This window comes from Trichosurus vulpecula, chromosome 5, assembly GCF_011100635.1.
Source record: "Trichosurus vulpecula isolate mTriVul1 chromosome 5, mTriVul1.pri, whole genome shotgun sequence".
Taxonomy (NCBI): domain Eukaryota; kingdom Metazoa; phylum Chordata; class Mammalia; order Diprotodontia; family Phalangeridae; genus Trichosurus; species Trichosurus vulpecula.
Window position 1 is genome coordinate 222,501,541 of NC_050577.1, and position 144,179 is coordinate 222,645,719.

The window sequence follows — 144,179 nt, forward strand, 5'->3', positions numbered from 1 at the left end:
GTAGAAATATTTGGGAAGTCTAGGGAAAACACAGTGGTATTACATGTTTTATTAAACTCTAAATAATCAGTCACAACATGGAAACCTAACTCAAGGGCTAGTAATTCCACAAGATGAGGATGAGGGAAAGAAGTAAATGTGCTACCAAAGATGACTCATAATATACCCAGAGGATTAAATTTCAATGATTTCCTGTCGAAGTGAAGACATAACTGTAAATGTCCATTCTGGCCCACCTTTGAAAAGCTCACAGTTTTGTCCCTGATGGATGCCTTGCTCAATTAGAAAATCCTGGGACCAGTGTCCCATAGTCTTAATGAGCAGACTAATCACTCTACAGAAAGATTGGTTGCTTTTCACTTCATCAGCCTCAAGACAGTTTAAAAAAAAACACTTAAGCTGGAATTCAACAAAAGGTATGTTTCTAAATTTTTTATTTCTCCCAAAATGAAAATTGTCTACATAATGGATGACTCCATTTTCAGACTTTTTATTTCAGATCATTTTCTATGGACTTTGACCATTGAGAATGCAGATGGTGGAGTTTGTTCCACTAACCCACATAATAAAGTAATTCTGTGATTTCAGTAGAACCAAAAGCACTTTTTAAGGGAAAACAACTCTTGATAAGTTTCACAGTAAAATGCCCAAGATTAATTTGGTCATTATATACTTGGACAAACATTTCCAATAGAAGTCCTTACAAGTGTCCATAAAAATGAACACATTTTAAATATTGGGTCACCTTAGAATTTTATTCACTTAAGTCACAACTTGGAGATCTTGCTGCTACTCAGTTCAGACATGGAAGGTGGTGGTGGTGAATTATGTAGTTGCATATAAGATGCAACATTATTTAGTCATACGTCTTCAGAATCCAAATAATCGTGTTAATCAGAGAAAGGCCCAGATCTTCAAGCCTTAGTTTGAATTGCTTTAACTCTACAAAGTGCAGTTTTAATGTGCATTTGGTGAACTTTGGACTTCTGATCAATAGGGTGCATTTCAATTATCAGTTCATTCCCCACCAGCAGCTTTCTTCAAACACGGGCTATACAAGGTGAAATTTGACTAAACCTCCACGGTTTTTATACTGGTCTGAGCACCATGTTAACCCTGCTGCCTGCTTATGTGTTAACTGAATTAACCCCTTGAAGCTAGCTAACTTTGGCATTTAGTATCAACTTTAGATAAGACAGCATAACCTAACTGATGTAAAATGCTCTCCAAACTTAAAAATCTAGGAGCATGGTTTTTCAGTGGCACGGAGTTTACATGAAAGTTAATCCAGAACAAGGTTTTAAAATTTCAAGTATTTTCCCTTAATTGGGTGTCATCTGAAGATCCAAAAATTAAATCTTTTGTGATCTAAAATTTGTCAGGACTTTGACATTTTTTTTTTTAGAATTGAGTACATAAGCACAACCAGAATAGTTTACTTTGAACAGCTTTAACCCTATTTGATTGAATGGCCTGTAGCTGTTTGTGGTGATGGCTCAAACAACAGGCAAACAAATAGAAGTGTTGGTAAATTGCTAACTATTGTCTGTCACATCTTGTTTCTTCTTTGTGGCAAATGTCATTCCTGAACAATTGATGAAGAGCTTGTGTGTACAGATGTGCTGGGCTTCTGTATCACTTCTTAACACTAACTAGTTAAAAATTAAACCATAGATAAAAGTTAAGAACAACTGAAGTTTAACATAAGATTGATAGCTTACTAATGGTTGACTCTATAAGGTATTAGTTACAGCTGGAAGCAGTTTGATAGTTATTGGCACAGATTTTCTCAGTGTTGCTTTTCTCCCCAACCACACTATGCAAATCTTTAGCTGCTTGTAAAGACATTTCCTTTGCCTCCAAATGCTAATAAGGCCTTTATTTTTTCTTCTATATGGTGCCAGAGCAGAGCTAGAGTAAATCATAGTAAAAAAAAAAATATCCTGCGGTAAATTAATAAACTACTGAGTTTCTCCCTTTGCTGTATTTACACAGAAAATACAATTTGGCCACGACTTGAAACTTGCAGTACTAAGCTGGACAGAATACATAAATTCTGTTCAGTTGTGCAAATAGTTTTCTCAGATACAATCTCAGTAAATAGTAAGCAACTGAAGAATTGTGAGTGGGTATGAGTATCTCAGTTGATAGAATGGACCTTCACAAATCAAACGTTTATTTTCCTGATGCTTTGGAGGGGTCATTTTCAATTTGAACTTGACTAAAGTAGTTTTTACATATGTTTCCCTTTTAATGTTGAAACAAATGTTTCTATGGCTTGTCTTTTTCAAGGGTGTTTACAAATGCCCCTGCCCTTTAATTCTCCCCACTGGTTTTCCTAATTCAGGGCAGGGACATAATGTAGCTGATGGCTATGATAGTTCCCCTTGAAACTTACTAGTTTCCTCTCTGCCTCACTGACCTCCATCCCTGCTTAGGTCAGCTGCCCTCCGGAGAGGGACAGTGATTGGTAGGCTGGATCTACAGCTTTGTGAAAGGCATCTTATATTGTAGAGAAACAGGCAGATTTCTCATAGATCCTAAAATAACCAGTCTGCAAATGTCAGCTCTTCCTTAACCACCAGATCCCTCAAGTTCAATAAAGAAGATCATAGATTTAAAACAAAAGGGACCTACCAGAGACAGGAAGGTAACTCAAGGTCACTTAGTGGTAGTAGTAGCAGCAGAAAATCCAGTGCCCACTTCCATGCTGTAGGGGCTTGTTTTTTCCATGTTGAAAATAACAGATCATGGTGGAGGTGCTCAAAACCATTTGTATGTATTTGAGGAAGATAACTTCTCCAGGCTCAGTTTTTCCTTTTGGCCTTTAGACCACCTTGTTTCACCTTCTGAAATTGAACAAGCTGACCGCAGATAAAAGACTAAAGAGAAATGAGTAAAGAAATTTGGTCACCCACCTTTTCACTTCTCCCTAGAATGATGGCATGAAATGAACATTATAGAAATAAGTTAGTTTGGTAGCTAGAAGTCAGTCTTAGTAAATGCTTTGTAAATGGGACTGATTTCATTTTCCTTAACAGACTTCTGTAGGAGGTTATAATTAACATCAGTTACTTTGAAAATATATTTTGATTTGTCTTTCTAAGTTTTTTGGGACTGCTTTTGTAACTCTGGGATAAAGAGTTACTTAATATGGGAATAGTAAAGGATGGAATGCTTTCATCTATAAGTATTTTCTAAGCAATGTTCTTCTACCTCAAATATTTTGTGGTTTAATACTCCAAAAAGGACTCACTTCAATGCCCTAATTTCTTGATCAACTTCTGCTTTTTTAATTTGTAAGCTTTTTGTGAAATACCACTGTTGTAATTGGGAGAGACTGGAGCTTTTGAATAAGCAGAGTTTTTGTTTTTTCCTGAGCACAAAAAGATGCTCAGAGCCAGAAGAGGCTGCCAAGAGAGTGATTGGAGACTGAGGTAGAAATGGAAAGGAAAAAATCTCAATGGGAGAGAAGTAAGAAAGAGCTGAGACTGCAGGTATCATGGAAGATGAAGAAGGGGGAAAAAAGGTGGTGGTAGGGTTGAGAGGAGGAGATAGGTTGAGAACATTGAAATGGGGTTCTGCCAACAAAAATTCCTTGGCAGGAAGTTTGGGAACCACATTTAGGATGGAGCCCTATCTATATTGGCATTAACTTCATGAATCTGGGGCAAAATCTGTGCTGGACTTGTTTCAGTATATCCCCACCAGTGCTTATATTATACAGGTTTATACCTTTAGAATTGGTCTGGGAGACAGACAGAAGACATGCACCTAAAATAAAGATATTAAAGGGAAGGAATGTGGTAAATAGCACTTCCTGGTTATAAACTTAATTGACAAACTTACACCTTGGAGCCCTAAAGTCCATTTGGTCTTTACTGTTTTAAGTAGTGGTGTAGAAAGAAGCATAATTAGCTGTGTCTGACAATTACCCAACATCACAATAGGAACCACTATTAAGCTGGAAAGAATGAGCTCTACCTGATTTAGTGAGTCAAAACATCTCCTTGCAGGTGACTGTTAGAGCAAATGGAGGGTACTTCAAGGAATGCTTAGATTACCACTAATTATCTGATATTTAATAGTTGTCATAGGTCTCTTGCATTTCTGACTTTATACAACTTTCAAAGCAAAATGAAGTGCAGATACATGTGCATATATGTTTCATATTTATAAAGCATAAGTTATAAATTTTAAGCAGTAATAACTGGTCAGGGATTGGATGAAGGCAGTTTATGATTCAAGTGTTTTTCCAAAACAATGTGCTCCCTCCTCCAATGACAAGTGTTAAAAACCAGATGCTATTGAAAAATCCAAATTGATTTCTTGGGACTGATCTTAACCTGTTTGCAAAATGAGTCCTTCCTAGAATTTTTAAAAGATCTAATAGTGATGCCTAAGCCAAGTAATGAGCATATAGGGCTGTAGTTCTTTCTGGATCTTCTTGGCAAGGTCTTCTGTGTTTCATCAGACAAGATGAGAGCATGTAGAAGATCTCGTTAAAACATAAGTGCCATACAAATGTAAGCTAAAAGAGACTGTTTTTATTTCCTTTTGCCACTTCCATTTAATCTAATCTACTTGTATAGAATTCAGAATTAGTTTTTGTAACATTCAAATACGTATCTAGTTGGGTTTTGATGTGACTATGTTCCACACAGGAGGAATGTATTTGAATAGGGGCATAGGTATAAAGCTGAAAGGGACCTCAGGGAGACCCTTCGTGGTACAGTTGAGGAAGCTGAGGCCCAAGGAGTGGCACTAAATAGCATCAGAATTTGAACCCATGTCCTTGGACTCCAGAACTAGCGCTCTTTCCAATGAATGTGTATCTGTGCTGGCGAGTGTGCCCACTTGCCTCCAAATTTCAAAGGTCCTTACTTGGTATTTTCCATTGGTTTATTAGCGTTAAGTTATTATCACTTTTTAAAGTAATTTTAAGTACTTTTTAAATAAATATTATTTTTATAAATGGCTACAGACAAACAAGTCAGCATATGCACAGTTCAACAATCAAAAGATTTGATTATATTAATTATAATTTAGTCAGGAGTTATCACCTACCTAGATGCTTTAGTTTTAATCCTAGCTATAAAGTCCCCATGAGAAGGGGGAATAAATTGTAATGAGTCAGGGTCAGGTTTCTACTTCAGTTTGAAGGGATGTGGATGAAGGCTTGCGTAAATTACTCGAAGTTATTCACTGGTTCCACTTTGTTGCTAAGTATATTAACAGTATCTTGAATCTCCAACTTCAGGTTACTATTAGGCTATCAGACTCTCCATTACCAAGGCTTCGCCTCCTCCTTCCCATTTCATCCCCCCCACCCCAGGCACATACTCAGAGCTATGTATTACTATGATGATTAAAAAGGTTCCACAGACATAGTTTCTGGGCAATTTAATCATCTTATTAATAAGGCCAATAGGCAATTTCTAAAAGGATGGACATTTGAATGTCTATCTCTCCTATACCAAAGACAGTCATGGCGGCAGGCTCACAGTTTATATACCCTTTGAAAATCATTTCTCACATTATATATGCTATTGATGTAGCCTAACAGAGTAGGAAACTGGCCAATAGAAGTGATACACGGCTCTAATAAGTAAAGCCAGGGGTAGAACCCAGGTGTTGGATTCCAAATCCAGCCCGATTTCCACGTATCATGCACACAGAGCCCAATTGTTTGGTCCTGACCTGTTTTCTAAAAACTGTAAGACACCTGAGGACTTGGGCTCCTGCTCTTAGCCAGGTGATTTACAAGTCAGTGCTTCTCCATTATTTGAAGTAAAATAGTAGTCCCTTAGCAAATCCCTGAATGTTGAATTCATAGAGACTGTGCTAACAGTTTAGTGAGCCTGAAACCACTTCTTTCTATTAGAAATGAATGTAAAAACACTGTTTTAAATGCCTTGAATGTCTTTACTACAGTGAGACTGTGTGTGTGTGAGAGAGAGCATGGCTGAGTAGAATGAAGTCTGAACTGGATTCAAATCTACTCTCTTAACACATACTAGCTGCGTGTGACATGAGCGAGTCACTATCTTGCCTGCCAGAAGCTCCCAGACACTAATGAAATCTGCAGATTTGTAAATGTGTAAATGCTTGAGTACCCATTTAAAGATGGTGTGGCAAGAATTGACCACTGGTCACTTTCTGTTGGGAGTTCAGACTTGCTTTTTCCTGACCTTTTAGAGCTGAGCTGACTTTTCCTCTAAACCAAGGTCCTTCACAAATATTTTGCTTCCAGGGCCTTTCTCTCAGTGAGGAGATGCCATTAATTCAGTTCCTAGAATGAAGAAACCTTTAACTTGAGAAGGTGATGCACACTCAACTTATGTTCCAACATAAACTGGTGACTTCATCCAGGGTCCCCCAGCTTCCATCAAGCTCATGTTTGGTGTGTAGAATTTTCAGCACACAGTAACTTTTAAGGGTTTTTCAAACTGCAGCAGAACTGAGTCATTAGTTATGTGATCTCAAAATCTGGAGTGATCTAGCTACTTTTCTTTGTTGCAGAGAAAGAGCTCTTTCCTTCCCTGTACATTATCAGTCGGGCTTTAGTTTCATCTTGTGATGCAACCTGATGCAACATTTATTGCATTGGTAATATAATGAAACCTGGTTTTCCCTAGTCATAAGTGAGTCAGTGACCATGGGTTTTTTGTTTTTTGTTTTTTCTTCCAGTTTTGACTCAGATACTTTTTTTTTTTTAAATCTGAAGATATTCTCCCAGAATAGCTTCTATTTAAGCTGTATAGCATTACCCCATACTTCAGTGAAGTAGGTACTCATCTGACCTCCCTCATGCTAATTTATTTCTCAGTATAGAAAACAAAGGGCCTATTTGAAAAGATCTTAAGAAGACTTAAGGGAAGCACAAATTTTCTTTTGACCCCTTCAGAGATCTTCAATGGAAAACTCACTTGCTTTTTATTATTGTTCAACTTGTGTGGTTTGGTCTCTGACTGTAGTTAGATATATCCTCATAAATTAATCAGTCAGTCTGCTACTACGGTGATTGATTCAGTGATCTAAGAATAAGAGCTTGAGAGATCAATTAAGATAGGTTTTAGATAATGGAAGCCATGGCTGGACATCCACTACTCCTTAGGGTACCCCTTGAAGCAATAACACCAACAGCATTTCCTATGGGCTTCCAGAAGGGGGACTGGCCCAATTTTATAGTGTTCTAGGTTGAAAACTTGGTTTTCCTCTTCAAGTTTGCTTTCCTCATTTGAAAGCTTATCCGAGATAACCTGTTTTATGTCTGGATAGAGAGCTGGCCTAAAAGTCAGGAAGATCTGCCTCTGATGCATAACTGTGTGAGCCTGGGGAAGTCACTTAACCTCTGTATTCTTAGATGAGTTTCTAAGACTTCCAAGTTGCTGATCTGGGGTGGTAGAGTCCCCTCCACCTAAAAAAAAAGAATCATGCCAATTTTATTGGGTTAAATTAGGCTATTAAAAAGATCCAATAGTTTATTCTAGCAAACAAAAATAGCTTAATGTGTATATACATATATATATGTACACACACACATATATATACATATACACACACATACAACTCACACAAACAAAAGCTTTTTTGGGGGAAGGGTCTTCAATAATTACTCAGAGTATATGAGGGGTTATGAGACCATGAAGTTTGAGAACTCTGTTTGACTTGGAGTTGATCTGGATTTGAATTCTGTGTGTGAATCTCGCTATAAGGATCATTTATTTTCTCCATTTCTATAAAATGGGAATAATACCTGTTTCCCCTGATGGTTGTGAGACTCCAGTAAGATAATATATGTAAGGCTTTTGCAAACTTGATAATGCTCTGGAAATGCCAGTTATTGTTATTTGATGGTAGTCTGTCCATAGAAAGAACATTTGCTATAAAAGTTTACTTGAATTGAACACTTTCTAATTATTAAAGACTAACTGAAAGCTACATAGAACTTGAGAACCATGTTTTTGTTGCTATCAGAACATTTGAGTTGGGTAATAAACTATGAAGTGGCCAGTGATGGCCATATGGTTGATAAAAAACAAACAAACAAAAAAAACCTTAACCTTGAAAACTGTTCAAAAAGAGTAAGCCTAGCCTAGTTAACTCTCAAGATCGGAAGAGATTTTTTCATGGCTGGGTAGGTGCAATTCACAAAAACCTGTATATATGCTGCTATTTTATCATGTTTCCTCTTTGCATGTTTGAAAAACTAGAATAGGTTTTATTCTAGTTTCACAATTTTGATTCTATGTATCCCATTCCTAGCCTTCTGAAAGGAATTTGGGCTCTTACAAATTGACTAATCAATGTCCGATGAGAGGCAGGTCTCAGATTAAAATGAAGTTGCTCTTTCCAATATCCCCTCCCCAAAATATACTCATTATACTCATCCCCCCCCACTGTTTGATCACCTACTTTTGCCTTCAAAGCATGTGGCAATAGTTAATTTAAACAAGAAATAAATTGTTACAAGATGAAACCACTACTTTTCAACTAGTAATGATTTAGTAGTTACTAATGTACATCCCTGCCCAGTTTCCCTATGATTTTTATCCTGAAATGGATAGTAAAGTCTGAGTCATATCCTAAATTCCTGACTTACTTAACAATTGCCAGGTGTATATTTCCAAGGCTTAAACTTTGGAATTTCATTGAAATGTGCTAATGTGCTAACATCATATTGGCTTGTTGTCTTTTACCTTCCCCCACCCCCGCTCCCCTTTTTACTTGATCAATTTCTCTATTAAATGGGGGGAAGGAGGAGTGGAAAAATGGGAAAGTGACTTTCATTTGTCTTTTGAGATTCTCACTTCCCTCTGATAGTATGACCCACCTGGATTTACGCCCCAGTTTGTGATCAGACTGATAAGAAGCTGGAGCCAACATTTTGCCGCACTCTTTACCAATTCCTTAAAGATTTTAAAGGGGGAAACTACCATTAAAGTACATATGACATAGTAGAGAAAAGGGGATGATTTGAGAGTAATGGGGAAAGGTAGATTTCCTTTCCTTTCAAGGTTCTGTTTTAAATCTGAACTCTCTTTGTTTCCAGTCCAGGGATAAATTAGCACCAGGGAGGCCAGATGAATAATACCTGTGTCACTAAAGTGCAGTCAATCTTTATTATTTAGATTCTGTATTTGAGAATTTACCTACTCACTAAAATGAAACTCTAAATCAACCCCCAGGGTCATTTTAGGACATGCTCAGAGTGGCAAAAAAAAAAAAAAAATCACGTTCCTAGATGAGGTTGAACAGGTGACCCCCGCCTCCTTGTTTCAGCTTTCATTCTGTAAACAAGTGTCTTTTTTTCAGTACTTAGTACCACATTGATTTTACTCGTTTTTGTGCTTTTTGTTGGTGATTTTGCTATTTAAAATGGCCCCTAAGTATAGCACTGAAGTTTTGGCTAGTCCTTAGCCTATTCTTGTCCTAATCACAAGAAAGCTTTGATGTGCCTTATGGAGAAAATACTTGTGTTAAATAAGCTTCATTCAGGCATGACTTAGAGTGCTGTTGGCCATGAGTTCAGTGTTAATGGATCAAAATATGGTATATCCAGAAAAAGGAAGAGGAAATTTGTTGATCTGTGTGTGATGCCTCTCAGGAAATTGGTAAAGTAAATGTGGCTAGAGGCTGGGAGGAACCTACCCCTGTATTTATCCTATGAGTGGTGGCTCAGTATTTGCTAATTTAGTGTTCACAAGGTGACTTTATTGAACATAACTACTGCAAATGACAAGAATCGACAGTATGAGGCGATGCTAAATAGGAGTTATTTTGCTAGCAAGCAAGAGAAATCATCACATTGGCCATGTCTGAAAATCTGTGTCTCCTATTGCACTTCTAGTCCACCTCTTCTGTCCAGAGGCAGAAGGCATGCTTCATCATCAGTCTTTCAAAATCTTGATTGGTTATTGTGTTGATCAATTTCAAAGTCTTTCAAAGTGGGCTTATAGTATTATGGGATTATACATTATTTTCTCCTGGTTTTGCTCTTTTCATGCTGAATCAGTTGATACAAATCTTCCAAGTTACTCTGAATTCTTGATCAATTTTCCTATTAATGATTTATAATTTCTTACTATGACATAGACCACGACTTGTACAGCCATTCTCCAATTGATTGTCAAGCATCTTATTTCCAGTTCTTTGTTACAATGCTGCTTTATAAACATAAAAGGGCCTTTCCCCTGTCTTTGATCTCTTTGGTGTATGAGCCTGGTGATAGAATAGATAAGTCAAAGGTATATACAGTTTAATGACTTGAGTACAGTTTCAACCTGTTTTCCAGAAGGGTTGAACATGAACAGTACCTTAGTTTTACAGTCATCCTACATACAACACCTCCCACATTTGCCATTTTTATCTATTGAAGGTTCCACTTCACACCCAGGAGACTGGTAACAAACAACAAGAATCCCAATAATAATGAAAAAAAAGTGGGAAGAAAGGGGTCTATCAGCAGCAGATCTCAAACTATACTTACAAGGCAGCAGTATATGCAGATCATTAACATGATTTAGTATTGGTTAAAAAAATAGCAGTCTGTCTACGGAAAACATTAGGTATACAACATATGGAAAGAAACACAGTGACAATGTTTGATAAACCCAAAGATCCCAGTTACTATAGGAGGAACTCACTATTTTATGAAAAAACAAAACAAAACAAAACTGCTGGGAAAACTGGATAGCAGACTGGCAGAAATTAGGTTCAGACCAACAGTTTACACCATATGACAAGATAAACTCAAAATGGATGTATACATAGATATAAAAAGTCACATCATAGATGAATTAGGAGAGCATGAAAGAATAACTTTTTGGATCTATGCATAGAGGAAGTGTTCATGACTAAAATAATATGGACAAATTTGATTCAATGTAATTATTTGCACAAACATCTAACATAGTAAAAATTAGAAGGCAAAAAAGCAACGGGGGTAAAAAGTCTTTAAAGCAGATTTCTCTGATAAAGGCTTCATTTCCAATATATATAAAGAACTGTTTTTCAAAGGATAAATGGTCAAGGTTATGAACAGGCAGTTTCAAGGGAAGTGATCCAAGCTGTCAATGACTAATTGCTAATTAATTATTTAATTATTAGTATTTCTTGATTGATTGATAATTATATCAGGAGATGCTCTCAATCACTAAGAATTAGAGAAATACAAATCAAAGTGACCGAATTTCCACTGCATACTTATCAGATTGGCAAAGATGATAAAAGTGGAAAATAACAGATGTTGGATAGGCTTTGGGAAAATAGGTACATTACTGCACTGTTGGCAGAGCTGTGAACTGACCTAGAAATTCTGGAAAGTAATTTGGAACTATGTTTAAAAAGTTCCCTAACCATTCATTTCTTTTGACATAGCTTTACCACTCCAAGGCCTGTCTTCAACAACCCCCCCCCCAAAAAAAGAGAAGGATTCATATGTACAAAAATATTTGTAGCCACTCTTTGTGTTATAGCCAAAAATTAGAAAATAATGGGCTGTTGGGGAATATGTGGTATATGAATATAGTAAAATATTATTGTACCATATGAAGTTATAAAATAGACAATTTTGATCAAAACTAGGAAGATCTTTGTGAGCTGATATGGAAAGAAATGAGCAGGGCCAAGAGAAAAACTTATTCAGTGATAGATAACATTATAGGAAAAACAACTTTGAATGGTTTTAGAACTTTGATGAATGCAATGATAAGCCAGGAGTCCAAAAGAGTGGAGAGGAAACACTACTCACCTCCTGGAAGAGAAAGGTGAGACACCTAAAATAGTGCTAGAGATATAAATATCAGATATAGCTAATGTTAGGAATTTGTTTTTTTCTGGATTATGGTGATCAATATTGAAGGATTTGTTCTGGTTTGTTTGTTAAATTTGTCCAGTGGAGTGGGGTAGTTGACAGAAAAGTTTAATTTAAAACAAAACAAAATTTATCTTCGGCAAAAGAAAAAAAAAGAAGTGAAACAAGAAAGCAAGGAGGGAGGGAGGGAAATATCAAAAGTCTTCATCCCTTCACACTGGTTATTCAAGGGTTTTCTTTACAAAAACTTATGTTATTTAGTGGGATTACATTTCCAATTGGTGTTTTCATTGCTCCTCTGGCTGACTGTTAAAATAAACCATTAATCAGCTAAGCCTACTCTTCAAAATTAACAAATAAATGTAGGATTAAAAATTAAATATCAATACTTGGCTCACAGGTCCTTTGGTAGAGTGTAAACTCCTTGAGAGCAGGGATAATTTTTTATTTTGTCTTTGTATCCCTTAAATCTAACACAGTGTCCAGCATGTAGGTCTTAATGCATATAGGAGTTAATTTTTGGAATCCAAACAACTAAATTTGCTTAGTAAATATTTACATTTAAATTATTTTTTTAAAAAGCAAGGTGTTACTACTTTCATTCAGCATGCTTTATCTCTATCAGAATACTTTGTTTATTCATTCACTGACTTTTACCCAGCATTCATTCTTTTGGTTTGCTTTTTATTGCTTTGTGTTGTTTCATGAAAAGTTAGTCCAGCCTTTTCTTTGTATTCTTCATACTTGTTCATCTCAATAGCATTAAAATGTTCTGTTATATTAAGGTACCTCATTTTATTTAGCCATTCCCTTGTGGTTGGGCATTTATGTTGCTTCCAAGTTGTTTTGTGTTTTTCTTTCAAATTACATATAATACTTTATCTTTATATAGTATCTTTATAATAAAAAAGCCCTTTATTGATTGATAACTAAAAAAATATGAATAATTCACTATTAGATGGCCCTTAACAGTTAACAGATGAGTGAATAATGCTAATGGTTTCCCTCTGTTGAGCATCTGCAATCTCTCCTGTATCTAGTGATGCAATTTATTTATTTAACATATTTGGTTTTCAGCATTGATTTTCACAACAGTTTGAATTACAAATTTTCTCCCCATTTCTGCCCCCCCCCCCCCCACTCCAAGATGGCGTATATTCTGGTTGCCCTGTTCCCCTGGTCAGCCCTCCCCTCTATCACCCCCCTCCCCTCTCATCCCCTTTTCCCTTCCTTTCTTGTAGGGCAAGATAAATTTCTACGCCCCATTGCCTGTGTATCTTATTTTTTAGTTGCATACAAAAAGTTTTTTTGTTTTTGAACATCTGATTTTAAAACTTTGAGTTCCAAATTCCCTTCCCTCTTCCCTTCCCACCCACCCTCCCTAAGAAGTTGAGCAATTCAACCTAGGCCACACATGTATTATTATGTATAACCCTTCCACAATATTCATGTTGTGAAAGGCTAACTACATTTTGCTCCTTCCCAACCCATCCCGCTTTATTGAATTTTCTTCCTTGACCCTGTCCCCTTTCCAAAGTGTTTGTTTTGATTACCTCCACCCCCATCTGCCCTCCCCTCCATCATCCCCCTGCCTTTTATTTTTTTTTTTATCTTCCTCCCTCTTCTTTCCTGTGGGGTAAGATACCCAACTGAGTATGTATGGTATTCCCCCTCAGGCCAAATCTGATGAGAGCAAGGTTCACTCATTCCCCCCTCATCTGCCCACTCCCCTCCTCTCCTAGAACTGCTTCCTCTTGCCACCTTTATGGGAGATAATCCACCCCATTCTATCTCTCCCTATCTCCCTCTCTCAGTAAGTTACTCTCTCATCCCTTAATTTCATTTTATTTCTTTTAGCTATCTTCCCTTCATCCTCAACTCACCCTGTGTCTGCTCTCTTTCTTTACATATATATATATATACACATACATACACATACATACATATACACATAGATACATGCATACATACACATTCACTTATATATATACATAAACATATATATATGCATATATATATATGCATATTCCCTTCAACTACCCTAATACTGAGGTCTCATGAATCATACTCATCATCTTTCCATGTAGGAATGTAAACAAAACAGTTCATCTTTAGTAAGTCCCTTGCAATTTCCGTTTCTTGATTACCTTTTCATGCTTCTCTTGATTCTTGTGTTTGAAAGTCAAATTTTCTATTCAGTTCTGGTCTTTTCACTGAGAAAGCTTGAAAGTCCTCCATTTTATTGAAAGTCCATATTTTGCCTTGGATTGTACATAACTTTTTGCATGTTGTTCCCCACTTTGGACTGTGAGGTCCTTGAGGGCAGGAGCTCTCCCATGACTTTCTTTGTGTCGCATTTAGCTTGTACCTGACACATAGTAAGTGCTTAATAAATGCTAGTAGGCTTGACTTGAGGAAGTAATTTGGGGGGGCTAAAGTGATTTTTGCCCATGGTCTCACATCTAGCATGTGGCTAAAGTGGTCTTTGAAACTGATTTCTCTGATAACAAGTCCAGTGTTCTTTCTACTATAGACTGGTAGTTTTCATGCTATAAGTGATTGTATTTAATATTTTCATCATAGACCCAATTATGCACTAAGGCAAGGAACCTTGCATATTTTTCTTTCTGAGACAGCTAAGAGTCTACTTCCCCTAAAGAAGGATGCATACTCTTTTTCCTGGTTCCTTTCAAGGATCTGGCTCAGGTTCATGACCATGGTTTGGATCCTAAGAAGAAAAAGCACTAGGTACAAAGTACAGCCAATGGAAAGTTCATCATGCCCAAGGCAAATTTTCCCCTGACATTTTTTTTAAAGCAAGGCCTGAGTGAAGTGGAGGCTAAAGTGGGAATTTTATATATTAGAGTCAGGGGATCAACCACTTAAACTCACCCAACACAAACTAAGGAAGCCTGGGCCAGGCTATGTTAACCGAAAAGCAGAAAAAAATTCTATCCTTATTCAACAAAAGAAAAAAAAATCCCCCCAAACAAATATTAACTAGATAACTAATATTAAATAGTTAATTCTAATAGCTTTAGTAGATGGGTTTGGGATAAAGGGTTGATAAGGAAATGAACTTTGAGAGGGTGATGCCCAGGTAGGACAAAGCTGGTTTCATTCCTGAGGGTTTTAGTTGGATCCTAAATTTTTTGGCCAAAAAGAGGCAAATATTTACCCAAGGTGACCTGAGAAGTTTGGGGTCATAATTTAAGATCTCTTATAATCCCTTGTTGTTGTTTGGCTGTCATGTCTGACTCTTCATGACCCCATTTGGGGTGGTGTTGGCAGACATATTGGAGTGGTTTGCCATTTTCTTCTCCAGCTCATTTGACAGATGAGGAAACTGAGTCAAACAGGGTCACAGAGCTAATAAATGTTCAAGGCTGGATTTGAACTCAGGTCTTTCTGACTCCAGGCCTGACACTGTATCCACTGCACCACCCACCTCCCATTTATAATCTCTAAAGCTGTTCTACTCTCCACAATGGGTTCTAGTCATTCCAAATAAATGTACCCTCATCATAAGAAAGGGGGCAGTACCATGGAGTGGTGTAAGTATGTTGGACTTGGCATCAAAAGATAGTTTCTAGTTTCAAATCCTCACTCTTTCCTCATCTCTTGATACAATGAAAAATAGACTGGACCTGAGTTCAAATCCTGAATCTAAATAACACTTTGCTAGTTCCTTCCCTTTGTTGATTAACTCCAATTTATCCTGTATCTAATTTGTACCTAGTTGCTTGTATGCTGTTATGCCCTTTAGATGGGGAATTCCTTGAGGGTAGGGACTGTGTTTTGCCTTTCATTGTATCCCCAGCGTTTAGCACAGTGTCTGGCACGTGGTAGTCACTTAATAAATGCTTGGTGACTTAATTTTTTAAAACATAAACCCTACAGAAAGATAGGCTGTTATTTTTTGGTACATTGGAATAATAATACCAAATATTGGTACATTAAAATAGTAACACTAAATAATGTTAATAGCTGACTACTGATGCCTGATTATGGTCTCCAAGGCCATTCAAGATGAATATCTGTCATTTTAGTGTCTTCCAATTTTGAAGAATGTGCCAGACCAGCCTGGAACTAGGTGAAGGATTCTTTGGTCATGGCAGTCCACACAAAACAAGGCAAACTATTGTTTTTGACCTCAGCATTCCTTATTTTCACATAAATTTCTCCAACATAAACATAGACTTTTAGCTCTTTTGGTGATGCAACCTGAACCCTCTCAAATTAAATATGAAAGCCAATACTGTGTATGCTGACAAATATTAAGGTTTTATCAACTTGTTCAAATATTAGAGTTTTGTCAACTTGTTCATCTCTTGTACAGTATTTTATAGTGCCTATCCAAGAAGATTTCTCAAAATATTTCAGTTAGTGCTTTTGCTAACTTTTTCCTCTTCCTCTTTTCCTTCCTGCTCCTCCTCCTTCTCTTCTTCTTTTTCTTCTTTCTCTTTCTCTCTCTCTTCCCCCCCTCCTTGGAAAATACAGAAGAAAGTGTGGGTGATGGTAAAAATCATAAATTAAAAAAATTGAGATCATAACCTGTAGTTTTGCACCAGAATTCAGGTTGTGGTAATTATGTGAAAGCCTATTCTATAGGAGAATTTCATATCTACTAGTCCAAAGACTCAGAGACAAGGGAGTAAACTGCTGAGTGTTAAGGTGTGGGTTTGCCCTCAAAAGATAAGTTCCTTCTTGAAATTTCAATCTGTTCTTTATGCTCATTCCATCCAACATCCACCCCTCCCTCCAAGTGGTCCCTAATTTAGAAATTAACTCCTATCTGAGGTTGTTCTAGTGATTTAAACGTATAACCCCAAAAGGAATATATGTTGGGCTTTGTTTGAAAGGACTTGATTTCATACCCCCACTGCTGGAGTTATTAAACTTAGGTAAACCATGACTAACAGAGGCATGTTCATTTGATCATTAGTCATTTATTAAAAACAATAGAATAATGTCCCTCTGTTGCTCAAAGAGCCCTGGATTCACCATTAGAGGCCTTGAGTTCATATCCAGCCACTCACTCCTCATGTGGCCTTAGGCTGGTGACTGACAGCCTTCCTGGGTCCCAAGTTTCTTCAGCTGTTAAATGAGGAAGTTGCCAAAAAAATGATTCCAGAGTTCCCTTCCAGCTCTCAAAGATCCTACTCAACTCTGCCTCTCAAAAATCCTCCCAGAAGCCTTTGCTAATCCTTTCTCCTCTTTTGTTAACATTCTCTCTTTTATCAGATTGCCTTGGATTTATTTTCCTATGTGTATGTTATATCAAGAGTACAGCTTGGTGCCCCAGCAAGAGAAGGGAAGGGAAAGAAACAAACATGGTGGAGGGAATTTCTTCACTCAGAAGTCCCTTGAATCATTGATTTTCAAAGTACAGTCCAGGCACCCTTAGGGATCCCTTTCAGGGGGTCTGTGAAGTGAAAACTATTTACATAATAAGACAAAGATTTTAATTTCTAACATGATAAATATTGATAGATACAACTCATATACACTAAAGTTCTTTTGGGGGGGTGTGGGTCATCAGTTTTTAAGAATGTAAAGGGGTCCCGAAAGCTAAAAGTTTAAGGAGCTGCTGCCCTATCTAGTGCCTTCCCTTTGTTAATTATTTCCTGTTTATCCTGTATATAGATTGCTTTGTATGTGTTGATTTGCATGTTGTCTCTTCCATTAGAGTATAAGCTCCTTGAGGGCAGGGACTGTCTTTTGCCTCTTTTTCGAATTCTTGGCTTTGTACAGTGCCTGGCACATAGTAGGTACTTAATAGATCTTTAGAGATTGATGGTTGTCTCCCTCATTAAATTATAAGCTCCTTGAAGGCAGGGGCTGTCTTTTATCTCTTTTTTGTGTCCTTGGCTTAGTATAGAGCCTGGCGCATAGTAGGTGCTTAATAAATGTTTATTGAATTGAAAATCACAGGTCTCATCCCAATGCTATTATCACTTCTCACTCTCACCCACTGCCCCAGCCAACCCCAAGGAAAACTGAGCTCTCTGAGGACAGGTACTGCTTTTGATTTTTTTGTCATCATGTCCCCTGCGCCAAGGCCAGTACCTGACACATAAGAAATTTTTCTTTGCCTTTATTTTTTTTTTTTTACTCTGCTGGAACTTCTTCTAATCTTTGTGCCCTGAGGGCCCTTGCCCCCTTCCCCACTAGAGAGCTTTCCCTTACAACAAATGGGGGCGGGGGGTGGCATGGCATAACCAGGCCAAACACTGGTGACTTCTTCTGACAGTTTGTTGGGACCTATGATCCATCCACCAGATGAGGAGGGAAATGTGTTTTATCATTGATCTTTAAACAAATTCTGATTAGTGACACATATCCCAAATAAGGTCATTTAATTTCTTGAAATATCATATAAGGCAGTCCATTGTAGACCTTAGGATCATAAGGAATCACAGGTCTAGAGTTAGATGGGGCCACATTACACAGATAAAGAAAGTGAGGAAAAGGTTAAGGGGCTTGCTAAAGGTCACACAGCACCAAGGGATCATTCATCTGGAACAGGAAGGGACCTCAGACTCCACTTCCTCATTATACAGATGTGGAAACTGAGGCCAGGAGGTTACCTGAAGTACCAAAGTCATAAAGATATGTGTCAGAGATGGGATTTGAACTTAGAGCCTACGATCCCCAGAAATGAGATTTGATTCCAAAAGTAATAACTACTTTCCTCTACTCCAGAGATTCTCAACTTTTTTTTTCTGTATCATGAATCTCTTTGGCAACCTTTGGACTCCTCAGATTATATTTTTCATTTCAAAAAAATAAACATGATTACAAAGGAAATCAAAACCAATTATATTGAAATAGTGTTATCAAAGTATTTTTTTTTAAGTTCATGAATCCTCAGGTTAAGAAACTCTGTTCTGTACTATATTACCTTCTGAACTGGACTGCATAGACCTTGCTTGTATTCATTCTCATTGCCTGTGGCAAAAACCTCTGGGGAATCACTTCTGAAGCTCTCTGGGTTTCAGTTTGTTCATTTGTAAAATGAGTGCCATGCTCTCAAGTGCCAAGTCTCAAGTCAGTAAGCATTTATTAAGCATCTACTATGTACTATTTGGAGATACAAAGAAAGGCAAGAGTGGAGACACAAAGGAAAGCAGAAATAGTTCCATTCCTTAAGAGTTCACATTCTAATGAGGAAGGAAAACATACAAAAATCATGTACACACAAGGTATATATGTATGTGTGTATATATATATATATATATATAGATAGATAGATATAGATCTAACCATCTGTCTGAGTCTATCTATCCATCTCTCTATCTATCCATCTATCTATCCACAGTGTCAGTTGAAAGGAATCTTAGAGGGAAGGACTCTAGCATTTGAGGTAGCATTTGAGCAGATACTTGAAGGAAGCCAGGAGGTAAAGATGATGAAGGAAAAAAGGGCTGAGCTGAAGAAGATGAACTCAAAAATTTCCTTCCCATCCTCAATGCTACCATGATACTACAACCTCAAATTCTGCTCATCTGTAGGTCAATGTTGTTATTGTTCAGTCATGTTTGACTCTGTGACTTATTTGAGGTTTTCTTGGCAGAGATATTGGAGTGGTTTGCCATTTCCTTCTCCAGCTCATTTTACAAATGAGGAAACCAAGGCAAATAGGGTGAAGTGACTTGCTCAGGGTCACTCTGCTAGGAAGTGTCTGAGACTAGATTTGAACTCAGGAAGATGAATTTACCTAATTCCAAGCCCAGTGTTCTGTCCACTACACCATCTAGCTGCCCTGGTCAATGTTACTGGAAAGAAAAACTCAGCTTCTTTTGAATGTTTAGGGCCAGAGGACCACTAAAAGAAGAGAGTAGGCAATACTAGGCTGATGATTAAACTCAGTAGGCATTTATATACTCAATAGGAGTATACAGTGCCAGGCCTGGAGTCTGGAAAGCTCATCTTCATGAATTCTAATCTGGCCGTGAACACTTTCTAGTTATGTGATCCTGGGCAAGTCACTCAATTGTGTTTGCCTCAGTTTCCTCATCTGTAAAATGATCTGGAGAGGGAAATGGTGCCAAGGAAACCCCAAATGGGGTCACAAAGCATTAGACACAATTGAAAATGACTAAGTACCAACAACAAATGTTTGAAGATCTGCCTTGACACAAATTTGGATATCAGTGGGCATTGGTAAGGGTGGAGGTGGAGAAAAAGCAGGCCCTCTCCTGGGAGGTGCAGTTGAAGAAATGTGCCAGTGACTTAGGTTTTTATATTCTCCAGTGATCAATTTATTTTTTCCCTTGCTATTGATTGCCATACAATTTTATTTCAATAAATGGTTATTAGTATATCTCAGACCTCCCTAACAAGAGAGGGACAATAGCTGCTTTTGTTCCTTGTTGGTGTGCTTATTATGCAGAAACTTTAAAAAAGAAATTGGACTAAAGTACATGGAAAGAAAATGTACCGACAATTTGGACAGCGCTAATAAAATCTTGGAGTTGAGTAACTTCGTGGGTGAGGCAAGAAGTCCCAGTCTTCCTGGAGAGAACCAGCAGCCAAGGCTAGGAGGGGAGGGAGGGGAAACCACCGGTTTCAGGTGGGTTCAGGTTATGCCCTTTCGGAAAATGATGTGAACCTGGTAAGGTGGTGATTGAATACCTATGTGCTCACTCTTTAAGGATTCCCATAGAATGGGGCAGTGGTTTTCTCATAAGTTGATAGACCTACAATTGGGAGGGACCTCAGGATTAATTCTGTCTAGTGTCTCATTTTTACAGATGAGCAAAGTGAAGTCTGGGGAACTAAAGTGACTTACTCCAGGAGGGTACAAAGGGAGTAAGTGGGTTTTCTGAAGCCAGGGCTGCTGTTTCCTTTGTAATAACCTCCTGCTCAGCATGTGTGTGCATGTGTGTGTGTGTGTGTGTGTGTGTGTGTGTGTGTGTGTGTGTGTGAGATCGAGACAGAGGAGAATAAATTCTAATTATATAATATATTAATATTATAAATTATATAATAATACTAGGCTTTAAGGTTGGTGAAGTGCTTTATAAATATTTTCTCCTCTTATCCTAACAACTCTGAGACAGAGGTGCAATTATTATTAACTTTTTTTTTTATAGATAAGGAAACTGAGGAAACTTAAGTGACTTGCCCAGGGTCACACAGTTAATTAATGTCTGAGGCTAGATTAAATCCAGGGCCAGCAACTCTCTCTGCTTTGCCAACTTGTTTACAGGGTATTTCAAAAATCTTTGTGTGATTTTAAGCTTTAATAACTTAAAACTTCACTGAGACTTTTAACATACTCTGTATTACATAGAGGTAGAAGAACACTGTAAATAAGACATTACCCCTGCCCTTGTGGAGCTTACAGTCTTAATCTAGTCAGTCTTTCATATCTATCAGATTTTATCCAAGTATGGCGGTGAATGGGGCAAAAAATATCCCAAGCCTAAAATAGTCATTTGAAAATCATTCAAGGAATGAGTTTTCCTAATTCCAAGCGCACTGCTCTATCCACTGCACCATCCACTGCAGCATCTAGCTGCCCAGGTCAATGTTACTGGAAAGCAAAACTCAACTTCTTTTGATTGTTTAGGGCCTGAGGACCCCTAAAAGAAGAGAGGAATTAGTCAAAGATTTAAGCTGAAAGTTTAAATCATTGGTCATTGATTTCAAGCTAGAAGGACCTTTAGATGCCACTAGTCCAAATCCCTCATTGTACAGATGAAGAAATGAGGCCCTCAGAGATTAAGTGATTTGTGCCGGGGCACACACAGGCAGTAACATCAGAGGTGATGCTCCTGGCAGTGATCGTCTTAAGGAGGAAAAGTAAAATGGTGAACATAGTCTAAAATTGGGACTGGTTAAATATATTCAGGCTGGGTTAAGGTATGTTGTGTGTTTGGTGTTTTTTTTTCCTCTTTTATAGAACCAATTCCCTTAGGTGAGTAAAAATACTAAATCCTTGAAGGCAGGCCTTGTGGAGTGGATATGGAAGGGTTAGGTTAGAAGAGTCTCAGTGGTTCAAGGGAGAAATACTATATTTAGGCCCTTTGTCTTGGTCTGATGAGATCATCAAAAATGTCTGTCTCTTATAAGAAAACATAGTTTAATAAGTATCGGTTGAGTTGTTCAGTTGTGTCTGACCCTTCCTGACATGTTTTGGGGGATTTTCTCGGCAGAGATACTAGAGTGGTTTGCCATTTTCTTCTCCAGCTCATTTTACAGATGAGGAAGCTGGGGCAAACAGGGTTAAGTGACTTGTCCAGGGTCACACAGCTAGTGGATGTCTGAGGGGATTCTTTTGTGAAGGCAAACTAGACCATCTTTTGCCTCAGTTCTTACTTGGCTTTTCATTATTGAATGGTGGTTGCCTCAGACAAACTGAGACTTGGGAAAGACTTAGCTTAAAAAGGAGGAGGTCTCCCATTGCATCTTGGATCATAGCCAGTTTTCTTGACTCATGTCTTGCCACTCACTTAAATCCAATTTATTTGCCAGTCAAGAAAGACATCACCCTCCTGATGTCATTGGTCCTCTTTGTAAACAAAGCTTTGTAAACAACAGCAAATGTCTGAAGTTGGATTTGAATTCAGGTCCTCCTGACTCCAGGCCGGGTAGTCTTTCCACTGTGCTGTCCTCTGTGTCTCAGACTGACCCATAATTCCTCTTTTATGATAATTCTCCAAACCACGAAGGAGAACATAGACTTGTGGCTGGTTTCCAGGCCCAGCTCGGACCTTCGGACCTTCATGCTGCTCCATATTTGTTATTGTTAGCTTTTTTGCTGGGAGCAGGATCTTAAGACTTTCGTTTTATCTAGAGCTTTATCTAGCATCTCCTTTCCATACAGAGATGAGGGGGAAAGGAGGCAGCTAGGTGGTACAGTGGCCAGAGTGCTGGGTTTGGAGTCAGGAAGACCCGAGTTCAAATCTAGTTGTGTGACCCTGGGCAAGTCACTTAACCCTGTTTGCCTCAGTTTCCTCATCTGGAAAATGAAATAGCAAACCACTCCAATATCTCTGCCAAGAAAACACTCCCAAAAAGGGGTCTTGAAGAGTTGGGCATGACTGAAAAATGACTGAACTGATTCACAAAACACTTTCAACATCTTACTTCAGTTCATCCTCATCACCACCCTGACAGGAAGGTGCTATTATTATCAGCATTTTACAGATGAGGAAACTGAGGCAGAAAGGCCAGAGGACTTGTCCAAGGTCACATATCTAGGAAGTGTTGGAGGTCAGAATTGAGCACAAGTCTTCCTGACTCCAGGTTTGGCCCCTGATATACTGAGCTGCTGAGCTGAAACGAATCATTGAGGTCTTCCAACCCAATTTGTTTTCTTTTTAAACAAGGAAATTGAGAAGTAAAAAGACTTAAGATCACAACTTTGTAGCTGGAAAAGAGTAGAGGTCATCTGGTCTAACCTCCTCATTTGGAAAATGAGAAAACTGATGCCCAGAAGGGTTAATATAAAGTATTTTTTTGCACAGTTTAGATCAGTTTCTTGTTATTATTATTATTAATTATTCAAGATCAGGGCTTAGGTGTTCTCAGAAACCAGCTCCAAAATTCCCATTTTGGCATCACATTCTGCCTAGAAAAAAGCAATGACAAGAAATTAGCCAAGTAAAATCCAAAATAAAAAGCAGGCCGGAGTTTTAATAGCCTCAGCCCCAAGTCCTTTCTTGTTGAGACTCCTTTTACAGACTGGTGAAATAAATGTGCTCAGTCCATGATTCCTATGAATTTCTTTTATCAAATCCACCATTTCCCCCCATTTAATGGTCGTCTTATCTTTCTGGATCCTGTAGGACCAATGCTCTTATCCTAACCAAAGTGCCTTAAGATAATGAAGTCAATCAATAGAAATAGAAAGATTGGAATTGCCCTGGTGTGGGGGAAGGGGGAAAAGGAGACAAGGAAGGGAGGGGAAGGAAATCACAAAAGATCTCTTTATCTTGTAACTGAAAAATATGGGGAACATTTTCCTTGCTCTCCTCTGAGAGTACTCCAAGCCCAAAGAATGCACTTGAAAACAAATCAGTCATTCCCTTCTCTGAAGAGTTTTGTTTGATCATTCTTCTTTTGAGTTACCTCGACATGTAAATTCCGTCCTTTGCCTCCAAATTAGTTTGGCACCTTCAGGACTATCCCCTTTGGCTCTGGAAAGGTTATGGAATACTTGAGTTCCTCTAGAATAGACATAATGGGGGAGGGATAAAGTTAGAAGATAGGTTTCTAGAAGCCAGGACCCCCTGAATGGAGCCCAAGGACATATTCCCATGTTTGGGCTGCCATATTGCATCATGAGGTCCACTAATATCCCCAAATCTTTTCCAAACAAACTTTTGTCTAACCATGGATCCTGGAGTTAGGGGACTTCAGTTTGAATCTCAGCTCTGCTATTTATTAACTTGTATAACTGTGAACAAGTCCTCTTTGGGCCTCAGTTTACCCATATGTAAAATGAGATTAGATGGTCTCTAAGTTCCTTCCAGCTCTAAACAGAGGACCCTGTGATCCAAGGGTTTCGGGCAGGCCAGACTCAGGCTAGTATCCTCATTAGGTTCAGGGTTGGAATGAAATGAGGAGTTCTTAGATCATTCTACAGTAAGCAAAAGGAGGTTTAACTTGGTTGTGGCACATAAAGACTATTCGTCAAAGGGAAGGGAAGGCAACAAGCATTATTAAGCATCTACTATATTTCAGCTAGGTGGCTTGGTGGATAGAATGCCAGATTTGGAGTCAAGAAGGCTCATCTTCATGAGTTCAAATCTGGCCTCAGACACTTTGTACCTATGTGATCCTAGGCAAGTCACTTAACCCTGTTTGCCTCAGTTTCCTCATCTGTAAAATGAGCTGGAGAAGAAAATGGCAAACCACTCCAGTGTCTGCCAAGAAAACCCCAAATGGGGTCATGGAGAGTCAGACATGACTGAAAAATGACAATGACCTTGGATATTTATATAAATTTGGAAATTTTTAACTATAAGAATTGTGATTTCAACAACATATGCCAGACACCATTCAACAAAAGGAAGGGAACAAACATTAAGTGTCTATTGTAGGCCAGTCACTGTGCCAAGTACTTTATAAACATTGCCTCATTTGATCTGCACAACACCCCTGGCAGGTAGGTTCTATTTTTATTACCATTTTACAGTCGAGGAAACTGAGGCAAACAGGGTTAAGTGACTTGCCCAGGGTCACACAGCTAGTAAGTGTTTCAGACCAGATTTGAACTCAGGTCTTCCTGACTCCAGGCCCGGTGCTTTATCCACTGCACCACCTAGCTGCCTCCGTATTCAACAAAGGCACTCCAGGGTCCTCCCTTCCCCTTCATCTCCACATGGAAAGGAGAATCTGGCCAACAGGACAAAATGTGCAGGGCCGTGTGTGACCAGGAAGCCATGTCAATGTGGCCAGAGGAAGCTACCTCACCCCTCTGGGCCAATCAAGTCTATGGGTCAACTTTGTCGTCTTTCAGGGTAAAAAAAAAAGCCTCATCCATGTGGTGGGGAAGGGAGTGGGGTTGGGGTAGATAGAGGTGTTATAATACCCTAGATGAGTCATTTTCCATTCTAGATCTCAGTTTTACTACACATAAAATGAGTCCTCTCAGATGCCTTCCATCTCTGGATCTATGATCCTAAAGACCACAGGCTCCCTGGTCACTAGATGCATACGGTCAGTCTATATCTATATCTACATCTATATCTATTACTGTATAGTTTTTGTTCAAGCCAACTAAGCACTTCTAGGGAAATTTCCAGAGGAAGAAGAATAGGAAAAAAAAAAGAGGGTAACTAGTTAGCCAGTCAGTCAATAAGCATTTATTAAGCACCTACTATGTGCCAGGCACTGTGCTAAGCACCTACTATGTGCCCTGCATGAACACAAAGAAAGGCAAAAGACAGTCTCTACCCTCAAGCATCTTACAGTCAGGAAGCTGTCTTGAGAGCCTTTTGAATTTGCTGAATCCTAAATTTAGGAAGGCCCAGGAAGCTGGACCTTCCCCCTTTGTTAGCTGTAAATCCTGGTGGCATGTCCTGGGTATTACTGGATTCCTTGGCTGATACATGTCCCTACCCATAGGTGCAGAAAACCATTGCAAGGTGATCATGGTATATTCACCTTAAGTGAATAATAGTAACAGTAGCTAGCATTTGTATACAGCCTTAAGGTTCACAAAACACTTTACAAATTTTATTTGATCCTCACAACAACTCTGGGATATAGTTGCTGTTATCATCTGCATTTTACAGCTGAGGATATTGAGACTGAGAAAGGTTATATGACTTGCCCAGGGTCACGCAGCTAGCTAATAAGTGTCTAAGGCAGAATCTGACCTCAGGTCTTCCTGACTCTCAGTCCAACACTATCCACCATGCCTCCCAGCCACCTCTAAAGATATCATTTCTCCCTCTTCAGGACTTTATTCTCTTACTGAAGATTGAACAGAGGAGGAAGTCTTTAAGAAGGGGGAAAATATCACCAATAAAACTTCAGAGATAGAAAGGTGGGGAGGCGAGCAGACAGTAAGCATTTATTAAGTGCTTACTATGTACCAGGCACTGTACTAAGCATTGGGGATACAGATAAAATAAAAAACACAGTCCCTGCCCTCAAGCGGCTTACATTCTAATGGGAGTAGACAACACTTATAAAGGGGCTGAAGAGGGTGGAACAGATATAGAAAGTACTCTGGGGGGTTGGGGAGAATGGTAGTGACACCTGGGGAATCAGAAGCCCTGCCTGAAGAGGAACAAAGCATGGTCAGTCTGGGCTGATCCCCACCAAATGGAGGCCTCCAAAAGAGAAGCATTGAAGTGTCTTGAGCAGGGGAGTAATCCGGTCAGAATTATACTTTAGGAAAATTATTTAGGAAGTTCATTGGAAGATGTACGGGAAAAGGAGAGACTTGGAAGCACAAAGTCAAATTAGGAGCTCTATTTCCAATTATCTGGGCAATCTGGTTGCGATAGGAGGGGAGAAGAGAGTACAGTTGTGAGATGTTACAGAAGTAGAACAACAAAAATCAGAAACTGGTTAGACAGCGGGGTCGGTGACCTTTCTAGACTTGTGTTTTCTGCTCTGTAAAATGAAGAGGTTAGATTAGATCATCTGAAGCTCTGTCTAGTGTTAGTAGAAATCAGGATTTAAAATGCATCAGCTTCAGCGGCCCTAACAGATAGTGGTTTCTTTGGAAATGAGAATTATCTGAGCAATCCTTTCTCCCTGGCTTTTTAATCTGCTCTTGGGATGACAGGTCTGAGAGACAACGCATCATCTTTCCCCGAAGAAAGCTTGAATTGGAGGCACACAGGGTTTACTCTGTTAGGGTGTCGACTGCACTGTTTCACTTCCTCCTGATAAGAGATCTCTTTTGCTCCACTCTCTTCCAGTAACATCCTAAACAGCCTAAACAGCCTAAAGCTGGTCTTCATCCTCAGCTTGCTTCATCTTCCACGATGGGAAACTAGAGTTTAGGGATCCCATTCCTAGCTTTCTTTTATGGATTAACATTCATGGGATCATAGATTTAGAGGCTAGGTGGTGCAATGGATAGAGCGCTGGGCCTGAAGTCAGAACAACCCATCTTTGTGAGTCTAAATCTGGCCTCAGATGCTTCCTAGCTGTGTGACCCTGGCCAAGTCACTTAACCCTGTTTGCCTCAGTTTCCTCATTTGTAAAGTGAACTGGAGAAATAACAAACCACTAGCTGTGTGACCCTGGGCATGCCACTTCATCCTGTTTGCCTCAGTTTCCTCATTTGTCAAATGAGCTGGAGAAGGAAGTTGCAAACCACTACAGTATCTTTGCCAAGAAAACCCAAAATGGGGTCATGAAGAGTTGGACACGACTGACAAATGACTGAACAACATATGTGTATGTGTCTATACATGTGTGAACATGTGTATATACATATATATATATATACATACACATACATATCCATGTACCTCATCATTGAAAAGTCTGGTATAATTTTAAGCTCTACTGCCTTAAACTGTATCAAGACTTTTGGAATACCTTGCACATCCACACACACATTTGTGTATGTGTACATACACCTACATGCACACAAAAATGTACATTTTTGCCGTTGTTCAGTCATTTCAGTTGTGTCTGATTCTTTGTAACTCCATTTGAGGTTTTCTTGGCAGAGACACTGGAGTGGTTTGCTATTTCCTTCTCCGGATCATTTTACAGATGAGGTAACTGAGGCAAACAGGGTAAAGTGCCTTGCTCAGAGTCACATAGCTAGTAAAAATATCAGAGGCTAGATTTGAACTCAGGTCTTCCTGACTCTAGGCCTGGCACTCTATCCATTCTGCAGCCTAGCTGCCTAATACATACATTATATGCACATATGTATATATGCATTATATGTGTGTGTATGCATTTTGTATTATAGACCATATCTATAGATTTAAGTACCATCCTAGTCAATTGTTTGAAAAGCAGGGTTTATATGTATATATACATAATACACATATACATATATATGAATCTGTATGTGTACATATATCCATACATATAATCCATATATATATATGTAAATCTTGACTAGTTAAACTTAGGTTATTGAAAGCGAGTTTAGCATGAATGCCCCCTCCTTTTTCTTTGAATCACATATATAGCCCTCCTCTCTAAGTGCTTGCCTCAGTAATTTTTTTGGCCACAGACAAATAACCATTGATAAATATTTCAAGCTTGGTATTAATTGCCTCACTTAAAAAAGCCTTATTCCCAATCAAACATGTTTGCGGACCCATTTTCAGTGCAGGACTATGCAAGATGTTTCCTAGGATTTCGAGGTTGGCTCTTTCCCTCCATTGCAGTTCTGGCTTTATTGCACTGTAGGATTAAGAGCCCAAACTGAACTTTAGTTCCCTTGTCTAGTCCGGGTCTCTTACAGAAGTAATTGTGGCTAAGGAGTAAGAAAACAATAAGAGTAAATGATGTCATCAAATAACTGTATGATGAGGACACAATATGGTATAGCTCAGGGGTGTTGAATTAAAATAGAAATAGAGGCCATTAACCATGTATAAGGAGCCCTGCAGGCTGCATATTGACTTAAAAACACATTTTAACATTATGTATGTTTTATTGTATTTTTATTTATTTTTAAAAATAGTTGCTGAATTATATTTTAATCTGGTTTGGACGTGTGGACCCTGTGATTGACATGTCTGGTGTAGTAGGTAGAGTACCTGAAGTCCTGGGGAAATCTGACCTCAGAATGATTAAGTAGCTGTGTCGCCTTGGGCAAATTACCCTCTCTGAGTTTCAAATGAGGGTTGTTGGATTTGGTCTCTTCTTTGCTCCCTTCTAGCTACAAGTCTATGATCCTGTAAGAGAGAATGGACTGGTGATGTGTCAAGGGTGACAGATGGATAGCCAGAGTATCACTGGTACCCATGCTGATGTCAGGAGAAAACAAGGAAAGCCTCCAGCTTGTTGGGTAACCCTTCTGGTAAACTGACTGGAGAGCATGGACAAGAGCCATAGAGGATAGAGAATTATTGGGATCCTAAAATGATGACTCCAGAGCTGTAGCTGGAGTAACTCCAACCCGACCCCCTCATCTGAACAGACAAAAAACTGAGGTCCACAGACTGACAAAAGTGGTCAATGTCAGAGGCAGGATCTAAATTCTGATTGTCTGGTTTCTGAAAGCCAAGGCTTTCCCCAGCATTACATCTATACTTTTTTCTAAATTGATATAAGATCAAAGGTTCATTTGAAGGAAAGAAACTGAGACCCCACCCAGCGAGGTTCAGATATTCACTCAAGTTATGTAAGCAGTAAATTACAGATCTCAGATTCAAACCTAGCCCCTTGACTCTAATTCCAGAGGTTTTTCCTCTATGCTAGGCTATAGATACTAAAATAGATAGGAAAAAGGAAATGACTTAGCTAAGGTCTTTCAGGGAGTTAGCAGTGGAACAATAGTACCACCTAGGCCTTTGTTCCCACTTCCTCAATTCTAGATTTTTTGCTTATTTTCTTTTCAGTTTGAAGAGGTAGGCTGCTCATAAACAATGGAACACATTTGGGTAATCACTTAATACACCCTTTAAAAAATGTTTTATTTTCCCCCCAATTACCTGTAAACATATTTAACTTTTTTTTTTAAAGTTTTGACTTCTGAATTTTATCCCTCCTTCCTCTCCCTCCTCCCCGAGAGGGTGAGCAGTCTGATATCTGTTATAAGTCAACACACATTTGTTTAGCACTTTCAGTGTCTCAGGCACCGTGCTTGTTACTGGGGATACAGAGGCAAAAGTGACCCCTTCCTGGCTCCCAGGGAGCTTACTTCCCACAGGTTAAATATAGACACATGTTATCTCTTGACTACCTCTCACATAGAGCTTTGGGATCCACTTCTTGGAAGAGGATCCTCCATCTCCTCCTAATGGGGTGGCCAAGCATGTCCCACCTGGTTCAGGAACATCTCATCAAAGGAGAATTTGTGGATGAAGATGATTCTGGCCATGAACTGCTCCATTATGATCTTGTGTCTATTACTCTAGAATAATGTCCAGAATAGAGGGCAACAATGATGGAAGAAATGCAATTCAATTCAATTCAAATATATTTATTGAGCACCGTCAGTCAACAAATAAGCATTTAATAAGTATTTACTATGAGCCCTCTGCTAGGCTCTGGGGGTAAAAAGGCAAAGAATGAAGGATCCCTGCCCTCAGAGAGCCTACATTCTAATGGGAGAGAAAACAGGTACATATATAAGAATATACAGAATAAATATAAAGGGGATTAATACAAATAAAAAGAACAGTGGCAGCTGTAATGGAAGGAGGCTGATTGGGTGACCTTGGAGAAGTCACATAACTTTCCCGTGCTCTGACACTGTAAGTTTCAGAGAAGGTATATAAGTGCATTCCTAAAAGGAATTATCTGATGTGTGAGTTCCTTATAACACTGAAATCATGAGATTCAGTCCCTATCTTTTCTCCCTAAATGCAATGTTGTTAGGGAAGAAGGGCAGCGTTTGAGAGCATTCTGGAAAGAAAGCTGTATGTATGTCATCCGAGGACCAGCCTATCCCACTTAGGAAGGGCTCAATCATCAGATATTTCTGGTCTCTTGGCGGATGATTTTTGTTGACCTAGTGGGCTCAAGTCTGTCTACTGCGGCATGGGAAAGGTACAATCTACATCAATGAAGCCAGTACCCACACTAAAGCCTGACGTATAACTAAATCAAAATGGCTTTGTTCCCTCCTTCCATAGTTAGGTGGGTCATAGGGTCATTGATTTACTCAGACAGCCAACCAATCAATAAGCATTTCTTAATATTTGCTATGTACCAGGACTGTTGTTAAGGGCTAAAAGATACAAAGAAAGGCAAAAAATGTTTCTTGCTGTCAGGAAACTCATAGTCTAATGGGGGAACCAACATGCAAAGAGCTATGTATAAACAACATACATACAGGGCAGATTAGAGATAATTGATAGGGAGAATGTGCTAGCATTTAGGGGGATTAGGAAAAGTTTTTGGTAGAAGGTAATCCAGGGGAAGCCTGTTAGGGAAACCTGGAAAGGCCTCCTGTAGAAGATGTCCTTTGAGCTGAGTCTTGAAAGAAATCAGGGATTCTAAGAGCCAGAAAGGAGGAAGAACATTCCAGGAAAGGGGGAGAGCCATTGCAAAGGCTCAGAGTAGGGAGAGGTTGGCAGTGATGGGGATTAATCATTTAGTAACAGCTTACTATTTGCTAGAAACTCTGCTGGGTACCAAAGATACAGATACAAACAAGAAATAAACACCATTCCTGCCCTCGAGGAGCTTACCTTCCATGCATAAAAGGGAAGTGGGAAGAGGTCTGAGTGTTGTGGCAAGGTTTGGAAATGTCTGAGAAGTGATGTGGAGGCCTGGTTTGGGGTGAGATAAGAAGAAAGTTCTGGCTCCTGGAAGGAAAGATTCCAGTGGCAAGAGAAGGAGGAGGATGGTCTGAGGGCTGGCAGTGTAATTTGTAAATGAATGAGAAGTGATAAATAGGTCTAGCTCCAGGAAAGATGAGGTGAGAGATCACCTATCAAAGCTTTCTGAGAGATGGAATGTCTTCTCCAAAGAACTACATGTAGGCCAATATGGTGGGATTACAGGATGAGCCAGAAGTCATACTTGAACCTGGGTCTTCCTGACATAAGAGCTAGCTCTCAATCCACTATTTCTCATTGCCTCTCATACCTTTATTTTTTTGGATAAAACACACACAACAACAACAACAACAACATGGTCTTAGAAATGAAAATTCCAGAGGAAACAACCCTTGTTGGGAGTGGGCCAGTGGCAGGCAATGGGTCTTTTTAATGCCTGGCTGATGTGAATACAGAACTTTTAGAAAATAATGGGAAGAAATTTAATGCAATTTTCTCCTCTGAACCTTCTTTGACCATTCTTTTCCAAGACTCATCTACAGCTGAGTATGTATGCCAAATTGTGAAATACAGAATCTTTGAGCTTACTAAAGGAGAAAAATCACAGCATACTCCTCTATTAAAACTGGAAACAAATTTAAGACAATCAGACTGTTCTCAGCTTATTTTAAATGGAATTTAAGAAGATATCACAAATAACTCAAGTTCCTCCAACAATAATTTAAAAGTGAAAGATAAATTTGGCTTCTTCAATGAGACATTTGGTGACTTTAAGCTTTTAAATTGTGGAACAGGCACCACTTTTCGTTGGCAGAGGGACTTTTTTTATATTGATGTAATCTGTGGTCTAGACCCAATACAAAAACAAAACCTAGGAAGTGTTAAGAAAATGAGATGATTAGCAGTTGGGGTTTGGGGTGGGATGGAATGATCAAAGCAGCCTCTGGGAGAAAATGACACCTGAACTGAATTTTGAAGAAAGCTAGAATTTCTAAGAGGTAGAAGTGAGGAGGAAGTGAATGGCAGGAAACAGCCTCTGCAAATGCATGGAGAGAGGAGATTGAATTTTTGTATGGGAATAGCTAGCAGATTAATTAGACTAGAACAGAGAGTTTGGGAACCAGAACAGTATGAAATAAGAGTGGAAAGGCAGATGGGAGCCTTGATCACCAAAGGACTGGCTGCTGAATGAATTTTTTCTCTCCCCTATTTCTTTTCTTTTTTTAAAAAAAATCTACAAAGGAGTTACTATTTGCCTTCCTGGAGGGAGCATCCATACCATGGAAATGGCAATTACTTGAATATTAGGTATGATGTGAATGATTGAGAATGAACAGATGGATGGATGGTTGAATGGATGGATGGGAGGGGATGGAATGGAAGCGTTGGTTGGATGGAGATAGCATGGATTCTGTGGAAAGCATGCTGGATTTGAAGTCATGGAACATGGGTTCAAATTTCAACTCTATGTGACTTTAGCAAAACTCTGGGCTTTAGTTTCCTCATCTGTAAAACTGGGGAATTGGATGGGATAACCAAGAAACAATTCTAAAGCTATGGTCCAAAAATCATTTTGATATATGATTACTGGGTGAAAGCTTAGTTACCTGTAGATGTCTTTCTTATAGTTTAAGACCATTACCACGCATTGTTTCTCATTAGAATCATAGAACAGCAGTAACTTAGAGTTGGAAGGGAATTTATAGATAATCTAGTCTAATCCTTCATTTTTTGGATGAAGTAACGGCAGAGACAGAGCAACCTGTCTGAGATCACACAAAAAAGTTCATGACCCAAGTGGAACTCCTGGCTTCCACCTCCATGTTCTCGAATGTAAACTCCTCAAGGGCAGGCATTGTTTTATTTTTTTTCCCCTTTGAATTCCTAGTGCCTAGCACTGACTCAATACTTGTTGAATCATCATCTCCACGAATAGAATAAAATAAATCCTATAAAATAGAGAGCAGACCAAGTAAAAAAAAAAATCCAAACTATGAAGTTGATTATTTGAGGGCTATTATTCGTGTTATTTATATATCATGTAGAATTTAGGAAACTAAATCTTAAGTTTAGTTTTAGTGAAAGTAGTACTTGATTGTCCTTCACTTTTTTTCAGGCTTTTTGGACAAGATGGCTTTGTTAAGACTTTTTTATTTTTGAGGGGAGAAGGTTAGGCAATTTGGGTTAAGTGACTTGCCTGAGGTCACACAGCTAGTTTTGTTAAGACTTGTGATAGGAACTTAGAAAGAGTGACTGAAAAACTATTAGGATCCTTAGTGATCATCTCTCTAGAGCTGAAGGGGACCTCTGAAATCACCCATGCCCACCCCACCATGATAAAGATCTTGAATGTGGAGCGAGTTGCCCAAGGTCACCCTGGGAGTAAACCTCAGAGATAAGATTTGAGATCAGATCTTTTCACTCCAGGGTTACTGCTCTTTCCACTGTTAGCATTTTCTCTAGCCTCTGATGTGTGGAAATTATTTAATGGATTGAAATGTAAATAGTTACCAAGCAAGTTTGGTCGGTATTGATGGTCAATGAGAGGTAGCATGCTGTGCAAAACTTAACATGTCATATAAATAGCAGCTTTCTTTATCTCTGAGAAGCAGTGCAGCAGAGAGTTTGGGTTTGAATCCTGCTTCTTACACATACTGGCTGTATGGCCTGGAGGGCCATGGCCAGTTATCTTGACTTTTGTCTAGCCACTGGACTCCCAAGACTGTGGAGGGGATTGTGAGTCCAAGGAATTTGCTCAGCTCTGCCACCCTTAAATCCAATTTATGTGCTAGTCCCCACATCTTGGTTGAGTTTAACAACAATGGCCCTGGGTAAAACACTTAATCTGTTAGTGCTCCTGGAAGCCCTATAAAATGCTAATTAGCAGGGCAGGTACTGGTCTGAATTGGATTGAGGGAGCTTAGTCACTGGGAGTTCCATATACCCATGAAATCACAGGACTGATCAAGAAAAAAAAAAGTAATTATTAATGATATAAAGAAGCAGTGACATTGTGAATAGTCAGCCTTATAGTCAGAAAGGCCTGGGTTCAAGTCTTGCTTGACATCTACTATCTCTTATGAGATAGTCACTTAAGACAATTCTCTAAAGAAGGCTACCTAGCAGAGCAGGTGTGGGACTAGCATTGATAAAGGGGATTTCTTCTTTGGAAGTTCTTTATATCAGTGAAATCACAGGTCCAGTTCACATTTCACTGATGGTTAATGTCAAGTTTTTAACAAAAAAATTACTTATACACACACGTATATACATATATATATGTATATATATATATATACACACACATACTTGTATATAGTGTGTATACATAACACACACAGAGATCACAGATGCCCAGATTAAGACTATATATAAGATATACATATATAATATATGCATATATATATACTTAAAACATATATACTTTTTGATAAATGAATTTCAATATAAGTGGTTTCCTTGGTTATCTGATATATGTTATTTGATGCATTTAAAATTATGATTCTGAGAAGGGGGTCTGTGGGCTTCACCAGGCTGCCAGGACACAAGCAAGGTTAAGAACCTTTAGATTAAAGGAAGTCTGCTTTCAAGAATCTATGCCCTCTGCTGAAGGGGAATGGTGGATGGGGGAGGGGGAGAGAAAGGAGACTTGGTGGCATGTGTGAGAAAATGTTCAATTAAGCAGACTTTATAACAGTTTCACTGCTTTGAGGCAACCAAAATTGAGAAGGAATTAAAAAAAAAAGGGAATACAATGAGGCTGTTGGAAATCCAAGTCCATCATTTCAGGGACTGGGGGGTGGGGTGTGGAGGGGTGAGGAGATTGTCCATTCAGTTCTTTTGTCCTTTTGTGCTCTGAAGTTGGAAGGGAAAATAAAATCAAAAGCTATCAGATGCTCAGGGCATCTTTCACACACACCCTCCCCGCCCCACCCCCCCTCCCCAGACCATTTGTCCATTGAAAACTCACTGCTCAGAAAGCTCATTTCTGGGTACAGTACAGCAGATAGGCTTTTTGGAAGGTCCTTATTAACCAGTCTTTCAGCTCCCCTTCGCTCTTCCCCCTTCCCCCTCTCCAACAAGAAGATTATGAAGGAAGGTCTCAGCTGAAAATGGGTTGCTAAGGAGGGGAAAGGCTTGTCCAGATTGCCATTTGGAGAGGGGCTGGTTATTTCCAAGTGTGATTAAAGGAAAAAAACAACATATCCCAAACTACACATAAATGGAAGAAAAGATTAGATTGGAACAAAAGAACACAAACTGGGTTTAACAAAGGCAGCCACCTTATTCCTGTTTCCCCAGCAAGTTTGGAGGTGGTGGGTGGGGTAATGGAATGGGGTGGGGGGGCAGCATTCAAGGCCTCTCTTTCCCTCTCCCTTCCCTTGGGTCTCTAATTGCTAAGAAATAAAGCAAACAAAAAAATCAAATCGAGTGTCCTTTTCATGGTCTTATGGCTTTGTTTTCACTGGAGATCTGGGAGGCACGTTTTGTTTGCCCCGGCTCCCCTCCACCCCCATCCCTTCGGTCCCCCTCAAGCAGCCTATGTCAGACAATTGATCTACCCGATAACCAGGCCCGCAAGCCCGGTGGCTGGAATTAACTGTTACACTAATAAACAAAATAGGGGAGGAGGTTCCCCCCCCCCCCCATCACCGCTGGCCTTTGCTTTTAGTGTGCCAGATGGCATTATAGCCATGAAAAAAAAGAGGAGAGAGAGAAAGGGGGGAAGGCGGGGGCGAGTGGGAGAGAAAGCTACTGACGGTTACAATGTTGACCAGGCTGGGTTACTTTCACTTGATTACACTGTTTGGGGCTCTCTTTGAAGTATCAAAAAAAAAAAAAGTCCTAAGATAATGAAATGCGCTGGCTTTTGGCTAATGGCTGGGAAAGTACAAACCCTCCCCTGAACTCGTCTTGAAGGCAAGCAAGGTGGTAGTATCAGCCTGGGGAGGGGTGGGGGTGGGGGACCCCCAGCGTGGGGCTGGGCTGGCTCTGGACTTCTGGCTGAGCCTTAGGTGGGCTCTTGTCTTCCTTTCTTGAATGGGGGGTGGTGTAAGCCCTGAAACAGAAGGAGAGAAAGATCTGTCGAGTCATCCATCATCTCCCTTGTAGACTCGGATTTGAAACCAGCCCCTCTGCAAACAGGTAAATCAAGGATTTAAAGGGCCATACCACCGAAGCTGGCATCGTCCATCCGAAGTGGCTTGGGAGCTGTTCCCATTGTTAGCTAGCTATAGGCCCCAAAGTTTAGAGCTGGAGGGGAGCTTTGAGGGGCAACTTCTTCATTTTGCGGATGAGAAAACTAAGTCACAGAGAGGTTAAGTGAGGTTCCTAGAGAATAGTCAACAATTTATTAAGCAGATAGTGGGGATACAAAGGAAGAGAAAAGCACAATCCCTACCCTCAACTCACATTTTAATTAGGACATGCAGATAGACATAAAATACGAAAAGAAAAAAATATGTAACAAATAGTAGGCAAAAAAAAAATTTGCACAGAAGGTACATACTGTGTGAATGTGAAGTAACATAGTCAGTAAATGTACTGAAGTGGATTTTGAACCTTGGTTCTCCTGACTTTGAATGTAGTAGACTGACATTGTTCTTTCTTCTTGTGTCTGACTCTTCCTGACTCCACTTGGGGTTTTCTTGGCAGAGATACTGGAGTGGTTTGCCATTTCCTTCTCCAGGTCATTTTACAGATGAGTAAACTAAGATAAACAGGGTCAAGTGACTTGTACAGGGTCACACAGCTGTGTTTAAGACTGGATTTGAACTCAGGTCCTCCTGACTCTGCACTCTGTCCACCGCACCACTTAGCTGCCCAGAAGTATCCATTACCAATTCCATTTTACAGATGAGGAAACTAAGACCCAGAGAGGCTAAGAGGAAGGAAGCAGCAGGGCCAGGATTCACACTCAGGTTCTGTTGTCTCCAAATCCATTTTAGTTTCCAGCTGGTCTAAACCTTGGAGCGGGTAGTGAGGAGATGTGGGACAAGAATTTCAAGATGATTGAGTTCCTCTTGAAGCTGTAACGCAACTGTTTTGCAACTATTTGCATCACAAGATTGTTTTGAGGTTAAAATGAAAATAATATACGATTTTTGAAAAAGCTACATAAACATGGAAAGCTCAGCCAGTACCATACATAGTGAGGTGCTTGACAAGTGCCAGTTGTCTTGACTTACCTAGTAGCACTGAGCTTGTATTGGAACACATTGTACCTTAACGCCAACATAGTGAGGTCATTTTGGTCCTTAGCACAGTGCCTGGTGCATATGTAGGTGCTTAATTAACATTTATTGTCTAACTAATAATAGCTGACACCTACGTTGTGCTCTAAGGTTTGCTAAATGCTTTCCACATCAACAGCAACCCTTTGAGGTAGGTGCTATTATTACCATGTCTATTTTATAGGTTAGGAAAGTGAGTTGGAGACTTCAAATGATATGCTTGCCTAGAGTCATCTGACTAGCGACTGATGCAAGATGCAAAACTCAATTCTTCCTGACTTGAAGTCCGGTATTTATCATCATCAGCTATCTCACAAAGTTATTGCGCAAATCTTGCAGAAGCAGGAAGTTCCCTATCCAGGAGGTTTACCAGTGGGAATTGCAATGACCCCTTATCAAAAAATGTTTTAGGTGGGTGGGGGTCGAGGGAGGGGGAGTTGACCTACGTGCCCTATAGAAGTCCTGCCAGCTCTAAAACTTTGGTCTTATGATCCAAATACATTGATATGCATATGTATAATGGATCTATCTGCATGTATATAATACATGTAATTAGGTCAGTGCTACTGGCTAGGGTTAATATGACGGTGCAAAACAACTGCTTTCCAGCTTCAAGAGAATACCAGACTCAATCATCTTGAAATTCTTGTCCTACTTTTCCTTGCTCTATCCTTCAGTCTCCTCACTATCAGCTCCAGGGCTTGGCTCAACTATAAACAAGGATTTTGAAATACCCCAAGGGAATCTATTGTCCTTGCTGTTCCAGACATAGTAGAAGTGGGTGGAGGGTGGAGGAAATCTCTAGATAAGAGTCCTTCCTCCATTCCTGCCCTCCTCCCCCCATTTTCTTGGGTAGTTTTGCAGATCTCAGAGGTTCCAGACAGATATGCCCAAAGTAGACTGCTGATCTGAGTTAAAAAGAAATGGAATAATCCAAATCTTTTTGCCAAAGCCCCCTTGCCTCGATTGGTTTGAAAATATTTTGCCCATAGACTATAGACTGTGTTTTTTATTTCAATCTCATCCTGATTGTCACTGAAGACCATAGGTGACCTAGTCCCTACCTCTCTCAACAGTGTAGATTTAAAAATCAAATCCTCCTTCTTTTGGCCAGATTTTTTGGCTGCGTCTGTTCTCTGCACGACTGCTATGCAACCGTATTCAGTTCCAGGGTGTTTCAGTGGAAAGAGTCAAAAGATAGCTTCCAAAACCCAGCGTCGGTCACTTACCACCCTAGTGACCATAAGCAGATTGCTTAACTTCTTTGGTCTCAATTTGCTCATCTGTAGAATGAGGTGACCTCTGGGCAGCTGCGTCCTGAAGTGGATGGAAATATTTGTAAAGCACTTAGCATGGCACCTGCCTGGCACATAGTAGGCACTTAATAAACGCGCATTTCCTCTCCCAGCTCCAAAGCTTCAACCCTACTTAATGTACCTTTATTAAGCACCTATTGGGTTTAATAATGATGATGATTATGCCTAGCATTCCTCTAAGGCTTTAAATTTTACGAGTTTTCTATATTTTTTCTCATTCTATCTTCACAGTACCCCCTGGAGGCTGTGCCATTTTGTTGCCATTTTACAGATGAGAAAACTGAGACTAAGAAAGGTTAGGTGACTTGTCCAGAATCACAAGACTAGTAAGTATCTGAGGCAGGATTTGAATCCAGGTCTTCCTGACTCCAAGTTGAGTACTGTGCCACCTAGTGGCTTTAAGGCAATATAGTAGGTCTTGGAGGAGACAGGGGTGAAACACAGAATGGCCTCTACCCTCAAAGGAGTTAAATTTTTATCAAGGAATGAGACACACACACACACACACACACACACACACACACACACACACGGGAAGAGAGAGAAAGAGACAGAGACAGAGAGAGAGAGAGAGAGAGAGAGAGAGAGAGAGAGAGAGAGCGAGAGAGAGAAGAGAGAGAGAGAGGGAGAGAGAGAAATATGGTCCAAGTTAGAATGAAAAAATACAAAATACACATTGGTCAAACTGAGGCATGAGAGGTTGGGATAGAGGGAATTCCTCCAGCTGGGGAGCAGCTATCAGGATCAGGGAAGGGCTCACATGGAGGCCACAGAATCAAAGATGTATCTTGAAGGAGAAGAATTTCACATGGGATAGATGCTGAGGGAATTCATTCTATATCATGAAAGGGTGCAGCAACTTCCATTCAAGGGATAAGAAATAAGAGATTACTAGACTTCTGGAAATCAATTTTAGAAGCCCTGTCCAAAACAAAATCGAATTTTGTTTTTACATCACAGTTATTTCCAGATATATTTACAACATACCTCCCCTATTGAATCCTCACCAAAAAGCAGTTGAGGAAATGCAGCTAACCTAATCTTGTCTGAGAGTTTATGTAATATTCTATATCTGTACTGCCCCACCTCTGGGCTGAAAGGAAGTGTATTTCATTATCTGTTTCATATGACTGAGATGTGTCATTATAATTAAATTAAACTGAGTATGGTGGCCTTTGAGGGTTGTTTTTACTCATCTAACTAGCCATTGATCCAGGCCCTTTCACTGTCTGTGTGGACCACTGACCTACTCCTCATCCACCCTAAACCTGAGACTTGGACTCTATTCCCGGGTCTTCCAGAATCCAGGCCCCAGGCCCTAAGGAATTGAATTTCCTCATCTTTGGAGCTCTTGCCCTAGGGCCCAATACAGATGACTGGTGACTGAGTACATGGGAACCATTCCATTTACGAGCCCTCCACACCAGACCATGCATGCTTCAGCTTCATATGACATCTAGCTATCCTTCCCTTTTCACCTCATAAAAACAAAACATTGTCTCCCTGGTTACCACTGACCTAAACATTTTGTCTTCACCTATTAGAATGTAAACTTCTTGAGGATAGGCACTGTCTCTCTTTTTTAAAAAATTCCCAAATCTTAGCACAGTGCCTGGGGCAAGGATTTCATAATTTTTTCATTTAAATGAGATAATATTAAATATTAAATGAGATCATATTTATAAGGCACTTAGCGTAGTGCCTGGCATTGTACTCTGTGCAAAGTAGAACTGTAGCAACTCAAAAGAAACATGAGATGCGCAAATTTAGAGACATCTGCCACGCCAAATGTTCATATGGACTATTCGTGCCTGACCTGTGGTAGAGCCTTCTGAACTCATATTGGTCTGGTCAGCCACTGTCAAACACACTGTACGTTGTCCCTGACACAGTAATTCATTTTGGTTCTCTTTCAGAATGAAGGACAACAACCAACCAAGGTACTTAATAAATTCTTGTTCTGTCATTCATTCATTCATTCATACAATACGATGGTCATTGTATATGTGCATATACATACTAGATATTTGTTGCTTACTTTACTCTGCATCAGTACCTACAATTCTTCCCATGTTTCTCTGATTTTTCTCAGGAAACTCCTATAGCTTGATGATATTACATCACATTCACATATGGCACTTTTTTTCCCATCCACTTCTCAACTGATAAGCACCCACTTTGCTTCCAATTTTTGGCTGGATTTCTGCTACAAGTATTGAGGAATATAGAAGGGTCTTTCAGCCTTTGATCTTCCTGAGATATTTGTCTATTAGTGGAATTATTGGGTCAGAGGTTATGAATAGTCTTGTAGATTTTCTCCTATAATTCCAAATTGTTCTGCAGAATGACTCAATCAGTTCAAACTCCACCAATAATATCAGTGATCCTGTCTCCCTACTGTCCCTCTGTCCCTCTAATATTGACTATTTCCATTTTATTATTCCCAATTTGGGATTTTTACTATTTATTTATTTATTTGAGGCTTTTACTATATTTTACCTTTTTTTTTTTACCTTTACTATATTTTACTATTCCCAATTTCACCTCACAGCTGTTTTAATTAGCATTTCTTTTATTATTGGTGATTCGGAACAATATTTTTTTTAAGGATTTGATAAATTAGAGCAACTAGGTTGCACAGTGAATAGAGCACTGAGCATGGAGTCAGGAAGATTCATCTTAGTGAATTATAATCCTACCTCAGACACTTTCTAGCTGTGTGATCCTGGACAAGTCACTTTACCCTATTTGCCTCAGTTTCCTCATCTGTAAAATGAACTGGAGAAGGAAATGGCTCCACTCCAGTATCTTTGCCAAAAAACAAACAAACCCAAATGGAGTCACAAAGGGTCAGATATGACTGCAGTGACTGAAGAACCACAACACCACCACATTTTCAGGTGCCACCTTTGATCAGGACCAGTGGGGCTGTATCTCTTGGCCTTAGGATTCCAATTACATTTCCTCCTGCCTTTAGCAGGCTGTTTACATTTGCCATGTGTTGACCTTCAGAGATGATATGCTTTGGAACCACAACCACCATGGGACAAAGTGTACCCTTATGCGGGTGCTTGCTAAACAAAAACCCCCTTCATCTTCTTCCTCCTGAATGCCACTAGGGACGCAGAGACATAGTTTCTTTTCTTCATCTCTTCCTACTTGGTATGCTAATTAATTTAAACAAGGTTTTTTGTTTTTCTCTATTGTCCCAAGTCACCTCTCCTTAGGGCTGTTTAAACTCATTATCTGTCCACACTCAGGTATGAGCAAACAACAGATTGTAAACCATTTCTATGTAGTTTCCCACAGTTAGACTTATTATGAAATAATAAGCAATACTTTGCTTAAAGTCAGTATACATTACATATTGCTTTATGTATTTTGGAATTGGTTATGGTGAAAATAACAGATTGGAGTATATGGAGTGTGTTTCTTTTATCCAATAATTATATATCCAATTTTACTTGGTATTTCCTTGAACTCTAACTGTATTGTCTCTTGTAATAATGCACATAGACTAGATTTAAAAAAAAATATATGGTTCCAAGGGAGATAATAACAATTTTGACTTCTCTCTTTACAAAATAGAATTGTATTCAAGAAAATCAGGAGATAAGTGCCAGACTACAGGAGTGCAGTAGATTTTAAGAGGTTATTTAGTCCTCTAGGCAGGGCTCTATCTTAGCTAGTCTGAGCAGGGAACTCTCTAAAGGCTTAGGAATGGAAGCGTTTTCTGAAGAAAATATTGAAGGTGAAAATGCTCCCAGAGGCCATCAAATCCAACTTCCCCATCTTACAGATGAGAATACTGAGGCATTTGTTGTTCATTCATTTCAGTTGTATCTGACTTTGTTACCCCATTTGGGGTTTTCTTGGCAAAGATACTGGAGTGGTTTTGCCATGTCCTTCTCCAGCTCATTTGACAGATGAGGAAACTGAGACAGACAGGGTTAAATGATTTGCTCAGGGTCACACAGCTAGTAAGTGCCTGAGGCTAGATTTGAACTCACAACAATGGATCTTCCTGACTCCAGTACCAGCTCTCTATCCACCGTGTCATCTTGCTGTCCAAAGGTGTCCATAGCCTTCATCAAAGTGTCAACGGGGACCACAACATTAAAAAAAAAAGTTTATAAACCCCTGCTTTAGACTTTCTTCTATGGATCAAGGGAAACCATTGAAAGACTTTTGGTTATGGGAGGTATATCATGGAGCTGGTATGTCCTTATCTGGTTATTTTTACTCTCCAACCCTTGTACACCCTCATGGAGTAGAAAATAAGTTCCAGGAATGACCTTTAGTCAGTGGATGAAGAACAGCTATTCAGAACAGAGGGGGCAGGAGTGGGGAGCCTGCTGCCAAACTTGGTTTGAATTCAGTCGACGGACTGCAGTTGAGGACCTAGAGGATCACATGAGGTCTCAAGGCTGCAGGTTCCCCACCCCTGAGTCTAAAGATGCTTTCTACAGAACTGTGAAAGTATCAAATGCTGTGAGACTAAGTCATCCTATGCACCCAGACTGTATCCACTCATGCACTCTACTGATCCTATTATTCAGATTTACCAAAGCTCTTTCCCCACAACTCTGTGAGGCAGGTAGTACAAATATCATCTCCCTTCATTTTACAGTTGAAAGAATGAAGTCCCAGAAAGTTAAATGACTTGCCCAAGGTTACACATGTAGTAGGTTGAAGAACTAAAATATGCGCCTCGGTGTGTTAGCTGAACTTCTCTGAGAAGGTTTCTAATCGTTTGGAGGGTCTCAGTGTCTCTAAGTCCAGGGTCATCACGTTCCTTAACTCTGAGGGCTCCTCTTACAGGCCTGGAAAAATCCCAGGTCCTCTTTCTGAGCATTCCAGGTTTTGATTCCTCATTTTGAAAGAGGCAATATCTCCTCTTTTCTTCCCATTCTACTTGTTTCATTGACTAGGAATGAGCAAGTCTGTGCATAGTAAGAAGGATCCCAGCTCTGGGGCTGAAATAGCCAGATTGCTTGAGGTTCTGGCAACTGATGAAATCTGCCTCTGGACTAAAAGCACTGCTTGTGTGGGGTCCTTTAGCAGTGTAGGACATTACACTGACCTTTCTTATCCTGTCACTCCTTTCGGAGAGTGATGTAGGGAAGAACAGCAAATAAGCTCACAAAGGATTCCTGGAGTCTTCTAGCTACAGTGAAATGCACGACTTCATCTCTTTCTTTAATCAGTTTCAGTTTCTGCATCTCTGAGTTTGAATATGATAAACAAGAGACCTATTTTCCATCCTCAAAGGAATAACAAAGTAAATTTGATATTTTCCTCTCTACTCAACTGGAAGACTAATTTTTAAGTATGTATGTATGTATGAAATGAGTAGGGCCACAAGGTTTACAATGGAATTAATTTGACATAGTATCATAAGATCACAAATTTAGAGCTGGAAGGGACCTTTGAGGCCACTGAGTCCAGTCCACTCCCTTTGGAGATGAGCAAGCTGAGACAGAGAGAGAGAGAGAGAGAGAGAGAGAGAGAGAAAGAGAGAGAGAGAGAGAGAGGGAGAGAGGTAAAGGGACAATATTCACTTCAACACAACAATCATTTATACAGTGTATAAAAGGCACAAATCCCTGCTCTAGGACAAAGATGAAAAATTATAATCCCTGAGCTAAAGGAATTTACAGTTTAATAGTGGAAAATAAGACACGCATAAGGATAAGCCCTATTGTTTCTATCTTGGTAGAAAATCTCTTGATTGTGCCCCCTGCTCTCCACTGCCACCACCCTGGCACAGGCCCTCAAATAAATATATAATATGTATAAATACACACACACACATATATATGTATTCATGTATATAATGTATATGGGTGAGACCAAGTCATCCTGTTCACCTAGATTGTGTCTACCAATGGGTTTCCTTATAGAGGACCCCACATAAATAGTGTACACACACACACACACACACACACACACACACGTGTGTGTGTGTGTGTGTGTGTGTGTGTGTGTGTGTTTGTATCTGTTTCTCTGTCTGTCTCTCTCTCAGAGTTCCTGGCACATAACAAGCACTCACTAAATGCATGTTCACAGACATATGTAATATGAATATATAAAAAATAAATATGCAAATATATACATACATATACATATATGTATATGTATATATGTCAGTGATTGTATATGTGTGTGTACGTACACACACACACACATATCTATCTATCTATCTATCTATCTATCTATCACTCTGCTAAGCTCCTAAATGCTGGGGATACAAAGAGAGGCAAAACATTCACACCCACATTCTAGCAAGGTAGGGGGAGACAATATGCAATATGCAAATAAACAAAAAAGGAGATGGGGGGGCGGGAAGCAGTTTAGCAAAACTAACCAAATACAATCAACTTAACCTGGCAGCATATGCAGCGTTCCATGCCTATATCCCCGACCCTTGCAGAGAAGGGAGGATGTTGCATTTTCCCATCTTTTCCTCTTTATAATTACATGGCTTGAATATCTGTTTTGGGTGTTCTTTTCCTTTCTACAATTGTAGCCATTGTGCATGTTGTTTTTTTGGTTCTGCTTTCTTCATTCTGCATCAGATCATAATCTCAGGCTTCTCAGAATTCTTCATATTAATCTTTTCTCATGACAATAATATTCTGTTATGTTCATGTATTACAATTTGTTTAGCTGTTTCTCAATTGAGCAACATAGATTTTTTTAAAAAAGGCTAACATTGTATTTTTATTGATGTCTTCTTTTTATATCATCATAGTTATCTCCAGCATCCCTCCAAAGAGATTAACTAATTAAGGCAGGGCTATCCAAAATGCAATGTATGTGGTCTGCCTACAAGCATAGAAATTTACATAAATGCTTTAGTGAAGGAAGCCAGGCTACTGCAGAGCTCTCACTAAAATGGCAAATCAAAATATATTGTCTATTATTTCAATAAAAACCTAAGGTTGGACAGCCCTGAATTAGGGGAAGACAATGCATTAAAGAAAACTGAGAAAGGTATATGGAAGTGGTGGGGTGAGAGGGGAATGAAGATACTTAGTACGGAAGCATCATAGGGAAAGTCAGAAGTGTAACTTGGAGAGAAAGGAAATTATGGTTGGCCTGGGATCTTAAATACAAACTCTGGGAGGAGTTTCCCAATTAGGGTGAGAGGTATTGGGGTGGGGAATACTTTTGATGTGTGAATTCTAGGGTTGGAGTGAGTTTTCAGAAAGAAGATGTTTCTGGGGCGGCATGGTAGAGAAAGTCAGAAATGCAGCCCGGGGAAGAATATATAGGAATACAGCAAGGCATATAGGAATGTGAAGCAAGAACTATAGCCAAGGATAAGTAACAAAGCATGGCATGGTCCAATAAGAACAATGTCTGGAGTACTGTAGATTAGAAGGAAGTGAGGCTGGTGATGTCTGCTAAGAACTTCACAACTGTTTGGGTACAGAGGGTCATGGGACAGAGGAATCAAAGATAAGTAAGGTTTTAAGGGTATCGACTTTCCTTCTCGATTGCCTTTGTTCTACTCTGTATATATCTTGTAATGTACCTAGTAATTTACATGTTGTCTACACCATGAGAATGTTAGCTCCCTGAGGGCAGGGATCTGTGTTTTTGGCTTTGTACTGCCAGCTCTCATCCAAGCACATCATTGGTGCTTAATAATACTTGACTGATTTACTGACTGACTGTCAGAGTGGTGATGCCAACAACAAAAATAGAAAAGTTGGGGAAGAAGAATAGTTTTTTGTTATTTTCTTTTTTTTGTGGAAATATGAAGAATTTAGGACATATTGAGTTCGAGGGGATGACATTCGGGATATCGAGGTGGAAACTGTCCAGCATGCAATTGGAAATATAATTGTTCCATATGTTGGCATATATTTTGAATCAGCCTGTGTTTAGATTTATGATACACCATTGTGATCTTTTTATGATTTCTCTTCATTACTGTGATCTTTGGCCCATTTTTAAACCAGAGTGCTACCTCCCTCAGAGAAGGCTTGGGAGGATAGGAGAGGAAGAGAACAAAGAAGTATTGTCAGATAGGATGATTGGAGCCATTGCCCTGGTCTAGACTGGCACATATAAAGCATGAGTCTCTAACTCCTTTAGGGATCTGTATTCCAGTCCCTGGGCTGAGAGAACCACAGATTTTCAAATCTCCTCCTCAGATATCAGTTGTAGCTTCTGAGCTGGTGCTATGGAAAGCAAGCAAGGCTTAATTCTTACTCAGTGCTTGTACAACTTTAGTCAATTTATTCAGTCTCAGTTTCTTCATCTGTAAAATGAGGCTTTTGGACTAGATGAACTTCTCCAGCTATTGATCTACTGTGCTGATAGGGTTCTATGAACATAATTCTCCTGGTATCCAATAGAGCTGGATTTGAAGAATATCATCCCCATTAGATGCCTGCTTCATTAGCTATGTTACCATGGTCCACTCCAACCTCCATCTTTGCATCTTTTCTCTGGCCTTCCTGAATGCTTGGAATTACACTTTGTCTTCACCTCCCTTTCATAGAATCCCTTTCTTCCTTCAAGGCATGGCTTAAGCATCACCTTCTACATGAAGCTGTTCTTGATTCCCCAAATTCCTACTACCCTCCCTTCTAAACTACCTTGAACTGAATGTCATTGTATACAATTTGTATTTATTCATTTTGCATTTAGGCTGTATATATTTATATATCTCCTTGTCTCCTCCATTGGAAGGTATGTTCCTCACATGTAGGGACTGTTTAATTCTTTGTAATTGTGTCTCCAGAACCTCCACAGGGCCTGTAATTACTTCTTGGCTGATTGATTCAAAAACCCCCAGAAGTGCTCATTCTTGGTTCTACAAGGGTTACTTATACCACCAAGAGATGAATGTAAATTCATTCAGTCAACTAGCATTTTCTAAGAGACTATAATGTACTGTTCTAAGTGCAAACCTATTTTCCAGATTCATGTTAGAAGACAAAGATGGCTTCTACTTCCTTTTCTTGTGATTCTCTCAGGTTTTCTGGCAGTCTAGGCTAAAATACCAAAACCTTTTAGTAGGCAAGACTCACTTCCAACACCCCAATGAAGAAGCCATAGTAGACAGAGGTAGATGTTGGAGTTTTTACTTGGGTGACTTTCAAATCTAGGACATCTAGCAAATTACTTGCCCTCTTTCTCCACATTAAAAAAAAAAAAAAACTCTTTATTCTTTACTAGCTCTGTAGAATGGACAGACCACTGGATTTAGGATCAGATGACTTAGGTTAGAATCTTGGCTCTCCTGCTTACTATCTGGACAGCCTTGGGTAAATTGTTCTATGTTGTATTTGGCCATCTTGCTATCTGTCTGTTGCTATTGCCCTGCTTCTCCCCTCTTGCACAAGTGCCCTCTACCAACATTGGCCTGAGATCTAGACCTGCACAACCTATAGTCTTCAAGAATCCATATCCCCTGGAGGGGGCAGAAAAGGGAAGTTAATCTACTCATCTTTGGAGTTTCCATCCTAAAATCCACCACAGTTGATTGGTTAACTAAGTGTGTAAAAACCTCACTCATTCTATCTACTTACTGGCTAACATTGTGCCGTACGTTGGTTTCATATCTCATCTGGACATCTAGCCAGCTATCTTATCTTCTGTTCTTAACCTTCGTCTCCTCCTTCTTCATTTCCACCTTCTCAGAACAAAACTCCCCTACCTTACCATTACTCCTCTCTCTGCATTGTTTTTCCTTATTAGATTATAAATTCTTTGAGGGCAGAGACAATCTCGTGGAAATAAAAAAAAAATTGTAGCCCTAGCCCCTAGTACCGTGTCTGGCAAATAAAATAGTAAAGTGCTTAATGAGTGCTTCATTCATTCATTTTTATTCTTTCTTCTCTGGACTTCAGTTTATTCATCGAGAAGAGAAGAGATAGAGTTTTCCAAATGTGGAAAGGGTGGCTTCCAGTGGTAGTAGATTTTCCCCCTCATTGGAAATCATTAAACAAAGGCCACTGGTCTGATATATTTTAATGGTGATTATTTTTTGGGTATGGGTTGGACATGGCTTATGAGGCTTCTCTTAGCCCTGAAATTCTGTGATTCTGGTTTAGATGATGAGATATCTATGGTCCTTTCTAGCTCTAAACCCCAAGAATGTCCAACCATCACACAGCTAGTAAGTATAAATATAATAATGCAATAATTATTTATAAAAAATAATATATGACATTTTTATGGCTCTTTACCATTTCCAAAGTGCTTCATATTATCTCAGTCAGTCAGTAGATCAGTCAACATGCATTTATTAAGCACTTCCTGTGTGCCATGCAATGTGTTAAGAACTGGTGATATAAAGAAGGGTCCCAGCCTTCAAATAGCTTGCATTCCAATGGGGGAAACACCATGCAAATAACTATGTACGTACAAGATATTTTTGGTCACTCATTTCAGTCACGTCCAACTCTCCGTGACCCCATTGGGGGTTTTCTCAGCAGAGATACTGGCGTGGTTGGCCATTTCCTTCTCCAGCTCAATTTACACATGAGGAAACTGAGGCAAACAGGGTTAAGTGACTTGCCCAGGGTCATGCAGCTAGGAAATATCTGAGGCCAGATTTGAGTCTTTCTGACTCCTGGCCTGGCACTCTATCCAGTGAGCCACCTAGTTGCCCCACATACAAGATATCTATATCTATCTATCCACATGTATATATACATATGTGTTCATGTATACACACAGGTGTATATTAATACATACGTGTTCATGTACATGCACATAATACATGCATTTATGTATATGTATGTATGAGAAATAAGAAATATAATATTATAATATATGTATATATACATAATATATGGGAAATACTATAAGTGGATAAAGAAATGGCAGGTCATCTTAGACAGAAGGAATGAGCAGGAGGGTGGGGCTATGTGGGTGCACGTGCTGGGAAGGAGGGTTGGAGACCAGCACTCTCACATCAGCCCCAAGAGGTGGGCATTCTAGATATTATTATTCATATTTAACAAGTAAGGATAGTTAAGAGATGAAAAATGGTGTGTCCATAATCACACAGCAAGTGTCCAACTTTAGGATTTGAACCCATATCTCTTCTGACTGCAGGGGTCCCAAGGTCTTTCCATTTTATCATGATGACCACAACAGAAAGATATGTTTTTAATGGCAACTCCAAGGTCCTAGTGAGACAAAGATGTGTGTCTTTTCCTGGTGGTGACTGTCAGGAGGTGACCCATCTGTCTGTCTTGCACCTGGCCCCTTCCAGCTCAGAAGCTCTGCCTGGGAGGAGAGGGGAATGGTGGAGGTCGAGGCCAGCCTCCTGCTCATCACTGCTAGTGCAGCTGTTGGCTGCTGGGGTGGAGCTGGGGCGTAGGAGATGCAGAGGGCTGTGGAGTCACCAGCTTTGGCATTCCCAGACTCCAGTTACAAGACTAAGGGATGGGGAGGGAGGAGAGAATTTGTTGTTTGGGCATAGAAGTGTCCGGCCATGACCTTGGCCTATAGCAGATAGACAGACACATTTGTCTTTGGTTGGTGATAGCTTGGTTACTCAGAAAGCCCCTGCTCTATTATCCTATTACCCCCACAGTGGAGCCCTTGAAGACTGTTTCAAACTGAATTTTAGTCTTGCTTGGTGTCTGGGGGAGGTCTTTGAAGGTGTTTTCTGAGAAAAAGGCCCATAAACAGTAGAGGGGAAACAGTGCTGAAGGAATTGGGGTTATAGGATCTCTGCTACTTAAAAGCTGAATGACCTTGGACATGTCACTTTGGGTCTTTGTGCCTCATCTGGAAAATGAGGGGTTGGGACTAAAAGAGCTCAAAGGTTTCCTCCAGAGTTATATCCTGTGATCCTACAGGAGTGTCTCTAATGGACTTTCTTGTATTCTCGTTCAGTCATTTCAGTCAAAACCATTTGGGGTTTTCTTGGCCGAGATACTGGAGTGTTTTACCATTTCCTTCTCCAGCTCATTTGACAAATGAGGAAACTGAGGCAAACAGGGTGAAGTGACTTGCCCAGGGTCGCACATCTAGGAAGTGTCTGAAGCTGCATTTGAAGGGAAAGAGGAGTTAGACTGACTTTAGCACACTATCCCCTGCACCACCTAGCTGCCCCTCCCTATATTCTTAATGGGATGCATATTAAGCAAAGCAGAGTGTTGTGGTCAGGAGAGCTGTGTTTGAATTTCACCTGTCCTGGCTGTATGGCCTTGGGCAAGTCATTACTCCAGCATCTTGATTTCCTCATCTATAAAATGGGGTAATAATACTTATATTATTAATATAATACAACTTCCTTGAGGGTAGTGACTGTGCCTGCCATAAAGTAAACGCTTAATAAAGTGCTTAGTTTAATACCTGGCACATAGTAGGCCCTGTATAAATGTACGCCTGACACATCGAATGTATCTAAGGATCATTAATTAACTGACTGAATCCGTAGTGCTTAGCACGGTGCTTGACATGTAGTAAGCACTTATTATTGCTTTATTGATTAGCCTATATATAATATGGTCATTGATAGGAACACTGATTTAGAGCTAGAAAGAGACCTTGTTTAGGCCAGCCCTCCCATTTTAGAGATCTAAAAAGTGAATGTGAGAACTTGAGTTCACAGTCTTGTACGTGATTGAATAACTGTTGTTCACCCTTTGTTCTTGAAGACCAGTGACATCATGGGATGGTGGCTTCATTGGAATGTGAACTGGATTTAAATGGGCAGAGTTGCACAAAGTCATCAGCCTCACTCTCTCTTCTAGAGACATTGAAATCCAGGAGCAAGACAAAAGTCAGGATGACTGGCAGTGGCCTGGGATGCAGTGGATGAGCTTGGCAGCTTCCATATCTGACCAAGTTCTAAGCACTCTACAATGCCTGCAGCATTCAGCCATCTTCATGGCCCTTGGAACAAATTGTTCTCATCCACCCATTCCTCTGGGGAAGTCTTCACATGCTTGGAGGAGACACCCCCGTAACTCCCTGGTGGCTTTGAGACCAGTAGGTTACCCTCAACCTGGTTTAGCCCATCTGCCAAGATATTTTACCCAGATGTGGCCACTGCACATGCTATAGTTTCTTGGAGTCACAGGTGAGGGTTGGGTGAAGGTGGAAACCAAAGGCGGATGGGCAGCCTTGAAAAGGGCTCAGCAAGCCCTCACGCCAGAGGTGCTAGTCCTTCCTGAACACCCAAATACCTCGAGTGTCTGGGTCAAATGGCTAGCAGGCATCAAAGACAGGATTTGAACTTTGTTCCTTCTTACTTCAAGGTAATGGCTAGGTAATCGCTTCATCTGCTATACCATTCTCCCTTTTGGTTGTGAGAGTCAAATGACATAATTTATGTAAAGCACTTCACAAACCTTGGAGGGCTCTATAAATAGTTATTATTAATAAACATAATAGATATTAATGATATAATTATTAATTACATAATAATATATAATCAATAATTTAATAAATATTTGCTGGGTTGGATTTGATTTGGATGAGTTGGATAGAGAACACAGAACCAATCCTGGCAAATCCATTTCCTATCCATTTTCAAACATTGCTATGTCTATTCATCTCCCCTCCTCCTCCTCCTCCTCCTCCTCCTCCTCCTCCTCCTCCTCCTCCTCCTCCTCCTCCTCCTCCTCCTCCTCCTCCTCCTCCTCCTCCTCCTCCTCCTCCTCCTTCTTCTTCTTCTTCTTCTTCTTCTTCTTCTTCTTCTTCTTCTTTCCCCTCTTTCATCTTTCCCCTTTGGTACCCCCCTCTCTCTCTGTAATATCATTAAGTAGGAAAAGTCAGTCTCCAAGATGACAACATGGACAGACAAGTTTCCTATTCTCTGGCTGTCTAGCCTTCTCACATAGAGTCTAATCATAGAGTTCCATGGGGACTTACATGCTCTGGACCTTTCCTCTTTCCTCTCTCTCTGTCAGAAGATGATCTATATGACCCCTGAGGTCCTTTCTAGCTCAAAATTAATGATTCCATGATGATGCTTATCCTCTATTAGAATATAAGTTCTTTGAGGTTAGGAGAGGATTCATTTTTTTTTTGTATCTCTAGCACCAAATTCAATGCCTGGAACATAATAGGTTCTTAATAAATGCTTGTTTATTGATTGGTTGCCTAGGCGGCTCTCTAAAATTATCAGTCATAGAAGAGCAACTGATAGATATTGGTGGAGGGAGCTTACTCACCATGAATTCTTCATGTCTATGAAATCACAGATCCCGACAAAATTTAAAAAATAAAATAAAATAAACATAATACTTTGTCCCAGAGAGGGAGATTAGTGACAAACACTTCCCTTTAAAAATTTACATGTTATGTAATGGACGTCTTTTCCTCTGGGTCAGTGATTAGGAATGTGAGACATTGGAAATTATTGCTGAAATTAGAGTGAAATTCCAAGCTTCAAATTTCTGAGTTCCAACTTTGGCTCTGCCATTTATTCCCTGGGCAGGTCACTTAATTCCTCTGGGACTCAGTTTCCTCATCTGTCAAATGAGGGGGTTGGATAAGATATCTTCTAAGGTATCATTCAACTCTAGCTTTATGATCTAATTCCTCTGTTGAGGAATTCTGGTAGAGACTTGGATGGTCAGATGGAAGTCAGTGTCCTTAACCTTCAAATTCTGTTTTATCCTTTTATGCTTAGCATACGTGGCCTCTGACATTTATTCTGTTAAGTTTGTTGGGTTGGTCTTCCAATTTTTTTTTTAAGGACAAACTTTGTCTGTCTTTTCCATTGGCCATTTCTTAGATTCCTGCCCTGTTTCCAAAACTTAGGTGAAAAGCATTCTACCATTTTGGCTACTCATTCCCTAGAGGAGAATGGCTTCCTAGACTTTAGAGATATTCCACTTAGGAAAGTTTTTTGAGGAAAATGACCTGGAGAACAGAGTACAAGTTGCCTGGAGGCCCAGATCTGATCACCCCTCCTGAGACCTTTTAGAATTCTGAATAGAGTAACTGAATCCAGGCCCAGCTGCCTCTTGTGGCCCTGCCACAACAACATTCCGCTCTAAGGCCTCCGCTCTCCAAGGGGCCTGATCTTTCCTAGAATTGCCACCTGTCCTCTTCCCAGCTGCCATATGGAGCCCACCCTATTCCCTAGACCAGCCCCTGGATGGGCTTGGTCTTCCAAATGCCAGTCCTTCTTGTTGTGCCATAGATGAAGAACCCCACCCTGCTTCCAGTCCAGGCCCCAGGAGGTGCCTGTTAATCTCCAGGAAAAACAAGACACCCCTTACCCTCTTCACCCCAAAGGCCTTTCTAGATTTGATTGCCAACCCAGCTGTTTGAAAACAATGCTGGGTTGTGAAAACTAATCTGAATATTTGAAATGGCTAGAGAGGTTGATGCCAAATTCTAATGGAAAGCATCTTTGGAGGCAAAGCTTCCCCTTTCCTCCTCTTCCAAGTTCTTTAAGTATGGGGTATCACTAGCTGAATTAGTTGTAGGATCTGCTCCAGAATCCTGGGCCAAATGTTCACATTTTAAAAATGCATTTGCAATCTAGGTCTAGGGGTAAGCATTTTCCCCTAGTCTTTTGGAAGTCACTTATGGACAGCCCTCAAATATCAATTAATAGACATTTATTAAGCACCTACTGTATTTCAGGCATTGTGTTAAGTACTAGAATAACAGCCAGAAAATAAAAATAGTAGTGGACAAATAAGGGGAAAACGAATGTGTCTGTTCTGCCATTTTCTCCTCCCTCTTTCCCTCTACTTCCTTTTCTCCTATTTCCCTCACCTTTTGTTGCTGCTGTTCCCTTCTCTTCCTTGGTCTTCCCTTCCCTTCCCTTCCTAGTTTTGAAGCCAAGAAGTTAAAGCCATGATTGTCCTTGCTTTTCAATGATACAGGAATGGTCTGAAGGTCTTGGCAAATGGCAGTGATCCTGTGAAAACCCAAGATGGCAAAGGCTGAATTTGTCTCCCTGTAAATTCATTCTTTGTATTCACATCCTTAGTGCCTAGCATAGTGCCTGGGTACATAGCAGCTGCTTCATAAATGCTTATTGAGTGATTCATGTGAAAATTGGGGGATGGGAAAGGCTCCTCACCAGCTCCCTGTAGACATATCCACGTGGGAATAGAGTGAATGTTCTGTTCCTTGGTAAAGTGATACTGAAATCCAAATTCAAACTCCTATTTCACTTTCTTCCACAATTCTATCCAGTGTTTCTTCCCTTTTGCTCCTCAGTTCTTTCTTAGGGAATGGTCATACAAAACACAAAGAATGACAGCATTGGAAGGGACCTTGGAGATCGTTTTGTCTTGGGATCATAGCATTCTGAGTGGAAAGGGACTTCAGAGGATATTTGGTCCAACTCTTTTATTTTATAGATGAGGAAACTGATCCCCAGAGAAGATCATAGGGTTATAGATTTAGAGCTGGAGAGGACCTTAGAGAACATCTAGTCCTATTTATTCCATTTTACAGATGAGGAAACTGACACCAGTTTCTACCCATTGTTCCTTGTTTTGTCCTCTGAGGCCAAACAAAATCAGTCTAAGCTCTCTTTCCCAGACAGCTTGTCCAAAACTTGCCATCATTAAGTGATTTGTCCAAAGCTGCCCAGAAAGTAAGCAGCAGGCAGCATTTGAAGTCAGTTCCTCTGACTCCAAAGTCACCCATTTTACGTGGAAGGAGCAGAACTGGGAACTCAAGCTTTTCTATCCCAACTCTAAAGCCAGTGCTTTGTCTGTAGATATCTAAAAGTAATGGTCCTGGATTCAGAGAATCAGGTTTGAAACATGACAGCAAACAATGAGTTGGGAGCCACAGTTAGTCATTTCATTCCTCTGAGCCTTGGTTTTCTCATCTTGACAATGGAGCTAGCAATAGATAAGTACATTTTTGGAATGTCTGGCTATTATGGAAAGGTGAGTTTGCTCTCCTCCTCCTTCCCTCCTCCCTTCTCCTTCCCCCCTCCCCCCATGCTGGTGTGTCTGTTGTTTTCATGGGCAGAATTACACAACCTCCCTGAGAGGCTCAGCCCAGCTGAACGTTGGCAGATGAATACTCAAGAATAATAAACTGCTGCTGGTTTTCTCCAGAAAGAACCCATTTGATCTGAAAGAGCTGCCCTCCCAGGTGCAGTTGAGCAAACTGTGAGTTTGCAACAGGGCTTGAGGCACAAAGTTCACCACCAACGTAAGGAGACAGGCAACGTACTTCTGCTTTTTAAATGTCAGCTAAACGGGCAGGGCCAAGCAATATAAACAAGGGTGAAGCAACAGGCTAGAGGAAGTCGTTGGGTTGGCAACTGATGAGCGGATGTCCATTTCTGCATCTTTAGGAGTAGGATGCAACTTTGGCCTTGACACAATTTTTTTAGGGAAGAAAAGTGGCCAGCTATGTAATAGACACATAGAACTGTGAGGGGCAAATTCATTTATTTCACAGTCTCCATGTTGGGAAGAACTTCAGAGGTCTTCCAGACCAATTGGTATTTCCAATTGGTCTTTGTCCTTATTAGAAGATAACTTATTGGATGGTCAGCGCCTTGAGGGCAGAAACTGTCTTTTGCCTCTTTTTGTATTCCTAGCACTTAGGACAGAGCCTGGCACATAGTAGGGGAGTAATAGGTGTTCATTTGTTGATTGATTGCTCAGAAAATTCTCTCTTTGCCTGAAGACTTCCAATGAGGAACGAAGAGCCCACTACCTCCCAGAGTCCCCATGTTACTTCTGAACAGTTCTAAATTGTTGGAAGGTTTTTTCCTTAAATTAAGACTAACATTGTCTTTTTAAAATTTCCTCTCATTGCTTCCTATTCTGTCTTCTGAGGCCAAGCAGAATAAGCCTAATCCCTTTCCCAGGATAGTCCTTCCTACGTTTCCTATCCTATCCTTGATCACTTTTTCCCATCAAGGTTTCCTTTCTGAACTAAATATTCCTACTTCTTTCACCTCTGACAGGAAGACTTCCCCAACCTCTCTTAATGCCAGTGCTTTCCCTTTTCAAATTATTTTCTGTTTATCCTGTATGTAGCTTACTTTACGCATATTTATTTGCATGTTGTCCCTTTATTAGATTGTAAGCTCCTTGAGGACAGGAACTATTTTTTTATATGCCCAGTACCTGGCACATAGTAAGTTCTTTTTTTTGAGGGGGGAAGGCAGGGCAGTTGGGGTTAAGTGACTTGCACAAGGTCACACAGCTAGTAAGTGTGGCAAGTGTCTGAGGCTAGATCTGAACTCAGGTCCTCCTGACTCCAAGGCCGGTGCTCTGCTCACTGCTCTAGCTAGCTGCCCCTACATAGTAAGTGCTTAATAAATGTTTATTGAATGAATGAATATATATTTGGTTGTCTCTGCTACTAGAATGCCAGGATAGCCTAGGTAAATAAAATCGCTGAATTAATCCAAAACTTCTTTTAAATCATTTACTTTCACTTTCCATCTTACTTCACTAAACTTTCACTGCAGGTGCCAATGAATCACTAAATCAAGTCCTTCAGTCCTGACTTTGTTTTTCTCTACACTTCCTTGAAGCCAACAAGAGACAAACATGACATAATGGAAGGATTTGGAGACAAGAGACATGAATTTGAGTCCTGTCTCAGATACTTACCCAGAGTCTGGGCATGAGCAAGGTGTTTTAGTCCAGTACAGCTTCAATTTAGTCATCTGTAAAATGGGTGCCATAATATTATGCTACTGATGTTACAGGATGCAAACCTCATAGATCTATAGAAACTTGTGTTATCACTGTAAAATTGTATAAAAAGTAAAGAAGGTGAAAGCAGGACTGGGGGAAAAACCCATAAAATGAGATCAGTGGTCTACTGACTTGGCCCTGGGATAGAGAAAATTGTAGGCTTCATAACTACACCAGGCTCAGCTTGTTTTTTTGGAGAGAACCCTATTTCAGTCTTATTTTTGAGCCCTCACCCATTGTGTTACTCTATACCTAGTCATGCCAAAATCCTAGAAATCTAATGGGGAAAAAATTAAATAAAACATGAAGCAGTATCAATTATAAGCAAACGAAACAGTTCAGAGAAATTCTTGGAACCCAAAGAGAAAGGGGTGGAAATCCCCTATATCTTCAGGGTAGTTATAGTACAGTTCCCCTTCAATCCTTCTGGCTTCCCACCGTATCAGGAGGGCACAGTCATTTTGCATTCACAATGTGAGTGTAGGGTGCTTAGTATGCACTATAATCTACTTCTTATAAAAACTCTTGTGTAAGTTCTGCATTCCTCCCTAAGCTATAGAAATGGAGTTCAGGATGCTATGTTTGCCATCCATACATTTGTCTTCTGTCTGCCATAACCTTGCCCTTGCTGCTCTCATCCACATCACTTCCAGTGGCTCATCAACCCCTCTCCTGTATCTCTGCCTTTTAATTATTTATTTAAAATGTATTTCTTTCTTTCACTTTTCATGTCTCAGTCACTTTCTTATACCTACCTCCCCCTCCCCAAATCCTTGCTCTTGACATCTCCCTGTAAAATCTTCTTCTATTCTGTGGATCTAGTTCATCCAATTTGAGTCTTTGCCTGATGATGTTACCTAGGAAAGATTCATGGAAAATGTGCTGAGAATTATGGCCCAATGAATTTCCTACAATAAGCAAGCCCTTCTTTGCCTAAGCATTGTGGGAAATGGATTCCATGGGCATGTTCTATACACTTGTCAGTTTGCTTGTGGTGATCATCCCTCATTTTATGATCCATATTTAACTCCCTAATGGCCAACCCTGTTGCTTTGCATCTGTAGTTATGCTATGGCAGAGGGACTTCACATACTGGGAGACTTCTTATACCTTTATTTTGATTGTGGCTGGACTCTGGAGTCAGAATCAGTGAAGGGTTTGGAACCAGGTAGATCCCACAGTAAAGAATGGAGCAGAGAATTGTTGGAGTGTGAGCAAGCAATATTTGTACTTTGTGGCTGATGTCTGTACTTTTTTTTTCTTTCTTGGCTTTCTTTCAAACAGGATATAGATCTAAGATTGCTTCTCTCTGAACAAATAATTGTGTTCAGACTTGATAGAAAATTAACATAAATTCCTGAAGGATCCATGATTCCATCAACGTGGGGAACTCCCACTGTGGGAACTCTCTCCACCAAGATTGAAAACCAATCCATCACTTAACAGATCATCCCTAAAGATTTGCCTGAGGTACACAGAATATAAATAACTTTTCAAGGTCACATAGACAATTAGTGTCAGAAGTGGGATTCAAACCCAATTCTTCCTCACTCTAGCACCCTGTCTACCACTGTGCCAAGAGTCTTCACAGGAAATTAACAAAGAAGGAAGGAAAAAAAAAGTAGAGAACTCTAAATGCTTTCTAAAACTTTGGTTGGTAAGGCTGTCATGCTGAATCTGCATGACAAAGAATTGTCCCCCAAACCCAGCTATGGAAATTCTGCTCTCATGGTTCTTGGGAGTTTCCTTGCTCTTTCTAGTCCAAAGGAATTTTTCTTTTGTGTTTAGCTGATGCATCAATGTGGACTTTATGGTTCCCTGCAAACTATTCCCTGAAAAGTTCTAAATTCTATCCTCATGTTGACACCCAAGACATTGGCTGATTAGAGAGTGAAGCCTATGTGATTTCATCCATTAAGGTCAGAATGAAGGGAGATTAAGATGTGGGACAAGAATACTCTGTGGAACATCTCAAATCGGTGGGATAAGGTTTCTAGGAAGACAGCTGGCTTGGCCTGGTGTTCAGCTGGACTTGGGTGTCTTGTTCTGGGTTAACTATGTAGCTGCCGCCATTTCTACATTGCCTTCTTTAGTTTTGTTTTCATTTTATTCAGCAAAAGGTTATTGTGTAAACAATGAATAAACATTTATTAAGCACCTAAAACATTAAGTGATGACATGATTACTGTTCTCAAGCATACTATCCAAACAGAGGAGACAAAAAGGATATATATATATATATATACATATATATGTATATATATGTATATATATGTATATATATATGTATATATGTATGTATGTATGTGTATGTATTGTGTGTATGCACATATATTTATATATACACATACATATGCATATATATACATATATATACACATATATTTGTATATATGTATATACACACCTATATTCATATACATATACATAAGTACATATGTCTATAGTTTTAATGGGAGCATTAAATATAATCAAATAAATATAAAGTGAACAATACAAAGTAGTTGAAGTATTTTGGGAAGGAGGGAGGGCACTTACACTTAGGGAGATCAAGAAAGGCTTAATGTAGATGGTGGCACTTGAACTGCACCTTCAAGGAAGAGAGGGATTCTACAGCATGGAGATAAGGAAGGAGTGAATTCCAGGTATTGGGTGTGGCCAGTGCAAAGGCATGAAGATGAAAGATAATACTTAGATGCAATAGGGAGCAACTGAAGTTTATTGACTAGATGACAGTGTCAAATTAGGAATTTACATTTTGAATTGGTATCTCAGTTCTAGGAATCAAGTTCTTGTTTCATGTCTTGTGACTAAGTCTTCATTTTTACTAACTCATCCCAAGATTGCTCTCCCATATTGGGGACCTGCTTTAATTCCCAATAAAATCAGTTGCTCACAAAATTTTACAGAATTTGAGAGCCAGAAAGACATCTCACTAGCAATTATGCGCAAAAGGAACATCCATTATAATATACCTGACAAGTGGTCATGCAGTCTCTGCTTGAAGTCTTCCAAAGAAGGGGACCCAACCACCTCTAGAGGCAGGCCATTTCACTTTTAAACGGTTCAAATTTTTAGGAACTTTCTCCACGTATCGTTTTTGAATTGACACCTGATTTCTTACCTCTTTCATAATAGCCATCTGTAAGCTGACCCTGAACCATCTGCTGGTACAGCCACCTGTTCTGAGACTAACCACCTGCTTGTCTACACTTCCTTATGACTGTATTAGGTCCTCTTCTGTCCAGCTAGTCTATCTAAGCTCTGGGTCTTGGCCGTGCTGAATCAGGCCCATCCTCACACTGTTTTAAACTCTGGTTCTAAAATATGGCATTACAGAAACTCTTGAAGGTTAAGAAAATGGAACTTGAGGAGCCTAGGATCCAAAGGGTATAGAAGGTCAATTCTATTCATTAGTATGTTTCCCAGATGATTGCTACATTTATTAAATATATACCTACTTGAAATTCCATTTCTCGAACCTCATTGTTCATTAGAACACTGCTGTGTTTTAAGAGAAAGCACTCTCCTAAAACCCTTGATTAATTGTAGTTTTCTCTACCGCAGTTGATTGTACTATAGGAAAGAATTATTATTCAGTCATTTTTTAGTCATGATTCCATTTGGGGTTTTCTTGGCAAAGATACTAAAGTAGTTTGCCATTTCCTTCTCCAGCTTATTTTGCTGATGAGGAAACTGAGGCAAACAGGGTTAGGTAACTTGCCCAGGGTCACACAGTTAGTAATTGGCTGAGGCTGGATTTGAATTCATGAGGAGGAGTTGTCCTGATTCCAGGCCTGGCACTCTATTCTGCTATACTACTTAGCTGCCCATAGGAAAGAGACTGACCTGTTATTTAATTTTCAAATTCTAGCCAGGTCATTTTTTTTTCTGTTTTTAATTCTTCATTTTTAATAAGCAGTTCTCTGAATCTTAGTGGATTCACATATTTCATTACCTACTATTCTTGCTGGTTTTTTTTTTTGGAGGGGGGAATGCAGGGCAATTAGGGTTGAGTGACTTGCCCAAGGTCACACAGCTAGTAAGTGTGTCACATGTCTGAGGCTGGATTTGAACTCAGGTCCTCCTGACTCCAGGGCCGGTGCTCTACTCACTGCACCACCTAGCTGCCCCATTACCTACTATTCTTAACTGCTCACAAGGATGCTTTGTGCTAGGGGTCATAGGTCTAGAGCTGGAAGAGACCACAAAAATCATATAATCTAACCCCCAATTTACATATGAATAACCTGAGGCTCAAAGAGGTTAAGTGACTTGCCCAGGTTCACTTAGCTAGTAAAGGTATGAGACAGGATTTGAACACAGGTCTTTCTAATTCCAAGTCCAGTGAGTGGCCTAACCACTGTGCAAGTCAATCCAAGCAGCATTTATTAAACGATCTCTTAGATGCTGGGGATACAGGGACAAAAATCAAAACAACACAGTCTTTGCCCTGAGGAGGCCTACCTTCTCCTGGAAAAGCCAGAACTGCCCATAAAGGAAACTGGCAACATGGTACTGCCCCCCTATGCTTTTAGATCTATACTTCTCACACATTTTGGATGCCCTGCCCAGCCCTAGAAGTCATGGTCACATTCCATTTTGGCCTACCTTTGTTTTGTTCCCATTAAGACTAGACTAAACCTGTTGAGTATTTTCTTTAGCTGCTGACTGCCACAGGGTATAAGAATGACAGGATTCTTCCTAGTCACATCTACATGTTGTGTCTTGCCCTCAAGATTGTAAACTCCTGGAGGGCAGAGTCTCTTTTCTTTTTGACTTTATGTTCCTCAGCACTAACCAATAAATCCTTGTTATATTGAACGTACTCTTTGCCTCCCATGTATAAATAGCTAGAATCGTCAAGCAAAAGAAAGGATCTGTTGAGTGTATTCCTTAGCTGGTAGTAGTGTGACAGGTAGACCATAGTTAATGGATTCTCTCTAGTCATGTATACATATTGTATTCCTTCCTCCCCAAGGAGAAGGTAAGCTCCTTGAGGGCAAGACCTGTTTCATTTTTGTCTGTATCTCCAGCAACAAGCACCATGCTTAGCACCAAGCATCAACAAATTCTAGATAGAGTATTGTCATTTCCAGAGAGTGGCAGAAAGTGGAGTGTAAGCTGCTGTTAAGTAGAGATCATGCAGGAAGAAGGAAGGATTTTGATGACTTCTGATGCATCATCCCTGAATCATCCACTCTCATATTTCTTCTAGTCATACTGATGCACGTTGCCAGAAGGAGGAATTCTTTCTACTGTAGCCAGCATAGTTTCAAGCACAGAGTATTCTTGGAGCAAAGAAAGGTTTAGAAATTTGTACGATCTCCTGGGGAAGTGGTCATCTAGGCTCTGCTTGGTGACTTCCAAAGACAGGAAGCTTACTCACCTACCCATTCTATTTTCAGGTTGCTATATACACTACATGTTTCTTCATTAGGTTGAACTAAAATATGACTCCCCATGACTTTTACCCACTGGTCCTACTTCTGTACTTTGGAACCACATAGAAGAAGGCTAATTCCTTTTTTTATATGAGGGCCCCCTTCACATATTCAAAAATCACCTTTATAACATTTCTCTCCCATCTTCTCTTCCCCTGGGGTTAAATAGCCCTAATTCATAGGAATATCATAGATTTTAAAAGTGGAAGGGACCTTGGAGAGCAACTAGCCCAGCCTTACCTCTCTGCTTCCCCACCCCCCGCCCCCACCATTGCACCTCTGAGGAAACAGGTCCATAGAGATGAGATGATTTACTGAAGGTCCACATGTAGAATGCCAGAGCTGGGATTGGAATCTGTAACCTCTGACTCTAAATTGCTCCATCAAATGCCTTAGAAGCTCTGTTCACTTCCTGAAGGGTGATCCTTTTAGGGAATGCACTAGAATAGATCAACATATAATAGTATTTTAGATTTGGAAGGGAGATAGATAGGTAGATAGATAGATAGATAGATAGATAGATAGATAGATAGAAGGTTGGATGAATAGATGGATGGATGGATGGATAGATGGGTGGATAGATGTATGTATAGATAGATGGATAGATGAATAGATAGATAGATAGATAGATGGATCCATAGATAGAAAGGAAGGCATTTATTGAACACTAACTACATGTCAGGTACTGTACTGGGAATATGTGCTGAGAATGTAAATACAAATAAAAAGAAAGACAATCCTTGCCTTCAAAAAGCTCACATCTTAATAGGGGATATACTGGTGTTTAGTTTCTCTCTGTTGTCTCCATATGGAAATGTATCTGGTCAATATGGCAGGATGTGATGATTCAAATGCTCTTCAGATATCCAACTAATCAGAGACATCCTGATTACATGTGGTTGGGATTTTCCATATGGAGTCAATGGGGTGAAGCTAAATACCAGCATATCCCTGTTGCACATCTTTGCTGTGTTAGGGTAGAATCAACCTCCTTTTGTTAACTGTTCAAAGATTTTCAAGTGTCTCATTTCATCCCAACATCACACCTGAACTAACAAAGTTCCGTCTTTTGACCTGCCCTTAATAGACCCAGTACCTGGTAGGAATAGGATTCCAAGCTATCCCTCTTTCTATTATACCACATTACCTTCCATTGGTAAATCAGGCCAGAAGCATTGTCACTTAGGGAATTTCTAGGATAAGACTTTGATTCCAGAGTGACTTGACTCTAAATGATGAAACTTACCTTATTGGTGTTAAGTTGCTAATAATAGTAATAATAATAATAATAATTGTTCATTACAATGATAATTTTCAGTTTTAAAAAGCTCTTTACAAACATTTCATAGGTATGGAATATATAGAATATAGGTATGGAATGATGTTTATATTGTCAGACATGATCAATATGGCACTTAGTTTTGCTTGTTAGAACAGAGTTTGATTGGGTGACAGTTACTAGAAAATGACTCTAAATGGCTTTTGAAAAATCTATAAAGCATTTTTTCAAAGACCTACAGGAATCAAGGAGTGAGTATGAGGGTATTTTGCCAGAAGTGAGTAATTTCAAAATTCCCTTTCTAATGCTTTCCCTCCCCATCCTAATAACCTCTCTCTCCTGCTTGAATATAGATGGCCACTTCCAGCGACATCCATGAAGACAACTGACCAATGGTCAACAGGTATGAACAAACAGTTGATATCCTCAAAACCCCAAACAGTATTGAGGATTTGTAGTAGCTAAAAGTTAGTGGTCTTGAATCCCCACATATCAGAAAAGTGCAATTCAATTTCCTAAATTAAAAATTCAGTTATTGATTACTTTACATATACTTTTATTTCCTATTATAACTCACACCCTCCCCAAGCCAAAGAAGCATTCCTTATAAAATAGAAAAAGAAAGAGAAAGAGAAGTAACTCACCACGTGAAACTATCAACTTTACAGAATATACAGTGTTCTTTTGTTTCACTTCTCTGAAAAGAAGAGAAGGAAGAAGGTGCATTTTTACATTTTTACATCTCTTTTTGGGGAATCAGCCTTAGTGGTAATTATCATTTCATAGTATTTTGAGCTTTCTTTTTTGTTTGGGTTCTTTTCTTACACTGTTAATGATCACTGTATATTTTGTATTTTTCTGGTACTCCTTCTTGCGGACAGTGACCTCATCATCTTTTGTTTTTGTAGCAGCCGTCTGGGTACCTGACACACGGAAGATGACAAAAGAAATGCTTGTTGATGGATTGCTTCACTCTTCTTCAGTTCATACAAATATTCCCAGACTTCTCTAAATTCTTCATTGTTATCACTTTATAATACAGTACTATTCTATTTCATTCATCAACTACAATCTATTCAGCTGTTCGCCAACAGACGAGCATTTATATAGTTTCCAGTTATTTTTGATTATAGAAAGTGCCTCAATGAATAAATTGGTACATGGAAACCTCCTTTCTGCTTTTGACCTCTGTAGTGTATATACCTGGCAGATGGACCTCAGAGTTAAAGGAAGTGGACATTTTAGTAATTTTTTTACAGTATAATTCCATATTTATTTCCAGAATTATTGGACAATGCACAGTTCTACCAACAGTGTATCAGTGTGCCTGTCTTTCCCCAGTCCCTCCAACACTGACCATTCCCATCTCTTTTGTCATTTTTGCCATTTGGCTGAGTTTGAAGAGAAACTTCAGAGTTGTTTTAATTTGCATGTCTCTAATTGTTAGTGAGGAACATTTTCACAAGACCATTAAGTGTTTGAAGGTCTTTTGAGAACTGTTTATTCTTATCTTCTACCCACTGATCGATTTCCTTTTAACCCACACCTCTTCAGATTTGCCCCATTGTTACTTTTTCGGAAAGTAGAATAAAACCAGGGGCAAATTACATTATTGACTTTAGCTTGAAGTACAGTAAGGAACCCCTTCATTCTGGGAAACCAAGTCCCAGGAACTCATGTCCCAAATTTCCTCTTGTTGGTTGTACTTGAAGGGAACAGAATCATCACTCTGGGTTTTCCCCTTTGCTGACCTTTTACAAAGAGTCTAACAAAAAACGATTTCCCTCTCTTCTCCTCCTACTCATAACTCAGAAATAAATCTGGAGGAAGTGTGGTTTCTACAGACCAAATTCTGACTCCTGGCCAAGGATTTATGAAGAGCAGACGCCTATGGGCAGACAGCTTCACACAAGACAACCAACCTATTTACCCCCCTTCCCTGGACTTTATATATTCAGCTGCTGGTTGATTTAACAGGAGCAGGGAAAATTTGAATGCCTGGGATGGGCTTCATGCAAGGAATCCTATCTTTCTTAGGACCCCAGGTGACAGCCATGGCAGGAGGGCTTTCTGGGTGCGGCTTAGCTGGGATGAATGTGTGCATGAGTGTGCCTGTTGGCTGGCTGCCTGCTGGTGGTAGTAGAGATTGTGGCCAGGGGACTTTCCCCACTAGGGACGGTTGGTGCATGTGTCCATTTTTCCCAATAAGAACAGCTGGTAGTTCCCAACAGGCTTGTGTTTGCTTTTAGGTCTTGTGGTGGAGAGGGCTTCTGCTGGTAGTTACTCATTAAGTATTCAAAAATGCCACCTTGCTGCCCATTCACAGGCTAATAGAGCTTTCACCCATTTCTCTTGCCCCGAAGAGAAAATTGATTCTCAGAAATAAATGTGTTTTCTTTGAAAAGGATAAAAAAAAAGAAACAAAAAATTAATGAATTACTTTGTGTGTGATGGGTGCTGGGCATACAAAGACCACAGGGGAGAGTTACTGCCCTCAAGGAGCTTAGATTCTTTCAGGTTTCTGATTATTAATCCCGGACTCCTTACTTCCTTATGGTGCATGATAACAATAGCTAATTGTCAGAGAATGCTTTCTTTCACATTTGCAAAGGTCATTCTATCCATAAAAGTGTTAAATGGGTTTATTTTTTGATTCTTCATTTTGGATGGATCATAGGATCATAGATTTGTAAGTTAGGGTATGCTGGAGCCAGCTCTGGAAAGCAGCAAAAAAATCTGCAAATCAGGGCTTGATTTATTGTGTTATTGATAGCTTATGCTTAAAGTGATGGGCGAATGTTAATATTGCAGATTAAACTTAAAAGTGTGTCATGCATGTATACATTTTACATACATACGTGCATGCATACATATATTTTATTTCTGGAGAGCTCATTGTTAAACATTTAACAGCACACCTCTGATTGTAAAGAACCCTAGAGGTTATCTGGTCCAGTTTTCTTAATTTATAGATGAAGCAACTGAAGCAGAGTTGAGTGACCTGCCCAAGGTTACACTGGTAGAAAGTGGCAAAGCTGATTTGAATCCAGGTAAATCTTTCAATCAACAAGCATTAATTGTTTACTATGTGCCAGGCACAATGTTAGATACTACAAAGACCAAAATGAAACAGTCTTTACCTTCAGGGACCTTACATTTTCTGGGTCTTTTGACCACCAATCCAACATATATTCCATTGTACCACATTAATCAATAAGAATAGCTGTCATACATAGAGTGTTTAAAGTGTGCAAAGTACTTTACATATATTATTCTAATGGCCCTGTGAGTTAACTACTAGAGACAATGTTGTCTGCATTTTATAGAAGAGGAAACTGAGGCTGGAAAGGTGAAGTCAGAACCATAACCCATAATTTTTGCATCCAAGACAAGAAACCAGAAGTATACGCTCAGTTTAAAGGGATGATTGGGAAACAGTGGCGTGTGTGTGTGTGTGTGTGTGTGTGTGTGTGTGTGTGTGGAATCAGAGCAGAGTGAGGAGGCAGTGGCACTCACCCCTGCCTACCATCTTGTAAATTCTTAATTTAACCAATTATTCTTCCCCCTAAGGTGCTAAGGTCTGTTTTGTTTTGTTTTGATTTCTGGATAATTGCTACAGGTATTGCCAATATTCTTTAAATTTTATGCCCTGAGATATGCCCTGATCACCTTACCCTAGTTCCAGCTCAGAGGGGAGCATGACTTGCCAATGGTCAACAAATTAGCAATTATGAGAGATGTGGGAATATGAATCCAGGTCTTCTTGTCCCTCCAGCCCAACACTGTATCTGGCACTTCTCATTTAGAGTCTATTGTTTAAGATAATTGCAGGACTGGCTACAGATGGGATGGTAATGTGTAGAGTTAGATGTATTCATAGAGTTTCTCTAGTCCAACATTCTTATTTTAGAGGTGAGGAAATGGTGTCTGAGAGAGTTTAAGTGACTCGCCTAGGGTCTCACAGTTAGAAAGTAGCAGAGCTGGATCCCCTGACCATTGATCCTGGGAGTGTGCAGCCCATCCTCCCATACTACCACATCTTAAAAAAGAATTTTAAAACATTTTTAGATCACCAAAGAAAGACCCCTCCAATAACAAAAGGTTATACTGACCTTAGAGGTGATGAGGGAGAGAGAATCTCAGGACTGGCTCTGTTAACAACTAGCTATAGAACTTGCACACATCACTTAACCCATTGGAAACTGTTTTCCCATCTGTAAATTGGGAATCAATCAATAGGCAAATATATATTAAGTACCTCCTCTGTTCCACGCACTGTGTTAATTAATGTCTGATCCATCTGCATCACTTGGTTGTTTCAGAGTTCAAGAGACGTGTAATGAACACAAGTACTTTGAAGAGACTAATGTTAGTTCTTCTTCTTCAGATTTCATGATATAGTCAGGTGTAGAAAAAAAAACACTGCACATCTCTATTTACATAGTAGGTGCTTAATTAATAGCACAGTGCTTGGTGTATAGAAGGTGTTTAATAAATGCTAGTTAGTATCATCATCATTATTATTATTATTATTATTGGGATAATATTTGTAAATAGGGCAGCTAGATGGTACAGTGGATGGACTACTGGGCCTGGAGTCAGAATGACTCATCTTCTTGAATTCAAATCCAGCCTTCCAGACACTTACTAGCTATGTGACCCTGGGTAAGTCACTCAACCCTGTTTGTCTCAGTTTCTCATTTGGAAAATGACCTAGAGAAGGAAATGGCAAACCACTTCAGAATCTTTGCCAAGAATACCCCAAATGGGGCCATGAAGAGTCAGACGTGGCTGAAACAATTAGACAACATCCTTTCTCTTTCCCCATTCCCTACCATACACAGTGGCATGCACATATTTCCTTAGAGCGAGACAACAATTTGGAAACAGCTTACAAGCAAGACCTCAAAGAAAAATTGAACCCAAGGCTGGCATAAATTCCTGGAAGAGCTAAAGAAGGAGAAAAGAGCAGTAGAGGTAGGAAGCAAGAGTGATTCAAGAAAATTATGAAAAAAAGAATTAATAGCTTGGTAAAGGAGGTACAAAAATACTGAAGAAAATAACCCATTTAAAAAAAAACAGAATTGGCTTAATGGTAAATGAGGCACAAAAGTTCACTGAAGAAAAGAACACCTATAAAAGCAAAATAGGCCAAATGGAATTAGAGGTATGAAAGCTCATTGAAGAAAATAATTTTAAAAAAATAGAATTGGGCAAGTAAAAGCTAATGACTTCATGAGTCTTCAAGAAACAATAAAACAAAGTCAAAAAAGTACTTTATACTTTTTTATTCTTATATTTTATACTTTTTTATACTTATAGTTTATGCATAGTATCCCAAAATACTTAGTGCAGTTTTAAGGCTTTAAGAGTTTAGGACTTTCTGGACATCCTGTATACTATACATGTGTTTGTATATATACATATGAATATGTGTTGTGTAAACAGATATCTACCAATGCAAAGTAGTATGAGATAAGGGGATTTCAGAGGACAGGAAGATAATTTCCAGCTGGGATGGTCAGAGAGGTCAAGTTTGAATGAAGTCCTGAAAAATGAGTGGGATTTTGATCTATAATAATAACTTACATTTATATAGCACTTTAAAGTTTGAAGAACATGATAACATATTAAAGAAATGACCACAAGTGGCATTATTCCTGTTTGATAAATGAAGAAACTGAGTCTCTGAGAACTTCAGAGATTGACTTGTGGTTATACATCTATTAAGCAGCAGAGTCAGGATTTGGACTTTGGTCCCTCTTCGTGTCAGCCTCAGCACTGTTTTTGATTTATCACAGAGCCTAGAGCAAAAGATAGAGGGGGTGCTAGGTGTGGAGAATGGGAGGGAAGGTGTAGAGGCCAAAATGTACAAGGAATGAATATTAAAGTGGCAGGTGATAAGCAGTCCTGGCTGGAGTGGAGAGGATTTGTGAAAGATTTGGTTGGACTGGAAAATTGCCGTCAAAGGAGAAGGGGATTTCAAGGAAGGCATGTGTTACTTGTTGCATCTTGCAGGGCAGTTTGGTGGCACCGTAGTGCACAGAGTACTGGGTCTGGAGTCAGGAAGATCTGAGTTCAAATCCGACCTCAGACATTTCCTAGCTGTGTGACCCTGGGCAAGTCACTTACCCTGTTTGCCTCAGTTCCTCATCTGTAAAATGAGCTGGAGAAGGAAATGGCAAAACACTCCTGTATCTCTGCTAAGAAAATTCTAAATGGGGTCATAGAGAGTCAGATGCAACTGAAACAGATACACAACAACGTGTTGGGTGTAGAAGAAAGGTTCAGGAAAGATTTTTCCCTTAGTCTGGGTGATGGGGAGGTCTCTGGTGACCTTGGAGGGACCAATTTTAGTGGAGTGGTCAGGATGGAAGGAAGTGAAATTGTGCAGGGCTAAGGAGAGAGCAGATGAGGAATTGTCTTTCCTCTTTGTTTATCTTCACGCCGAGCTAACACACCTGCCGGAGTCAAGCAGGGCTGTCCTTTCAGAGCACCGTGAAGTGTGGGAAGTTTATTTTCCATGACTTCATCTCTTTTGCACTTACTCCCTGCACAGAGAGCTAGGAGCTATGTTTCCCTGTTTCCCTTAGGGTACCCCCCGCCCCTCTTCCTCTTTTAGAACTGCCTCCTCAGGGATCCAAAACCTGTAAGATTTGAAAAGCACAATAAACCCTATGAGGAAGGGAGTATAGAGTTTATTGTTCGCGTTTTACAAATGAAGAAATTGCAGCTCTGGGACAGCTGGGCATCTGGCTTATGGACACACAATGATTAAAGGGTGAAAGCAGGATTTGACCCCAGGTCTCTCTTGCTTTTAACTCCAGGTCTGTTTCCCAGGATGGCCCCTGGCTACTAGGACTCAACCCCTCTCTTTTCAAACAAGAGCACTTTATATGGGCCTCTCCTCTGACAATACTCTTGGTTCTTAGTTCAGCATTATAGTAAGTTATAACTAGGAATTCTGGTACCTAGAGTAATGAGAGACAAGAGAAGTGAGAAGCAGGGGGAGGGACAGGCAGAGACAGAGACAGAGAGAGCCTCAGAGAGACAGAAAGAGAATCAGAGAGACAGAGAGAATGAGAGGGAAAGAGAGAGAGAGACAGAGAGAAAGGGAGAGGGAGAGAGAGAGAGAGAGAGAGAGAGAGAGAGAGAGAGACAGAGACAGAGAGACAGAGAGAGAGAGAGAGAGAGAGACAGAGAGACAGAGAGAGAAGGGTCCTAAGTTATGATAATGTTATGATGCTCTTGTGAGTGGTTATTATAGACTAGAGACAGAGGTCAAGGTATTTGGGGAGACTGACAAATTGGAAGTGGGAAGTCTTAAAGGAGACTGGATGAGGGTCGAGGAAATGACTATAAGCAAGATAGCAAACCTATTCAGCAGGAGGGAAAGTGATCCAGAAGCCCATAGAATCCAGTAACAAAGGTGAGGATGGGGTGAAGTGAACTTTAAAAAAGGATGAATGGTCCTTCTGAGGGTCTGTAAATGGCAGTGGGAAATAAGGTATATATAGATATATACACATACACACATACACATAAATATATATGTATGTATGTGTATATGTATATTTATGTATGTATTTGTGTGTGTGTATGTGTGTGTGTGTGTGTGTGTGTGTGTGTGTGTATGCCTACTCCTCTTCCTGGTTCTGTGTGGCAGGAGTATGGGAGGGGTTGCCAGCCTTCCTTCGGAGGATTCACAGAAATACAGATTAGAAGAACACAAAATGAGAAGCCATGCGAGGGATGGGTGGTCTCATCGATGTGGGTATTCCCAATCAAAACCTTTGCATGACTTTCCATTTGTGTTACTCTTTTTCATATTCTTCTGTGAATCCTCAGCAGAGAAGACTCTTACTCAACTGGAGACCTTCTCTTAGGCATTTCTTGGTTTAGGGTAGAGCATCCTTCATTAAGGATTCATTTGATCCTTCATTAAGGATCAAAAATTGAATAGGTACCCTGGCCCTCAGCGTTTAGACAGGAAGTTGATGAGAAAGGAATTGACTGGGATGACCAACTAATCTTCCTGGAAGGGAGGAGAATCAGAGTTCATTAACTCTTTATAACTCTCCTTACTACAACAACTGGTCCTTTAGAGAGGAGATAATTAAGTGGTATAATTTAAGGAAAGGCTCTTGCCTGAGACTGTTTCAGCCTCACCAATTGGAAATTCATTTAGGTTAATGAGCAAATACTCATAGGAAGTTTGGAGCTGGGAAAGGGACACACACACACACACACACACACACACACACACACACACATACATACAGGAAAGAAAGAAAAAGGGAAAGAGAGAGAGAGGGAGAGAGAGACACACACACACACACACACAGAGAGAGAGAGAGAGAGAGAGACAGAGAGAGAGAGACAGAGAGAGAGAGACAGACAGAGAGAGACAGAGAAAGACAGAGAGACAGATGAGATGAGAGAAACAGACAGGCAGAGAAGAGAGAGAGAAAGGGAAAGAGAGAGGGAGAGGCACACACAGAGACAGAGACAGAGAGAGACAGAGTCAGAGAGAGGAGAGAGAGAAAGGGAGAGAGGGAGAGACAGAAACAGAGAGAGACAAAGACAGAGGGAGAAAGAGAGACAGAGAGAAAGGGAAAGAGAGAGAGGGAGAGAGAAAGAGAGGAGAGACAGAGACACAGAGAGAGGCAGAGGAGAGAGTAAGACAGAGAAAGACAGAGACAGAGAGGAAGAGATAGAGAGGAAAGAGAAAGAGAAAGGAAAAGACTGAAAGAAGAAAGAGAGGGAAGAGACAGAGAGAGACAGAAAGAGAAGAGAGAGTGAGACAGAGAAAGGGGAGAGAGAGATAAAGGGAGAGACACACACACAGAGTGACAGAGAGACAGTGACAGAGAGAAAGAGAGAGACAGAGACAGAGACACACAGAGAGAGACAGAGAGAGAATCCTGAAGACATAAAGAATATACTGAATGTTGGGAGGTGGGTATAGCAAAGAAGCCAAGAGTTAGCAGAGGGGCACAGAAACAGAGGTATTAATGATGAAGGTGGCTGTTGAAAGAGTTGTACAAGATAATTATGGCCAGTGTTTCCTAGGCTCATCTTTTGTAACTGTCAAAACCACTGTGAACAAAACCTCATCCTGGAAATTTTTATTCTTTGCAATTTAGGGAACTCAAAAGGAACAAAAAAGATCCCCTTCCGCCACTCCCAGAGTGGGGTGTACACAAAGGCAGGTTGGGAAAGGAAGAGAAGAAAGGGGCGGGGCTGGGAAGAGAGCAAGCCAATTGAGGTGAGAATAGGTGGAAAATCTAGAGGCGCTGAACATTTCAGGTTCAGGATCCTGTGTCTGAAATAAAAGGTGATTACAGATTATCAGGAAGCTGTAGGCAGCTAACTGTTGGAGTATGAGACGGGACACACACAATCTCTGACCATGTAATAGATTGAAAGGGAACTAGCTTCCACAGACTTCAGACTTGAGACTTTGATCTTAGAACCACTGATGATTTTGCTTTACCGTTTGGCTTGAGAAATAATCTGAAAAAAAAAATAAAGCTATACCTCCCACCCCTCCCCACACACACCCCTTTTAATCTTTTTCCACTTTTACTAGACCAAGTTTCCTTGGGTGTGCCCAAGTTTAAAAGCCTTATAGAATTTATTGACCAAGTCAAGAAAGCATTCTCAGATTTCCAGGGTGGCTACAGTTTGGCCGCGGTAGAATCCTTTATTCAGCACATCTACAAATTTGAAATTCAAGGAGTAGAAAGTTCCTTTGTTTGAGTAAGTCAACACGGCCTGAAAGTATTAAACAAGTGAACTTTTCTCTCAAAGTTTGTTTTTCCTTCAGGGCAAGGATAGATTCTGCATTCACTTCCATGAAGCTTTAGGACATCAGATTTTGCTTTTCTGTGTTCTGCTTTATCAATCTATCAGTCAATGGACAATCACTTATTAAGCGTGTTCCAGGCAGTGGGCTAAGTTCTGGGGATCCAAAGAAAGGCAAAAACCAGGGTCTCTTCTTTCAAGAAGCTCACAGTCTAATGGAACAGATAACATTGTATCATTCAACTAATGAAGCTCTCAGGGAGGGGACGTTTTTGAAAGATGGGTTAGGAAATACCAAGTTGGTGGTGGTACAGGAACAGTCTTAGTATCGATTTAGATCCCAAGAGCGTTTTTATGCAAGAGACTTATGACACCTCAGCCACTTTTCTACAGATGATCCTGATGCAGGATGATGAATTATTTACTTTGTCAGTAGACATACAAAGGCTGTGATGTTCATAGAGCTTCTCCTGTTCACCACCACCATCTCATACTGAGAGAAGGTATCTGTGACTATGCTGGAGTCTTGTCATCTGTGCTGTGGCTACCACATTCATTAGGAGAGAGAGACAGAAGGACAGAAAGAGAAAGAGAGAGATACAGAGACAAAGAGACAGAGAGAGGGAGGGGGGAGGGAGAGAGAGAGAGAGAGAGAGAGAGAGAGAGAGAGAGAGGGTCCTAAGTTATGATAATGTTATGATGCTCTTGTGAGTGGTTATTGTAAACTAGAGACAGAGGTCAAAGTATTTGGGGGGACTGATGAATTGGAAGTGGAAGGTCTTGAAAGAAACCAGATGAGGGTAGAGGAAATGACTATAAGCGAGATAGCAAACTTATTCAGCAGGAGGGAAAGTGATCCAGAAGTCCATAGAATCCAGTAACAAAGGTGAGGATGGGGTGTATTTCAAAAATGTAATATCACCTACCACATGCACCAGACTGTGAGTCTTTTTGAAGGAGGAAGAAAAGGTTTAGAAATTCTGGCTTTTGTATTCCATATTTTTTATTTTTGTTCCCCCAACCCCCCTCCCTCCTTTAGCACTATTCATGACAGTAGGACTTTCTAGCTATTTAAATGGTGGGATGTCCTCTAGAATACCATTAGGATCTTGCCACTGAGGGATGGTGTGTGGTAGGACAGCAGATTCCAGATACGGCTTCTCTTATCCTGACACTACTCCTTCCCTCCATACTACTCCCATACAACTTCCTTAGCTCCAGCTTCCTTAGTGACTTCCTGAGTGAAGCTTCCTTCCCCTAGGAAACCTGATTGGCTCCAGATTCTCTGACATACCTTTCCGGACTAAATTCTATAAAAAGTCCAAGACAAATCTAATCAATACAGTGATCCATGACAATCCAATGGACTCATGCTGAAAAATCCTACACATATTCAGAGACAGAACTGATGAACTTTGAGAGCAGATTGAAATGTTTTCCCAAACTTTATTTTTCTCCCCCCGCAACAACATGGCTAATGTGGAAATAAGTTTTGCGTAACTTCATATATATAATGGATTTTGAATTTCTTGCCTTGTCAATGGGTGAGGGAGGGGGTGCAGGGAGAGAATTTGGAAATGGAAATAAAGACTAAACTAAATTAAAATTAAAAAGGAAAGACAGGGTGGGTTAAGTCTCAACGTGATCTACCCCCTTCTCCACAAAAAAGCCCAAGCTATATGGGTTCTGTGCCTCTCAGAATTGGTGATGGCACAAGACCACATGAGTTGCTATTCTCTTGTTGTTGTTTTTATTCCTTCATTTTCAAAGAGGACTCTGATGACTAACTGACTAGACAAGTTTCTGGGAGACCAGGGGGTGCTGCATCCCGAGAAACTAAGTGCTACTGTAATCTTGCTGTGTTAGTAAGCCTCTTTCTTTCTTCAGTGTTTAGTGGTTTTCAGAGTGCCTCATTTCATCACAAAACTGAACCTGAGGGTTCTGGCTTTAGAGCCACACCTACAGCATAGGTACAATGAATAGACATATAAACAACAATGCACATACATGAAATATACATCTGAGTGTTCTGCCAATTCATGTGCCCTTAAAAACCATATCCCACCCTCCCCTCCCCTACTATGGCACTCAGGAACTCTTATAGGAGAGCAAGAATACTACAGAGATGGATCCAATTGCTCCTCACCCAAAAATAGAATAGGCAGGCTGGGATTAAACAGTGCTTCCTGCGTTATCTCATTCTTGGACCTTGAAGCTGGCAGAGGCGGGCAGAAGTTGATTGTTTCATACCTTCCTAGAGATTCGGAAGGCCAACAGAAGAGCAGATGTAAGAATTCTGGTATGAGGGTCCTGTGCCAGCTCAGTTACTTATTAGAGAGCTCTGATATTTGCTTATTTTAGCTTGGCTAAAAGAACTCTGGTAATACCTTCTTACATTTATGTCATGATTTGTAGCTTAAAAATGTGGGAAAGAGGTACTGTAAGAATTGTGAAGCTCAGAAGAGCTGGAGGTTTTTCTGAGACCAAACAGCTTGTGGGGCAGAGCTGGGATTCCAGCCCTGGCTCTAGGTTCCGGGTTCTCCCCACCATACCATATCTCTAAAACAATATCTTAGCATCTTAGATCTAGACCTGGAAGGGGTGTTAGATGCCATTTCATCCAATCCCCTCATTTTGGAAGTTTCAGTGACTTGCCAAAGGTCACAGTGGAAGTGTATATCAGAGCCCTCAAGTTCTCAGACTCCTGAGCCAGTACTATATCCTTTGTACTATATCCTTTAGTCTCCCTAATAATTAATCTAAAGCTGGATAAAACCTTAGAATCCATTTAGATCAAACCTCTCATTTTGCACTTGAAGAAAAGTACTTTGCGAACCTTCAAAAGATAGACTAATGCCAATCAGCCTCCTCCTTTTCCTCATTCTCCTTGTAAGGATGAGGCGGTGGAATAAATCAATCAGGTCCCCCCAACCCACTTAAAGGAAGTGGTAAGATGATCAATCACTCAATCTCAATCATAGACTTTAGACTAAGTATGAAAAGTCTTTGAAAGCCATTGGATCAGGTGAAAGGATGATGGATAGGAAATCTGTTCTAATTGGCTGAGGGATTTTGCAATAGTCTCTGGGCCATATATAAAAGCAATGAATTAATCGAAGGAGCATATCTCTAGGTCTGGAAGAGACCTGAGAGGTCATATATAATCCAACCCCTTTGCTTTGCTGACAAAGAAACCCAGATCCAGAAGGGTTAGTGACTTGAGTGCCCAGAGTCACAAAGTGCCCCAGTGACAAAGATAACATTTGAACTCAGATATTTTGACTTCAGAACCAGTCTTCTCCCCTCCCCCCTGCCATGATAATGTGCTCATGGGCAGCTAGGTGGTGCAGTTCATAGAACGCTTGCCCTGGAGTCGAGAAGACTAATCTCCCTGAATTCAAAACTCACATACTTACTAGCTGTGTGACCTTGGACAAATCACTTGGCCCTGTTTGCCTCAGTTTCCTCATCTGTAAAAAAATGATCTGGAGAAGGAAATGCTAAACCACTCCAGTGTCTTTCCCAAGAAAACCCCAAATGGGGTTTGGACAAGGGTTGGACAAGACTGAAATGAATGAACACCAACAATGTGCTCACTCTTAGGGACAATCTTTGGCATGAATAACAGCAGTAATAACTATTACTCATTCTTATTGTACTGTTAAGCTTACAAAGAAAAGTCCTTTTCTTATAACAAATGTATGAAGTGTCACAAAAATACTTTATTTTAGAAATACACGTTAGTTCCTCTGACAGAGACTGACATAGTGATATGTGAAATTTGGGTTCAAATACTCATTCTAACACATACTAGCTTTGTGACTGTGGAGAAGTCATTAAATCTCTCTATAGAGCCATAACTAGTAGTTGTGATGCCTGGGACAACATAGGTGAAAAATGCCATCAAATCAATTTTTTTTAACGTAAATTTAGTTGATCTGGAGCAAAAGGGAAACATTGCACCTCAGGATATAAGGTCCTTAGGTAGGAGTGGGAGTTAGACCCTGAAGCACCATTCTGACAATGGCAATGACAGACGGACCCCCTGGGAGACCAAGCAGTCTACTTACTATTCCTCAAAGACATTTCATTTCCCTTCTCTGTCTTTGCATGAGCTCTTCCCCATATGGAATGCTTTATCCTCTCTTTTCTGCCTCTTATCTAAGGAAAGTGCCCCCCATCAAGGATGTGGATACTGTGGAAGGGATCAGAGTGGCACCGAGTCATGGAGAAGTTCACTTAGCATGTGACTTTTGGGGGAGAATTCATGTCACTGAGTATATTTCTATTTCAACTAATAGTTCTTAACTAGCTGCCTAGTTTATTTCTTTCTGCTGGCTGAAGGAACACTATTGATACGTGCCGCCCCTAAATTAGGGAACCCTGGTACAAAGTTCTATTTGCCCTGCTGCAGGTATAGTTCTATCTCTCTGTTTCTCTGTTTCTAAAATGGGGGTGATTATGTCTATGGAGGAAGTTGCTTCACAGGATTGCTACGAGGAAAACATTTTGTAAACCTTGTAGATGTTAATGGATTTGGTAAACTTTAAAATATCATACAAATGTGATCCGTCAATATCGTCATTATTAATATCAGTTCAAAAAATTGTTGTGGGATTTGTTTTGTGTGAATGTGGTTCCCAGATGTATATTTTAGTTTTTCCTTTGCCAACCACCATTTTTGTCTCTATCAGCAAAACTTCTGATTTTTTCCAACGACACCTTAATGTAAAACAAATAATGGTTTCATTTTGATAGATGCATCATAAATAAAGAGTATTGGAGGGGAGAACACCAATTATAATAGCACATTGCATCCATTGTTCACAGAAACTTGCTTTTCTAATGTTCTTTTGCTAATTACCTGCCAAACTTTCAGGCCCAACACCCACTCCTTCAATTGATAATGTCTATTTATAAGGCAGGAAATCCTTGCTTACATCTGTCCCTTACAATGCATGCCATGTCTAGCTCTGGGAAATGACTTATAACCAGTGGTTGGACAACCCAAACAGTGTTGGGAAACTTTCTCTGTTTTTCCATGAGTGGGAAGTGACCTTGTTGAACCTTGAAAAATACAAGGACTGCTTTCAGGATAAAGGCAAAACAACCTAAAGAAGCAAAGCAAAAGGGGGAAGCTGTGTCCATTTGACACATGGAGAGGTCTGTGAGATTAGCAACCTATCAGAATTGTTATTGAATCTTCCTGGAGGAAGTGGAATCATTTAAAATTTGGTCAGTTCAGAATTTTAGAATCCTTACAGGGAATAGCTGACCATAGGAAACGTGGCATGAATTTAGAAATTTAAGCAGGGACAGACTTCGGAAATTCTGGGGTTTTAAGTTTAATTTTTAAATTTTCTTTGATTGACCAAACCCTTTACTAAATCTATCATCTCTAGCTCTGACCTCTCTTCTGAACTCCAATCTCTGTATCTTCCAATTCACAGAATCATAGATCGAGAACTGGAATCCTATCATCAAACCCATCATGTTAAAGATGAGGAAGGCTGAGGAACTATCCTAGTAAGTTTCTGCCAGTAACTCAAACTGTAAGTTTTGAGTTGTTTCTTACTGGGTAGCCCAATGGATAGAGCACTGGACTTTGAGTCAGGAAAGTGTGAGTTCAAATACTACCAGAGATACTAGCTGTGTGGCCAGTCACTTAATGTATCTGAGTCTCAGTTTCCCTGTCTGTAGAATGGGGATTATAATAGGACCTGACTTATAGGGTTGCAGTGAAAATCCAAGTAGAGTTTTACAAACCTATAACTATTATTATTGTAATTATATATGTTATATGCCTAAATCAGAATGTAAGCTCCTTAAAGGCAGAGGCTGACTATCATTTTATCATTGCTTTCTTGGAATATTGCACATAATAAGGGTTTATTAAATATTCATTGAATTCAATCTATCCAAAATGAAGTTCCATGACTTTTCAAAAAAGTATTTTTAAAAATTATTTTGAACTTGATAAACATGAACAAATATGATCATTTCCACATGTAAAAAAACCAGAGGATTGTGTATGAAATTGCAAATTTCTATTACATACAACTTTATTTTAAAATTACACAATAAATTTAACACGGTTGCTCCCAAACTATCTTGTTTGTTTCTGCCTCTTTGAAGTTCATTATGTCTTTTCCCTGAAAGTCTTCCCTCTTTCTAACTTTCTTCTTCCTACCTCCATTCTTTCATCTGCTTGTATTCTAAACCTTTGGGTTCTTCATATCTAATCAGGTTCTCAGTCCTGTGTTTTCTCCATCTACAGCGTCTCTCTTCTACTCTTAATCAGCCCACCAACCAGTGTTTATTAAGCACCAACCATGTGCTGGACATTACTAGGTGATGGGTGTATAGAAACATAAAAGAAACAGTCGTCAGAGTTCCTCAAGGAACTAACATTCCATCAGGAAAGACAACATACTTAGGTATCCATAAATTAGAGGCAAGTTTATTTCATGGGGTAAGGAACATCAGCAGCTGCAGCAGGAGATCAGGGAGCCATTGGAGTAGGAAGTGGTGCTTTAGCTGAGTTTGAAGAAAACCAGGAAATTGAAAGTGCAAAAGGGTGTGAGTTGCAGATAAGAGAAGCTATATATGTGTGTGTGAGTGTGTTTATGTATGTATGTGTATATATGTGTATGTATATGTGTGCGTATATGTATGTAAATATGTATATATGTGTGTACATGTCTCTCTCTATTTTTCTTTTTCCTTCCTTTCAGAAACTAATGTAGTAAGTAGGTCACTGGGCCCATAGCCAGGAATCCCTAGGTTCATATAAACACACACACACATACATACACACATACATACATGTGTTTATTTTTGTAAAAAGCTATTCAGGCACTTTGAGGTACTTCAGAAGCAGCTTGGGGTAGTGAAAACAGCACTAGTCTGGAAGAGAGAGGACTTGGGTTCAAGTCCTATCCCTGAAGATTGTTTCTTGTGTACCTCAGTTTCCCCATCTGTAAAACAAGAAGGTTGGACAAGATGGCCTCTGAGGGCTCTTCCACTTTTAGATCTATGATTCTGTGACCTAGTTAGCTAGAATAGAATGTAGAATGTATTTATATATATATATATATATATACACAATATATGTACATATGCATATATATAATATATGTACACATGCATATATATATATATATATATATTTATACACACACACACATATAAAACTTCAAAGCTACTTAATTCCTTGAAGGCAGCCTGATCCAGTGGGAGGAGCACTGGCTTTAGCTCAGAAGACCTTGAGTTTGGCTCTCAGCTCTGCCTTTTTTTCTGCCTTTGTGACTATCTGCTGTTTGATTCACTCCTGAGAGCTCCATTTTCTTTATCACTGCAATGGGAATGGTAATTAACCTAACTGATTACCTCATAGGGCAATCACGAAGATTACATGAGAGAGTGTATTTAAAATATACTGCAAACCAGCAGGCTTTTGTAAATTCTGGCTATTATTATTATTAGTGAGGTCTTCAGGGAATGGGACATGTGACTGGTTAATTTGGATAGGGCCAACTGGGTTGAGAGAAGTCAAGGGTATGAAGAGGGCAGATGCACGTAGATGACTGCTGCCCTGGGACTTTTAGTTCATATTTATTTATCCTTGAGATCTTCTCCCTTTCCCATGCATCACTTTCCCCTCCTCGCTTCACCCCTCCCCTTGAGCTTTATCCTCCCTTTTCTCCTTCCCTTGCTTTCAGAAAGGAAGATTGGTGTAATAGGTAGGTCAGAAAGCTCTAGTTTCAAATCCTACCTTCGACATTTACTGGCAGTCTGACTATGGAAAAGTCACTTCATTGCTCAGTTTCCTCATCTGTATAATATGTGGGGGCATGCCTGCTTTTTGACTAAGCCAAATCCCCCCAAAAATCAAAGAAAGAGGAAAAGGACCCATATGCACAAAAATACGAATATTAAGCTGCTCTTTTTGTGGTAAGAAAGAACTGGAAGCTTAGAGATGTCCATCAGTTGAGGAATGGCTGACCAAATCATGGTATGTGAATTAATTGAATACTATTGCACTGTAAGAAATGATGAAAGGAATGGTTTCAGAGAAACCTCAAAAAACTTGTGAGAACTGATGCAGAACCATAATGATTATGTAGTTGTAATAGTATAAAGACATACAACTTTTAAAGACTTAAGAACTCTGAGTAACCGCATCACCAACATGATTCTAGAAGACCTGTAATAAAATATAGTTATCCACCTCTTGACAGAGAGGTAATGGATTCAGTGCAGATTGAGACTTTTTTTTTTTAAACATGGCAAACGTAGCAATTTGTTTTGCTAGACTATGTATATTTGTTAGAAGCGTTTTGTTTTTCTTTTTCAATGTTGAGGCTTGGTGGAAGTGGGAAAGAGAGAAAGTAAATTTTTGCTAATTGGAAAAGAATTAATTAAAAATGATTAAATAGAATGGGAGGGGAGGGGGAGGTTGGATTACATGGCTTCTAAGGTCCCTTCCAGCACTAAATCTATGATCTTACCTAGTTTTTAATTCTCACTCCTCATGTTCCCTCGGAGTCCTCCCTTTTCCTTTCTGATTTCATTATCATGGAGAAGTTGACCTCAGCCATGGCCCCTATCTTCCTTCCCACAGCCTATTGATGGGGGAGAGATGTAATATTTAATCATGGGGGAGGATTCCAGACATAACATGGATCAAGTGATGCCTGGCTCTATGCTCATTCCTTTCTGGTTACCATCTGCAGAAATCATTGCCTGTCCTTCAGACTCCAGTGGATTTCCCAAACAGTAACTCACTGACCTGACAGACGCAAGCACAGGCTCTATGCAAATCCTGTCACTGTTAAGTCTGCCATGTGAATAACTTCTTAAGTTGACCAATCTTGCATTTGGTGCAGTTTCCTAAATGATTACCCAGAAATTCTTCGCTAGTTCTACCTTATACAATGTAGTGTCATCAGTGTTGGGGGAAGCTAGGGACAAAGAGTATCACATGATAGAACCATGATTTCATTAGTAGAGGAAACCCAGGTGAGGAAATTCCCTCTGCCAATGAAGCCTGGCCCCTAGATGGAGCAGTGGATAGATTGATGAGCCTGGAGCCAGGAGTACTTGAGTTCAAATTCAGCTTCAGACACTTATTAGTGGGGTTAGTCAACCTCTGCCTACTTGGGTTTCCTTAACTGTAAAATGGGACAATAACATCCGTCTCCCAGGATTGTTATTTGGACCAAATGAGATAACATTTGTAGATTGCTTATCAAAGTGCTAGGTATATATGGTAGGCACTTAATAAATGCCTGTTTTCTCCCTTTATTTGTAATTTGCATTCTTAGTTGCCAAGAGCACTGGCAGAATTTACCAGGGTTATACCTTCAGCACCCATCAGAGGCAGGATTTGAACCTAGGTCTTCCTGACTTTGAGCCAGGCTTTCCATCCACTACACCAGTGGTTCTCAAACTTTTTGGTTTTAACACCCCTTCCACTATTAAAAATGACTGGGGATACCCTCAAAAGTCTTTGGTTTATGTCAGTTATAGCCACTTATATTTTCATTATTAGAAATTAAAACACCAGTATCATAATGACAATAGTTTTGACCTCATGGAGCCCTTGAAGAGGTTGTTTTCGTCCCTGGACCACACTTTGAGGGTTACTCAGCTCCATCATGCTGCCTCTTTCATCAGGTGTTGAAGTTACGAAATTCACCACTCAAGAACCATCTAGAAGGCCCCAATTATGTGCCAGGTGCTGCTTTAGGCACCGGGAATGCCAGGACAAAAACAAAACATGGCCTGTCCTTAGGGAACTTACGTTCTGCTGGGGCAGATACAATGTACATATATACAAATATTTTACTGAATTAATGCTAGGTAATTGGTGGGAAGGGAGGGGCGCAGGGGAACACCATAATAAACAGAGGGACAAAGAAAGGCTTCATGTAGAAGGTGGCTGTCAGTCTGAAGATCCCTCTCATCCTTGCCAAGTGCAGGCTTGAGTTTCAAAGGGGTCTCACTTGGTAATTAGGAAGCTGGAGAGCCCAGCTCAGAGGAATAACTTTATTTTGCGAGGGGTTCATCTGTCCCCAGTTTCACAGCTGGATTGTCAGCCATCCAAATTAAACAAAAAAGTAAAAACCTACTGCCTTCCCCCTCCCCCATCATTTTGGTACCTCCCTTTCAGCTTCTCCTTGGTTTCTTATTCTTCTTTTATTCCCTGCTCAGTGATCATCTTCTTCATTGCCAGAGACCAGGCCCTGGAGGTTTTAACCCATTCCTCTCCAGAACTTCTTTCCCTAGGATGCCCCTGTCCTGACTAGTGACTGCCTTACTTGGCCCAACTACCCATGCCTCACTTCATTCCCTACTCCCTGGCCATCTTCTTCACAGTCTCATCATTGCCTCATCGATTTCATGGGTATCCTTCTTAGTTCAATTCAGTACAATTCAATTCATGCTTACCAAGCACTTACCAATGTGTAAGAAAGTATGTTGATAGCTGGAGATTCAAAAATGAAAAAAGAAATACTACTTCTCTTTACAAAGAGTATATCAAAGGAATAAGATGTATACAGAAACAATGATGAACTAGTTATGTATATGGGGTGGGGAGAGAGAGAGAGACAGAGAGAAAGAGAGAGAGAGACAGAGAGGCAGAGTCAGAGAGACAGAGTCAGAGACATAGAGAGTCAGAGACTGAGAGAGAGAGAGAGAGAGAGAGAGAGAAAAGAAGAAGAAGAAGAAGAAGAAGAAGAAGAAGAAGAAGAAGAAGAAGAAGAAGAAGAAGAAGAAGAAGAAGAAGAAGAAGGAGGAGGAGGAGGAGGAGGAGGAGGAGGAGGAGGAGGAGGAGGAGGAGGAGGAGGAGGAGGAGGAGGAGAGAGAAAGGAGAGACAGAGAGAGACAGAGACAGAAAGAGAGAGACAGAGACAGAGAGTCAGAAAAAGGAGAATTGAATTGAATTTGGCTTTAAGTGGACTTGGATTTAAACATTGACTCTGATACTTAACATTTGGGTGCCTGGTGGCAGATTACAAGCTCTCTGAGGTTCAAGTTCCCACATATATAAAGTGAGGAAGATTGATTTCAACTAGGAGTTCTTAAATTTTTGTGTGTCATGTCCCCCTTGGAAAGTCTGGTAAAGCCTATGAATCCTTTCTCAGAATTGTAATCTTTAGATGATAAAATGAAAGAAGAGGATTATAAAAGAAACCAATTATACTGAAATATAGTTATTAACATTAAAAAAGAAAATTCACAGGACCCAAGTTAAGAAACCATGGGCTAGGTGATCTCTAAGGTATCTTTGATCTCTAATTCTATGATGAGTCTGAGGAGGCAGGGAATCACTGGGGTAACTTTGAAGGTTCCATGGAAGAGATAGCAACTGAAGCCTTCAATGGAGAAGAGTTCAGCAAGGGGAAAGGTAGAGGGGTTGACATTAGCCATGAGGATATCATGTCTAAATGTGAAGAGGTGGGAGAACACAGGATGGGTAAGGTCCTTTCCATCTCTAAGGCTACGATCCTATTATCCTAAGATCTTGTGTTTGGTGAACATGGTAATTATGTAGCAGCTAAGTGGTTGGTTTTCTTAGATTGTAAAGGGGAGTGGTAAAAACATAGGCTGTTAGTATTTTCTGTTTCCTCCTTTTGTTTCAGACCATCCTTTTAAAGATTTACCTTCATTATAATCTAGACTACTCTGTCATAGGATTCTAGGATTATAGATTTAGAGTTAGAAGAGAAATCTTGAGATCATTGAGTCCATTCTTCTCTCTCTCCATTTTATAGATGAGAAAAGTGAGGACCAGCAAGATTAAAGCACTTGCAGTTACTAAGTATTTAATGTAGGATTCAAACCCAGGTTTTCCTGACTGCAGATCTAGGACTCTAATATACAACTTTGAAATGACATTAGCTGGTCTCTTATCCACCTGAATTTTGGGTTTCACATTTGGTTCAGTGGTACAAAACATTCTGATAGACCAAAGCTAGACTGAGTGACGGGCAGTAACATAACTAGGGTGAAACTAAAGAAGATTTTCTACAGGGAACCAAAATTTAGAAGGTTAGTGCTGAAGGCTCTTAAACCTTCTTCAATGGGTAGAAGCAACTCAGCTGAACAATTATTTTGTAAGAATAATTAGCAGCACGATTCCTCTCCAGACAGGCTAGATGCCTCTTTCCTGATCTTGTCCCAGGCAGTGGTCACCCCAGTGGGGTCAGAGTGGCTCAGAGTCAGCTGTGCTGCCCACTCGCTGGTGTTTGGGTCTCGCCCACTGTAAGACCTCGTGTGTCCGGGTCTGAGGTCTCTCCCCAAGCCCTTCCTCCACCAAACCCAACTGAATATGGGGGCAAAGATAACCAGTTATGTCTATAGTGTCAGACATGTTTCGCCGACCGATTCATAATACTGATTCTCTGTATAACTTTGAGCCTCAGTTTCCAAATCTACAAAGTATAGTTGCTTTTAGTCGCTTCAAGTATTCAGTGGGATACTTTTCTCTGAGCACCCTAAGACAAGGACTGCATCTTCATTGTTTCTGCCATTTACCATCTGCATAGCATTGAGCAAATCATTGCATTTGTCCTAGCCTCAGTTTCTCCATCTATAAAATGAAGAGATCCAATTACCTCCACTGTCTCTTCCAACTTCAAATCTATGATTCTATGATCCATGGTCCTAAGACAATTCTTGGTAGGTGGTAGGCACATGACAGATGAGTGTTAAATAGATCATTGGTTGTTATTTATATCTTTAATTCTTGAAGAGGACCAATGAATTCATGAGGGTGATGTCTCATGATCAAATTCTATCTTTTTGCCTGTCAATGCATCCCCTTCCTTTACCCTTCTAGAGCACTGCTGGCTTTAAATGCTCATGTTAACCCATGAGCCTTAACAGTCCTTGTTCTTTTAAAAAGCCTTTAGAACAGGATTCCAAGAGGATCATTGATGTTAATTTATTGTTGGTCCCTGGCTGAAATGTACATAACCATGAATGAGCCCCTCACTAGGTGAGGACAGTGATTTTCCACAATGGACCAAAAAGGCTTGTTTCATTTAAATAAGCTGCCTATGGTCAAACCCCTCTCAGGAACTCTGAATCACAGTAGAAAGCCTGCTATGGTTTATTTGCATGACAGTACCCAGAAACCTCAGAGCTATTACTGAACAGTGAAATTTTCCAAAAGGACCTAGATAGAGATTCAGCAGCAAACTGGCCTGTGTACATAAGCAACAGCTGTTGCAGGGTTGTTTTTTTTTTAACCATATCTTATGCTGACTATATTTTTAGAAGTGGGAAGGGTGAGAAATATTCTTTCTCTCCCTTCCCCCCTCCCACCAAGCTTCATTTCCTTTTAAAGAAATGTATGCATAGATTTCTCTTCTAGGAACTCAGGCTATTATCAATAATGGGGGGAGGGGTCCACAGTAGAATAAATTCTTGGAGTTAAACTCAAATATAAGAATAATTTCTCATTTGTATGTTGCTGGTGATGAGTACCTGAAAATTGGTTAAAAAAAATCAAACTTGTTAACCCTTTCTCTGCTGGGATGCATTCTGCTTATGGTGCCGAAATAATTCTACTCTAACAGCATCTTCTACATGAAGCCATTCCTGACAACCCTAGCTGTTAGCAACCTCCCCAACATATGCCAAAAATTACTTTGCATGGATTTTGCATATACATATTTGTATTATATTTGTATGTACATATTTATGCACATATTATTTTCCCTGAGAGAATTTAAGCTCCTCAAGGCCAGGTACTGTTTCATTTTTTGTCTTTTTTTTTTTTTATTTTGGAGGTGAGAAGGTTAGGCGATTGGGGTTAAGTGACTTGCCCAAGGTCACACAGCTAGTAAGTATGTCAAGTGTCTGAGGCCGGATTTGAACTCAGGTCCTCCTGACTCCAGGGCTGGTGCTCTTACTCACTGTGCCACCCAGCTGCCCCCTTTTTTTTGTCTTTGAATCCTCAGCACTAGCATAAAGGAAATACTTAATACACATTTAGATGCTGGATGATTACTCCTCACTGATTTTCCCAAGGTACACCAGGAACTGTTCTTTGCAAAATGCCTGGCACATAGTAGGCACTTAATGACTGTGTGTTGACTGACTGCTTGACCAGATTAGAATGATCATTTCCGTGTTCTGGATGAGGAAAATGAGAAGGGGCATGGGTGATGAGTCACTTGTTAATGTGTACATGGAGAGTCATTGCCTGAGATGAAGTGGCTTTAGGCTTATGCCTGAAGAAGTTAGATCTCAGGGCCAGGTGGGGAAGAGGTCATTGCTGAGTTACCATTTCTAGGCATCTATGTTTGGATTGAACTTGATAGATTAAAAAAAAAGTCAGTGACTTTGATCATCACCACAGTGTCTCATGAGAGAGGACCGGATTGGTCATGTATTTATTATTTATACTAGTTAAGTGGTGCTACAGTGGAGATGTAACCATCCTGAGAACTGTAGCAGAGGGAGTCCCAGCTGTACTCAATCTTGTGTTAATAAATGAGCATGGCGAAATTCCATGTGTCTCCAGATTTCTCATTGGAAACCGATTACTATCTGTTGTGAATTATACTCATCACCATAAAATGAAAAAAAAAAGCAAAACATGGAAATTAATGAACACATATTTATGCATCCTGTTATAGAAAATCCCATTTTCTAATTTATCTATTTATTCATTCATCTATTTATCCATTTCTTTTTTCTTTATCCATTCATCTATTTACCTATTTTATCTATGTCTATTTATCCATTCACCTATCTATCCATCTATCTATCTATCTATTTATATATCTATATATCCATCCACCTATCTATCTATCTATCTATCTATTTATATATCTATATATCCATCCATCCATCCATATCTATCTATCTATTTATATATCTATATATCCTTCCATCTATCTATCTATATCTATCTATCTATTTATATATCTATCTATCCATCCACCTATCTATTTATATATCTATATATCCATCCATTCATCTATCTATATCCATCCGTCCATCCATCCATCCATCTATCTATATCTATCTATCTATTTATATATCTATATATCCATCTATCTATTTATATATCTATATATCCATCCATCCATCCATCTATCTATATCTATCTATTTATATATCTATATATCCATCTATCTATCTATCTATTTATATATCTATATATCCATCCATCCATCTATCTATATCTATCTATCTATCTAGATAAGGGGCATTAGGTCATCTGCAAAATAATGAAATGCTGGTAGGGCAACATGATTTAAGGCGAAGAATACTGGATTTGGTCTGGGTACAAATCCACCCTCTGACACTCACTAGAGTGGCCATGAACAATTTACTTACCTTCTCTGAGCCTCAGTTTCCTCATCTGTAAAATAGGCACTATAATATCTCTAGTCTCTATGTAGAAAGATTGTTGGACCAAATAGGCAAATGTATGTGGAGTGCTTTGCAAGCTTTTGACCAATATGTAGATGTCAGTTATTATTAATCAACTTAAAAAAAAGAAGTTGAACTTGGTTCAGATGTGATGGGTTAGGAACCCAGGACCAATCTCAGCAAAACTGTGGAAGAATATAAGTGACATCCTCCAGAATGACACTTCAGATTGGTAAATTTACTGCTCCTTAGTTTTTTCAGCCTCTTACTGTGGAGTCCCTTTGGGGCCCATTTTTTTGTGGGGGTAGTGATTATCTATGCTCAAGCCTCCTCTACTTTCCCCTTTCCCCATCTGTAACTAAACCAGATTTATCTTCCCAGTGCTCCTTTATAAAGTATGTTAGAGGTGGAAGGGGATGTCAGGGGTCATCTAGGCCAAAAGCCATCTGAAGCCTGAATCTCTATGACTTTCTGGACAAGTGATCATCCAACCTCTACTGAAAGACCTTGAGTAATGGGAAACACATTACCTTAGCCTAGGGATTCTTACACCATTTTTTTGTGTGATGGACCTCTTTGGCAGTCTGGAAAAATCTATGAACATCTTCTCAGAATAATGTCTTTAAAGGAATGAAATGAAATCTATAGAATTGCAGAAGTGACCAATTATTTTTAAATAAAGTTACATTTTCCCCCCAGCCAAGTTTATACATTCCCCGTGCAGTCCATAGACCACAAGTTGTTAATTCCTGTTAAATTTTTGGAAAGCTCTAAGTTTTAGAAAGCATTCCTCCTTTATCAAACTCTACTTCCCTGTAACTAAGTCATAATACTATATTAGTGCATATAATGGGAAAATCTAGTTGAGGGAATGGAATTGTGAAAACCAGGAATGCTCAGCTAAAGACCCCAACGTGGAAGAGAAATAAACAAGAGAGACAGTAGGTGTAATGGAAGGAATTTTCAATTTGGAGTCTGAAGATCTGGGTTCAAATGCTGGTAGTTCTACTTCATACCTGTATAATCTTGGATATGTCATTTCACCAGTATAGGGGAGAATGGATTTCCTTATTTGGAAAACAAGGGAGTGAGCTAGATAATCTATAGAGTGTCTTCTAGTTCTAAGTCCTATGAATTTGTAAATGGTTAATATGTTTCAAAGAGACCTATTTTCTCAGGGATAAGATTTTACCTCAAAAATCATGACTCCCTCTACGTAACAAATTCACATTCCCAACAGGATCATTTTAGAACTGTAACACCTTAAGACGAAGGCATGAGCCTAATGGCAAAAACTCCAGTCACTGTGGCTAGCCACAATAAAAAAGATGCTAAGGTATATGGGTCTTTGAGCCTTTTTCTTAGTCTTTTATGGGAGGGTGACCTACTTTCCGTACATACAGAGTTGGTCTGGCTGACGTCATCATTGCCCCAAAATGGAACTTGACCTAGTGTGGGCAGAAAGTAGAAGTGGTTTGATGAAGAGGATACATGAACTTAAGTCAACAGGGTACTATTTTGTGACCAAGCAAGGAGAATTTACAAAGAGGAATGTAGTCAGATATGATAGGGACCTATGATTTTATCAGCATTGGAAACTCCCCATGTAGGCACTTCCTCTGCCAACACAGTTGCAACCATCTCTGAATTAGAACATAATCAATTGCTTAGTCAACCAATAGGCATTTATTAAGTGCCTACTATGTGGCAGGCATTGTTCTAGAAGCTGGGGAATACAAATACAAAAAAATGGAAAAATCCTTACTGGGGAGGCAAGAAATGCACATATAAATGTATCCAGAGTAAATATAAAGAAGAGATGATAATTAAGGAAATTAATTATAATATTAATTAATTATTCCTTTATTTTGGGAAGAGAGGGGACCAGCAATGGGGGGGTGATCTAGAAAACCTTCATGGAGAAAGCAGTGTTTGAACTGGGTCTTGAAGTCTTTTTTTCTCCTTTAAAAAAGTATTTTTTTTTGTTTTTACATTAACTACATTTCTCTTTGTATCCCTTCCCTTTTCCCCTCCAGAAAGCCATCCCATATAACAAGTAATCTTTTTTTAAGAAAAATGAAGAAGAAAAAGAATAAGCAAAATTAACCAGTACAAAGAAAAAAAATGGGTCTTTAAGGAAGAGAGGAATTCTATGAAGCAGAAATAAGTAGGGAGTACATTTCAGGAAGGAGGGATTTCCAGTAGAAAGCCTTGAAGACAAGAAATGGAATGCAATGCATGGGGAACAGAGAGAAGGCTAGTTTGAGTCAACTGCAGAATGAGGGAGGGAAGGTAATGTATAATGAGGCTAGGTTATGAAAGGTCTTTAAAAACTAGACAGTGGAGTTTAGATTGGATCTTAAAGGCAGCAGGGAACCTTTGGAGTTAATTGAGCAGAAGAGTGATGTTAGTATCTGTGCTTGAGAAAAACACTCTGGCACCTTTGTTGAAGAGTGTGGAGATGTTTGGGGTAGGTTAGGGGGTGAGGGGTGATAATGGTCTGAACTAAAGTGGTAGTTGGTAGAGAAAGAAGATAGTAGACATGTGGAAGTAGAAATGTCAGAAAAAAAAAAGAAATATTGTAAAAGATAAGTCTCAGGGAGTTACCTGATACACAGAGAGGTTAAGCATTTTGCCCAGGTTAGCACAGCAACTAACCACCAGGAGTCGAATTTGAACCCACATCTTCCTGACTCCAAGTCCAGCACTATATCCACTGTGTCACCACTGACTCTCACTGTCTCAAACACTACACCCTTCAGAACCATACTGCCATTAAAAGTGGTAATATTTTAATGATGTAAAATGTCTGTTCCAAAGGTGAGCTGACAGTATTTTCAGTGAAGAGATCAGTGCTATCACAAATCATGGTTTTTTTTTTTTTCATAGTTGAAATTTCTCAGTTCGCCTTTGACTGTTCATCCCAAATGTTGCTTCTCTGTCCCAGCACTTCCGGGTCACCTCTGTCTCTTATTTTTCTCTTAGCAGATCTCATCTTCACATTTCACACTGAATGACAATCATTAAGAGGCATTCTGTTGAAAGCACTAGCTGTCTGCAGAATGACCAATTTACTAGAACCGGAACAAATCAAGGGTCTCACCGCAGGCACAGGGAAGGTTTGAGACTTTAATGAATACTCTGTCGGGCCTGATTTGGATCCAGTTAATGAAGGTCTGATCAAATTTGCTATCTGCCAAACATCTTCACATTTTGGGTGTCTGTCAACTCTTCTTCCACCCCCTTTCTCTCTGTAGAAACACAGATGAGGTCTAGTTGCTGTAGCAAGGGTTGGTGTGCCGTAAGTCAAAGGTTCAGCTTGTGATTTTGCTGTGCTATATTGGGAAGGTCATTTAATTTTTCTGTGTTTCACTCTCCCCATCTGAAAAAGTAAGATAACACTTGTTTCTGGTGCTTCTAAAAAGAGTGTTATTAGGAAGAATTACAAGGTGCATCACTTGGGAGAATCTATAAATGTCTTTGAAAATCTATAAACGTTTTTCACTCTGCTGAAGAAAGTCTGCTTTTTTATTGAGCTAATCCAGTTTGTAACAAATTCTGTGGATTGGAAATTAGAAGGCCATGACTTTGATTTCTGGGACTCTCAATTCCTCTTTCATGATTCCTAACAAGGAATTCATTCATGCCTCAGTTTCTCCATTGGTAAAAATAGTTCAAATGGGAAAAAATTAAGTGCTTAATATATGCCAAACACTTCACTAATACTGGGGATACAAATTAAAATTTAGACAATCCTTCCTTTCAAGAAGCCCATGTTCTTCTAACAAGGGGAGACAACACATTTAGCAGCAGTGCTGATGGAAAGGTCCAGCAGTCCTTAGGGATGTATCAGATATTCAGTTGGTGATGCTTAGTGGATCAGGAAGCAAGTGACAAAGCAGATTCCATTCTTTGAGAACCCAAATTGGCTTTACCTGCAAGTAAAAACCAAACAAAACACTTTGAATTCATCTTATTAGCAACATCTTGGAATTTACAAAAGTTGTTTTATTTCCTGGCAGTCTTTGGAACTATCTCTGCGACAGCCGCTTTTCATGTATTAGTAATGTTACATCAGGATTGTTGCTAGCAACTTGAAATGTGTACAGAAAAACTCATTGATTTGTTGCCTTGCGCTTATAAAATGCCCTGCCCCAAATATCCTAGCATAGACATGTTTAAACACAGTAGTCACCAGTGGGGGCATTTTAAGTTGGAGAGAAAGAAAAAACTGTTCTATCTAGCTGCTTGTTTAATAGAACGGTTGGGGTGGGGGGAATGGCCTATCATGGGGAATTTTGCCTTAAAAACATTTTAAACTATTTGCATGCCTTTTTACTGTTCACCATTATGGATCGAACTCCCTATGAATCCCTCTGTTTCCCAGCATGCCCTCATTCATTTGTCTTCCTTCTTTCCCTGCCCCCTCTGGGATTCAGTAAGACATGTTGCATTAAGCCTGTGAATTTCCCATCGGCTCAGTCCCAGCTTTCAGAATTTTTTTATTTCCCCAAAGTGAATCACCAGACGCCACTGTCTATGATTGGTGTGTCGTTCTCTGTGAAGTCTGGTCATGTCCAAGTGTCACTGCAAAAATGTAAACAGAAGGACTTCAGGGTTGCCCTAGGCCTAAAGAGTACTCATCATGTTGACACAGCACTGAAATGAGAACTGGAAATTCCTGGGTGTGTGTGTGTGTGTGTGTGTGTGTGTGTGTGTGTGTGTGTGTATGTGTGTGTGTGTTGGTGCTAGGCTGTGATGCTCAACATGTAGCCAGTGTTTAACAAAAACTTTCCTATGGCATAAACTCTACAACATCCAGTTTAAGTTGTAGTAAGCTGAGAAAGGGGCCAAGAGTAAGGAAAGGATACCATTGCTGTTCAATCGTTTCTCACTCTTTGTGACCCCATTTGGGGTTTTCTTGGCAAAGATACTGGAGTGGTTTGCCATTTCTTTCTTCAGCTCATTTTACAGATAAGGAAACTGAGGCCAACTGGGTTAAATGACTTACCCAGAGTCACACAGCTAGTTCAAATCTGAGGCCAGATTTGAACTCAGGAATATGAATCTTCCTGAGTTCAGACCCAGCACTCTATCCAGCACTCCACCTAACTGCCCTAAAACTACCGTTAGCTGATGAGATACGGGGGAAGTGAAGAGATTTTTGGAAGCACAGTATCTTAAAGTTGGAATGGACACTAGTGGTCATCTAGAGTCCTCTCTACAACATCTCTGACAGGTGGTTAGACTGTCTGTCCTGGAAACTCTCCATTGACATGGAACTTAATAATCCTCTAAACCAGGGGTGGGGAACCTGGGGCTTTGAGGCACAGGTAGCTTTCTAGGTCCTTGGGTGAGGCCTTTTGACTGAGTCCAAATTTTACAGAACAAATCCTTTTATTAAGGGGATTTGTTCTGTGAAGTTTGGATTCAGTCAAAGGGCTGCACTTGAGGACCTAGAGGGCCACAGAGGCCACAGGTTCCCCACTCTTGCTCTATATCAACCCATTGGGACCATTTTAATATATTGGTAAGTTTTTTTTTCTTAAAGTAGAGACATAATACCCATAGAGATGAAATGATTTGCCTAAGACTATTTATATAACTAGGAAATGTATGAGTTGGGATTCAAACCCAGGCCTTGTTGGCTTTGAGTCCAGGGCTCTATTGACCATATAGCTTCCCAGAAAGGAAGGCATCCATGTCTGTGGGGGTCATCCTCATCCTAACAAAATCAATGGTCCTTCAAATATTGATACATTGACTAATTCATGTAGAAAGTAGTAATTATATGGGTAACATTTGTTACCCTTGAAGAGATGGTTGAAGCCGAAGATGTAAACAAACTCAAAGGCTCTGGACGAATCAATAAATGATGCAGTTTTAGATGGAAAAGCAGGGAGGTTTTGAACCTACAAGTTAAACACAGAACAGGACAAACAGGTTTTCCTATGGCATTTGCTTTGGGGCTTCCAGTGGCAGGCAAGTGATTTAAGCGTTTGTTATATGCCCCTGCTGACCTCTTCCATTTCCCTTTCATGGCTGAGTCACCTGATCCTTGTTTCTTGGATCTTCTGGTGGAATCCACCCAATGTCGATGTCATGGAAAAACAAACCCAGGATGGGAGCTTTGAATCTATTTGTTTTACATCTATACACTCTAGGAGTTTGTAGGAGTTTGATTCCCATAGGAATAAGATTGTCTGCTCTGGGCATTAAATTTGTGATTCAAATTTTCCAGTGGTAATTCTGAAAAAAAAATGCTCAACAAATGCCTCCATATATGTACCATTTCACCGGATAAACTGTGTTTGTTTATGTTTTTCTTTTCTTTTTTTTTTTTGGAGGGGGGAAGGCAAGGCGATTGGGGTTGAATGACTCGCCCAAAGTCACACAGCTAGAATGTATAAAGTGTCTGAGGCTGCATTTGAACTCAGGTCCTCCTGACTCCAGGGCCAGTGCTCTATTCACCGCACCACCTAGCTGCCTCTGTGTTTGTTTTTCAAGCTAGTAATGTTTTTCTTTTCCCGAAGTTACTTTTATTTACTATATATCTACTACATCTATACCTATATCTCTTTATGTCTGTCTTTCTGTCTCTGTATCATCCAGCTCTTTTTCCCTCTGTCTATGTTTTGTATTTTAAGTAACTTCTCAGTGCTCCAGACAACTCTCTAACTATAAGTTGCGGAGAAGGAGTAGACCTGAAATGGAGAAGGAATTTCCTTCTCTGGCAGCTCCAGATGCCAATCAACTCACAGGCCTAGTTCTCTTTATTTTGTATTTACTTGTATTTATTTGTGAATGTATCATTTCCTTTCAGTAGAATGTAACCCTCTCAGAGCAGGGGCCAGTTAATTTTTGATTTTGCACCCCCTAGGGCAAGCAAAGTGCCTAGCACATAGTAGGCATTTAATGCACGCTTGCCAAATTGTATTGAATTTCAGTGATGTGGCTATTCCTTGTATTTCACATCCTGGATATGAAATAATATTTTCTTGAAGAATTCTAATCAAGGAAGGGAATAAGCATTTATTAAATGCCTACTGTGTGCTAGACACTATGCTAAGGACTTTACATATATTATCTTATTTGATCCCCCATAACAATCCTAGGAGGTAGGTGCTAACCTTATCCCCATTTTTATAGTCGAAGTTTAGTGACCTGCTGGGATCTAGTGTCTGAAACTCTATTCGAACTCACGTCTTCCGACTCCAGGCCCAGAGCTCTATCTACTGTTGTACCCAGCTGGCTCAACCCTAACCAGATTGTATTTAATTTTTATCAGTTGAATTCTTCAAGGTATGAGGAAAATGTGGAATTTGTCTAATGAAAATCCCATACCACTATAGCTCTGGTATTTGTTTTAGTTGAAAAGAAAAGTACATTTGGTAATCACATATACTTTTTTTAAAACCATCCAATGATTCCATTAGGATAGGAAATTTTCAGTGAAGAGATTTTCTCTACTAATTTGAATTGCAACTTGCAGTCTTTGAGAACTGCCTATAGTCCAAAGTACCAAGAGTGGATGCACCAAGTAGAGTACCAATGGGTCAGGTAATTTCCCTGGGGTCACATAGCCACTATGTATGAGAAGGGACTTGAACCTGGGTCTATCTCGATATAAAAGTCAGATGATTACTTTCTCTTGTACATTGTCTCTCCTCATACATTTTCAGAAGTTGAAAGACACCATTGCTAGATGTTCTTGTAAAACCCACAAAGTATGTTCTTCTTTTATGATCATTGTGAAAATTAAGAGGCTTCCTGGCTCCACCTGTCAGAAAGAGAACACCTGGTGTGTGTTAAGCAGAGCAGTTCTTTCTTGAGGAAACAAACCAATAGTGTAAACATGCTTACTGAAAGTGTAACTTAACCTAAGCGTAGCTTAACAGCTGCCGACCAAATGTTCATACTGCACTGATAACATCCTGTCCTGTCTGGCTGTGATGTGGTTGATAGAAGCCTTCTCCTTCCGTCAACAATGATGAAGCTCGTTCTGCACAGATGCCTCGTTCTCGGATAGTGACACACTGAATGGCTCATGATGTTCCTTTCTTTTTGCCCCTCCTCTTTTTCAGGACTTGTATTCCTGATTAGATCCTTGTTGACATTAGGCTTTTTAATTTTCTTCATTTAGTACTTTCTTCCCCCCACCTTTGCTCCTCTCTCATGTATTGATCATTTGAAATACTGAGGACCCTTCTAAGTGGTCTCCTTATCAGCTACACCCAGGACTCTGATACTCTTAGTATAATTGTTTCTTCAAAACTTTAGCCCATGAGCCCCCTATCAATGTATCTTTTACCAGATCAAACCAAATGACCATGAAATTAAAACAAGGAAATTTACAAAAACAGAATATTAGTCAAAAAATGAGGAACTGTACAAGGCATTAAACCCTCCCAACACCCAAATGACTGTTTCCTCCTTCTTGTATCCTGGGGGAGTGCTCACCTCAGTTCTCAATTAACCTCCTTGTCTCCCCAACACACTGGTAGAGAATACTTTAGAAAACTACCAGGCAAACTCAGTGCAACTTTAGGGAATGTTAATCTCCTTTGCTCTGGAATCAGCTGATAACTGAAGGTTTTCCCAGCAGAAGCCTGGCCTGAGATGCTAAAGCTTGGGATATAATTTTCATTTTCCTCTCTTCTCTCCCTGGCTAAGCCCTGTGCTTCTTTAGCTTTACAATTCATCTTTTTCAAGATTTCCCGGCCAGAACCTTATACATATTTTGTTTTGTATTGTGGTTGTCTGTATATGTGTTGTATCCCCCAAAGATTTGAACTCAGGAAAATGAGTCTTCCTGACTTCAGCCCAGGCACTCTATGCATTGTGTCACCTAGCTGCCCTAGTTTATTACTTGCGGGACATTATAGGTAACCCTCTGCATAAACTGATAATTACTCTGCCTTACTTAAATCCAATTCACACTCAAGTCAAGGAATCACCCTGTGATGTCACTGGTTCTCTTTGAAAATGAAGAATGAACAACAAACAATAACTCTGCCTTTGAAACCACCCAACTATCACCATGAACAATTTGGACACTATCTCTTTATTGTCATAGAAGCTCAAGTCAGCAGAGACTTTGCAGATCCTCTAGACCAATTCTATTTCCTTCTACATTTTCCCTGGCTGGTAATCATCCAGATTCTCCTTGAAGATGCTCCCCACCTCCCTTAAGCCTCATAATGGACTCTTAAAGAAGCCCACCCATTCCAATTTTTTGATGGTTCTAATTGGTAGAAATTTCTTCTTTACCTTGAGCCAAAATTGAGTTCCCTGCAAGATCAATCCATTGGTCCTCCTTTGTCTTTTGTAGTTTCATAGAAAAAGGATGGTCTTAGCTCTTCAAATATTAGAAAACAAATATTATATCCTCTCTCCTTTTACCAATATTTCCTCTAGCCTAGACAATGCTAGCTCTTTCAACCATGCTTTTTTGTTTTAATTTTGAGATGATTTGAATCACCTCATCATCATGGTTGTCATTATACTGCTCATATGTATTGAGCTTATTAAAATTTTGAAATCTTTTCCCTCATGTACTGCTTTCTTTCTTCTTCTACCCACCGCACCCCACCTCTGCCAAGCCCCACCTACATTTGTCTAGGTGTGTTTCCAAATCTAAGGGCAGGACTTTATGTCTTGGTCGTCTTTCCCATCATCCTGCTCTTCACCTATGCCTTTATCAAAATCATGGATAAAATGTTGGACAGAATAAGACAACAGTACAGTACCACCCCCTCCTCCCGGGAGAAACCTCATTTCAGAGAGATGTAAACACATTGATTAATATGTTCTGGATCCAATCAGTCCCAAAACCTTAATATTGTGGTATCATACAACTTACCATCTTGTGCATAAAGATATCATCACTGTTTTTTCCCCCAGTGCCTGGCTGAAACCTAGATATACTGCACATACAGAATCCCCTGATTGACCAGTCAGAAAAGGAAATGAGGTTCAGCTGGCTTGTCTGGTGATTAATGAATCTCTACTGTCTCTTAACGATCACTTTCCCCCTGTTAAGTTCTCACAAATGTTCTCTTTATTAATGCATTCTGTACTTTTATTGGGCATTGAAGGCAGTCTGACAACACTACAGTTTGAAGGAGACACATTCCTTGTCATGAAAGTCAGGACTTTTGTTCATCTCCACCTCTACCACATGTCTTTTATTCTCTGTAATTTCTCAGAGATCACTGATGCTGGCTCAGCAATAACATATACTGTTCTTTCCATATCCCAGAATGTAGGTCATTTGTGCCAGGTGACTTGAAGTCACCTGGAGTTAGGTGCTCTCATATAATTCTGTTCATCTTGACTTTTATTTCCTTGTTAACCGTTTTTGTTCTGTCCTTCCCATTTTGAAGGTCCTTTGGGAGAGAAAATAGAAGATGATACGGATTCGCAAAAGAAGTGCTAATGACCAATTTTTCCTTCTCAGTATTATTAAAGATGGCATTGCTGCTCTATAGTGAGAGTTTTTAATCTTCTTTGTGTCATGGACTCTTCATGAAGTCTGGTGAGGACTGTGGACCTCTTCTCAGAATAATGATTTAAAATATATAATAAAGACATAAAATGGCAAAGGAAACCAATTATATTGAAATGTAATTAACGAAATAATTTTTAAAAAAAGTTCAGAGACCCTCAAGTTAAGTACTCCTGCTCTGTCTGGTTAGAAACCAGAAACCTTATAGATCAATGAGGTCAAGAGCTGGAAGGCTCCTTAAAGGTCATGGAATTCAACTCTCAATTTACAGAGGAGCAAACTAAGTCCAAAAGAAACCAGGTGACTTATCCAAAGTCTCACAGGTTATGAAATGCCGAGCTGAGATTCAAAGTTGGATTCGGGATTCATCAGGCTTGCCATGAAACTATACTGCGTCACCATTAAATCAATCAAGGAAGCAAGCACTGTGCTAGCTGATGAGGGTACAGTGACCAAAAGAAAAATCAAATTTATATTTTCAATCCTTTTGCAAATGCGACTGAAGGAGGTATGGGACAGAGGGGTGCTGTATGAACAGGTCCTGTCTATCCAACATGAAAGGTGCGGGGGCGGGGGGTGGGGGTGGGGAGCCAGTCCTCTTTCCGTACCTAGGCAGGAAAACCCCAGCATGTTCCTGACTTAGCCTGAAGGCAAGAAAAGAAGGTTGAAGGTATCTATATACCAAAGCACAGAGCTGGAGAGACCAATGGGACTTAGTTCATGGGGAAGATGGATTGTCTTTTGAAGCAGCTTCCAGGCTCATTTCATTGGGTTTCCTAACAAGCTAGTAACCTGCCTGGTGCTTGGTATTGTTGAGACTTGCCACTAATGTGGGCTGGGATTTCTATGGGGTGCCAACTCTCCATTTTTATAAAGGCAATTACATTTCCCTTCTCTTTCTCAGAGTATTTATCATCTACTTCTCTATCTACTTGTCTGTCTCTCTACCTATCCAACCATCCTTCTTTCCTTCTTTCTACCCTCCCTCCCTCCCTTTCTCTCTGCCTCCCTCCTTTTCTCTCTACCTTCCTCCCTCCCTCTCTTCCTTCCTCCTTCCCTTCCTTCCTCCCTTCCTTCCTTTCTTCCTTCCTTCCTTCCTTCTTCCCTTTCTCCCTCCTTCCCTCCCTCCTTTCTTTCCTTCCTTCCTTCCTTCCATTACACCTTGGAAATCAGTAAATGCTACAGAGTTTGATTTATTATTTTGATTGTCTATGTCTGAGAAAGTGATGGAGAAAGTGTTAATAATACACAATAAACTTAAAAGTTTGTCCTATGTACATTTTTTTTCCTTGAGCTGATTGTTAAACATTTACCAGCATACTGCTGGGCAAAATGTACTCTCATTGTTCTGTCCTGTGAATGTGTATGCATGCATGTATTTGTATGTCTGAATCAAAGTCATTCCCAGTTTCCATTTTAAAATATGTTAATTTGAGTTGCCATTAGTCAGGAAGGTCTTGCCTCAGTGATTGGAAGAGATGTCTAGATAATGAGACACATTTTTTGGCCATGGACAATGTGTGGATTTGTTTTGCTTGACTATGCATATCTGTACAAGGGTGTTTTTTTTTTAATAACGAAAGAGATGGGGGGGAAGAGAGCAAATATATTTTAGTTAATTAAAAAATAATTAAATTAAAAATAAATGAAATCATGGAAAAATATGCAATGTGTATGAGAAAAGGAATGACAGAAAGTGAGAGACAGAGACGAGAGAGAGAGAGAGAGAGAGAGAGAGAGAGAGAGAGCGTGCGTGCGAGAGCTGGCTAAGTTCTTACAAGCCCCTTTAAAATGAGCCTTAGTGGCTGAGTTGGGACAAGACAAGCATGAAGACATAAGACCAGGATCTTATTTTATGTTTCTGAACTGAATGCCTTCCAAGATAGACCAGAAGAATGCAAGGCCAAGAGCTGAAAATAAGTCATTGGAAAAAGAATAAGTAACCAAGGGCATTGGGGGTAAGGGGGAATAGTTAAAAATGGAAATTCTAATTCACAGTGAACAATAGTTATGCAAAAGCTGATACTAAAATAGGAAGGAACATTACTTTTTTGAAAGGGCAAGACATAGAAAAGTTGTGGGAGTGAAAGGAGTTTGCTGAGCTGAATTGTACCTCATGTGTACCTTTCAGGAGCTAACCCACCCACTTCTGTTTTCCCCACCATGGGGCATTAGTTTTGGTGACTCATTTTGTGAAAACTTAATACAAAAACACAGAGTATATTTTTTGGATTGCATTGGGATTGCATTGTCTGTTTTTGGCACCTATCATGTATGTATATATATATATGTATATCTATCTACATACCTACATACACACACATATGACATAAATATATCCCATTTTGCTTGGGGCAAAATTAAGGTTGTACTGGAGCCAACTCTAATTGATGAGGGAGAGTCGATTGTTAAATTAGCAGTATGTGCATTTATACCTCAGAAAAGAGCAAATGCCACAAATTAGGGCTTGATTTAGTGTTTTGCTGATTGAGCTTAAGAAAGTGATGGGGAAAATCTTAATAATGCACATTAAACTCAAAAGCTTCTCCTGGGTACATTTTATTTTCTTGAGCCGACTGTTAAATATTTACTAGCACACTGTTGGGCAAAATGTACTCTCATTGTGCTGTGCTGTGAGTCTAAAAGGGAAAAAAAAACTCTTAACTCAGTCTTTCTATACCCATCTCCAGCTGCATTTAGAGAGGCAGAGTGCTGAGGATGTTGGACAATCATAGACAGAATTGGGTGGGGCCTCGGAAAACTGAAGTGACTTGTTCAAGGTCACACAGGTGGTAAGGTGGATCAAAGAAAGATTTTGAACTCAAGTCTTCTGGCTCTAGAACCAGGGAATCTTTCTTCTGTGCCAATCATGGATCACCAGGTGATTGTCCCCATTGGACTCTTCTCTGGTTGGACCGCATCTGAAGGATTATGTTCAGTCCTGGCTGTCACATCTCAGTGAAGGTGTTGATAAGATGGTGGCAATGTGGTATGGCATAAAGAATGCCAAACTAGAAGCTAAAATACCTTGGTTGGAACTGTAGTTTTGCCATCTGCTGCCTGTGTGAACCTGAGAAGTCACTCCAGTTCTCTAGGTAAGCCTCCTTTCCATTTTTGTCAAATATGAGGGTTGGACTGTAAGGTCTCAAGGGCCTGGAGTCAGGGAGACTTTATCTGATGTAAGGTACTTACCAGCTGTGTGACCCTGGGCAAGTCATTTAACTTCAGTTTCCTCAACTGAAAACATGGAGATAATAGCATCATTTACCTATTTACCATTTGTTGTGATGATCAGATGAAATAATATTTGAGAAGTGCCTAGCAGATAGTAGGTGCTTAATAAATACTCATTTCCTTTCTCCTCTGATTCTATTTCAACATAAAGAAGCATAGCTTCCTAATTGTGGAATGAGCTGCTTTTGAGATACCATGGATTTAGAGACAGAAAGGACTTCCAAGGGCATCTATTCCAAGTCTCTCAATTTATAGTTGAAGAAATGGAAGAGCTTAGTACAGTGCCTAGCACACAGTAGGCACTTAATAAATGCTTATTGACTGACTGAAACCCTGAGTGACTGGAGTGACAAAGGAAGTAAGTAGAAGAGGTTAGATTTGATTCTGGGTCCTTAGACTTTAAACCTCACATTGTTTTCCACTGTATCATGCACTTCCCATAGTTGATTCTCCTTCATTCGAAGTTTTCAAGCAAAGGCTGAAGACACCTAGTCAGGAGTGGTGTAGACCAGGTTTTTGTTCACGCATGGGTGACACTTTTTTGTCTTCTGTGGTCTTGTCTAACCCTGAGATTCTGTGAGGCTGTGATTCCTAGAAGCCAGTGATTCATGCTGTTTTCTCCCTTCCCTGCAAGTCCAAGTCTCCGTCTCAAATATGCTTTTTAATGCATATACTGGACATTCCGTTGCAGTTTGCTAATGCTGTTGATGTCTTAAACATTGTTTTGTGTTTTCTTTACAATGAACTTTTATTATATAGACAAATATAACCCAGGCACCATTTACACTGGTTAATAAGTAACTGACTGGTGAGGAACTTGTAGACTCAAACACTTGATGTCAGGGTTCCAAAAGTGAATTATTTGTCTAAGACAGACCCTGCCTTAAAGGCAAAGGTCTTGACTATTTTATTGGAAAACAAAACTTTCTGAAACCACAAGCTAACATAAGAACAGCTCATGAAAAATGTATGTATCATGAAGGAGAATGGAAATGAATAAGCATTTATTAAGTGCCTACTATGTGCCTGTCGCTTAATTCTGTTTGCCTCAGTTTCTTTATCTGTAAAATGAGCTAGACAAGGAAATAGCAAACCACTCTAGTATCTTTGCTGAGAAAACCCCAAATGGTGTCTCAGAATCAGACATAACTGAACAACAAGACTCTGGACAAATCTCTTAACCCTATTTGACTCAGTTTCCTCATCTGTAAAATGATCTAGAGAAGGAAATGGCAAACCATTCTAGAATCTCTGCCAAGAAAGCCCCAAATGGAGTCACAAAGAGTTGGACACAACTGAAATGAATGAACAACAAAATTCATCTCTCATGTGATATTATGAGTTAGAATGACCTATATCAATATCTTACTTTTATTGACTTGTAGGTTCTAAGACTTTATTTCTTATCTAAACTTTGTATCTCCCCAAGGACCTAATACAGTTCTACATATGTAAATCATAACTGATTTTTGGGAACCACAGCATATAACTTTGTATGTATCTGTATAGCCTCTGGTTATTCAATTTGTGATATATTTATGTTACAAATATCCATGAATCCTTGAAAAAAATGTTTCTTGCTCATGAACTAAAACCAAAATGAAATTTCTTAGCAATTGTCTGAACCTGTTCAGGTTGAACTCTCCTTGGATGGTCTAAAAAGTTTTCCTTATAAAACACAAAGTCCTAGTTGGGGGATGTTACAGGTGTTACTGGATAAATCCACCACTTGTTTTTATTTTAAAACCCTGTTTTGTGCTGTATTAACCAGCTTTCTTTTGTGCCAGGCACATAGCCATTGTGAAGAGGAAACTTTCTTACTATTTATCCAGAATTTTTTGCCTTAAGCACATTCTGCACCCCCCACCCCAACACCTCTTTTTTCAGGAAGCATACGCAGTCAAACAACTGCTTCTGAGGTTATCAAGTTAACACAGTAGCAAATTAAAAACAAAACAGGAGATTTAGAAATAGAGAGTCTGAGTTCAAATCTGTCCTCAGACATTTACTTTGTGCAAGTCACTCAGTTCTGCCTCCAGAAAGAAAAGAAAAAAAAATAGAGAATTTATAAGATTCCTCATTGGTTTAGAGCAGGAATGAGCCTTAGAAAACAAGTTTAAATTTCTTATTTTACAGATGAACAAATGATGATCCTAGGAAGGGGAGTTAACTGGCCCAAGGTTGCTTATATGGTGGGTGGCAGAGGTATACTTTGAATCCAGACCTTCCAATTCCCTCTTTGCATTGCTAATACTCTTTAAGGAAACAGACACTGATTAAGCCACTGGCTGGGGTCACACAGTTAAGAAAGGGTCTGAGGGAGGACCTAAACACAGTTCTTCCTCACCCTAAGACCCAGATTCTCTGTGTTACACCACCGAAGAATGTCTCTGGCCAAGGTCCCATGTGTCTTAATGAATCGGCCTTCCTTTCGTTGTTTCCTCTTTAGTTATCAATCTCTTCTCAAGCTTGAGTGAGCTGTCTGGGATCATGTTCTTGGCCTTTGGGGTGTAACCAGATCACCGCCCACCTGGACAGCTCAAGGGAGATCTGTGTCACAACAAAGGCAAATACTTATTTTTTTTCTTGTCTTTTCTGTGAAAAGTATAACAAACAAGAATGTTTTGTTTTTGTTTTTTTCCTGATTGACTTCAATATCCATACTCTTTGCTTCTTGAAACAATTAAGTAGTGTAAGGCCTAAAAAACAGGATTTGCGATCAGGAAAACCTGAGTTCAAATCCTGCCTCAAAGACTCACTAGCTGTGTGGGCAAGTCATTTAATTCTATGACATCAGAGAAGTGGAAGGAATCTAGGAGATTATCTAGGCATATGTGACCCCGACCAGGGATCCCATGGAGACACTCTTAGGTGGTATAGACTATAGGGCTCTGGACTTCAGACCAGAGTATAAATCTGCCTTAGACACTTAATTATGTGACTGCGGGCAAGTCACCTAACTCCTCTCAGCCTCAGGTCTTTCATCTGTAAAATGGGGATGATTTTAGCATAGCACCTAACTCCTCCTGAGGATCAAATGAAATAATGCATGTAAGGGCTTTGCAAACCTTAAGGCCCTAATAAATGTTGTTGTTGTTAATGTGATATCCCTTCCACTAAAGGTCTTGCCTCAGAGTTCAGGAGGCCCTGAATCTGGGTTGGCATAGTTCTTGTTCTAGAAAGTCCTACTGAACTCTAAAAGCTTCAGGTTTACGTCCCATAATGGCCCAAGTGCTTGTCATCTGAGGGCCAGATTACTTCACTTTGGAACAGCTCCATACAAGGTTAGCTACAGGAGGGATGAATTTTTCAACCACAGCAACTCTGGAAGACTGATTACTAAGTTAGGTGCCCACACAAAAGCAAAGCTGTTTGCAAACGTAAAAACCCTGTGAATGTTGCTATTATAATACTAATATCTGAGGTATGGAAGTGTTAATTTTTTACTTGTTCTTAGTAGCTCTCTGTCCTCTCTGTTCTCTGTCTTATTAATTTATGTCCCTGCTCTTCCTCTCCACGCTGTCCTCCCAATTTCTCTGGAATAGAAGCACCTTTGGGTCTATTTTATCCTTGTCTCTGTATCCCCAGAGTTGGTACCTTGTTTTACTCTTTAAAAAAATAAACAAAGATACCAGAACTTGGATTTCATCTAAATAGAGGTCTCCTAGTGAGGAAACTGTACTAGTTCAGGTGGGCACCTATCCTATCATGTTCTGTCCTGTCCTATCCTATCCATCCTATCCTACTTTATCCTATCCTATCCTATCCCATCCTACCTCATCCCATCCCATCCCCTCCCCTCCCATCCCCTCCCCTCCCATCCCCTCCCCTCCCATCCCTTCCCATCCCATCCCATCCCATCCCATCCCATCCCATCCCATCCCATCTCATCCCTGTAAGGTTAATGGGGAATAAGATCTTCCCTCCCCATCAATAGTCTTCATGTGGAGCCCATTAAGAGAAGCTTGCTTGCTTGCTTGTAAGAAGGCTTAAACACCTTTTGTTAATTTCTAGTTAGGCACCAAGCCAAAAGAGTATATATTATAAGAGGTGAGCTTTTGCTTTGGGGGCTCGCTTATGAGAAGGACATTGAGATTCCCTGGTGCAGTCCCTGAGGGGCCATATGTTCAGAGCTCCCTGATTCCTCAGAGGTAAAGGCTCTCTCCATTCAGTGGTGGATGTAAAGCTTTGATTCAGGCAGTAGAGCCCTGTTTGTTGGTCTTTATTTCTCTTCTGTGTATTTTCTGTTTTTGTATTTTATGTGATTAAAAAAGAAAAATTGTTGACCCTGAAACAGCTGTCTTTCCCTAGTAAAGCAGATTAAAGAACCTGCCCTAGCAGCCATCCTGGGTGTGCTAGTGTGGTTGCCTTTACAATCCTATCCCATCCCCATCCCATCCCATCCTGTCCTGTCCTGTTTTGTTTTATCCTATTTTATTCTACCCTCTTATCCTACCCTACACAACTCTACCCTACCCTGCCCTACCTTACTCTCTTCTATATTATCCAACCCAATCCTCTTCTCCCTTCACTCCTCCCACCCCATATCAATTGATGGATGAATATCAGTTGTTTACATGTGAGAAGATGTAGGCAACCTATATAAGTTCAACTTTTGTAAGTTATCTCTAGAGGGGGTTTGGGTGGGTCGAGGAGACCGTCAGCTCTTATGACTGAGGCAAATGGTAGTTGTCTCCTCCCACCCCCATCCAAATCTGTGAATTATTTGACTTTACTTTTCATATTTTCTAGCTGTCCAGGGTATTTTGGTAGAGGAGGGGGAGGTATTTCATTACTTGTTGGCCTTAGGTTTGAGAGAAGAGTGGAGATTATGGCTTTAATCTGGTGTGGAATTTCACACATGGTTATATTTCCTTAGCCCCGAGGTGAGAGAAATGGCCTACGCATTTTCCATATTTATTTATATCTCTTGAGAGTGATGGGTTTTCAAGCCCTTGTGAGCAGTTAAGGGGAGATGCGAGCACCCAGCAAGATGATGGCTCTGGCCTGTGGGTTTATTCTTATTTGGGTAAACTGCTTATCCACAGTTTTTAATTCATTGCTCTCCGGGAGGGTGGTGACTCCAATGTATGCCTCCAGAGCAAATAGAACTGGGGATAAGGAGTAAGTGGCTCTTTGGCAGCGGAGTCTGTGCCAAGGGGAGACAGAAATTGCTTTGACTGAATTCATAGTATTATAGTCCTTGCATATTTGTTTCTTCTGGCTTTGCTTTCTTCCCTCCATTTCAGTTCATATAATATTTTGATATTTCTCTGAATTCCTCATATTCACCATTTCTTATGGCTCAGCAACAATCCATTTTATTCAGATACTATAGTTTGTGCAGCCATTCACCAACTGGTGGGCATAATGTTTGTTTATAGTTTTGTACCTTGGATATTTTCAAATGTATGTATATGTATATATGCATGCATGCATATATGTATATATATATACGTATATATGTACAAGTACACAATACAGATATATACAAGCATGCATGTATACATTTATTATATCTAGTGTGAATGTATATACACATATACATGCTATAGATACACCCACATATTTACATAACACATACATATGTGGATCATGTATATACATATGTATATATACACATGCATATGCACATACATGTGTGTGTATCTCCATCATTAACTTCTTTGGGTTGTGTAGTCCTGAAAGTGAGATCTCTGAGTCAAAGGGTATGAACAACTTAGAAACTTTTCTTGAACAATTCCAAATGGCACACAAGAACAGTTCAAAAGCTTAAGTACTTACTATGTGCAAGGCATTGCTATACCAATAATGATAGTGTGAGTCTTGGTTCTGACACACAGTGGCTGTGGAACCATGGGCAATTCACATAACGCAGTGTATAAGATGAGTCGGTAATGCAGAATCATTCTGAAGTGACGCCATGTTTTAAACTTGCCTGACTGACTATATGCAGCCAGCCTGCAGGGAAGGATGGTGGTCCTACAGGAGGAGGCAATCCCCCTGCTCCTTAGTGATCATCCCATCTCCTAATGAGTACATGAAGCACCTATCAGGCATCTCCTCATTTGAAATGCGGGCAAATCATGATACTTAGGGAAGAGCTGAGACCCAAGGGCCCGTCTTTGTTTACAAATGTGCGCCTATCAGAATTGTCTTGCTCTTAGGAAAAGTTGTCTTTAAAAGGAATGCCTGTTTAAATCTCTATTATTGGTCCCTTGTGGTGATCCCGCTGTGTTACAGCCTTGGTGTTTTTTAATAACCCCCTTTTAATTTTCTCTTCCTGAGTTTTGCCTCTTTTATTGGAGCAAAAGCCCCAGCACAGAATTTCACATTTAACAACAGGCTCACGGAGTCATAGCTGTAAAGTCAAAAAGGAAATCAGAGGCCATCTAGTCTAACACCCTCATTTTACAGATATGAAAACTGAGACCCAGGGAGGTTGTGACTTGATCAGGGTTACACAGGTAGTAGACATTTTTGGGCATAGTACTTGAATGCAGGTCACAGAATCATCGAGGTGGATAGAACCATCTTGTCCAACCCCTACATTCAACACATTGTGAAATTTAGAACCATACAAAGGAAGCAACTTGCCCAGAGTTACACAGGTCATAGGATCATGGATTTAGCTGAGGCCATCTACTTTAACTCCATATTATAGATGAAGTTTAAGCAACTTGTCCATGGTCATACCTGTAGCAAATACCAGCCTATAATATCAGCCTGGAATCACAGGTCCAAATCCTTTTCCCCTCACGCCCTCCCCACTTTTTCTTGAAGAAAAATAATTATTATTTTTATTACAATTAAAAGGGTAGCATGCTACAAAGAAATAATGCTGGACTTGGAGTCAATTGGAATGTGGGTTCAAATCTTGTCTTTAGCATTTTCAGACTATGTGGTTGTAGACAAATCACTTAATCTCACTGAGTCTCAGTTTCTTCATCTGTAAAATGGGAATAGTAAATATCATATCTGCTTGACGGGGCTGTTGTGAGGCTCAAATGCTGTATCTAATCAGCCTGCACCAGCCAGGCTTAGCATGCCTGGTTATCTGCTCCCAAATCCCTCATTCAATCTTGGAGAACTCACAGGATTACCTTCCTATCAGTCAAGCCAGGAAATCTTCCTTCACTTAGCTCCCACCAGTCTGAAATGAGATGGATCGGACTACAGTGCAAGGAGCCATTTGTCCCAGATGCCTGCTCTGCTCAGATAGTTTTCCTACACAGAGTCTCTTTCCATGAGCCTGGAATGGGGGAAGGGCTAGGTAAGTGGGGAGGAGGAATAGATAGTACACTTTCTCTGTGGGCCTGACCCTGGCTCAGATCCCATATCAGTTAGCCCCTAGGAAATCCAAATCCCTGCTGGAGAATCTCAGCCAGCCTGTGCTAAGTGACAACCTAATTACCATTTTGCTTTCTGTGGAGGGAGGAGATAAATGGTATAGAGATCAATAAACTGGGATGGGGACTGAGTCATTTATTGACTCACATAGTTTATCTTCAAGCCAACACCACAGAAAGCACAATCCCTAGGCCTGCCTGCCCTTCAGTGACAGAGGGGATCACCACCGAGGTCTTTCAAAAGGAGTCTTTGGAGAAACAGTTAATCCATTGGGTTCACTTCAGTGGAATTCAATAAACATTTCTAAAATACCAGGCACTGTGCTACCCGTTGGAAATACAAAGAGAAAAATACAACAGTCCCTGGCCTCAAGGAGCTTTCCACAGGGGGAATATTCTGCTAAGAGAGATGCACACACACACACACACACACACACACACACACACACACACTAAGTACATGTATATACACACACACCTATACATAAATTTATTTTGTCTATTATAGATGCCCAAATTAACTATATATGTAGATATATATAACTATATATGTACATATATATGTGTGTATATATGTATACACACACACACACACACACACACACATATATATATATATATATTTATCAGCTAACATTGGCATAGTAGTTAAAAATTCATTAAACACTTTATATGCAGTATCTGGTTCAATGCTGCTAGGTAGGTGCCATTATTATCCCATTTTACAGATGAAGAAAGTGACACTGATCACAGGTAAGAGATTTCCCAAGGTCACATAACCAGTACATGTCCAAGGCAGGATTTGAACTCAGATGTCCTGACTCCAGGTCCAGACTATTGTCTACTCCACCACGTCGCAGTGCATCCAAAGTAGTCTGAGAGTACTAACTCTCTAAGTCAGGGAAAGGCTTTGTGTAGGAGGTACCACATGAATTTTATTTTAAGATATTAATTAATAAATTAATCTAGTGGACAGAGAAGTGGCAGCTGGGTGGAACCATGAACAGAGCATTTTATCTGGAGTCAGACCTGAGTTCAAATCCAGCTTTAGACACTTACTAGCTGGGTGACCTTGAGCAAGTCTCTTAACCTCTGCCTGCCTCAGTTTCTTCATATGCAAAATGGAAACTGGACTATCCAGCGTTGTTGTGAGGATCAGATGAGATATTTGTAAGATGCTCAGCATAGTGCTTGGCAAACAGTAGGTGCTTAATAAATGCTTATGAAAAATAAAGTGTTAAAAATGGACCTAACTTTAAGAGATACTTTTAGCTATACGACCCTGGGAAAATTGCTTAAGCACTCTGTGCCTCTGTTTCCTTTTCTGTAAAATGAGGGGGTTGATTGGTTGGCCTTTAAAGTCTCGCCTGTGATCCCACGTAGTGCCATGCTGATGACATGTATTGTAATTAACCAAATTTTAACATAACATGAGGTTGACCCCATGTTGGATGACCCCAATCATTACTTACTGGGCTAGTAGTACCTGGTACAGAATTGAAGCTGTTTGCTACGATGCACTGTTTTTCATGCATCCAAAGTCGATTATTGAGAGCATGCTCCATTAGCCTGTGAAATTCTCACGTCTTAGAGAGGTCATGATTACACATTCCAGAGACAAGGAATTGATTTCCATTTAAAGCAAAGGCTTTATAGTGTTAAAATGGAAAGCCTAGAGAATTGGGCAACCCAGAACTTTGGGTGCACCTCTTGGCCCCTTGTCATCGTTAGCTAATTAGAATATGGAGGCAGATGAGTCCTTTTCTTCCTTGCCTAGGCAGACTGATAATTTCCCATCATCATACATGATGGGAACAACGGTTGGTGCAACGTTATGTTCAGAAGGCTTGTTTATTTGTTTTTCCCTCCTGAGATGTGGTAAAGAGCAAAACATCTCACAAATAACTAATGGATTGAGAGTAAAACCACTTCTTCACTTACAAGCTATTTTCCTCTAAGCCTATTTCTGAGCAAAACAATCAGCATCGGATTAGTGAGGTTCAAAGCCAAGCCTGTCAATGTGAGTCTGATACAAGAATGGCAGCTTTGTGTTTCCATAGCCTAAATGAAGTCTAGGCTATGAAAAACTAGGATAGGAAATAAGAGCCCTGTCACCGTTTCAAAATGGAGGTCAAAGCTCCTTCATTATGGTTCTCTCTGACCGATGGCTCAACGGTCCCCTTTTCCCACGAATAATTATCAAAATCCTCTAGCTCATCTCCTAACTTCCTACTCCTCTATTCCCTGGCACCCAGACACATCAGCCTAGATACAAGTCCCATTCTGCTGCTACCTTTTCATCCCCTCCCCCATCCTTAACCATGGTTTCATTTCATCATAGATCATAATTCTTTTTTTTTTTTTTTGAGAGGGGAAGGCAAGGCAATTGGGGTTAAGCAGTTTGCCTGAGGTCACACAGCTAGTAAGTGTGTCAAGTGTCTGAGGCCAGATTTGAATTCAGGTCCTCCTGATTCCAGGGCTGGTGCTCTACTCACTGTGCCACCCAGCTCCCGCCCATATATCATAATTCTAAAACTGAAAGGGACCATAGGGATCCCATATATAATTCCCTCCATGCATAATTGCCTCATGCTCAGAGCTTTGGATAACATGTTAACAAAGTTTGGTGGTAGTGGTCTACCCTCTCCTCATTTCATCTATGCAGAAAACCATAATCCTTCCTTTTCTTTGATTTCGATACAGGCTTTTAAAATATGTTTTTAAGTGCCTTTAGTTGCTTTGCTTTAACTTTTACCATCTCTTTAGTGAAAATGGAAGTTTCATTTCTCAGAAACTGGAAGATAAAGGTTTAAAATGGTGTATCCTTAACCTTGAACTGAGCCTTGAGCAATACTGGCTGTTACAGCCCTAAGGAAAGAAGGGAACAAGAGTTGGAGGGACCAGTTCTAGAAATGGATGCCATTGCTTTTAGTTGTTTTAGTGGTTTCAGTTTTAGGGATTAAAATTACATTTTAAAGATCTTCTTTTGGTTAGACCCCACATTAGGTGGGTCAATGTATATTACTGGGGTCCAACCCCTTTGAGGAGAAGTCTTAATTATCCTACACTGGGGGTGGGAAACCTGCAACCTTGAGGCACTCCTGCAAAGAAAAGGAAGTATAGGCTCTTATCAATTGGCTCCAAGCTTGGTCTTTGTAAGGCAATGACTATATACATATACACATATTCTCACACCCATGCATATATATATATATATATATATATACATATATACAGATATAGGTATAGATATAGATATAAATACAGATACAGATATAGATATAGATATAGATATGTTGTTGTTCAGTTGTTTCAGTAGTGTCTGGCAGTTTGTGATTCCATTTGGGGTTTTTTTTGGCAAAGATGCTAGAGCAGTTAGCTATTTCCTTCTCCAGCTTATTTTACAGATGAGGAAACTGAGGCAAACAAGGTTAAGTGATTTACTCAGGGTCACACAGCTAATAAGTGTCTGAGGTTAGATTTGAATTCCTGAAAATGAATCTTTTTTTTTTTTTTACTCCAGGCTGGGCACTTTATGCACTGTGCCCCTAGCTACCCTGGTATAAATAGATATATTCACAGATTATATATGCACATGTGTACATATTCACTTGCAAATATATGCATATGCAGCGCATACTTCATATATGTATACATATGTCTGTAAGCATTCCTACATGCACACACACATGTACATAGACATATGTACTCACCGATATGTGTATGCATGCATATGTATATATATATATACATATTCATTCCTCAGTGCTATCCAAACCTTCGGATTGCAATTTAATTTCAGACTTTTATTTTTGTTCAAGATTGTATCATATATCAATGTGACAGTGTGAAATGATTGTTTATTAATACTGTATAGAAAAAAAGTAATGATATCTTTCCAGGAAACCCCCTTCCCTTTTTTTTTTTAAATGAAAGCGGCAAGTTCTGGGTTGCCCAATGATGCCCTGATGCAGGTGGATGCTTGTTGAAGATTCCTTTTTCTTAAAAGATAGCAATGTTTGATCATTTGTTTCATATTGAAGCTTTGATGTTAGATACATGATTAAGGAGAAATGCACAGGATCATCAGATTACAAAATTCATAGCAGAAATACTTAAAGCCAGAGAAAGCCTTATGATTTGTTAAAACAGGCTTTTTGTTCATCTGTAATATCTGTCCAAGATTTTGTAGTGTGATACAGACCACCTCTCTCCGTATCAAATGCAATCTTAAATCATAATATTAGAAGCCTAGCACTTAGAACCTGGGAAGTGATCGTGTCGTGGTCACGCTATATTCAGCCTTAGTCATATAACGTCTGGAGTATTGCAGTTCTGGGTAATATATTTTAGAAATAATTTTGACAACCAAAGTGTATATCCCATGGAAGGTAACCAGGACAAAAAGACTGCAACCTGACCCTATCATGTGGGAATTGTTGAAGGAACCAGGTTCATTTACCCTTGAGAAGAAAATCCTTCGGGGAACAGTAATAATAACTCACTTTGTTATGGTGCTTTATGGTTTCTAATGCACAGATCATCTTATGTAGTCCTTATAACACCCTTAGGAGGTAAGTGCTATGATTCTTTCCACTTTACAGATGAGGAAACCAAGGTTTCAGTATCTCTGCCCAGAAAATCCCAAATGGAGTCAAAAAGAGTTAGACACAAGTGAACAATCACAACCACCTGAAAGCATAGATATTATTTTTATTGTTGCCATTGTTGGTATCAACATTATTTTGAAAGGACTCATGATTTCATGGTATAGGGATTTCCCATTAAAGGAACTTCTTCTACCCATAGAAATTGGTATCTGCTTTGAAACTTGCAGCCTGAGAAAGTTCCCTGGGGCATTGGAAGGTTAAATGACATTCCCCAAGTCACATGGCCAATAAATGTCAGGGTGAGAATGGTGGCATTATCAAATGGTAAGTTTGGAGCTGGAAGGGACCTTGGAGGTCATCAAATCTGACCTCTTCACTTTACAGATGAAGAAACTGAGTCACAGAGTTATTAAGTGACCTGACATAGCTAGTGTCAGAAGCAAGTCTTCTTCTCAATAACAAGACAAGCCTCTGGTCATTCTGCCATGCTGCTTCTCATAATAGATATTATTACTAGAGTATATTATAGTATACTATGCTACATTATACTATATAGTATTTCACAGGTTTTGGAACATCAGTCCTGTGAGGAGATTAGTACAAATATTTTTTATCCCCATTTAACAAATAGGGAATAGCAGGAAACAGTGGAAGTAGGGCTGCCGCTGGATTTTGAGAACCTAGATTTAAATCCTGTCTCTTGTCAGTCAATACCTATGTTGCCTTGGTCAAGTCATTTGACTCTCTTGGCCTCACTCCTCATCTGTAAAATGAGAGGGTTGCACTAGATGGTCTCTCAAGTCCCTATAACAGTAGAAGAGGCTTTCTGACTTACCTATGGCCACGTGGCTGGTAAGTGTCAGAATTAGGACCAGAATCCAAGGTCTCCTGACTTAATAACCTATGTTTACCTTTTGGATTCTTATATTGCTTCATGAAGCTTCTTGCAATATTCATTAACTGGAAATGTAGGCTAAAATGCCCATAAAAATAGAAGCAAAAAAGAGATTGAGAATGCCCTCCAAATGGATTCATGGTAAGAGAATGAAAAAATAATCTCCTAGTTAAAGGTGTCTTATGGAAAGGAGAATCAATGAAACCTCAGAAATCTATATGTGAAATGCAGAATAAGAAGGAGGCCGATGGGAAGCCATGAATGCCTTGTTCTTGTTGCACTAGGGAAATCTGAGAGAGGCAGTGAGCTAAGAGAGGAGGTCTTTGTGCCAGAGAAACTATAGATGATTGCAAACCAAAACCTATCGGGCGATAACAAAAGTTATCTCTTTTTATGTCTCCATTTTTCCTATTTCTAGAATATCAAGAAGGGAATTGTTGCTCAGAGGGACTCTGGAAAGGTTCTGAGTCTAGACACACCAGTCTAAATGCATGTAGAAATGAAGAATGAATTCTCCCTTTGTCCCCTAGTCACTGTGCTGAATAATAGAGCCATGCATTATGACCCGGAGGGGACCAAGTCACTCATTGCCAGTTCATTTCGCATCAAATCCCATAAAACTGAACTCTCTTCCAATGGACTATTAGTCCATTATAAAAGAAACACATAAGGACTTTGAATCCACCACCTCCTTTCCATGCTGGTGGAGATCCTCGTTGTATTTCTCTGGGATTATTTTCATGCCTTCTACCTATCTTCCCTCCCTATAGTTTGATTTCTGTCTGATCCATTCTTATTACCCCCATTTTTACAGTTGAGCAAAATGAGGCAGACAGACTTGAGTCCAACTTCTTCACTTCGCAGATGAAGATACTGAGTTCCAGAGTTAAGTGACCTGACATAGCTAGGGTCACACAGCTAGTAAGTGTCTGAGGTCAGATTTGAACTCGGGAAGATGAGTCCTTCCAACTCCAGGTCTGGCACTATCCACTGCATCATCTAGCTGTCCACATAAATGGTAACTATTATCATTAATTAGCCCTCAACCAATATTTGTTAATTTGAATTGAAGATTAGCTTTCAATTTAGCAAATACTAAGAAAAAAAGCAATGCAAACATGGAATTATAAGAAGTGAAATTTATCCTTATCACCTATCAAACCAATTTTGCCTTGAGATAGCATTGCTTTATTGGCCAGGGCTGCCTTCTTTTTACCTCTGAGGATGTTTCTGGTATAAAGTGAATCTAAAGAGTTTATGTTTCTTTTCAGGGAAGTGTTGACATTTTAATTACTTTCTGTTTTCCTTGGAGCTATATTTAAGAGTTGGAATCAAGTTAGGGGAAAAAAATAAGAACTGGCTTTATGAGAACCAAGATTCATTGACACAAAGGCACAGATTGGAGTATGTCCAGGGAACTCCATAATGTGAAGTCTCCAGGAAGAAGAAGGAGCCAAAAAACCTGGCCAATGACAAGCCAATTACTGGCAGTCCAGCTCTTGGCTTATCTTTGCTGGGGGAGGGAAGAAAATACCTCTGTGCAATCTAATCATTTCTTCTTCGTCCATTCCTTTGTTTTTTCCCCTATCCCTTATTAACTTTAGTCTTTTATGTGCAATGAACTGGGAGGTGATATTATGAACTGAAGAGGGAGAAATAGAAAATTAGTATATTTAGGATTGTTCAATTTTGAGGCTTGTCTAAAATGTTAAATGTTTTTAACAAAATCTTATGAAGGTTTGGGAGGCAGCATGGTCCGTTGCAGAGAGCTGGCTGGGAGTCAGGGAAGTCGGGTTTGAACCTTGCTTTTGTTGCTCATTAACTAGATGATCTTAGGTAAATCACTCAACATGGGCAGTTAATTGGTACAGTGGATAGAGTGGTGGGCCTGGAGCCAAGGAGACCTGAGTTCAAATTTGACCTCAGATACTTACTAGCTGAGTGACCCTGGACAAGTCACTTAACTCTGCTTGTCTCAGTTTCCTCATCTGTACAATGAGCGAGAGAAGGAAATGGCAAACTACTCCATTATCTTTGCAAAGAAAATCCCAAAACTGGGGCCATGAAGAGTCAGATATGACTGAATAACAACAACAAAAAATGCAACATATTTGGGCCTGAGTTTCCTCATTTGTAAGAAAAAATGGACAAACTAGACATCCTCTGAACTCTATTTCAGCTCTAAGTCTGGATCCCAAATAAGCTTGCATTCTTTATCAAGGTTGGGATAGCCTGCTGAACCATAAATGAACCAACCTGAGTAATTTTGACTTAGGAACTCCCCTTTCTACTTCTTAAAGCCCAGCAGTGTTTAACTACATGAATTATATACAGGTAATGATTTTTATAAAAAAAAAAAAACAAACCTTCCCCCAGGTTAAGGTTTTTTCTTGACAGCCTATCTGTCCTAGCTAGCTATTTTAAATGGACTCTTCCATCACAGAAGATGCTGTAAAGAATCTTGAGTCATGTAGTACTTTAGGACAATGCCAGAAATAATATTTATAGAGTAGATTTAGGGCAAAAAAGGTTAAAAAAAGTTTGAGGCCTATGATATAGCAGAGGATTTGTGAGAATTTGCTCATTTCTTTGGTTTGATGTTTTATAAACATGTGGATAGTTAGAATGGAATCTATTTGGAAGGAACATTAGCAAGTGGTGGGGTAATGTAGCTCTAGAGCTGAAGGGGATTTCAGAGGCCATTTGGTCTAATCCTCTCTTTACAGAAAAAGACCCATGGTGATGAAGTGACTTGACCAAGGTCACACAAGCAGAGCCAAGTGGTAGAGCCAAGATTTGAACCCACATTCTTTAACTTTAAATTCAATATTCTTTCTCTATATTTTCTTTATGGCCTGAGGCAAGTTACCTCTGTCTCTCAGCCTCAGTTTCCTTATCCATAAAATGAGGATTTTAAACTTCATGACCGTTAAGGTCTCTTTTGACTCCAAAATCCTTTGGTCTTATGCCGCAGTATGATGTTATGGGAAGAATGTTGGAATTGTAGTCTGAGCGCTTAGGAATGAATCCCAGGTCTGCAGCTTACTTCTTGGGGGACCTCTCTGAGCTTCTGTATCTTCATTAGTAAAATGAGGAGGTCAAACAGGGTGATCTCTAAGGTTCCTGCCAGGCTTGATGCTTTAATTCTCTGATCCTGTGTATTGGGTATCAAGATGGGCTCTTAGCACTTATTCAACCAAGTGCCCTTGAAGAGTTTGGCCTTTGTTTCCTTTGATTAACTCAGTGTCTTTGATTGAGTCTTATTAGGTGCTAAGCCCCAGGCCCAAACCCCTGTCTATTAGGTACTAAGCCTATGTGGGTATGAATTGGTAACTAAGGTGGGGACTCCAGGTGGAACCAATGAAGGGAGGTGCTAAGACCAGGGCCAATAGTAAGAGCTTAAGTTCTGGTTGCTCAGATGATGTTTGATGATGGCTAAAGAGTGCATAAAAAGGGAAGACAGAGCTATTTGCTTAGGGCTCTCACTCTTGGCGGTGCACTGATGTGGAAACTCCAGGCAGCTGAAGTTAAGAGCCCTCCAGCTTGTAAACTCAGATGTTCGGACTTTTTTAAACTCTGGTAACTATGCATTGAGATTTGAATCAGACAAGGTCTGTCTGTTGATGTTTGTAGTTTGTTTGTATTTGCTCTGAAGTCCAGGGTGCTGGCTTTTTCCCCTGAACTAAGTGAATGATATTTGTGTGTTGGATTAAAGTAAGGTTGTTAACCCTTAACGTTGCTTTCCTTAGCAAAGCTGATCAAAAGAACCTGGGCTTATAGCATTCTGTGAGTTGGTTGTTTTTGGTTTTACACCCCCACGCAGCTGCTAGCCAGATTGTTGCAACATCCAGGTGTTCACTTCAGTTATAAAGAAGTTTTGAATGGGGATACAAAGCAGAGGATCACTGTTGTCTTCAGATCACAAAAGGACCACACATTGGAATTCTTAGAGAAATGACTAACAAACAAAACCTGTTAATTAAATTCAGTTTAACATGCATTTGTACATATTTATATCAAGACTTTTTTATTATAACAAAGAACCGGGAGAAAAGTGAGTGCCCATTGATTGGGGAATCAATCAGTCAGGAAGTAAGCATTTATTAAACATAACTGTATGTCAGGCTCTATATTAGGGACTTATGTTCTATTGGGAGATGGCTGAAAAAATTGTGGAGTACGAAGATAATATATATCATTGTACATTAAGAAATGATGACAAGGTAGGGTGATGTAGTGAATAGAGAGCCAGCCTTGCATTGTAGTTACCATGATCTGGGTTCAAAATCTGCCTTTACTACATACTGGCTGTATAACCTTGAAAAGAAATTTATCTGTCAGTACCCCAGTAATTACCCTTAGCTGTGAGGCCTCTAGGTGATACAATGGATAGTGCTGGGCCTGGAGTCAGGAAGACCTGAGTTCAAATTTGGCCTCAGATGCTTACTTGCTGGATGACCCTGGGCAAGTCACTTAACCCTGTTTGCCTCAGTTTCCTCTTCTGTAAAATGAGCTGGAAAAGGAAATAGCAAAGTACTCCAGTATTTTGGCCAAGAAACCCCCCTCACTAAGAGTCGGACATGACTAAAAACAACTGAACAAAAGTAATAATAACCCCAGTCAACCTTCCAGGATGATAACATTGCTGAAGAGATGCTGACCTATATTCATAAGAGGGCACTTTCTCATCCTGGGGCTCCCTGCCTCAATCCACCCATCCAGCCATCCATCAACATTTATTAAGCATTGACTATTTGCAACACGCTGTGCTACTCGATGGGGATACAAAAAGAAACAAAAGTCAATCACTGCCCTGAAGGAGTTTACAATCTAATGAGGGAGACAACATGCAACCAAACATATAGAAAGGAAGCAATATACAGGATAAATAGGAAATAACTAACAGATGGAAGTCACTAGAATTAAGAGAGGCTGGAGAAGACTCTTTGCAGAAGGCAGGATTTTAGTTGGGACTTCAAGGAAGGTAGGTAGTGATAAGTTTACAAGTCAAGAAAAAAACAAAACAAATGATAAATATGAAGAATTTGGAAAAGTTTGGAAAGAAGTAGGCTTCCTGAAAAATTGACTGTAATTTAAAAAAAAAGAAAGAAGAGAAAAAAGATGAATAGAAATATTTTCTAATCACTGCCCCCTAATTGGAATATGAATCACCGGTTCATTTGCTGGCCTCGGGTCTCCTGGCAGATGTACCTTCCACTCAGAAAGAGAGCAGATCAAAGTTCTCTGTGTGCTAGCATTGATGCTACTTGCCCTTGGTTTGGTGAATTTGCTCTCTGCAAAGAAACCCAAGCAATAATATGTTTGGCATTCTTCTCGAGGAATTTGCCATGTGCCTGACATGTTCGGCCCCCGTTGTCCACACCTCCCAGACAGTGGGTTCTTTAGATTTCAAAGAAATTGCAGCCTGAAATAATATAATTAGAATGTAACTGCTAGCCACTGCACAAACTCTTCATTTTCAATAGAACAGATCTGATAGAGGGACAATGTTTAAAATCTTCCCAGTGCAGATGGAGGGGCGTGAATAGATAATGTAACTACGGGAGCATGCAGGAATTCATCAGCCCTTGGTACTTTATTCCCATCTATGGAGCGAGTGATGGAAATATAGGAGGAGAGAAAAATCTGTCCCTGTCATCAAAAAGGAAGTATCTTTTATGTCTCCTAATTTGAATAGCTTGCTTTTAGAATAATGCATAGACTTTCCAGTATTTGAAGTAAGAGAAAGAAAAAAGGAAATGGGTTGGTTTATGTATCTTTCAATTAAAGACCAAAGGGAAATGGATGAATTATCCATAGACACTGAGAGATAGTTGGATGGCTTCAGGCTTTCTTCCGAAGGAAGGAACATTTGACCTTGACTCCTAAGATGTGAGTTCGGCTTCCAGCTCTGACACTCACTAGTTGTGACCTTGGGTAAGTCATAAGGCCATTTAGGGTCACAGAGATCTAGCTTTGGAAGGTGTTTTAACAATCAGCTAGCAGCTTCTGTGGGGGTGTAAGATGCACCCAGGAGGCTGCCGGCATGCCGGAAAAGCACAGGTTCTTTTTATCTGCTTAAACAAGGAAAGCACGGTGAAGGGGTTGACCAGCTTACTTTAATCCAGCATTCAGTTAGCATACAGACAACATTCATTTAGTTCAGTGGAAAAAAAGCCAGCATTCAGTTAGTTCAGGGGAGCATACGGGCAAGCATCAACAGACAGGCCAAATACAGATTACAGTCAGCTAGTTCAGGGGAACAGCCAGCATCCTGAAGTTCAGAACATTCATTTAGTTCGGGGGAAAATAAAATCACCATCCCGAACTTCAGAACTAAATCCAAACAAATTACAAATATCAACAGACAGACCGAATACAATTCATAGTTACCAACATCTGGGTTCAGCCCGAGAGCAAGGGCTGGCCCAGAGTCAAGCTCCCCACTGCTCCCACGCAACCAGAAAAGGAAAGAGAGCTCTTCAAGCTGTCCTCTCCCCTCTTATAGAGTTTTTGACATCATCAAGCGCCACCTGAATGACCAGCGCCGATTGATTCTTGAGTTGGCCTCTTCCCCTAGTGTAGACTAGGTTAACACCCAATAGGGCATGGCTCTGGAGTTAACACCTCCCCTCAGCCAGCCCCACGACTCATCACACAGGAAGTTCTTTTCTTCCTGGCATGATTTCTGGGCTTCCTGCCCCGGAAGAGAAGCCCCAGCACCCAGTGAGGCTCAATGAGGTAACCTGAGTTACTCAAAGAAAACAAAGGTCACTCTGGTTACAGAAGGGAACTTAGTAGGCCTCTAGTCTAAGCTCTGCTTTGTATAGATGAGGAACCCAAGAAGTTAAGTTGTTCATCTAAGGTCTCCCAAGCATTAAGAAGCAGGGCCTGGATCTGTGCCTGGGTGTCTTGACTCTGCACCTAGTCCTCTTAATTAAACTGTACTACGGGTGGGGAACCTGCAGTCTTGAGGCCACGTGTGGCCCTCTCTAGGTCCTCAAGTGTGGCCGTTTGACTTCACAGAACAAATCCTTTTAATGAAAGGATTTGTTCTGTAAAATTTGGACTCAAAAGGCTGTACTCAAGGACCTAGAAGACCACAGGGTCCCCACCACTGAACTATACCATATTGCCTCTCTGAGCTTTAGTTTCCTCATCTGTATGATAGGTAATGTTATAGTATAATCTAACAAGGTTATGGTGAAAACCATATGAGATAAAATCTATAAAGAGATGGTTAAGCATTGGTTATTAGTATCATTTAAAATTGTGTCATCCAATCTCAAAGTATTGTCTATATCAATAAGAAATTAATTATTATTACCTACCCTCTGCTCTCCTCCCCGCATGCATATACTCATAGTGCTTTTTGTTTGATGTTTACCATTTGAAGACTAGATTAATGTCATTTTATCTTTGTATTCTTTTTATTTTTTATTTTTTTGAGGCAATAGGGGTTAAGTGACTTGCCCAGGGTCACACAACTAGTAAGTGTCTAAGGCCAGAGTCTCCAGGTCTGACTCTTTTTCCATCTTTGTATTATTCTTGCATATTTCATGGTTAACATTCAGTGGTTTTTGAAGTGGCATTTTTAATGTCTAACTCTTTGTAAATGAAACCATTTTCCAAGGTTTGGAACTCTTCTCTGAATCCTCATTGCCATGCTGGCATCCCAACCTCTTTGGGTGACCTATGATTGTTTTCCGTTATCCATACCAATACTCGTGCAGATAATCAGGGCTTGGTTCATCAGGTAGATTGTTGAATGTAATGCTCTTCCATGTAAATTTCAAAGTTACAGAGTAAACCCAAACGTATTTGTGGTGTACTAGACCACTCACATCTAAAAAAGCCATAAATCTCACATCTAGAAGGGACCTCAGGGTCCATGTAACCCAATCCCCTCATTTTACAGATGAGGAAACTGAGGCAAACAGGGTTAAGTGGCTTGCCTAGGGACACGTGTCTAGTAAGTGTCTGAGGTCAGATTTGAACTCAGGAAGGTGAGTCTTCCTGACTCCAGGCCCATAGTGCTCTCTGTGCACTATGACATCACCCACTTCAGACACTTACTGGCTATGGAACTCTGGGTAAGTTATTTAATCTCTCTCCTGCTCAGTTTTCTTATCTGTAGAAAAAGAATAATACCAGACACTATTTCACAGAGATATTAGGAGGAATGAATAAAGTAACATGTAAGACACTACCCTGGCTATCACTCAGACTGTAATATTTGTTAATGATAATGGCAACAGCTGGCATGAATATCACTTTTAGCTTTGAAAGTATTTTAGATACTTTCTCTCACTTGAACCTCACAGCACCCTATGAAGTAGTTATGTCGGGTGTTATCACCCCTACTCTGTAGACAAGGAAACTATAACTCAGAAAGTCATAATGACCCATGATCATAAAGTGAGTATCGGAGATGGAATTTGAACCTGGGTCTTCTTGACTCCAAGTCTAGCAATCCAGCCACTCATCCCCAGAGGTCTCCTCTCCTAGGGCTTACAATATTCTGCTCTGTCTTTTTTATATTTGGGCAGAGTCTTGTATAACAACAAATTAATATCTTTGGATGTAAGCTGGAGCCTTGCATACTCTGGGATGGGATGGGAAGAGATGGGAGTTGACCGCTCTGCAATTTCATTGGCAAAGGGAATTCCAGATGAGAGAACTCCCTCTTACCAATACAGATTGGCACCAATTTATGTTCTTAGAAAATGTCTTGGAGGCACTGAAGGATTGAGTAATTTGTACTGGATCACACATTCAGCATGTATCAGAGAGGGGTCTTGAACCTAAGTCAGTCGGGCATTGAGTTTGGCTCTCTACCACAAGACTATGCTGTCTGTAAGAATCAACAAAGAACCACATTTCCATATATTGTAGTTATATCTATTTTTTTTTTGTTTCTTCAGCTGAACTTCATTTTTCCCGTTCTTTGGGCAAGTCAGCTACAATGCATTTCCATTGTCTGTCTGTCAGTCTGTCTGTCTATCTATTCATCCATCTATCTATCCATCTATCCATCCATCCATCCATCAATTCATTAATTTACTTAATTTCATTTTCAAGAACTACAAAACAATTGCTCCTGAACAGGAAGATCTCCTAGATATAAAATTGGAAGTTACCTCAGAGGCCATAGAATCCAATCTAATCATTTTACAGATAAGGAATCCAAGACTCAGACAGATGAAATGACTTGCCCAAAGATGTATAGGTAGTAAATGTTAGAGGAGGGATATGAATCCAGGTGCTTGGTCTCTAAAGCTATAACACATTATCATTTTATCTTCTCCTGGTCAGTCTTTAGAGAAGCATGGGGAGGGGGAGAAAAGAAAGAAAAAGAAAAGAGGGCAAGGGGAGGGGGAGAAAAGAAAGAAAGAAGAAAGAGCAATTTTGTACAGCAAACATATTTGCCTTTAATATTGGTGAAAGTTTTCAGTATCACCAGAAGTTTCACATGCCTTCAGCGAGAAAGAGCGTTCTGGAGTTAGACCTTATTAAAATTCAAATCAATTTTAACATCTCATTACTTTTTTATTTTTAAGAATGAAAAACATTCATAATGGAAACTATTCCCTTTTGGCCAGATCTGTTTTTTGTGAGCTTCACAAGCTGGCCGTGGGACACAGAAGGACTGTGTCGAAACGACATCCTTGTGAAAACAATTGCCCCGCCTGAATGTTTGCCACCCGCTTTTCCTTCCTCTCCCCTCTCCCATCCCTACATTGTTTAAGTTGCCAACCCCTCATTATTTTCTGTGCAACAAGGGAAGGGGAAGGACAAAAATGACTTTAAAAACATAACATTTCTTTCAAAGGCCTCAAATAGAAAAACTAAGTGAAACATGCCCAAGTATTTTATTATTGTTATAATTAACACCATTATGTTATAATAAAATATACAATATTATAATATAGTAATACTTATAGCACTGATAACTAATAATTATATCCCCATAAATGATTATAGTGAATATATAATAAGTAATAATAAATATATTTAATAATATTAGTATCTATATAATACAATTATAGAATATATCAATATAATGGATAATTATAATAGAGAACAGTACAATTGTAATAGATTATAATTTAATAATAACATCTCTATAGATTATTATATATGATAACAATTAAATTATTATAATACATTATTAAATAATATAATATATTGTTATACTATATTATAGCTATATCTGATCATAATCACATTATATAATAATTAGCATTATTCATACAATAGCTTCATAAGGTCATAGCTCGAGAGCTGGAAGAGAGATCAGAGATCATGTAGTTCACCCTTCTCTAGTTCAACTTGTCTTGTCCAGCCTAGGCACCCTGTGCCTTCTAAGATAACTAGTTAGAGAAATTAATCAGCTAATTCACTTCAGCAGGGAATATTTCCCTGACATAATAGACAATTAATATACATGCAGTTTAATAATAACCTCTAGAGCCAACAATTTGCCTTTTATGTGAAACCCAACAATGGAATCTTGTGGAAATGGAGACTTGGGGGAGGATGAAAGGTGGTAGTGGTCCTAGGCTGGTGGAGCACTTGGGGATGGGGTGGGTGAAATAGTGAAGCCCTTTAAATCTAACTGGCTAAATGGCCTTTTACCCACACCTAGCTAGGGCCAGGGGTGTGCTGATTTGTCGTTTTGTCCTTCATTCTCAAAGAGGACCAATGACATCAGGGAGGTTATGTCATGACTTACAAGTGAATTAGATTTAAGTGAGGGAGGGCTGTGCCTCAATCTCTCCCCCAGAGCCATCTAGGTTCAGTGGTGAGATATGGATCAGGATAACTGGCAATGGCCCCAGGTGCTGAGTTAACACGATGGTTAATGACCAGCTCTTTTTAAAAAAATATGTAGAAGACACACTTTTTTCTTTTTTTTAAATTAGTTTATTTTTAGTTTTCAACATCCACTTCAATAAGTTTTAAATTTTCTCCCCCTCCTCTTCCCAAGATGGCTTGTAATCTGATACAGGCTCTATGTATGCATTCCTATTAAACATATTTTAACATTAGTCATGTTGTACAGAAGAATTATAATGAATGGGAGAAATCATGAGAAAGAAAAAACAAAACAAAATGAACAAACAAAAAGAAAGTAGTCTGCTTCTCTCTGCATTCAGACTCCACAGTTCTTTCTTTGGATGTGGATGGCATTTTCCATCATGAGTCCTTTGGAAGTGTTTTAGGTCCTTGCATTGCTGAGAAGGGCTAAGCTTATCAAAATCAGCCCTGGCCCACTGTGGCTGTTACTGCGTACAATGTTCTCCTGGTTCTGCTCACTTCACTCAGCATCAGTTCATATATGTCTTTCTAGGGTTTTCTGAAGTCCTCTTGTTCATCATTACTTATAGCACAATAGTATTCCATTACATTCATGTTCAGCCATTCCCCAATTGATGGGCATCCCCTCAATTTAGAGGACGCATTTTTAAGTTTAACCTGAATTATTAATATTTTACTTTCTTAAGGCTAGACAATCAAGAAAACAATAAACCAAGCCCTGATGTACAGCGTTTGCAGATTTCTGAGGCGTTAATGCTCAAGGGGAAAATTTAACCACTGGCTCTTATCAGCAAGCTGTTATTGTTGTTCATCCTTCATTCTCAAAGAGGACCAATGACATCAGGAAGTTGATGTCTTGACTTGCAGGTGAACTGGATTTAAGTGAGGCAGAGCTGTGCAAAGTCATCAGCCTCACTCTTTCCTCTGGAGCCATGTGGGTCCAATGGCCCGACATAAGTCAAGATGACTGGCGATGGCTGTGATAAGAAAAATGAGATCTATACAGAGGAATTAGTCTGTCTAAAGCCATTCAGGCTCGATATATCAGAGTTAAGATTCTGCTCACATCCTCAGGCTCCAGGTCCATTGGAAACACTGTCAACCATGTCAGCAAGTTACTAGATGGCTCCAGCATACCACTGCCTGGGGTATGTTGACACCTCTTGTCGATGGTGGTATATTAAGAAATTTTATATATGTGTGTGTGTGTATTTACATGTTGATATATTTATCTATTTATTTATATTTTATTATATTTACATATGAATTATAAATATATGTATATATATTTATGTATGTGTGTGTATATATACATACATATGTGTATATATGTGTGTGTATGTGTATATATATGTATATATATAGTCACACACATATATATGTGGCTGGAGTATATAGGGCATCCTTCCTCTCCCCATTTCAGTCTTCACACAACTAGCCGAACAATACAATAATAATATTTCTATGGCATTTTAACTTTGCAAAGCTCTTTACATATCTCATTTAATCCTTACAACAACTCTATGAGGTGAGTTCTGGTATTATTCCCATTTTACAAATGACAAAACTGAGGCAAATAGAGATTAAGTGACTTTCCCAGAGGCACATAGCTATTAAATGTCTGAGGCAGGATTTGAACTCAGGCCAGGATAGACCTGAAATGCAAGTCCAGGTCTCATATTCACTGTGCCACCTTTTTGCCTAATATCATTAGGGCACTACTCTAACCATGCCATTCTTATACTCCAAAAACCCTCAGTAGTTTCATTGCCTGTAGGATAAAAAGCCAACTCCTTAGCTTACTTTTGAAGGCTCCACCTCCATTCTCAACCCTATCAATAGGTCACTGAAATCAAAGTCAGCTGCAAGTCATGTCATCATTTTTCCTCATGTCATGGTCTCTTCGAAAATAAAGGACCACCACAACAACAGGTACTCCCCTTCACAGACTTTATGCTCTAAGCAAACTAGACTACTAGCCACTCCCCAAACTTGATACTGCCTCTCCAGCCTCCATGCATTTGTGCCAATTTCTCCTGCCTCCATAAAACAACCCAAAACTGCTCCTTTTTTTCCATTTCTCCTAAAGCTTACCTAAAGGCTCAGCTTGGGCTCCACCTTCTCTGTGAAGCGATAACCACTGCCCTGCTCTCTCTTCCCCCTTTCAGTTTTTGAAATTTTGTCCCGTCTCAGTTTTCCTTCTACTCTGTTAATTTGTGTATGTGACACTGACTGCCTAAGTGGCCCTGGACGGGGTGTTTTACCTCCCTGTGCCTCAGTTTCCTCATCCTATATGGGGAGGAGGTTGGAGTAGGTGGCCGCCAAGGTCTCTTCCTAGATCTGTGATGCTGAGAGCTTATGTTGTACCCCCTTAGGGTAGAATAGAAGCTCCATGAGGGCAGGGGTTGTTTCCTTTTTGCCCTTATGTCTTCAGTGTGGTTTCTTTCATATTTTTTGTGGTTGTTCAGGCATTTCAGTCACATCCAACTCTTCATGACTCCTTTTGGGATTTTCTTGGCAAAAGATACTGGAGTAACTTCTTGTTTCCTTCTCCAGCTTGTTTGAAAGATGAAGAAACTGAAGCAAGCAGCGTTAAGTGACTTGCCCAAGGTCACATAGCCAGTAGGTGTCTGAGTCCAGATTTTAACTCAGGTCTTCCTCACTCCAGGAACAGTGCTTTATCCATTGTGCCACCTAGCTACCCACCTTTCGCATAGTAGAAGTTTGATAAATGCTTGTTGAATTTAGTTGAATTGTAGGGGGTGGCTACAGGGAACACAGTGTCTGGCACATGAGTGCTTAACAGATATTGATTGATCTATTGGCTAGGAAAAGTAATATCTATATTTTATTTTATCTTTTAAAACTAATTTTATCTTATTTGTCTTTATTGTATATTCTATCTCTATTGAAGGTAATATCTGTATCTATATAATCTGATTTCAAGAAAAAGGTATATCCAAGGGCATTGAGGTACAGTGGAAAGGGGCTGGTTCTAGAGTCCAAGGACCTGAGTTCAAATTCTGACTCTCCTATTTACTACATGTGACCATGAGTAAGTCACATAACTTCTATGGGCTTCAGTTTCTCAGCTATAAAACAAGGGCATTAGACCACATGGCTGTTAAAATCTTTTCTAACTCTGAATCTATGATCATACTGTACATAAAAAATTAATTTGATGCTTTAAGGTTTGCAAAGCACACTACATTCAATAAGATCTCATTTGATCTTCACAATATCTTTCAGACAGGTCCTAGCATTTCCATTTTACAGATGGAGAAACTGAGATTCAGAGAGGTTATTCAACTTGTCCATGATCACACAGTTGCTACGTGTTAGAGGCAGCCTTTGAACCTAAGTCTTTTCAGGTTTCCTCCCGCCACCCCCTTTTCACCAAGTAATGTTGTCACATAATCAGTCAATCAACATGTTGATAATGACTTACCACATGTCAGGCACTGTGCTAGGCACTGAGAATACAAGAAAGGGCAAAAACAGTTCCTACCTTCAATGAGCTTGCACTAATGGGCAAGATAACATGCATATAAATAGGTATCATGAGGGATGCAATTTGACCAGCACCATTTTTTTTAACTTCCATATGGTAATGATGTACTTTCCAAAGGGTTTCCGCTCTATTTAGAACTGAGGATGAGGAGACCCCAATGGACCCAGGCAGGAACAGCTGGGAACTGTTGGCGAGGGAATGAGGACCAAGTGTTGAGACTGTAAGTGGAGCAGGCAGCCTAATGAGCTCTTCCATCAGTAATGCCATGCAAATGGATTTTCTATGCAGAGAGATGGAATATTCACAGTTCACTTATCAGTTAATACATTTATAATATGCTGCTGCTTCATATTTGAGATAGAAATGGCCTCGGAGATGTCTCACGCACACACACGAGCTTCTCTCTGAGCTAATTGTGTTTAAAACAGGGAAGTCATCTTCTCTGAACAATGGACCAATAACTTTTCCTGGAAATTCAGCTGGACAACTCTCCTATCAGTCTCATGTTTTGGCTGTGTGTGTGTGTGTGTGTGTATGTGTTTAAATTCAGACAGATGCCCCCCTCCCCTCACCCCCACCCCTTTTCTATTTTAGATTTGATTCCAAAACAGTAAGGCCTGCCAGAAAAAACAGACAAGTCTCAGGGACAACAATACCCATTGTGCTCTGGCTGAGGCCTGATAGCATTTGATTGCTGACCAGATGTTAACCCTTTGGGTGCCCCCTGGAGGGAAATGCTTGAGTCTGAAGCCAGCAGGTTACAGGATTTCATGATTCCAATTGTGTGACTAACTCATTTAGAGTGAGTTGAGAGAGATATAGAAAGGAAATGATTTTGAGAGGGGCATCTGTGTGAAAAGCTACATCTTAATGTTTTCCAAATCCTGAAGTGACAGTCCTGGTTGATTGGGTTATAACCTCATTCCCTATCATCTCATGAGACTAAAGGGTCAAGCCGAATGGGAGGAGGAAAAGAATTCTGGGTATAGAGTCAAAGCTTCTAGGTTAGAGTTCTGTTTGTTTTTTTCCCCTACTAGTTCTCTCTGTGGCCTTGGGCAAATCATAACCTCTCTGGCCCCATTCAGTCAAAACGCATCTATGTGCTTGCTATAGGACAGATACTTTGCTGAGTTCTAGAGATACGAAGAAAGGCAAAAGCATGGTCTTGCCCTCAAGGAGCTCGCAATTGAATGGGGAAAACAACGTCAGACAGCTGTGTAAATGGGAGGTAATCGCACTAACAGTAGAAGAGATTGGGAAAAGCCAGGTGGAATAGGACCTGTCTTGACGGAAGCTAGGGAAGCCAGGAGGCAAAGGTAAGGAGGCAGAACATTCTAGGTGTGGGAAACAACCAAAGAAAAGACATGGACCCAGGAGATGGAGTGCTGTGTTCGAAGGATGGCAAGGCCAGTATCATTGCATTCTAGTGTACATGAAAGGGAGTGAAATGTAAGGAGACTAAGAATGTAGGAAAGGGCCAGAGTGGGAAACTATGATTTTTCTCATCTGTAAAATGGGGCAAGGGAGAGGTTGAATTGAATGGCCTCTAAATAAATGTTAATTATATATAATAATAATATATATAATAAATATATAATATAATAAATTCCAGCTATAAATTCTATGAAACTGAAATTCTATAGGCTCCAGTGACCATTCTTCCCTTCATCTAGGACTATGCCTTGATATTAGGAAGGGTAAGTACCTGGTAAAATTATGGATTTGCATTTGCACTGGCCATCTTTGGGAAACTTCAAAGGCATTATCTCAGAGAAACCATCTGTTGTGAAGCTAATGGACCCCAGAATCATCATTCAATGCAGTCCACTTCAATTCAGTTCAGTCAACCAGTAAACACTAATTAGTGGAAATTTTATCTTGATTTTGAGTATGAAAACATGGCAAAAGTAGGGCCATAGGGTCCTTCTGACCTTAAGAGTTTAAGCAGAAAATATGACAAAGTGCCCATCATGAGCCAGTCACTGTGCACTTGGGAAAACAGAGATAAAAAAAATGGTCCCTGCCCTCATGGAGCTTCTATTCTCCTGGGGAGACATAACATCCACAGAGAAGGAGATCCAAAGTAAATACAAAATTTAATTACAAAGTAATTTGGAGGGTGAAGAGGAGCCTATCCAACTGGATAGATCATGGAAAGCCTCTTCTAAGAGGATCAGTTTGAGATGAGTTGAACTCTAAGGATTCTAAGAGATGAGAATAAAGAGAGGATGTATTTCAGGTATAGGGGTCCCTAAGATGCCACCAGGTCCTCCCTGTTGCACCCCAGAGAGTCTTTAATCTCATGTCCTCCTGGATAGCCACATGTACTGATTATATGACAGGGACCAGGCTATTGAGAGTGAGTGAGTGTGTGTGTGTGTGTGTGTGTGTGAGAGAGAGAGAGAGAGAGAGAGAGAGAGAGAGAGAGAGAGAGTGAGAGTTGGGGGCGGGGTCAGGAGGAGGGATACAGGGATACATCTCTTCCCCACCAGAGTGCTTTGAAAGCAGTAAGAAGAGGGCATAACAACACAGTACCCTGATACAATTTTAGGCAGAGAGTGACCTTATAGCTTATCTTGTTTAACCTTTTATTTTACACAAAAAAGTAACTGAGGGCCATGGAGGGTAACTGGCTTGGCCAGCACCATATAGGAAAGACTACAGTTCCGACACTCTGTCTACTATATGCTGTCTTGCCTCACACAGTTAGATGTCAGAGGTGGTATTTGAATCTAAGCTTTTATGACTTTAGATATTAAATTCATTTGTGCAAACAATACACAGCTAGAAAGTGTCTGAGGAACACTTGAACCCAGATCCTCTATATTCTAAGTTTAGGATTCTATCTGCTATATACCATGCTGCCCCACCCAGCTAGTAAGGGTCTGAGGTTTGATTTGAACTTAGGTCTTTCTGACTCCAAGTCCTTCCTATATTGTACACTACATTGCTCTTCACCGTGGTGTAACCAGAATGGCTTTTGTTTTCTTTGAATGACTCAGCTTACCTCATTGAGCCTCTGGACACTGTGCCTTGCTCTTCCGGGGCAGGAGGCCCGGGGAGCATGCCGGGAAGCAGACAACTTCCTGTGTGATGAGTCATGGGGCTGGCTGAGGGGAGGTGTTAACCTCTACCCTAGGGGGAGGGGCCAACTCAGGAACCAATCGGCCCTGGTCATTCGGGCGGAGCTTGATGATGTCAAAAACCCTATAAGAGGGGAGAGGACAGCTTGAAGACTCTCTCTTCCTTTTCCGGTTGGAGCCAGCGACAGTTACAACGACCGTTACAGAGGCAGTTACGACAGTTACGTCAGTTACAGACACAGACACAGCTGAGGCAGGAGCTGCCAGTAGCAGAGCTGATCTACGGGAGGAAGCTGAACAAAGACTTCAGGCCAGTGGGTAATCTTATTACCATCGAGGGGGAAGCATGATTTTGCTTTACGCAATCATGCTTCTCTGTAGCCTCCTGGTTACTCTTGCAAGGCGTACTTATTGGGCCTGGAAGATTTTGATCAACATATCAAAATGGGGCTTCTGGTTCATGGGTTGGTTACTGTGGAGCCTAAATAAATGTTTTGATTCTTCTGCCTTCTACTTTGAGAGTTTCTTATATCCGGCGGTTCCGAACCTTTCAGACATGTTTATGATCCTCTTTGAGATTATAAACTCTGCCCTCCTGATACACGTGGATACTGTAGGGAGAATCTATCAGTAAGGAAGGGCAATAAGCAGAAAACTTACCCAATGAACCCACCATGAAGAGGCTGGGGCCTAGTCAGTGGTAAGTGCTTTATGCCTTCCCCATCTATCATCTTCCTTGTTGATATAAGAGCAGTGAGCTAAATATTATTTATTCCCTCCTGACTACAGTGATGCCCAGTTAGGGTGGGAGCTGTGAAGAAATCTGGGTAAGATAGAAATGACATCCAGGAGGTCTGACTAAATGCCTGAAGAAGGCTTGGTCCCCAGGCTAATTAGAATGAGAGTAAAGGTAACAGGGCTTCCTTCCTGGTTGAGTTATGGTTCCCCCCATGGGAACCAAAGGTGCTCACTGGGTCATGGTTCTTCCAAGGGAACCAAAGGTGCTCCCTGGGGCTAAGAGGAATATGGAGGGATCTGCCCTACTCCAGAATTTCTATAGGGGAAAAAACAAAACAAAACAATGTTGGCTTTCTTGCACCATAGCCAGATACATGTATGAGAGATGGTTTGGCAGATAAAGAATAGAAAACAGTATTGACAGGGGACTCAGGCAAGATAGCAAAGCTTGGGGGAGGAAAATGGGCAGGACCACTGTCCAGAGGGCATTCCGTTGTGTCTGTCAGCTTTCTTCCTGAAAGTCTCTATGTGGATCGGGGGAGGGGGGGGTGAGACAGGACTCCAAGTTCAGAAAGAAAGATGGCCTGAAATTTTAGCCCCTTCATGGTCTGTGGATGACTCATTTGAGATAAACGGTGGTCAGGGATGGGACCTGAGTTGTCTTATAAGAAAATGTGTTGAATAAAGGCACCCAACTGAAGCATTAGACTGCTCTCTATATACCCTGCACAAAATTGGTAACTTCCTTTGGACACAAAGTCTAATGGAAAATGAGACTAGAAGAAACTTTGAACTGTTCCTTTGTAATGAAGTTAGATTATGTTCATTTTTTCTCCTCAAGCCTGCCAGGAACATCTGTGGTTTTTTTTTAAGTCTCTGAAAATTCCCCAAATCTTTCCATAAAACGCAGCCTGCAAGCCTCTTTTTGATTCAGAGAGGATGCTGGAAGCCTTTATTTTTTTTTTCAAGCCTGTTTTGTGATTGATCAGAGTTATGACTAGAGAATTTTAGACTTGAGCCAGAAGATAGCATGTGATAGCATGTAGCTCACTTTATAGATGGAGAAACTGAGGGTCCAAGAGATCCAATGATGTGCCCAGAGTCAGACAGGTATTAAGAGCAAAGCTGGGATTTGAACCTAGGTTCTCTTTTTCCAAATCCAGCGCTCAAAACTTCTACTGGATCACAATACCTTCCAATATTTTCATGGCCACTTGTGTATACTGCATCAAAACACTAAAAAAAAAAATTCTACCAGCAAATTCTAAAAGTGATTGGGTGGAAAAGGATAAGACTGGGGTGGTATTGGAAGGATGGATTTCTTTCTGGGATTTCATGAAATTTAAAGCAGACTGACAGCTGATTTTTCCATAAACAGATTATTATTATTATTTCTACCTAGACAGCTTGATAGCAGCCATTATCATCTTTTTGGATGTCTTATCAAGTTCTGGCTGTGTGCGGCACAGATGATAAGAAATGAGGAATGTCACCCACAGGAGGACAGGGGATTATTTTTATGCAAGACCTTTCAGCAGCTGCCAATGATTCAGAACTGAAAAGTCAGGCTATTGTTCACACCGGGCAGTTGCTATTCTTCTCATCCTAACAGAACAGACAGGGGTAAAAAAAATGAAAGATGTATTTGTCATTGTGTGAAGGATTGAAATTTTATTACTCCATTGGAGCGGCATTGATTTCCAGAAGTGGCATCTTCTTGTTCTGTCCTGGGAGGGGGAGGAGAAAAGGAAAAGGAAGTGAGAGTGAGGGGAGTCTGGAGCTTTTCGGGGATTTGAGGGAGAGGCAAAGCAAAATCAGATGGGGTGCTGTCGAGTTCTGGCAGTTAAGACCCAAGGACAATTCTGGTACTTCAGGATATCGAAAAGTGTGGGAAAGATGGCCAACCTCTCCGATTTGCTAGCTTTATTTGAGGAAACTGCTTCAGACATTACTAGACAGGCCAGTTCTTTGGCTATTTTTTTCCATGATGAGATATATCCCAGAAAAGGCCTTGAATTAAAATAACCGTATTTAAATATATACTATATTTTAAGTATAATATAATATAACATAACATAACATTATGTGACATGACATGATGTAACATAATGTACTGTAACAACATAACAATATAACAGCATAATATAATAGTATAAAATAACAATCATAATAGACCATAATATCATGTCATGAATATCATATCATGAATATAATTAATAGAATATAATTAACATGCTGTATAGTTATCCCACTGAGAAGATAATGGGATCACAGATTTGAAGGGTCCAGTTAGGCCAACCTCTGCATTTTACAGATGAGGAAATTAAGGCCCAAAGAAGTAAAGTCATTGTTATTAGGACATAGATCTTTAGTTGAAAGGGATCTTGGAGGTCATCTAGTCCATCCCTTTCATTTTCCAGATGAAGTAGCTGAGGCCTAGGAAATTAAATTACTTTCTCAAGGTAACATAGGACGTCTCAGTGCTCATTCTACTCTATGACTGCCCACTTATAAAATTAATATCTTTTGTTTTTATATCACCTACGTTTCCCTCTGAACTCCTCCCCTCTCAAAGATCCAGTCCATATAGCAAAAAAAATTTTAATACAAATAATTTTAAATAGATAAAATAAATATATTTTAAATTAAAAAAGGGAAAGAGGCAGAAGAGGGAGAAAATCAGAAAACCAGATCAATGCATTGAAAAAAAAATCTAAAAATAACTGCAGTGTTCCGCACCTCTGCAAAGGAGTAGGGGTTGGTGTCTTCTTATATCTCTTTTCTTCTGTGTCATTACTTTTTAAATCTTCCCATTCCATTCCATTCAACAAGGATTTATTATGTGGAAACTATTACGAGCAAGACTTGATGCTTGGTACTGGTGATGAAAAGACCAATCGATCAATACAGTAAATAAGCAAAGAGACAATTCTTGGCCCCTATGAGCTTACATTCTTCCCTTCTCTGTATAAATGAATATGCCATTGTAGATTTATCTTCTAAATAATTGAGAAGACTCATTCTCTGCTCCCCAAACTTTTAGTTTTCCCTCCCAAAGGGAGCTAATTTTCTTTCTCACAACTACAGGAACCAATAAAGCTATATTAATGCAGGCTCATAATTCATTGTGGAATTTTAATCACCTTTTCGTAAAAGCAGTCAGCTAATGGATGCTTATTAGGTGCCAGGCACTGTGTTAAGTATTGAGGTCAATGGAGAGAGACAGTCCATGTTCTCAGGGAGTTCATACTGTGTAGAGGAAGATAGCATGAAAATAACTATTTGCAAACAAGATGTATACTGGATAAATTGGAGATAATTAGCAGAGGGAAGGCACTAGCCTTAGAGGGGAGAAGTGGGAGCTCATCCCAATTATGGCGTTCTCAGAAAAAGACATTAGTATGATAGGACAAGGCACTCAGACAGAGGTAAAATGCTTTTGACAATTCATTTTGGCTACATATCAGGGAACTTTCAAAGCTCTCAATGGTTAACTCACTTGGTTCTTTGTAGATAATGATTTCAGAAATGAGTCCATGCCTGTAGTCTTATTTAAGGGAGAACGGGTATGAGGAACAGAAAAGAACAGGAAAAGGGCAGTTAAAAGTCAGTAGCAAAAGGAAGGGATTGAAGAGATTCTAGAAGATAACGGGGGGTTGGGGAAATAGATTAAGGATCCTATTCCCTCCGCCCCCTTCCTCTTGCCACCTGAACTGACTCTGCTGGTTTACTCCAGACCTTCCATGAGTATATATTTTATTATGTGGTATTATGGAGAGGACAGTGAACTATCAGTTAGCTTAAAAGTCTCAGTTCTGCTATGTACTATGTTACTCTTATCAAATCACTTAGCTTCTTTTGAGCCTTAATTTCTTAATTTGTGTCCAGTAGAAAGAGCAATGAATTTGGAGCCAGAAGATTTGGTTCAAATCTTGGCTTTTCCATTTTCTAGCTAGTCACTTAACTTCTCTGGCCCTCAGTTTCCTCATCTGTAAAATGAGAGAGTTGACCTGGATGATCTCTGAAGTTCCTTCCAGCTGTAAGTCAATGACCTTATTTATAGTCACTATGCGTAAAATAAAGGGGTTGTTATATGATGTCTTTAAAGTTCCTTCCTATGCCCCTACTGGCATACAGCTCTGAAAATCTGTGATACGAATTCTTTGAAGCAAACACTTCTTTGAGAATGTCAAAAGGCCAAGTATTATTGGAGTGATATGGTTTGTACCCAAGTAACAGAAGAGTTGGTGTAGTCTTTCTTGTTGGCAAAGATTATTTTGCATGGACTTGTATTAGCCTGATCACCAGGACTTAGAACTGAAAAGAGAGGGAGAAGGTGAAGAGTGCTTATGTAGAACTAGATGCCATGTTATGACACCATTGAGAGAAGCAACATTGTAAGAAAAATGGCAGCAGAAATACCAAGTAATTCACAAGAGACAGAACTCAAGAAAGGCGCTCTAAGGTGTATGTGCCCATGTAAGTTATGCATTTCCACATGGGTTATCTAAATTCAGGCAAGCTTGAGGGGAGGCATTGATAGGTATCTCTGGAATTTGAAAGGAGATGAGTCGGGAATTCCTGCTTTGAAGGAAACAGGGTATAGGGCCATGAGACTGCTCTGTTTGCCAGTCTCTGAGAAAGGTACTACATCAATCTGCTCCTATAAATACTGCTAGTCTAGGTTCGTGACTGGTTGAGACTAAAAAGTCATTAACTTTCCTTGTTGTTCTTCCTTAAATAAGAAAGGATAGCTCTTAGCTTGCTAGTTTAAATTCTTCTTACTCAAAATTCTAGGTATACACAATCTACGAAGAGTGAATAGCAAGTAAAATCCCATTTATCCAAACAAAGAACAAATAGAAATCAGAGAAAATACATCGAATAAATGAGTTTTCCCACTGGAAGAGCTCAGCCAAGAGAGTAAGACTGATGTCACCCAAGAGGAAATTATCTGGAGTCTCAAGGGAAGTAAACTGGAAATCTGAAGTGTTTTGAGGACTTGGCTTCCTCCACATGTATTCAAGAATATCTTTCTTCTTCCTTGAGTTGGTCCCAAAGAGAGCATGGAATCTTATATCTCTTTCTCAAGTTGGGAATGAACAAAGTGTTCATTCTTTTAGACACATTGTTACCTCTAAGATTTTATGAGAAGTCCATCACTCGTGCAATCATGAAGTGTCATATGAGTATTCTCACTACCAATTAGGGGAATCTCTTTCCCTTCTGCCTCTGTTTCTCCTCTTCTCCTCTCTCTGCCTATCCCTCCCTCCCATCTCTGTTTCTGTTCCTTCCTCCCACCCATCAAAAAAGGAAAAAAAAATAATAGCTACAGATAAGAACTGAACCTGTGATTTAATGGTTTTATGGAACTACTAGGTGCGGAAAATCCCTCTCCTAACACAAGTCAGTGCCTTTGGTTCCAACTCATGGTTTCAAAGAGTTACCTAGGGCATTGGGAGATTAAGTGACTACCTTGAGTCCCTGGGCAGTGTGTATCAGAGGTAGGTCCTTCTGATTCAGGTTCCAATTTTTTCATGATTCTTCCCTAGGGACAACGACAGCAATTGACAAAATGAAGGTGAAACTGCTCAGTTCTCATTTTGCCTTTCCCCCCTGCCTAAGAGAATGGTCTTTTCACTAGAAAGAAGAGAACAATTAGTAGGGAGATAGTCATAGAGCACCTAGCTTGATTTATTCTATTTATTTTGTTTATATTTTCATTTTATTTATCACATCTATCTGTCTATCTATGTATCTATCACATCTATCTGTCTGTCTGTCTGTCTATCCACCTATTTATCTGTATCTGTCTACCATCTATCTATCATCTATCTGTCATCTCTCTCTCTCTCTCTCTCTCTCCCTCTTTCCCTTTCTTTCCTCCCCCCTCTCTATCTATCTATTTTTGATTTATTTAATTTATTTGAGCCACAGGGTTGGGCAAATGATGTGCCAGGGGACCAGAAGAAAAACCAAACTGGTAGATATTAGTGTGTCACTGATCTTTCAAAGACTGTGGAGAATGGGAGGGGTATGGCAGGCTGGATGTCATTATTAAAAGGATGGTTTATTAACATCTAGAAGAAGAGGCTTGATCACAAAGAGGCTTCATCAAAAGTAGATTATAACAGATTATTCTTTTTATTTTTTTCCTCTTAACTGACAAACTTATTAAGATGAGAGATCAGGAATGCTTTAGATCAGGAGTTCTTAATTTAGAATACACAAATGGAAAAAAACCAACTTAATAAATATTCCAATATAATTGCTTTCCTTTGCAATCCCTTGCAATTTATTTTATTCATTTGAAACTACGATTCTGAGAAGAGGTCCATAGATTTCAGTCCAAGGTGCACAGGACCCTCATAAAGGTTGAGAATCTAGCTTTAGATACAAATCAACTAGATTTTAACAAAATATTGAACAATCTCTCATGCTAATATTATGGAAAAGACGGGGAGCTATGGGCTAGCAGGGCTGGGAACCTCTGGCCTCGAGGCCACATGCTGCTCTCTAGGTCCTCAAGTCCAGCCCTTTGACTGAATCCAAACCTCATGGAATAAATCCCTTTAATAAAAAGATTTGTTCTGTAAAACTTGGACTCAGTCAAAAGACACACTCAAGGACCTAGAAGGCCATATGGGACCTGGAGGCTGTAGGTTCCCCATCCCTGGCTACTCAATGGTACAGTTAGCTGTGCTTCAGAACTAGTTGAATGACTGATTCAGAGAATAGTCATGACTAGCTTAAGTGAAGTTAGAGGAAGGGCTTTTGAAGTGTGCCCCAGGGGTTTGTCTTGAACCTGTTCAAGTAGAAGGATGAATAGAAGCAGAGTTTCCTTATCCTCTAGTCTAGGGATTCTCCCACTATGTCATGCTACTTCACACAATCACAGAATTTTAGAAATGGAAGGGGGCTTGATGGCCATCAAGTCAAACACATCACCTGAAAAAAAATCCCCATGTAAAATAACTGACAAGCAGTTGTCTAGTCCCTAATGAGAGACTTCTAGGAAGGGGAAATCCCATTACTGCTTGATTTCTCCTTCCATTTTGGGACAGTTCTAATTGTTATTATAATTTTTTAAATTTTCATTTATTTTATTTTTAAATTATGAAATAAAACAAGCATTTCTGTAACAAAAAATGATTGCACATGAAACTGCAAATCTATTATGTACAACTTGCTATTCCTTTTAAACATATAATAAAGTTATTATGTAAATTTCTTTTTTTTCTTTTTTTCTTCCCTCTCCCCTCCTCTGCCTTAGAGATGGCTACCATTAGATACAAAAATTATTAAGAAGTTTTTTTCCTGACATCAACCTTCAACTCCTCTCTTTTCCACTTCCATCCATCATTCCTGGTTTTGCTCCGTGAGACCAAAGAAAAGACATTTGATTCTTCTTCTACAGGCAGCCTTCAAATTTTTGAACACAGTTTTCCTCTGCTGCCACCATCTTCTTTTCTCTAAGATGAACTTGACCAGTACCCTCGACTGATTCTCAAATATCCTGAACACAGATCCTATCCTGAATGCCCTCTTCTAGACACTGTCTAGCATATCAATACCTATCTTAAACCATACTGCCTAGAACTTAACATAATACTCTAGACGAAGTCTGACAAGGGCAGAATACATTAGGAATGTCACCTCACTATTTCTGGAAGCTATACCCCTCTTATGCAGCCCAAGATTGTTTTGGATATTTTTTTGACTCATGTTGAACTTGTAGTCAGTCAATCAATAAGCATTTATTAAGTGTTTACTTTGTGCCAGTCACTGTGCTAAGTACTGGGGATACAAAAAGAGGCAAAAGACAGTCCCTGCCCTCAAGGAACTTACAATCTAATGGGAGAGGCAATAAGCAAATATGTATAAAGAAGCTATCTATTGGATAAATAGGAAATAAATTAGAGAAAGAAGGCATCAGAATTAAAATGGATTGGGAAAGACTTCCTGTAGAAGGTAAGACTTTGGCTGCCACTTGAAGGAAGCCTGGGAAGAAAATAGATGAAGATGAAGAGGGGGAGCATTCTAGGCACTTAGGACAGCTCAGAAATGAAATAGAGATATTGTTTATGGAGGCTAGCACCATTGGATCATAACCCACTGAATTTCCCAAATACTGTTCAAAACGACTGTGGCCTGTCCGCATGACCCCCATCTTATATTTGTGGATTTGAATTTTTGTACTAAAATATAAGACTTTACATTTTTCTCTGTTGAATTTCATCTTACTTAAGCCCAATGTTCGAGCCTGTCAATTTTTTTTTTTGGATTTTGACTCAGTTACACATTTTGTTAATTATCTTTTTTGATTTGGTGCCATTTGAAAATTTAATGGGTATGTTGCCTATGCTTTTACCCAATCATTGATTAAAAATATCAAACAGTATGGGCCCAAGTATACTTTATATGTTTATAAATTTAGAAATTCCTGGCAGCTAGGTGGTGCAGTAGATAGAGTGCTGGGCCTGGTCTTGGGAAGACTCATCTTCATGAGTTCCAATTTGGCCTCGGACACTTACTAGCTGTGTGACCGTGGACAAGTCACTTAACCCTGTTTGCCTTAGTTTCCTCATGTGTGAAATGAGCTGGAGAAGGAAATGGCAAAACGCTCCAGTATTGGTGCTAAGAAAACCCCAAATGGTGTCAAAGAGTCACACATGACTGAATGACAGAACAACATAAATCCCTGGGCTACTCCATTGGAGACTTCTGGTAATATATATGGTGGTATTAACTCTTTAGTCTAGCCACTCAGCTAGTTCTGAATCCTAGGATTATTCTAGTATTTAGAGCTAGAAAAGTATCCAGGATCATATAATCAAATCTCCTTTCATGGTGAGAAAATTGAGGACCACGGAAGTGCAGAGGAGTGAGTGGGTGCCACAGTGCACAGAGCCCTGGTTCTAGAGTCAGGAAGACCTGAGTTCAAATCCAGTCTCAGGTACTTATTAGCCATGTGATCCTAGACAAGTCACTTAATCTCTGTTGCCTCAGTTCCTTCAACTGTAAAAGTGGGATAATGATAGCACCTTCTTCCCACAGGGTTATTGTGAGGATCACATGAAATATTGGTAAGATGCTTAGCACAGCGCCTGGAATATAGTAGCTGCTATGTAAATGCTAGGTATTATTATTAATTGGCTTGCCTAGGGCCACAGAGGAAGTAAAGAGTAGAACCAGGATTCAAACCCAGTTCATCTGTCTATAATCCAGGACTCTTTTCATTGTGCCACACCACATCTTTACATATCCAATGCCCTATTTCCTTAGGGTCCTGGCTCTTTGCTTTACATATTGAGGGACAGCTTAGCAGATAACTTAATGGATACAAATGTGTTAATGGATTCTAAATATTGTCCTACCAAATAATTTACATGCATTTTATCTGTGGCCTTTTGAAAATCATACTTTAATTCAAAGAGGTAACTCTAATGACCTTAATTGTCCCAGACTGGCAATCTTTCATTTAGATCATACTCAGTCACTTGTCTTGTGACATCAGCCTAAACCATGTGTGATTGTCCTTCGCTTGGGCAATGAGGTCACTTAGGCACACAATGACTTTACCTGCCATTAAAGTCACGAGGCTTTCA